The following is a 144179-nucleotide window of genomic DNA, read 5'->3' as shown; positions in this document are numbered from 1 at the left end:
TCACTAGAAACTAAAGAATCAAAGTTTATCAATTTCCTCTTGAATCATAAAGTTGTCCAATAATTGGAGAATTCAACTCATGAGGAATTTATGAGTTCAAAGTCTCATTAATTGTACTGGGTTGAGCATCATAAGCATGAATCACATCAATATGCAAATCAACTATAGAAGGCTCAAAAAATAAATTCAATTCATACTTATTTGAATATGTTCTTTCATCATTGTTTTCTATATATGGATTTTTTGAAGTAGAAGCTTCATTAACCAAACCATGTATGTCTCCCCAAAGAAGATTAGTAAAAGTGATCAAGTCATCACATATGTCATGTTGATCAAGTATATACATTTCCTTATCATCATCATCATAAACATCAAAGATGGGTCCATCATCATTTTCTTCTTTGTAAATCTAATTTCTAACAACAATTTCTTCTTCCTCTTCTTCCATAGGAAGTAAAGGTTTAACCAAACTGTCACACTCAATCTCAGTAAAAGAAGAAGGTTTCACCTCATGTGAAGGTAACTCATAGGAATGTGGTGAAAATGGAAGAGTACTGATAGAATCCATCTTATATTCTCCATTTCTTGTGTCAAGATATTTAATTTCATCTTCACAAAGTTTGAAATTGGTATATATCTCATCTGAAAATTTTGAAGAAACAACCTCACATCCCTCTGTTTCACTATTAAGTGTCTTGGACTTTGTCACACATTCTATAGATTCTTCAACTGTCTTATCTGAAACTCTATCCAAAGGTATATGTGGTTCTATTGAAATATTATTGATAGCTAAATTATTAACTCCTGAAATACACATCTAGATTCCATTATGTAGAAATGTAACACATTGATGATATGTGGAAGGAACGAATTTCATTTCATGTATCCAATGTCCACCCAATAAAATGTTATAAGAAAGGGTACTAGCATCAACCACATAAAATAGAATATATCTCTTAACTAACTCAATCCAAATGGGTAAAACAATCAATTATTTAGACTGTCTTTCACTGCCATCATATGCTCTAATAGTAACCTTCTATCTAGTATCAATATCTTGTTCTGAATATCCCAACTTTTCAAGTATGCTAAAAGGAAAAATATTCAACTTGAAACCCCCATCAATCAACACAAGTCTAACAAGATTTTTGTGAATCATGATTTCAATATGTAAGGAAAGATTATGTGGATGATTCAATTCCTTATCATTTTCCTTAATTTCAACCATGTTGATAACATTGTTAGATCTTTATAAGCTTGTTGATCATTATTAGTAGCATGACTAACACCATCAATTGTTAACTTTCCATTATCAATCAAATTCTAAATATCATGTTTTAACCTTTGACAATTTTTTGTAGTATGACCAGTTTTGCTCGGATGATATTTAAATAGGCATTATCATCACAACATGGAACCTTTACAAGAGGCGGTTGCCAATTCTCAATCAAAGTTAATATCTTGCTATCAACCAAATCTTTCAAAAAATCCTCATAAGGTCTACTAATCTTTGTAAAAGTTCTTCTCTCTTGAGGATTTTTGTAATTGTATCTAGAATTATCTCTGGAATTTTCTCTATAATTTTGCTAAGAAGGTGCTTGAAGTTTCATAGCATGAACACTATCTAATAACTTGTAAACTACTTGATCATTAGACTTAGGTGCATCAATTTCACCATCATTAACCACATTTTTATTTCCTTTATAAGAAGTACTCCTATTCTTATTTCCATTGTTGTGGTTACTCTTGTTGCTATTATGCTTGATAATTCCTTGATTCTTCAAAACATCCTCAATACAAAATTTTGTTTCTACCATATTATGAAAAGTCTCAAACACCCATTTACCAATTTCATTTCTCAATTTAGGAATCAAACTACTCACAAGTATATCAAATTTCTCTTTTTCTAGAGTTTCTCTAAAGTAACAAGAACATAACTTTCTCCATCTTTGTAAAAAGGTAACAAAAGGTTCTCCTTGATCTTATTTGAGGTTACATAAATCCAACACAAAAATTGGTTTTTGAACATTGTAAGAGAAGTGTTGGATAATTTGTTTAGCAAGTTCCTCAAAATTATCAAGTGGGGGAGTAATCTTAGTGAACCATTCCATAGCTTGACCCTTTAAACTCCTAGGGAAAAATCTCATAAGATAAGCATCTTTATGTGTGAATTCCAAGCTTAAAACATTAAACTATCTCACATGATCACTAGGGTCTCCATTCCCATCATACTTATCATAATGTGGAAATTCTATTTTCTAATGGAATTTGACCTCTAGAATGCTCCTCTCAAAAGGTAGAGGACACAAACTTTGTAGAGAAAATGGATTCTTAGGTGTAAGTTTATCAATTAACATCTTCATATTTTTTCTCAGTTTGTTCTTGATATGAAGTATCCTCTTAATATTTTGATGCACATCAAAATTATAAGATACTTGAAAACCTTTTTTGATTAAATCCATGAAGTATTTATCCTTATTAATCTGAATATATTAATCCATGTACTTGTGAAATTTTCGGTCTTGCTCTAATAAATCATAATCGATCCCAAAACCATTTTTAGTAAATTGAGGATGCTTTTGTGAATGCTTTGGAGGATACATTCACCTTTGCGGATATCTAGGAGGAGGAGATGGTTGTCTCCTATTTCCCTTAGGAGATTGTGAAGGCAACATATGTCTAGTAACTCTTGGAGGAGGAGGAGGAGGACGTGAAGAACCACTGCCACCACCAAGCAAAAATATATCATTAAGTTTCTCATGGGTTATTTCATGAGCTTGCTTTTATGCCTCACATTGTATGAATGCATCCATGTAAGCTTGTTTTTCTTGCAAAAGACGTATCTCTTCATCACCTCTAGGAGATCTAGGAGGTGGAGAAACATTACCCCTCTGATAAAGAATATCATTAACCATATGTTGAGCCATGAATTCAGCCATTTATCTAGCTTGTGCTTCCATGTACATCTTACTCACTTTACTAAACTAATCATTAGGTGTTCTTGGAGTTTTGTTGAGAAATTCTTGAGATTTAGCCAAACTTTCATTGATTTGTTGTGCTACTTGTTTCTCTTGTTTCTCTATGTATGCTATCTTTTCCAATTCATCTTGTTTGATTTTATCATCCATTGGGGGAAAATATTTAGGTGAAAATCTAGGAGGAGTAAGAAATGGAGAGTAGTTTTGATTTCCTCCATGTAAATCTCTATCAAAATCATTTTTCGAGGTAGTTCCATAGATATCTTCATGAGTTATGCAAGGTCCCAAAGGTTCAACTCCACGTTGCCTCAATAATTTATCATTCATCATGTCATCCATGCTTTTATCTCAGTTTCCAATGAATATCATTGCTCAAAAAGTGAAGAGGCCATAGGTATGTACAATTCACTAAGATGTCTAGGAGAAGCAAACTCAATTTTTGTTTCTTCCTTAGGTGATTAATCAAATATAGGTTTTTTTCCTTTACATTTTTGACGAGTTGGAACTAAGGGTAATTGATCAAAGTTAACTTGAAGTTATTTATTGTGACTCACTTGAGACCTAGTCATAATTGGCATGAGAGGGAAAACACTAGTAAATATGAAGACTCCAAGAAGCATTGGTATCACGCTCAGGTAGTAAAGTAATCACTTGTCAAATTAATAACGTGTAGTAATGTAACTGTCTGTCACTCTCATTAACTCAATTAGCCAATAGAGGTCTAATGATTGGTTAACACAATATGCCACTATTGGTCTTACAAATGTAGAATTATCCAAGAGTTGTAATGTTTTGTAATAAAAATGTAATAATATGAGACAAATTGATATGTTTAGACAAGTGAATACCCACAATCCAAGGATGAGATTAAAGAATCCCAAAGAAAACCTTCTCCACTACAAAAATCTCTAACTTAGCAAGTTTTGATATTAGCAACAAGATAAGACAAAATTTACTAACTAAAAGATAGCTATGATGCAAGGATCCAAACAAGTTTAAACGCTCAAGATTAGGTCCACAATGGTCAAATCAACTCAAAAATGACAAAAATGAGGTTACCATAGAGTCATATTAACCAACTAAGATCAATTTCATATTTATAAATCATAATTAGGCACATAGAACAATAATCAGGGATTCCAAGCAAAATTCTATGTTCTTTCTTTCCTTTAGAGAAGAAATTAAAATGTGATCTATGAAAGAAAGAAATCACTCAAGTAAGACACACTAGAGGTTCGTTTTAATGAAAGGAAACCAAATGTTATAGAGCTTTAAACAAAATACCTAGTAATCCACATAATGCACTTAGTGGATTTTACCTTATTTTTATTTTTGTTGAGCTTTTCATGCAAGCAAGCCACAAACTCTCCAACAAGCAAGACAAGCAAACAAGATATGCAATGCATATTCAACTTATGCAAACCCTAGGGTTAGATCTAAAAAAAAATTGTTAGGAGCAATAATAACAAGAAAATAATCCAAATGATAACTCATATCATGGATTGAACTATGTGAAAAAAAGTGCAAGCTTATCATTAAATGCCCATTCTTTTAATTTTGATTTTTGACCTAGTCAACAAGATTGGACCTATATGACATGAATTTGGATCTAAAACCATAAATACAAAAAAGAGACCCCTATTTAAAAATAGAGAGATTTCCAAAATTGTCATAATTCTAGAAAAATATTTTCATTTCTGCCCTAGGGACCCATTTTGTCAAAACAAACCAATTTTTGTAAATCGAGTGTTTGAGCCCTCATATGATCTCTAAACTCAAAACAAAAACAAACAAACCTATTTAGAATTCAAAGACCTTTGCAAAAATGTAGACATTTCTAAAAATTTTGCTAATTTGCATCCAAAAATGATCTTTTATGAAAAATAAAAAAAAATTATTAATAATTCAAATTACCTTAGAAAACACTGAAATTGTAACTGAAGCTTTTCTAATATGTTACCAACCTACAAAAAAAAATAGACCAAAACACCAAGCCATTTAGGAGATATGATCAAATCTTTGAAAACATAGGGTTTTCTTCTCCAAGCAAATCTGCATAATGTGTTAGCTCCAAAAAAATCAACAACCAACATGTAAAGGTGGGTTGCCCCACAACGAGTGCCAATGTATGTGAAAAATGTGGATGAATAACAAACACACTTCTATGAATCCTTACACTCGAAATCCTTCTAAATAACACCATGAAAATGAAAGATCTCAAGAATCAACTCATAACTTCCTATCATCAATGTGCAAAGACCTTCAAACGTTTGAAGTGGTGGCTCTCATATGAACATCGGTCTTGGTCTTTGCAAGTACATGCAATGAACGAAAGATTCAAAATGATCATGAACATGCAAGATATCTACAAGTCTCCAAGAAAGCTTCAAAAATGTCTATAATAATCGTAGCATAAGAAATCATCATGATTGTAGCAAAAGAAATCATCATGATCAAAATGAAGGAGGAGGTCTCTTTTATATACCAATCAAAGAGGCATTCCCAAATTGGAGGGAAAATGAAAATTTAATGAAAGGGTATGACCCATATAAGAGAATGTGCAATTAACATTTAATTTAGAGATGTGGATGTAAAACTCCATAAAAATTATAAGATGAGGGGTGTTTTTATTTAATTTAAATGTAAAATAATCCCTTTTCTTATAAAATAAAGTGTGTGACATTTATTTATTTATTTATTCTAAAATAATAATTGTTGTATATAAAATTAAGTGAGGAGAGGTTTTATTTAAAGGGAGCAAATTCCTTTAATTAAATAATACAAAAATCAAGATGATCAAACCATTTATTTAAAATAACTAAATTAATTAATTTCAATTTAATCAAGGAAATTGATGTAAAATAATAATGATTAATTAAATAATTCAAATAAATTGAATAATTCAAATAATTTAATTTGATCAAAGGAAATGATGATGCAAATATTGATTCAAGATTGACATAAATTATGAAACCGGGGCACATAGTCAAGGTGACTATCTTTGTGTGCTTACAATTATTAAATGACTTTTACCTTTTAGGTTACCCTTTTTTAGGTTTTGATCTCCTTCTATAAGGATAGATCTTTTGTAATTATCTCTCATCTTTTTCATTTTTGAGAATCCAATTTGCATATTTTCAGAGCAAAACCCTTGCCTTTTCTTGTCTTTTTCTTCTCTATGACTGTTTTTTACATGCAAGTATTCTTGGGGCTTTGTGGATTTGTATTTCTCAAATCCTTCACTTAGGTCCCTAGCTCCCATTGCAATCTACTTCCCCCTTATGCACCTAGATAACCTACCATAATGCTCCATTCAAAATAATCCAAATAATACCCAAAACATTCTCATAACCCATAATCATGAAAATCACCAAAGTAAATTAATGGAGCATAGGAAATAATATCACATCAACACAAGGATTCATTATCCATTTCAATCTAACATCTCAAAGAATCATCCATCTCATAATGGATATTCCATAATCATAGTAACAATTGATAAAGTCTCATAGTAATGAGAACAATAAACCAATATCAATAACATACATCTTCATCATAGAGTACATCACACATAAAGATAACTATTCAAATTATAGAATAAATTATAAAATAACATACTCCACAACACAACCATCCAAAATATAGTTCAACATAAATGATAGCATAAGATGACCAAATAAATCAAACTTAACAAAATAATGTTTATCACCCCTTTTGGTTAACAGACATAATGATAGAATCAAGAAGGATCACTCACAATTGCACTTTAAACCTTACATAGATTAATCAAGATATAACAATGGTTATATCATTTCAAATAGAAAAGAGAATCTAATAGCCTCTAGTGTTCAATACTAATTGGTCAACTACATAACCCCCAAAACATCAGAAAAGAAAATACAACGAAGTCATATACTAAAAATTCACAATAATAATAAAAGTTTAGTTTTGCAACTAAATTAATTTATATTCTGAAGTTCAATTTGGCTTAAGAGTTTATGTTCAAAATATGCATGAATACCTATGATATAAATGTAAATAAATGCTTCATATATATTTAATCACCATGATTAACCCATATTATAATTATATTATTTCATATAATTTGTTGAATAATTTAATATTCAACTCAAAAATTATCTCCTAATTAAATATTTACGACATTAATATTTAATCAATTTTGAGTATGACATATTATCATATTGTTAATTTAAATTATCTTAGATTATAAGTGGCTTAGTTAATAACATTAAGTGTTAGATTAAATATTAATATCAATATCATTCTTAAAGTATTGCTTTAACTTCTACATAAGTCCAATATTAATATTTAATTTCCATTGAACTCATGGTTCTATTATTAATAGCTCAACTTGAATTATAATTATAACTATATTATAATTACAATTAAATTAAATATAATTTCACCCATTATATCTACTCACCATAAATAAATGATTATTTAGTTAACTTCACTTAAATATAACTAAATCATAACTAAATATTTACTAACTTATAACTACACATGCATTTATAAACATCTAATAAGATTATATTCCACCAAGAGTAAATTGAACTTAGTTGTATAAATAAAAGCATTATTATTATTATTTACAACTCACATATAAAAATAATAATTTAATTATTTATTTAATTTTTCCAATATTTAATAAATTTTATATTTTTAAATATAAAATTAATAATTAAATTTAAAAAATAAATCATATATATATATATATATATATATATATATATATATATATATATATAAACTTGTGTGTATTATAAATTGAACTTAGTTGTATAAATAAAAGCATTATTATTATTATTTACAACTTACATATACAAATAATAATTTAATTATTTATTTAATTTTTCCAATATTTATATAAATTTTATTTTTTAAATCTGAAATTAATAATTAAATTTAAAAAATAAATCATATATATAAGCTTGTGTGTATTATTTTCACATGCCTATTTACTTTTAAGCATGCATGATTATTATATCAATTTTTTTAACATGCATTTTTTCATTTTCACATGCATAAATATATTCATTTGTATTTATTTCTTTACATGCATAACTACATTGATTTGCACGTATATCTTTATACATATTTTTTTTAACATAATTCTTTTCATAGTAAGTATATTCTATTTTATTTATAAAATATGTAAATATATTTTGACACATAATTTTTCTCAATTTCTTTTTTAAGATATTACATTTAACTTCTAATTTGAATGATAATGTCTTGTTTATCTTTGGCTTTCAATTTGTTTTTATAAATTATCTACAAAGACACTTAATCAAATTCTAAATTGGATGAATATTCATATTTTATAAATAAGTTTTCTCAAGAAGAACCTAGGGTTTTGATAGGTTTCATGCAACATGATTTTTACTAATTTTAAAATAAGGGTTTCTAAATTTAAGTTTTACCAAAATTTTCTACACGTGAACAATAAATTTGTTTTCTCCTAATTTCTCAAAAATAATATACCCCAAAAGTAATTTTCCTTTTAAATTTTACAAATAAAAGTCATTAATAATTTTTAACAATCACAAGAACACAATTTGATAGACACAAAGAATATAATCTTCTTAAAAGAAAGATTTGTAAGGTTATCAAACCCTACCTCAAGTCTGCCAACAGAATTTCCAAGATAACACAAGCCCAAAAATATGTGATCCAAAATAGTCCTAAGCTTTGAATTTACACTTTAACTTCAATGTTAAATCACCATAAGCCTCTGTGTAAACTGCTAATTCTAACTCTCTATCCAATTGCTCTCCCAAAACCTATCTACTCTCAAATGACCAAAAAACTTCTAATAAAGAGCCCTAACCCTAACTAGGGTTTCCTAATTTTTAATTTAATAACTATCAGTTACTTTTAGTTAAATATTAAATAACTTAATTTAATAAATCTTTTCATGTGCACTCAAAGCACTTTTACTTTTAAAATATTATTTTCTTTCTTTTCTCCACTTTTTTTATTTAGCATGACACTTTTAGAATCACAATTTATTATTTTAATCAGTAATAATAATTAAAGTCCACTATTTAACAACAAAGAATGACAAAATAAAAGATGGCACTCTACTTTGAATATCCATGAAAAAGAAACAACTAACTCAGTTATTTCAAAAAACATACGCAGGAGAAGGAGAAATAACTAAAATTCTATGTCCAAACCAAATACGTGAAAAGTCAAATATCACAAAACCCTTCAATTCTCTGCTCAAATAGCTTCAATTCTTTGGCAACAAAAGAAATGACAAACACATTAGAAACAGATATTAGGTAGAATGAAGAAAATATAATTCAAGATCATTTACCACCGCCAAAGAGAAAACCACACAGGGATCCAAGAAAACATCCACTCATCATTAATCAAGCATAAGAAAATGTGCACATTCCTATACCATACACAAAAGAGGAATCAAGATTGACTCAAATAATGAAGAAAGATAATAAGTAATTAAGTTTTTATGCCAAAAACAAATATGAAAGGACTTAGAATATTTTACAAAATTGTTTTTCACCAATCCAATGTTTCAATTCATTCAAAAGTTTGGATAAGTTACAAAAAACTTTTTAATAAAGATCTATTCAAATAGGAAGAAGATAAACTACTTGCAAATAGTATTCTTAAAACTTTCCAACCGGTTCAACCATCTCCAAAAAAAAATCAAGAAACCTAGCTAAAATTAGACCAGGTAGATGGACCCATAAAAAGAAAGAAATCCCACTTAAACAAACTAATCAAAGGTACCAAAAGGGGAAATTCAAAAAACTAGTATGCAAAAATTTGGATAAAGAGAAGGATCCCAAATGAACAATGAACCCGAATAAGAATCAGAAAGACGATATCGCAATAATTATTAATAAAGAAGGAAAAATCAAGAAGGAAATTATACTAGTCTAGAGAAAGTCTTCAAACAACATTAATACTCTAGATAAAGATAACTATGTATGCAAAAGGGAAGTCAATGAAAGGAAAGAAACTACGGTTATAATAAACAACCATTGTCAGAAACCCAATAGTTTGATTGTAAAAACCTTGGAGTATATGCAATCTAGATTAACCCTTGTTTAACAAAATTCACTCCGAAAAAATGGATAAGTGCAAGATGTAAGGATTAGGTAAGTATAATGTCCCGCTCTAATTCAGTAATTTTTATTCATTGTAATAATGAACATATTAAAGAAGAATTTACACATGATTCCATGCAATTTCTTAAAGGACATAGCGTAGTCTTTTATAATTGGGTCCCTAACTTTGATAATTTTGTTGCTAACAAATTGATTAAGCTCACCTAGATCATTATTAGAAATCTCCATGTAGATTTAATTCATATCCAAATTCTTTAAAAAATGGGAAATTCTATAGGGAAAATTTTAGGCATATAATCTAAGTTTTCATCCTCAAATGATATTGAGATTTTAATCAATATAAAATTTGATTCTCACAACTTAGGTCCCAAAAAATTTATTACAAAGAGATCAATATATTTACTAGAACCCTGCCTGTATCAACTTTTATACAATCATTAACCATACTACTGATTTAGAATTTAAAGATATAAAATGCAATCTAAAGGAAGATAGTCCTTTTATGCTACTAGGATAGATAAATATCAATATCTAGATGTATCTTAGAAGACAGATAAATATATTTGCAATGAGATCTAAATTCCTAATTCAAAGATTAAGGAAGGAGAAATAACAGAATTGGACTCTAATAAAATACCAGAATTAGCTTTAGTAGATAGCAAGAATAATAAGGAAACCCCAATAGTTAACATTAATAAAATAAATGATCATGATAAAATGACACACAAAATAAATAAAAATCAGAAGGACATAACTGAGAACAAAAACTCCTACATAGATACTTCAACCTTTAATGATAAAATTATGTTGTGATATTGCTATTAGGATTTAACTGTGTGATTTGCAGTCAAACTCATTGACCCATGTTTCATGCATAGTGATTCAACATGAATCCATCTCTCATGAGAATAAATGGAACACTTAGCACTCATTGGATCTAGGTGATGCCTGGTGCTTCACCCTTATGAGCATCACCTAGATCCAATGAGTCCTAAGTGTTCCATTTATTCTCATGAGAGATGGATTCATGTTGAATCACTACTCATGAAACATGGGTCAATGAGTCTGACTCAAAATCACACAGTTAAATCTTGATAGCAATATCACAATTTGACTTGTTGTGGAAATTATCTCCTACTTATCAATAAAATTAAGTATTTAGAACAATGTGAGCTCTGTTGAAAACAAGATATTTTCATTTAGGACATAAAAGATAATATAAAAACATGCAGCAAGATTATCAAATATATTATGCTAATTCACAATGATATATGTGACCAACTCATTTTATGGGATAAGGAGCATAATCCTCATACTAATCAACTTGTTTTGGTAAATGACGAGAAGTGTGATCTTAGAACACCTTCCAAAATGAATACATGTACAAATTATTCAAAATTAGAAAATAAAAATAAAAAATCTAACATATATTTTAGGGATATAGATACTCCAAACCCAAAAGAAGGAAATAATAAGAATGTAAGAAAATCCAAATCTCTTATGATTCAAGATAGTAGTCCAAAGAATGAAAATTTAACCAAGAACTCCCATTTAAAAGGTTCTTTTTGAAATAATAGGGAAAAGATCTAATAAAAACAAGAAAAAAACAAATAAAGAAAAAAATAAGAAACTCAAATCTAAGAATTTTACACACAAAAATAATACCTTAGAAATAGTAAATGAAGAAGAGACAAGAATGCTTAATTTAGAATTTAATAATACAATACATAATTGTCTTCACAATCCCAATAATTCAAAAGGAATTTTGGGAAATACTAAAGAAATGGGGATTATTCACAACCATGAAATTTGAGGCTTTGATTCACAGTCAAATGATCTGGTAAATACCTCTACTAAGGAGATAGCTAACAAAAAAAAGTTTTTTAAGTTCTTGCAAACACCACTCGATAGAAAATAACTATTTGAAGATAAAAATAATCAGTCTTGTCAAATTGAAGGAATAGGAATCCAAATACCACTCCTTGACTTCGGCTTATGAAAAAGATACTTTCGAGAATATTGACTCTGAACCAGAAGATGAAATGAGTGAAGAAGCTCTAAAAGAGAAAAAGTGGTTAATAGAAAAGTTCTTGGATTTAGATAAGATGGAAGAAGAAGAAAAGACTTTAGAAGGAATTCATACAAATCAGAATCTAATAAACTCCCTAGAAATTAATGACCTGACATTAAATAAAGATAATAATTCAAAACTCCTAAATAAGGAATTTGAAGGTAACATTAAAAGAATTAGATGAACTAAAGGTAAGTCTGACACTTCTCAAGACAATGGGAAAAATAACATGAAAGGAAAATTTGCATCTGAAATCAATCTCCATAGTGAAGTAAAAGATTTCTTAAGAGATTTTGAACTTCCATTGAGTAATCAAGATCATGGAAATCCAAATTCTTATTGGGAAGAATTTGGCATTTAAGCTTTTGATTTAGTTAGTCACCAAGTTGGAAAATATAAAGGAATTAGTAACAAAATTATGAAAGAGTTAGAAGAAGAATGTTCAAACAAAGAAGAAGAAGAAGATTTATTAAAAACTAGTGTGTAGAATGCAAGTAATAACTTAGATAATCTTGGAATTGAAGCAAATTTGAGTAGTTTATAAATCCTGAATTGTGGAAAAAATAAAAGGAAAAGAGATAGAAAATCCTTTTTGATGAATATACCTTTTCCATTAATTAAAATCTTTATTTGAACTTATAGCAACTATAGGTCTGGCAAAAAACCAAAAAAAGGTTAATGTCCTTTTAAACATAGGAAAGGGAAAGCTCATTTCCTCATAACCATGATAATAGCTACATGGAATATAAGGTGGCTAAATGCTCCTAAGAAAAAATATTTATTAAAGTGCAATATATCTTTATTTGAATCAGAAATTATAATTATTCAAGAAGCTAAACTTAATAAGAAGGAAGGCAAAAATTTTTTTAAAAAATTAGGTATTTGGAAAATGGATTTAGTAGATTCAAACGGGGTTTCCGAAGGGATTGGAATCTTATGGGACCTTAGGCATATTAATTATTCTCCACTTATATATAACAAAAATTGGATGGGGGTTCATGTTAAAAGTTACAAAAATGATTTACAATTTATAATCATTAATGCATATGTCCTACATCAACATTAAACAAGAAAGACTTATGGAATCAGATCAACATTTTCTTGCAATCAAAATCTTCAAAAAATGTCCTTATTGGAGGATACTTCAACACAATCCTCAATTCTTCAGAAAAAGTACGTGGATCTTTGAATACAAATCACATCATGTTGGATTTTAACGAATGGCTTGAAAAGAAAAATCTTTTAGATATACCATTATCTAATGGCACATTCACATGGAATAATAGACAATCAAATTTCTGCTATATATAGCTGAAAGACTAGATAGATTTATCTTTAAAGGTAATTTTATTACATTCTATTATCCTTTATGTTCTGTTATTCTTCCACATACAAGATCTGACCATTTCCTAGTTAGGCTAGAAATTGGGGATCCTCAAATTCTTTCGAATAACCCATTAAGTGTGAAAAAATGTGGTTCTTAGACAAAAAGAATCTTAATAAAATCAAATAATGGTAGGATGAAGAAATATTTGAAGGCTCAAAAATGTTCTTTTTTGCATCTAAAATGAAATCATTGAAAGGAAAAATTAAGATATGGAATAAAGTGCATTTAACGATATTTTTAAAGACATTATAAAATGAGACTGAGTTAAAAAAACCTAAATGAAGAAATCATTGAGGTAGGCATGGATAATGATAAATATAACAAAGAAAAAGACCTTCTAGACAAACAAGAACTTATCTTAGCCAAGGAATAGATTTTCTAGAATAAAAATATAGAGAAAATTGGCTTCTAGAAGGCGATCTATATACTAAATTATTTCAGAATAACTACTTTTAGCAGAAGAAATGTAAATAGAATTTCAAAAATTAAGGGTCACATAGGAAAAATAACAAAAAATCCTAAACAAATATCAAAAACCTTTGCTAGATATTTTCTAACATTCGTAACAATTTTGAGTTTTCAAATTTAACAACTCAAACTAAGATGCTAAGATCAATTCCAAAAGTAATAGCTATAGAAGACAACAAATTCCTAAATTAAAAAGTTTACAAAAGAAGAAATTAAAGAGGTCCTCTTCCAACTCAATCTTGATAAATCCCCTGACTTGGATAGTTTTCAACCTTTCTTTTTCCAAACATTTTGGGATATAATATGAGAGGATCTTTGGAAGGTTATTGAAGCAACCAAAAACTCAGGTTCTCTCTTTGCTGAAATTAATAACACCTTTTTATCTGTTATTCCTAAAAAATATGATTATGAGGAACCAAGAGACTTCAGACCTATACGACTATGTAATACTATTTATAAAATCTTATCTAAAGCCCTAGCCAATAGATTACAAAAATTTCTCCCCAAACTTATATTTGAGGAACAAACTAGTTTTATACCAAATAGATCATCTTTTTATGATACTATCATTGTTCAAGAACTAATCTATTCAATACAATCAAATAGGGAATCTTGCATGTTGATAAAATTAGACATTCAAAAAGCTTATGATAAAGCTGACTAAAGATTCCTCTGCAAATCACTAGAAGCTTTTGGCTTCTCTCGTTAATGGATCAATTTAGTTTTTAATTGTATCTCAACTCCTAAAATCTCCTTTCTAATCAATGGTTCTTGAGAAGGTTTTTTAAGGAATTCTAGAGGAATTAGACAATTAGATCGCATGTCCCCATTTCTCTTTATTATAATGGTTGAGGCATTTGGAAGATCTATTAAAAAAGCCCAAATAGATAGAAAAATTAAAGGAATCAAAGGCACATAAGGAATCTCAAATATAACTCACCTACAATTTGTAGATGATATAATATTACCAAGAGAAAGTTCATTAGAAGAAATGCATAACTATAAACATATAATTAATAATTATATGGAAGCCTCTGGTTAGATGGTATATTCTAATAAATCAGAGATCTTCTTTATTAATACAAAATAAAAAAATGGAAAGATACATTTGTAATATAATGGGATACAAAAAAGAAGCATTCCCATGTAAATACCTTGGTATTCAAACTGAGAAAGAAGCAAAGGATGGAAAAGCTTGGGACACAATAGATAAAGTAGATAAGACCATGGGTGGTTAGAAAGGGAAATGGTTAACTAGAGTTGGAAGGACGGCTATGATTAAATCAGTTTCATTAGCTATTCCTACCTACCATATGTCTCGTCTCCCTATGCCCAAAGGTATTAAAAGAAATTTAGATTCTCAACGTAAGAATTTCTTTTGGCAAGGTATTGGAGATAAGAAAAAACTATCATTGATTAAATTGGATAATATTTGTAAACTTGGAGAGTATGGAGATTAGCCATAAAACATTTTACCTGGCAAAATGAAGCTTTGAAGGCTAAATTAATTTGGAGAATGTTTAAGGAAAATAATAGCAAATGGGATAGAATTCTATATCATAAATATCTAATTAGTAATAATCCAATATCTTCATTTAGAATTGTCAATCTACCTAAAGGATCAAGAATTTAGAATTTTATAATGATTTGTTGGCCCTTAATATTTTTAAAAAAAATCTAACTTGGGATATAGGTTTAGGGAAAGAGGCCTTATTTTGGGAAGATTCATGGGATGGTCTACCATCTTTAGATAGTGTCAATCTCCCAATAAACATTGAAAATACACCGACTAATTTATGGGGTACAAACATGTTAGTGACTATAAAATTAAAATTAAAAAAACAAAAATCAATATGGAGGATGGAAATGGAAATCTCTAATAATATACCTCTTTCAACAAAAGAATGAAACATTTATAATCAATTCCTAAGCAATAGACAAACTAACCATAAAGATAGGAAAGATGACTTATATGCGGAGCCTCCAAGGATGGTAACTATAGAGTTAAGTTAGGTTATGAGAAAAATATAAACTTGCAGCAATGGGACAAGATTAATATTCCTCTTAATCTATGTTGGGATATAGTATGCTTACCAAAAGGAGGTATCTTCTTATGGGTAGCCTTACACATCAAACAAATTCACCAACATGGGTTATAAAGGTCCTCTGAGATGCCCTCTATGCGAAAATGAGTCAAAAACTTCATAATACCTACTTTTCACATGTCCCTTTGGCAAAAAATGTTGGTAGTGGTTAAGTAAAAAATTAAACTAGTACTCAATTTTCCCTAATAATTTGTTAGATTTCCTAAAAACATGGCCAAAATATGGGAGCTCTAAAATATATAATAATTTATGGAAAATTTCCCCATCAATTCTCCTCTGGGAGATATGGAAAGAAAGGAACATATGTATCTTCTATAACCAAAAATTGGATTTAACCTCTTTTCTTAACAAGATAGAAGCCTAGATTACTGAGGTTGCTAATAATAATGTCAAAAATACTTATAAATAGGAAGGGACATTCTCTAAATGGGATGCAAAAATGTGCAAAAATTGGGTTAATTTAATTAATCCTTCACTATTGTATTCCAAAGCCAATAAAGTAGATAGGTTAAATTATAAATGGAAACCTCCTCTTATTAGGTGGTCTAAGTTAAATTTGTATGGGGCTTCCAGAGGGAACCCAGTCATAGCAGGCTTAGGCTGTATTATTTATTCTGATAAAGGTGTATGTTTATAAAAAAGGGCCAAATCTCTGGGCATTCTATCAAATAACTTAGATGAGTTAGAAGCCTTAATTGAGGGCTTATTATGTCAAAATCTAGTCATTAGGAAACTAATCATTGAAGGAGACTCTCAAATAATCCTTAATGCCTAGAAAAAGGAAAACCCCCAATTGGGAAACTCTAAATTAGAATATGCATTATCCTTAGTTGATTAGTTTGAGGAAATTGCTATTATATATATATAGGAAGGCAACAAAGAAGAAGATTAGCTTGTTGGAAATCTGATTGAAAAGGATTACTATCAAAGAGGAAGATTGTTGATAAAGAATGTTTTCAATCATTGTTTTGTCATTGATGTCAAACCTACTCTTTGTTGGAATGACAATTGCTTATAAGATCCAAGTACTATCAGTTAGTTGATTGATGAAGAGGATTTAATCAACAAGATGTAACTGTAAGAATTTTCCTAAGGGAAAAATTCACCTAGGAACTAAGAACTCAAACACAAGCACAATTGTAGACCAAAAATGGATATGATTAATTAATCAGAGTATGTTCTAATATGTTGCTCTATTCAGTATGTGATATTCAAACACACTAGGAGTACCTATATATAAAGGCCTTTCAGGAAGCACCTAGAATGTATCTAGAAAGAACCAAAATATAATATAGGCATCATGAAAACTAAGCACATGCCTTATCTGTCATTCTAGATGAGTGGATAAGAATGACAAGGTTGTAGACACCATGTGCTTAATTAGTATGCTAACTCCTGTGTTGTCAACATGACAACTCACAAGAGTGCACAAACTCCTAAGTGACTAATAAATAATAAAAATATGCATTAACCTAAGTAAACCTAAGTAAGTGTAAATAGTAAATACTTATTTACACCAACACCCCCCCTTAAGTACAACTTAGGGGAATGCCCTTAAGCTTACAAAAACTAGGATGAAATGCAAAATGGTTCCCGACTACTAGGCCATGTTAGGTACCCATGTACATAATAAAAATGCAATCTCTCATAAAGCAGAGAAAGAGGGAAAACCTCATGGGAAAAACCTTCCCCCAAAAAGAGAGATGAATAGGGATGCATGGATGGATGAAGTAATCAAGACCCCCCCATTACGACATACATCCAGTATATACAAGAGAAAAATAGAGAAGGACAAAATCCCCTAAGAGGAAAAAGTCCCCCCTCCCCAAAAGGAGAAGAAGGAGATGAGGTAGTCCCCCCCCCTAAAAGTAGTGTGTTGATTAGTCTGAAATGCTCCGACGTAGAAGCTAATCCATGACCTTTGAATGGTGTTCCTCCCCTTTGGAAGAAACAAATGTAAGGGTACAAAGGTGATGCATCCCCTGTATGGAGAAGGAATCTTAATGATGAACGATGCCTGTGAAACCTATTCAAGTGTCCCTGTGTCAATATTGATGATGGCTTCCTCCAAAACTACTAAGAAGAAATGAAAATCAAACAAGGAGTGATGTAGAGCCTGTTTGAAGAAACTAACAATCTTCTCAAATGACAAAGAGACCTCCTGTAGATGTTGTACATAAGGATCCAAAATCATGCCAACCTGTGAAGATTGATCATGTAGAGAATGGACATGAGGCTCAAAGTGTGCCCTCGCAACAACTATAGAAGGATCGTCCTTGGAAAAGAAAAGTGGTAGATCATCAAAGAAGTCTTCCAAATCTGCTATGTGTAACTCCACAAATAAAGCTAAAATGTCTGGTAAGAAGTCATCACCTAGAATTGGAAGACCATGTGTACCCTGATGTGTTGAAGTACATGAATCTATACCTATGACAAAAAAATTTGCCTCAAAAAGAAGACGAATGTCATCAATAATGTCTCCCACATCTTCAATGTGAGACTCCATGAACAGGCCTACAGGGGCGGGAAGGAATTCTTCGCATGAAGGTAGAGTAGAAAGACATAACTGGTCCTGCTACACTAAATCCAAAGCATCTGTGGCTATAATAGGTGTTATCTATCAGTATTTGTGCCTTTAGCGAGATGTAAAATCAAGCTATCCTATGAAACAGTGAAAACTCTCTCGGGTGGTGGATTGTCCTAAAATGAGAGAAGAATCTCAGGAAGCTAGGCTGGTTCCTAAGTTGTGATCACCTAATCCTAAATTGTACTCGAGATAATGGTAAGAAATGAATGAATGAATGATTAAAACTAATCTAAGTGAGGTGATACACCAATGGTTATTAATGTAATTTTGATTTCTTCAGCACAAACTACGAAAAAGATAATTTGTTTCACAATATCAGACAATCACGTAATCACAACAATGTTTCTATATAAGGATTGGGATCTCCTGCTTTAAAAGGGATACCTAAGTTTCACCAATTTTCTGCAAGAAAACAATAATCAAAAACATAGACCTGCAATCACATGTATCATGATTCAAATCTGCAACTAGGAATGTAACTATAATGAAGGCGAACACAACATTAAAGCAAGGAATTCACAAAATTGCACAAAAATCTATGATAAGGAACTGTTGTATCTCTATAATCAATGCTAAAAAATCTCTATAACAAGTGCCCTTACAATCAACTCAAAATTTGCAATCTGCAAAAAATCTGAATCCGAAAGAAGGTTCCCTATAATGAGGTGAAAGTGCAATATATAGAAAAATAGCCCTAACTTGGATTCCAAAATCATGCTTAGGAAAAATCACCAAAAAATGATGAAAACTATGAAGGAGCCTCTAAAAACTGTACTCAACCACCTACCCAACTGATTGATAACTCAAAAATGCCTCTAACTGTCCAAAATCATGCGCAAAAAGCTCAAACTCGGATATACTGAATAACCCTAAAAAAAAATAGCATGTGAAAATGCTCCAAATTATGCAATATATGCATAAAATAAGCCCTCCATCTGAACTGCATGCATAACTGATCTCAACTGCCCCAAAGGATGCTAAAAATATCATCATATAACTCATAAACCTGCATAAGGAACTAGAACTAAACCTTCTCAAAAGTAACCCCTATTAACTGAATGTCCCCTTGTTCCAAAATAGTTTTCCAATTTTATCCCCTTGCTTTTAGGCATTAAAACTCATATAATTCCCTTTTAAATAATAAAATCAATGATTTTATAATTATAATCACTTGATTTATCATTTTTACAATTATTTCTTTTATTATATTTAATATTAATGCGTTCAAACTTGGATTTACCAACACGTTAATATTAAGTATAATAAAGGGAATTAGTATTTTTATTTTTATTAATATTAATATGTGTTTGTAAATTAAAATTTGAAACATATTAATAATAATAAAAATAGAAAAATATAATATTCTAAAAAAAAAACTCTATTAGTTTTATATGTATGAAATTATAATTGATATAACTTATCAATTTCATATATACAAAACTAATAGTGTTCTATTAAAAAATGCATGCCTTTATTTATCAAACTTGGACTCGAAATTCTATCAAAAATAGCAAAGAGAATGTATGAAATACGTCCAAGGCAAAAGGTAAATCATTTGGTTTTGTTTACACTTTGTTCATTCATGCAAGAGCAAGGAATAGAGGGTTTTTTCCCAAACCCTAGCCACCATGGATGAAGGTCTGTGATTTTTCTCCTCCTTGTTGCACTTCTAGACATTACCATGCGGATTTTTCTTTGGAGATGGCATGCTTTGACAAGGTACCCTGCTGGTTTGAGTGTTCTTGAGAGCTCACAGGTTCTTCTTTCTATTTGTCATGTGCTGGATGAAGTCATTTTCTTCCTTCGTCCCTGTTGGGCGTCACTATCTTGCTATGAGGTTCCATATTCTGCTTATGGACGCCATTTTATGCTTGCTAGAGCTAAATGTTGGATGGTTGCAGAGATCTTCTCCTATACGTGAGCTTGGCTGGCATTTTGTCTTGAGTTATATGGGTTTTATTGATGATTGATCTGCACATTTATGCACCATATTTCTTGTTGGACGCCAGTATATCGAGCTGCGACACCATTTTTTTCTTTGGGCAGCGTTTTTAGCTTTGAATGTGCCATTTTCCTCCTCTCATTATTTACGTATGAAGGCAATTTTGGATGCCATTCTTTAAGATCTGGGCATATTTGTATTCGCTATGTGCTGGTGGACGCCATCCTCTACTGGTATGAGCTTTTATTGGGTCCTCTTCAAATGTTGGGTTTGCATATTTTATATCTGTGCACTATTTCTGGGTTTGCATATTTTATATTGATTTTCCATCAAATAAGGGTTTCCTTTAATTGCTGGTTGCATGAAGAAAATGACATGATCTCTTGTTGAAAAACTTGCAATAAAATAAAATAAAAGGGAAGTTTCTTCTCTGAGTTGCTATAGGTATATAACAAACTTCTTAAAAATTTGTTTTAATGCATTTGCAAACACATGAATATGAAATAATGCCATGAGTATATGGGCTTGGTAATTGCACTCATCTACTGTTGTATTTCCTTTCTCATGCTATGAATAACTATAAACGTTGTTTAAGCTGGAAAATAACTAGATTCCTATCCTCCATTAGGTAACACATTACATGTTCATTTTCACGTACTTCATTCCATGGCCTCTTATAAGTTATTTTATGCAGCCATGATACTTTGCTTTCATTTGTTAAATACACCACCCCCCTTTATTTCTACGTGTCATTTGAGTTTTAAATAAAACATGTTACCTCTGTACGTTATTTCTAACAATTCGATATCAGAGTCTGTAGAATCTGATATATTCACACAATATGAAGAGCTACTATCACTCTTTTCTCATTGAAACTTCTTTGGACTAGACTTTAGAATTTCTGAAATATTTTTATTCTTTTGAAGATTCAATAACTTGGACAGCTGCTCCTCTATTTTCTGCCTCTTCGCAGTAGCAGTTAATATTTTCTCTTTGACACTTCCATAATTGATATGATCACCTAAGTCATTCACTTTCTTCTTGGGTTTGGATGCTCCTTTTAAATCTGTTGTTAGGATTTTAATTCCGTTCTAGCTGTGGGATTTTTATACAGCTATTATGCCTTTTGTCATTTCATTCAGTTGGTTGCTCGATGTATTTGGAAACTATTTCCTTGTGTCTATTTATGATGTTAAACTGATTGAGAAGTTACTTCGTTATAATCCTTGTGATAAGTAGCATGAGTACTGATCCATTGCTAATATGATACTGAGATAGTTTATAATTGTAAATAACACCTTTTGTTTCAGTTTAAAAAACTATCACATCTTACTTCCCTTTTTCAAATATGTACGCTGAAACCTTGTGACTGATTGCATATGTACCCTCCTGATATACGCTGAAACATGCTCGCAAAAATAAATGAAACTTATGTATGCCTAAGAGTTCCAACTTTATATGTCCTACATGATTTGACTGAAAGGTCTCATACCTAAAACTTATGTATGCCCCCTCAACAGTCTCCTCTCGTTCTTTGCCTTTGTCACTCCTTGATTTGACCAAAAAGTTTCATGCTTGTAACTTATGCACGTCCTTTCAATGATCTCCTCAATGTCTTCCATCAGCTACATTGGTTTAACCAGAAGGTCCCATACCTGAACTTATGTATGCCCCCTCAACAGTCTCCCCAATATCTTTTGTCTTTGCCCGAGCAAACTCAGCCAAAAGGCTTCATGCATGTAACTTACGCATGATCCTTCTATAGCCTCAAGTCTTCATGCATGTATCTGCACATGGAACAAACTCATTAGTAAAAATAGGTTTTATCTCCTTTGGATTGTTCTTACCTTCTTGCCTTTTAGCATAGTTATTTGGATAACCATGTTGTATAAACAACAAAGTATAGATGATAGGAAATTTTTCCATTGCTCAGTTCGTATGAACTGATCCATTTCGTTATTCATTTTTTTGCAAGTTTTACTCCCAGATGGAGATGCGGGATCAGCCCTCCAGCGTTCAACACAACAAATTTCCATTCAGGAAATGGATGCCTTTCCTTTCTATCTCTTTTTCAGTACTTTTATGTTTGTACAATGTGTTTAATTCAAATATTTATGTTAGGGGCTGAGAGCACTGGTAATATTTGAATGCATTGTATTCAAGTACTGTGTAAACATGAACACTTTGTAAAATATATATATATATTTTTATTTTTTATTTTTTTTGAATACTTTGAATATTATTTCAGTACTTGTATCTTGAAAAAGTGATCAATTCTCTTTCTTATGCTTTCTGTACTTTTTTTGCTACATTCTTTTCATTCTGTACTATATACTCTTAGTAGCTAAACACATTTAGTCAGGAGTTAAAACACAATTAGTTTAGTGTAAAACATAACAATTTAAAAGGCATGTTAAATTGGTAACAATAGGATCAGTAGGAGCAATAGGAGCTGGAGATTTGATCTCATCTGAAGAGGAGTCAGGTACAATTGGAGGTAAAAGATCTATTAGGAATGGAGGAATGGTTGGATCTCCACAGTGCTCCCAAAGATACATCCAAAAAACATATGTATCAAATTACTTAATGTCAGAAATTGTATCCAAAATTTCATCAACCATAAAGAGAAAGAGAGTAGGCCAAATTATGAGACTCTTGTCAAGATGGTACTCAAGATCTAGCGCATAGGGCAGTGCATTGTGTTGATTGAGATATCTGACAACAAGTTGACTCCATTTCTAATAGTTGTCTGGGGTCAAGTAAATCAAATCTTCCTCTTCCATGATGGACTAATGTAACCTCAAAAAATCAAAGAGAATCAAAGAATAATGAATGGAAGAACCCCCCTAATGTATGATTTAGGCACTTGATAGCCACTTGCCAATTTAGGGCCTATTTTTGAAAGCAGTATTTCTATCTATAGAACCTATAATATGATTACAGATCTAGGAATTAGACAAAAAAAAATGCACTTTCAAAAAAAATAGAACCTAATTTGGAGTTGGAGTTTAGATGAGCCCGTACTAAGCATTTTAAGTGGCAAAAATCGAGATTTGTGAATTGCAAAAACATTTAGGAATAGAGATCTAAAACCACCTACACCAATGTGTAGATCATGAAATTCTACCACAAAACAAAACAAAATTGCTCGCAAAAGGAGTTCATATGAGGAAGATATCGTTGTTTGAAATTCACTGCTGCTGTTATTTTTTTTGAATCGCCACCGTGCTTCCAAAAATCAAATGGCTGTAGATTTTGCCTCAAATGTCCAATTTGCATGAAACAAAATCCAATCTAAGGGTTTTTGAACCTTCTAAATGTGATGCAAATATCTCTCCTATGGCCCTATGGCCAAAAAAAATTGAAAAATCATGTAGATCCAAAAAAAATAGCAGAGATGCACAATAAAAAAAATGTAGATCTAAAAATTAAATGTACAAATCTAAAATGGTCATAGCAATGCTGCAAATCGGTCCTTCAGGTGTTGGTTTGCAAAAAAAATGCTTCACAATCGACTTTGGCCTAGGGTAGGCAACTTTAGAGCCAATATTCACCAAATCAGCATTGTGCATGCAATGGCGAGGTTAGATCTAGCTTTAGACGCTCCCAATGACTGTAATGCTCTGGATTTAGGCTGAGGTGCTAAAGTAACAATTGTTTCAAACAACTATGTGATGAGAAAATCTCCAAGAGCTCTAATACCATGTAAGAATTTGGTATACCTCTGATACTATGTAAGAATTTTCCTAAGGGAAAATTCACCCAGGAACTAAGAACTCAAACACAAGAAAAACTGTAGACCAAAAATGGATATGATCAATTAATCAAAGTATGTCCTAATACATTACTATGTTCAGTATGTGATATTCAAATACACTAGGAGTGCCTATATATAAAGGCCTTTTAGGAAGCACCTAGAATGTCTCTAGAAAGAACAAGGAGATAATATAAGCGTCATGACAACAAAGCACATGCCTTATCCATCATTCTAGATGAGTGGATAAGAATGACAAGGTTGTAGAGACCATGTGCTTAATTAGTCTATTAACTCTTGTGTTGTAGACACCGTGTGCATAAAAGAGGTGCAAACTCCTGTGTTGTCAATATGACAACTCACAAGAGTGCACAAACTCCTAAGTGACTAATAAATAATAAAAATATGCATTAACCTGAGTAAGTTTAAATAGTAAATACTTATTTACACCAACAGTAACAAGAGCACCTAAGGGAAAGGTTGAGTTATGGTTTTGTAATGAAGTGCAAGGATCAGTTAAGACAATGGTCAAATGATGTATTGATAACATACTTGAAGATATAGAGGTTGGTCACACTTAGAAACATTGGAGGAATAAGTTGCAACAAGGTTAACTGCAAAGCTTAACTAAGTTCATTAGTAAGTGTCAAGCAAGCTAGTTCAAGCAGAGCAAATTTTTAGTTAGTGTCGAGCAAATGAAAAATCTAGTATGTGCTAAGTAATACAGAAGGAGCTGAGTGTGTTCAGGTGTTGAGCATTAGAAAAACTTAGTGGATGTTGAGTAAATCCACAGTACGTGTCGAGCATCAATAAAATGTAGTTGATGCCGAGTAACATAGTATGTGTCGAGCACCAAAATTTCAATAGTGCCAAGCTGTTGCATTATTTGACAAGTCAAAGATTCACCAAATTTGAGCCGACAAGTTTGCTACCTTGAATTTTCTGAACCAGTTGGAGGATAAGGATGATGAGCTGGTGGCACAAAATTCTATGTAAACTATTTTTGAGTGAATTCAAGAGGATTCTTCGTGACAAAATATCGGTTAGATTCAATGAATCCTACCTAATCCATTCGAACATAAATTGAAGGAGGGAAGAATAGAGCAGGAAAAGAAATTCCAAACTTCTATTTAAGGAGTCACAGACCAACAAGCAAGAGCTGTTGGAGTGCCAAAATTGCAAAGTGGTTGAAGGGTGTCAAGGAGAAGACATCAAGGAGAAGGAAGAATAGAGCACAAAGACTTTGCTTCGATTAGTGGTCATAGAAAAGATTGTAGTGATATATCAAGCATGAAGAATCAAGGAGACAAAGCTTGAAAGGAGGGCAAGCTATCAAGAGCGGCAAAGACTCAAAGCTAGGTAATGTGAAGAGCTGAACAAAGATATGAAATTTACAAGATAAGTTGTGAAGTGTAATCAAGTCAAAACCCCTTATTGTTACTCTCTAGCAATTGTATCAGTTAGGGTAAAAAAATTCTATGGACTTAGGTTGGTTTAATAGCCATTTGTAAATCGTTTAACAAGGTGACATTCCAAGTGAATGTTCAAAGTCCTCTAACTAGGCCCACTTCTAACAAGGTGGTTAAATCCTTTAACCATGTCACATTTAACAATGTGTTGTAGCCTTTAATAGGGTAGGCCTTTCACAGGGCATCACTTTAGAAGAGTGAGAATTGAGTAGCATGTTACTAGTGATTTTTCCCAAATTGGGTTTCCACGTAAATCACTATGTTATGTGTTGATTTTCATGTATGATGTTTGCATGTTGATTTACAAAAACTTGCTAAGTAGGAAAATTTAAGCTTGGATGAAAGAACAGTTTTAAAGGCTCACTTTACTTCGTGAAAAGTTTTAATTGGACATTTGGACCTTGAATAAATTATTCATCCCCCCCTCTTAGTTATTCTAAAGCATTTCTAACAATTAGTATCAAAGCCATCTGTTGATTTAGCTTGAACGTACTAGAAGTAGGAAGATCAAGATGTTCAAGAGAGAAGTTCCCAAGCTCAACAAAGATAACTTCATTGCATGGCAGAGTCTGATAAAATTGCACCTTGGATCAATAGATGATTATGTGAAAACCTCAATTGGAGTGGAACATGTAGATCCAGCTGGATCCCTTTCTGCAGATGACCTGAACAAAAAGGAGCATAAGTAGGCAATGCTAGGGATTGCCTCTACACTCAGTTATGCTGAATTTGATAACATCAAAGGATGTGATAATGCATTCAATATGTAGAAAGCCATGTCAGATATATATGGAGGAGATCAGAATGTTCAAAGAGAAAAGAGAGAAAGCCTCAAAGGAAAGTTTAATGACATGAAAATGGAAGAAGGTGAGAATGTTGCACAATATGCCTCTAGAATGAAAGAAGTGGTAAGTGCAATAAGGATTCTAGGTGGTCATTTGGAAGATGATACTATCAACAGCAAATATTTAAGAACTTTGTGAAGACTTACTACATTTGAATTGTCCAATTATGATAACTATAGACCTAAAAATATTGAATCTGCTTTCAAGGCTAAGCTATCATTGAAAAATATTGAGGAAGTAAAGTCAAAGAAGAAGAGTAGAAAATGATATATGCATCTAGTGACAACAACACAGATGAGGAAGATGTGGAATAACTGGAAGCACTACTGGCTAGAAGATTCCACAGAGGCAAAGGTAAATTCAAAGGTAAGCTCCCTATCATTTGTTTCAATTTCAATGAAATAGGACATATTGCTTCAAGGTCTACACAAAAGAAGAACTACAAAGAAGGAAACAAGTACAAGAACAAAAGAAAGGATGATAGTAGAGATTATAAGGACAAAGGCAAAAGATGCTACATTGTTGAACAAGATTTTGATGAGAATGATGATGAAGTAGTTTATGTAGCCATGAAGGATGAATTAGATGAAGATGAAGCAACAACATTGGTGACTTGTGTGAACAAGAATGACAAGTGGATCATAGACAATGGATGCTCAAATCACATGACAGGAGATAAAAGTAAGTTTATTACCTTTACCCAATATGATGGAAACAATGTTAGATTTGGAAATGATGCTCCATGTCAAATCAAAAGAAAAGGTTTAATTAAACTTATAGAGAAAATTTCATGTAATAATGCATACTATGTAGAGGGACTAAACTACATTTTGCTAAGTGTGTCATAGTTAGGCAATATAGGTTGTAGAGTAGAATTTGGAAACAAAACTGCCAAAATCTATGATACTAATGGAAATATGATAGGAAAAGGTGAACAAACTAGAAGTGATATGTTTTACCTAGATATGGAAGATACAACATGTCTTGTTGTTAGACTAGATGATGTGTGGTTATGGCATAAAAGGTTGTGTCATGTTAATTTTGACAATCTGATTAGCATCAGCAAAAAGAAGAAAATCAGAGAATTGCCTAAGCTAAAGAAGCTTAAAAATACAATGTGCAAACAATGTCAACTAGGGAAGATGACCAATTCAAGCTTCAAAAGCAAAACCTACACTTCTAAAGAAGTACTAGAACTAGTCCATACAAACTTATGTGGCCCAATAGAAGTGCAAAGCTACCTAGGAGATAGATATATAATGTTATTTGTGGATGACTATTCTAGGATGATGACTACCATGTTCTTAAAGAAAAAATATAATGAATTTCAAATGTTTAAGTGGTATTTGGCCAGAGTTGAGAAGGAAACAGGGAAGAGTTTGAAGTGCCTAAGATTAGACAAAGGAGGAGAATTTACATCAAAAGAGTTTGAGATATTTTGCAATGACAAAGGAATCAAAAAGCAAACTTCAGCACCAAGAACTCCACCACATAATGGGATTGTAGAAAGAAGGAATAGATCTATAATAGACTATGCCAGAACCTTGATGATGGAGAAAAATGATGCTCTGAATTACTGGAGAGAAGCTATAAGTACTGTTGTTTACACCCTGAATTGAGCACAAGTCAAGAAAGGTGCAAATGCAACACCTTTTGAATTATGGTATGGTCAATCACCTAATGTAAAACATTTCAAAGTATTTGGTTGCAAATGCTATATTCTTAAAGATACTAGAGATGGCAAGTTTGATGCAAAGAGTGATGAAGGCATATTCCTTGGATACTCCACTAGAAGTAAAGCATATAAGTGTTTGAATACTAACACTAACAAGATTGTGGAAAGTGCGAATGTAAATTTTGATGAGCATACAGAAGTCCAAGTTGATGAATCCAAGTAGCCAAAAGATTATAGATCCTTTGTATACTTCTATGAAGGTATACCAATTGAAGATGATGCTGCCAATCAAGTTGGGAATCATCAACAAATTTTAGTATCAGCTGAGTCACAGCCAATGAATGTCAAGTTGCATTTAGAATCCAAGTTGTAGAATGAAGAGAATGCACATTCTAATTCTGAAATCAGCACACCTGAAAGAAATGATGAAATAGTAGAAGGAGAAGTGCAAAGTGACTCTGAAGCTGAAGGATCAAACATGGAAAGAAAGATAGAACCAAGACTAGCCAAGTATGTGAGAAGACAACACCCTATAGAACAAATCATTGGTGACAAGTATGCAAGACCAATGAAAATGAACAAACTAAGGAATGAATCATGCCTGTTGAGCAAGATTGAGCCCAAAACAATGAAATATGCATTATAAGATGATAATTGGCATAAAGCTATGGAAGAAGAGATAGATCAGATTGAGAAGAACAACACCTGGACCTTAGTTCCAAGACCAGCTAATAAAAATGTAATTGGTACCAAATGGGTCTTCAAGAAAAAACTTGATGAGAATGGTGAGATAACAAGAAATAAGGCCAGACTAGTTTGCAAAGATTATGCACAAGAAGAAGGATTGGACTATGGGGAATCATTTGCCCCTATTGCAAGAATGGAAGGAGTAAGAACACTGCTTGCATATGCTGCTTACAAAGGTTTCAAAGTCTACCAAATGGATGTGAAGTCTTCTTTTCTGAATGGTATATTAGAAGAGGAAGTCTACATAGAACAACCAAAGGGATTTGTTGATGACAACAACAAGGATATTTAAAACACTCTATGGTCTAAAGCAAGCACCTAGAGCATGGTATGAAAGACTGCACAAATATCTTGTGAAGATAGGATTTGAGAGAACAGATGACAACAACAACTTGTATATCAAGGCAGAAAAAGGTAAAGACATTTTGATATCTAAAATCTTTGTTGATGATATAATATTTGGAGGAAAAGATTCCCTATGCAAAGATTTTGCTAATCAAATGAAACATGAGTTTGAGATGTCAATGTTTGGAGAAATCAAATTCTTTATTGGATTGCAAGTACATCAACTGAAGCATGGTATATTTGTGACCCAATCAACATATATCAAGGAGATACTCAAGACATTTGGATTAGAAGACTCAAAACCAATCATTACACTAATGATAACAGGACATAAGCTATCCAAGAATGATGAGTCAGCTAAAGTAAATCAAACATTGTATAGATCAATGATTGGAATGCTACCTTATGTTGGACATAGTAGACCAGACATTGCATTGGCAGTTGGAATAGTGGCAAGATTTTCTACTAATCTAAGAGAAAATCATCTGATGGCAGTAAAGAGAATACTGAGGTACCTAAAAGGAACTGATGACTTTGGTTTGCACTACAAGGAAAGTGAAAAGTTTGAGTTGAGAGCCTACACTGATGCAAATTGGGAAGGTAATATTGATGATAGACAAAGCACCAGTGGAGGAGCACTTTTCTTAGGTAAAATACTGATTACTTGGACCAATAAAAAGCAAAGTTGTAACTCACAGTCCACAGCAAAAGCTGAATATGTTGTAGCTGCTATCAACTGCACCAATATTGTATGGATCAAACATCTATGGCAAGGTATGAAGGAAGAGGTAATTGAACTTGTGATAATACAAGCGTCATCAACATATAAAATAATCATGTGATGCATGCCAAAACAAACCATGTTGCAATCAAGTATCACCATGTAAAAGAATTGGTGGAAGACAAGCAAGGATGGAATATGTTAGCTCAAAGGAATAGATTGCTGACATCTTTACAAAAGCACTACCTTGAGATTCTTTTGAGTATCTTAGAGGTAAGTTAGGGGTGATACCCCTAGCCAAGGCTACTTGAGATAAAGCAAGAGTGCCCTGCATCAAATGAGTTGATTGTTGGCATATTACAAATTGATGTAGAGGATATTTACTTTAGGATCATGCCTAAAGTAATCAAAGTGCTAAAGTTCCAAATCAGTCATAAGCAAGGTGATAAAAGGAGAAATTGGAAGTAATGCTACACTTGCATGTTAACATGCTGAAACAATATGTCTTTGGCATTATCGTCAAAGAGGGAGAAGAATGAAGGAACTGATCAACAGCATCTGATCAACAACATTCAATTGGATAGGGGAGAAGTAGCTGAAGTAGCTAAAAGAAGAAGAATGTATAGATATGAAAAAGGAAATAGCATCTCAAAGGGAGTCAGTACAAACAAGAATCAATAAGAGGAAGATAGTTTATCAATAAACAATTTAGAGGGAGTCATAAGCTAGTTTATGTTACTGATAGAATGAATAGTTTTGAATAAAGTTTTCTTTTTGGCATTTGATTTACTGTTTTAACTTAGTTAGCATTCTATTAACTTGGTTGATCAGTCTGGTTTGCCATCAATGCCAAAGAGGGAGATTGTTGGAAATCTGATTGAAAAGGATTACTATCAAAGAGGACAATTGTTGATAAAGAATGTTTTCAATCATTGTTTTTTCATTGATGTCAAACCTACTATTTGTCAGAATGACAATTTCTTATAAGATCCAAGTAATATCACTTAGTTGATTGATGAAGAGGATTTAATCAACAAGATGTAACAAGAGCACCTAAGGGAAAGGTTGAGTTATGGTTTTGTAATGAAGTGCAAGGATCGGTTAAGACAATGGTCAAATGATGTATTGATAACATACTTAAAGATACAGAGGTTGGTCACACTTAGAAACATTGGAGGAATAAATTGCAACAAGGTTAACTACAAAGCTTAAATAAGTTCATTAGTGAGTGCCGAGCAAGCTAGTTCAAGCCAAGCAAATTTTTAGTTAGTGCCGAGCAAATGAAAAATCTAGTATGTGCCAAGTGATACAGAAGGAGCCGAGTGTGTTCACGTGCCAAGAAAAGTAACAGGTGTTGACCATTAGAAAAACTTAGTGGATGTCGAGTAAATCCACAAAAGGTGTTGAGCATCAATAAAACATAGTTGATGCCGAGTAACACAGTATGTGTCAAGCACCAGAATTTCAATAGTGTCAAGTTGTTGCATTATTTGAAAAGTCAAAGATTCACCAAATACGAGTTGACAAGTTTGCTACCTTGAATTTCGTGAACTAGTTAGAGGATAAGGATGATGAGCTGGTGGCACAGAATTTTATGTAAACCATTTTTGAGTGAATTCAAGAGAATTCTTCATGATGTTTTAGAAGAAACAAAATATGGGTCAAATTCAATGAATCCTACCTAATCCATTCGAACAAAAAATGAAGGAGGGAAGAATCGAGTGGGAAAAGAAATTCTAGACTTCTATTTAAGGAGTCATGGACCAAGAAGAAAGACTTGCTAGAGTGCTAAAATTGCAAAGTGGTTGAAGGGTGTCAAGGAGAAGACATCAAGGAGAAGGAAGAACAGCACAGAGACTCTGCTTCAATTAGTGGTCATAAAAAAGATTGCACTATATATTGAGCATGAAGACTCAAGGAGACAAAGCTTGAAAGGAGGGCAAACAATCAAGAGCGGCAGAGACTGAAAGCCAAGCAATGTGAAGAGTTGAACAGATATCTAAAATTTGTAAGATAAGTTGTGAATTGTAATCAGGTCAAAACCCCTTATTGTTACTCTCTAGCAATTATATCAGTTAGGGTAAAAAAAATCCTATGGACTTAGGTTGGTTTAAAAACCATTTGTAAATCCTTTAACAAGGTGGCATTCCAAGTGAATGTTCAAAGTCCTCTAACCAAGCCCACTTCTAATAGGGTGGTTAAATCCTTTAACTAGGTTACATTTAACAGTGTGTTGTAGCCTTTAACAAGTCAGGCCTTTCATAGGGCATCACTTCAAAAGAGTGAGAATTGAGTAGCATGTTATTGGTGGTTTTTCCCAAATTGGGTTTCCACGTAAATCACTATGTTATCTGTTGATTTTCATGTATGATGCTTGCATGTTGATTTACAGTAACTTGCTCAGTAGGAATATTTAAGCTTGGATGAAAGAATAGTTTTAAAGGCTCACTTTACTTGGTGAAAAGTTTTAATTGGACATTTGGACCTTGAATAACTAATTCACCCCCCCTCTTAGTGATTCTAAAGCATTTCTAACATAGCTAGCAAATAAAGGGGCAAATGGAATAAATATAAGAGAAGTCCACTCTTATATGCCCCAGTAATATCAAAATTATTAGGTTTTTCAACTATCTAGTTTTCTTAAAAGTTCCTCAAATATAGGGAGTCTACCCCTTCAAGAAGGTTAAAGTTTAATTTACAAAAGGAGTTATAAGGCTGTCATGGTATAACTAATTTAGTTTTTCCCCTCAAGTCCAAAGAGATTAGTAAGTCGAGCAATAAAGGAAAATCTTTGGTTAGAGGTTTATTTTTTTAAAACTAACAACAAAGAGTATTCACTCATAAGTCTAAATAAGTGAAGACATAGAGGGTCCTCAAAAAATATTTTTTTGGAAATAGCCTTAATCTTTAAGGATCAAATAAATAATACTATTACATAATTAGAAAATAAGAAAATATTTAAAGAAGCATTTGACCTAAAAATAAAGGAAAGAAACTCATCATCTCATCATAACACATTATAAATCTATCCCACTCAATTTTAATTCTTTCTAATGTTTCCTAGTCTAATTTTACATTTAAGAACATATCTATCGTATTAATTCACCATAAAATGAAAATCTTTATATATAGTAATCTAACAAAAATGTCTATCTTCTTAAAGTATAGCCTATTTAGTATAAAGGGATCTAGTTTCTTTAGCTATCATATCTACCTTTAGATTTATTAGATTATTCCTTGCTATCCCTTTAAAAATTAGATGATTTGCAATATTATATTTGCTACCTATAGACAACTAAGGTCTCTCTCATTCTCTTAAGAGTCTCATTTAATCTTAATGACTCTACGCTTCTCTAGTGAGTTATTTCCTTAATAAATGTTACCACTGGATGTGTACTAACTTAGCTAAAGACACTCATGAATGGGCAATGACCCATTAACTTGTTACAAAGAATACCCACTCTTCAAGGAATAAATAATTATTCTTTAATTCATGTGTCATCTCTACTAAAAAGCATTAAGTCAGGGATCATCAAAAATCGTATCTCCCTTCTTTGTGTGTGAAGGAGTAATAATTTCATTATTATATGATCACCATTTAATCAAAGCTATATTGTATGTAACTCCTTTATATGAAATCTATTGATTCCTTCTCAAAATCTATAGACATCTTCTTCAAGTTACTCGTTCTGTACTCTAAGGTCCTCTAGTTTTAAGGTGTAGGGTTGTTTGGTTGTTTCATTTTTTTCCCCTTTGGTCAATTCCCATTTTGTAAGGTTTTTATCCTCTGCCATGGATACTGGCATGGTTCTCTTTCAACAACATGAGAATAGGACTATGGCATTTCTGGGTTTAGTTAAACTAGAAAGATGAAATACTATTCTTCTAAGTCAAAATGATATGGTTTGGTTTGTTGTAGGGAGAGCTTTAGGAGAAAAACATTTCAACTATAATAATTCTTTGAGAATAAATAGTGAAAGAGTAGGGTATTTTATATTGTCACTTTGAAAGCTAGAGTTACTCATTCTAATACAATTGAGCTTTGTGAGGCCATTTTTGACCCAACCTAGTTAAAAGGATTGCATCAAGTGGCCTTTAATATTAACCCTAAAATGGAAATCATATTCTTAGAAATGTACATGGACTGGCCTATTAGCAGTCTCAAATGGGAAAAGGTCCCCAAGTGACTAGTTTTAACCATTAGAGATCAATCCTTATTTGACAAAGATTGGACTAAGATGGAAGCCAATATCTATTTTCTTATCTGATGATGCAACATAATCACATAGAGGAATAACTTTTGGTTGCTTCCTATTTTCAAGAAGGCCAAAATTGATCCCCCTCTAGTATTAATTGATGAAGGTCATAATTCATTTATCTTCCATCTCCCTTGACTAAAAAAATCTATAACCAAAGAAGGTCAAGAATGAAGTACCTTCGGTACAAGAAGCTGAGGTGGATGGTGAAGACACATATGAGGAGTTGATTGTGCTACGTCACTATGATTTGTGAAGGTTTATGTTCAAGGTCTTTAGTTTTGGTCTATAATTTTGGTTTGTTAATTAATTGTCTATATACAATTCTGAGAATTTGGACGACACTTTTCAATTTAGGTGTAATGCTTGTATAAAATCTTATACATACTTTAGGGCATATATGCATACAATGTTTTCATCAAACCCTTGATATTTTGTTAGTTTGATATCCTTACCATAAATGTTTAGATTAACTCTCTTTAGGTGTTTATTCTTTTAGATCTTAATTTCATATGGTTGGCTTATTTATCTTTTCATATTAGGCACCTTGTATAAATCCAACTGCATTATGAACATTTGAATTAGTGTTTATGCATTTCTAATTTAGATTATAGTTCTATCTAAGATATACAGAAATATGTTAGACCTCTTCTAAATCTATTGTATGTTGTTTTAATCTCAATCTTGGCTATAGGCTTTGATAATCTTTAATTCTGCAAGATTTTTTGAAAAAATTTATTATGAGATCTGGCTCATCTAGAATTAAAATTTAGATGCAACTCATTTCATATTTTGAACAAAGAAACATTTTAGTTCATTTCTTTTCTCAGATTATCTTACTTAGTCATAGAAAGTAATATTATGTAAGATTAAATTCTATAACTGGTTCATTTATCTTAATGATAAACATACTTTAGGTCTATAAACTTCTTATTCCTTGATATAAATCTAAGATGGTCAATTGTTTGAGTAATTGTTTAACCAAATATGAATACTTCAATTAATATGAAATAATCGATAATGAGGGTATCTTTTAGTTAAGTCACCAAATAGCCTTTCAATTTCATCAAGATTTGAAGGTATCAACAATATTTTTAAGTTCTTGAACTCAGAATTTTTTTTGTAAAGGGCTTCAAAAATTACTAAATCAAAATTTGGTAATATAATAAATATAGTATAATCATTCTATCATTATGGAAAACTTGCTTTGATTTATCCTCATAAGAAGATTCTCAGTTCAGTTGGAATAATATGTAAAGATTTATTAGGGTGTGAGATTTTAATAAGATTTGTTCTAGGGGTAGTTGTTGATAATTCAATATTAGTAATTATGTAGCTGATTTAGTATAGCTCAAAGGAGATCCTTTTAGTTTTATTGATTTAAGAAAGTATATTGATAGAGTTTAATTGTTTAAACTTTCATACCTTATATCCCTAATGTAGCCTTAAGTCTCAAACTTTATAGAAACAAATATATTTTTGCAACAAAAGATCTAGTTTTACCATTCTTATTATTTTTATAGATTGAACATTTTCTTCTTTTCTTACGCTAATTATTAGGTTTTCATTTTATCCCTATTCTTTTGATCTTTATTGTTTCTTTTGCTTGTGTCTAGATCCCTAAGCCTTTCTTTCCTTTGAGATTTCCTCAATTCTTAGATTGGGTTTTCTTGGTTCTTAGTTCTTTTGATCCTTTCTTAGCTAGATTACCTTCTTGTTTTTTTTTGATCCTTGTCAGCAGATAGAGAATATTCACATGTTCTTGTCATTTTTAGGTTATCTTTATTTAAATTTTCTTTTTCTTTGCTTCCTTGTTCTTATGAGTTTTTGGTTAGTGACTCTTTTGTTTAGAATTTTTCCCTAGTTTTAGACCTGTCTTTTTCTTTCTATCTAGTAGCCCTCCTTCTTAATTATCTTTTTGTTATTATTAGGATACATATTTTATTCTCCATTCATCTTAAATAGTCTGAGGCCATTTCCAATTTTAGATCTTTCCTCTCTTCCTCAGTTTCTCTTCTTTTATTTCTTTTCTTCTAGTATTTTTGGGTTTTGTTGTGTTTCTCAGTTTGTCTATCTGGTTTTATTGGGCTCCTATTTTCCTTTCTAGAGTATGATATATTAGGAGATATAACATGTTCGAGATAGATTATATCAAGAAATATAGAATGTTCGAGAAAGCTATCCCAAACATAACTATCTCACCAGATATATTATTTTCTGTCTTCCTTTTGTCAGGTATGTTTTGTATCTCACCTCCTTATCTCCTTTCTTTTGGTCTTCCTTGTTCTTGCTGGTTTCTTCCTTTCTTTTTGTTGTCATGTCTATCTCATTTGTTTTTAATATCTTCTTTTGTTTATGGTATGTAGCTTACTAAAGGGTAGTTAGTTTAATAGATATATCTAAAGTTGTTAAACTCGAGTATTCTTTATTGCATTTGATTTTAATCCTATTCTCAACTTTAGGCTATGTCTCTTCATCTTTTGTTAGTACTATCATTAATTGGTTCATTTTCTTTTCCATCAATAATCACTATAGCCTATTTATAGGTTGTTTATTCTAAGTTTCAAACTTGCCCATAGATATTCATATAACCAATGGAAACCATTATCAAATTACAAGGGCCATTGAATCAAACAGTTTTTGACAATCCAATAACGAGTAACATTGTCAAGGATATGTTACTATCTACTCATTTCTTGGTAACAAGGGTGGTTTATTGTACTCTGGATAAAGAAATTATTATTTAACTCAAACAGATGTAGAATTCCTTCTGATATAACCTCTGTGTTTGCAGCCATGGTGCACATAGTTAAAGTTGAGAATTTTGGTATAGATCTTCTTTCTAGAAGACTCTTTAAGAGTATGTATTTAGGGGATCTGGAAAAAGTTTTAATCAACACAAATGAAGATCATTTGATTTCTCTTTCCTATAGTATTCATAGAAGACTGAAGGAGGTTCAATAAATGGAAATCTGTTTTCAAAAGAAACATTGATTTTTTACATGTATTTTCTACACATTAGATTTCCTCCTGGATTTGACTGGATAGATAAATTCACGCAGGAGGGCCAAGTAGGCTTATGGGAGGATATTGAGAATATCAACCTTGAATATATCAAGCCAACACATCCCTTTGATGAGCTATCTGAATCCAATTCCTCTTCTCAATAAGCTTTTTGTAACTTCTCCTTGGTAATTGTAAAAAAGACTTAATAAGATTTTATGTCTTTGAATGTTAATATAAAATCTAATGTTTAAAGTAATCCTAGTAAATAATTAGCCTCAACATATTCTTCCAAAAAAGATAAATAAATTTAAAATTACTTCTAGAAATTTATATTATACAATATGTTTCAAATAGAAATACCAAGATATTTTGTACAATTGGTATGGAAATTTAGTAATAAATTTAACCCCTCATATTCTATTCTTCATCTCTATTCTAACAACTTGATCTTAGTCTAGATCTCAATTGTAGTTCTTATGAAAAACTTAAATATCAAGCTATAAAAAGGAAACTAAATCCAGAGTCAGAAAAATATTCATTTCAAAAACTCTGCAATACCATTTGAATAGTTTATAAAATCTTTTCCACTTTAATATAAATAAAACTAGGTCTTTTATCTATCAAAAACAAATTAAAGTCTACTATTTAAGTACAACTCCAATCTTATCATTATTAATCAAATAATTATAATAAATTAATATTTGCTCTTTAATATTTTAATCCTCTTTTTACTTAATATTCTAATTTAAACTTTTAAATTAAGTTTTTAAATTAAATTAAAGCATGTATTTAATTAATTTTTATTTAATTTAATATCATCGTATTTTAATAATTTTCTTTTTAAATCAAATAAAAATTAATAGTTCTAATATCATAAGATTAATCCAAGCGTCATAATTAAACAATTTATCAAGCAAATCACATAATCAAACCCACATAGAAGTAACATAAGAAAAATGACCAAAGCCAAAGTCAAACAAAAAACACAAAGAAAAATGCATGGGTTACAAAAGGGTAGGCAGTTAGATAAATGTCCTCCTTTTGAGGATAAGTAAATAGGCTTTGGTTGGGATTAGACTTGAACATTATCTTTCCATTCTTACCATTGAGTTATTGTGATAGGGCATGACGAGGAGTGGTACATTGTGTAGATCTTGACTCATAGGTGACTATGACTCCCTCCCTCAAGCACATTAGGTACATCAAACATAAATGTAAAACATGAACACACACCATACACATGCAAGTATGGGGTAAGCATAATTAGTAAAGCATGAGTACAAATATCATCATATTCTAACATGAGCAACTTGTCATCATGAAGATATGATAAACATCATTTGAAGACACATCATATGACATTATTATGAAGGTGGTTAAATTCACCGATTAAGAGCAATTAGAGCACCATCATTGCAAGTAACCATTGTTATGTGTTGTAATCAATTGCCCTACATAACAAAATATTACATTTCAAATATCAACTAAGGGCTAACATGTCCATAGAAAAGTTAGATATAACTTTAATAACAAAGTTTACAATGATAGTAAAGGAGGGGTATTACATCCTATGATGATTATTTAAGCCTCTATTATAGATCATTTATCTATTTGTGGTGCTTACAACCATTAGAGCTTCATCAAATGAGGGTTCTCGATTCCTTCTTCTCATGTCCTCACTAAGAAAAGTAGTCACCACATCATAAAAAAACTAGCTCATTCCTACTAAAAAAGGAAGTGCTTATCATTTCTACAATTTCATCCTGACTATTTGGCAATGAGCACAACAAGAGAACAACCTTGTTGTCGGCATTCTATGTCATGCCAACTGAATTTTCTTGGCTGATTAGAGTATTTAACTCATTAATATGGTTAAATACAATGTTTCCTTCCTTCATCTTGAGTTTGTAAAGCTTCTTCATGATGAAGACTTTATTTGTAGCTAATGTCATCTCATACATGCCTTTGAGCTTTTTCCAAACCACTTTGGTTAAGGTTTCATTTGCAATGAGAACGTTATTGGACAACGAAAGCAATATAGTTGTCATCACCTTCCTGTCAAAAATCTCTCAATCTTCATTGCTCATTGTAGACTACTTTGTGCGAGAGAACGCTTTTTCTTTATCAACAAGGATTGCATCTACACTTTCCACAAACTAAAATTATGTGTAGAGAATTTTCCACGTCTTCAATTCTTCCATAATTTTAGAACTTCAACCATCGAAAAACTAGACTAACAATCTAACTTGCTCTAATACCAATTTTAAAATGAAGAAAAAAAAAAGAAAAAAAGATACAAACAAAAATTACACATATTTATTGTAGTTTGACAAACTTAGCTACATCCACACTTAAACAAGGAAATTCTTTATTAATCACAAAATACAATATACACTTGAATACACAACAATTGCATATAAATACAATAAGAATTGTATATAAATACAACTCCTATTGGACTATTAAATGTCCATCAAAGAAGTTGAAAAAAATATTATAATTAGAAAGAAACTAATATGATTGTTGGATTTTACGCTCCCAAGAACGCAAAACCATTAATGGATGTGAGCTTCAAGATGAATCGGTCTACTATGTTACAATAATAGAAGGTCACATTTCCCATCATAAAACTCATCCATGAGATTTCCTTCCGTTATGCCAATCTGACCACTCTTTTCAAATTAAATAAGTATTTCAAAGTCTCAATACCAAATTAATGTTTTTGTGGTTTCCACGTGTTGTCATGGAGTGTGGATAGAAGGCAGCTATCAATAAATTATAAAAGGAAACCTAACGGAGTTTGAAATACGAGTGTAGATGATTGGGTATTTTGTGAACTGTTGTACCAAACAAAAACATTCCGAAAGTTCCTATATTTTTTTTTATGTAGGTATTTGAGAGCTGTGGTGTTTCAAGTGTGTTCAAGTACATGTCTTTTGATAATTGTTGGAAGCATGATGAATTTTCTTGTAGGCAACATTGAATCAGTCATCGTATAATTTAGTGATTTATCTAGAGAACTACGTCGGTTTCAATGGCATTACCACCCATATATTAACATCCCTTCTTACTTTTTCATGTCAAATTTAAGAGTTCTTGAGCTTTTAGAAGAAGATATTGGTGATAGAAAGAGCTTATGTAAAAGAAATGATCAGGCTCTTGTGTAGTAGTCGTGTGAGCTCTATGTACAAAGAAGAAATAAATTGCTTGAATCAATAAGGCTTCTTAAGTTTATGAAAAAGATAGTTCTCAGTGATAAGTTTATAGATGATTGAATCACTTTGACCTCAAGCATTTTTGGCTAGAATGTCTTCCAAATCAATTTGAAAATTCAACAAACCCAAGATATCTTGATTTGAGTCATTGTTCCAATTCGCAAGCTGTGAAAAATTGTATTGATCTCATGAATTAGATAAACTATGAAACGTATGAAGAACTATAGGGGGACTAACAACTTAGTTGTCTAAAGAAGTTGATAGGTATACAATATCATATGAACTGAAGAATAAAATAGCTAAGTAGGAGAAATAAAAGTATATCACACTAAAAACGAGATAGAGAAGACATCATAGAAAGGCAATTATTTCATACTCAATGAGTTAATTTGGTTCTCATAATATTTCTATTCATCCATGACGAACAAAAATATTATATTTGCAAAAGATGAAAATACCTGTTTGATTCATGGAATTAGATTGGAATTGGCTTTTGTAAAAATTGGATTTGGAAAATTTTGTGTTTGTGTTCAAAATTTCAAAATGTAATTAGAATTGCAGAAATCTAATTTCACCTCAAAACTAGTTTATCAGACTTCCCACTAGCTACCTAGAATTGAAAATCAAACCTGGTTATACTTTTTTGAGGAGTGTTAAAAATTTAGATTGGACTATTTTTTGAAGTTTGTTCCCAACTACAACATTACCTAAAATATAATTTCTTACTAGTTTCAATATGGCAAAAGATATGATCATTGTTGAAAATTGCATTGCATAAGCACTCTCTACAACATTTGATCATGAGACATTTAGATCGACATTGATCAGCTTGCTTTCTTTCCAAGTAGAATAGCGAGCCAAGTCACCCACTGATACATTGCCAAGCCAAATATTGGAGATTTGACTTCACTCTCTCTGCCTATATTGGACTTAGAGACCACAAAGAGACCCAACCATTGAAGCCTTTTGATATGTCATAGTCTTCTAAAGCGTAGGTCATAGCTCAAGTCAATTCAATCAGACATCTAGCCACATCAGCTCTCACACACACTCAAGATCCAACTTTGGACAATCACCATCACCCCTCCATCAACCCATAGAGATTTGCAGAGGTCATTGATCCATGAGATCCAACTCCTAGTACTTGGACATATTTGCACACATAGATCAAAGCATCTGAATTGCCAACTCAGAGCTCCGCAAAGCTTTGAATAATTAGATCTTTTGTGACCTAGAATTATTTACCAATGCTCATGCCCAAAAAAAACATAATTCCTATTCTCTATTGAAGAACCAAACACAAAAATGTAATTTTACCACTCATCATCCAAATGAACCAAACGGTTCAATTAAAATTGCAAAAATCATTTTTTTGATTTGCAAAATCTTGATTTGACTAAATTGAAATTTGTAGAAATTTCACGAACCAAACAGACCCTTATAGAAGTTGTAAAGTCTTCTTGAGGGAAGTTAGTTAATTTTGTAAATAGAATATAGTAGTGAATTTTGGGGAAGAAAAAAATCCCTTGTATAGAAACAAAGACTTTAGGCTTATTGATTTTTTCCATGATATCAAGGTAAACTTTAAAAGCTTTGCATTTAATTGTTTTTCCTTATAACTATTATTTTCTTGTGCTAATTATAGTCACTCTTGGTTATTTTTATCTATTATAGTAGAATACAAGATTGGCTATTTAATGAACTTTGTATCTTAATGGTTTACATAATCTGAAAGAATTTACTGTTATTTTCTTGACTTTAGCTTTTGTAGGCACTCATAAAATGAACTTTATGTCATTTTTCTATATCCCCTTTATTTATAACTCGTATGTTAGATTGCCTTCTATAGTTAATGCTTAAATGCATACCCCAAAACCAATATTACATATTTAGAAGGAATTGCATCTCTGAAGTTCAAAGGAACATTGTTTATTCAACAAAGATCTCTCCAACTATTGGTTGTTGTTTTGTTCTTAATTTGGGCATGTGGAGTCATTCTTAGGGGTTATTCTAATTCGAAAAAATTTGCAACTAACACAAGGGAATTCATTTTTTTTACATGGATTAGAAAGAGTTGTCATTCTTATTCAAGTTATACCCATATTAAAGAAAACATCAAATGGTAGTGTAGATTTAATGTCAAATAATGGACAAAAAATGAGTGCATAAATACACAAATCAAATCACTCACCAAGTTAAAGCTGAAGAGACAGAAACACTCGTGTCCATATCGTATTGCTTGGGTGCAAGATGACCACAAGGTCATGGTCAATGAGCAGTGCTTAGTGAAGTTCAAGATTGGAAGCTACCAAGATGAGGTACTTTGTGATATCATACCTATGAAAATATGTCATATGTTGTTGGGTAGGCCGTGGCAATTTGACAGGCATGCTATACACGATGAGCGAGCAAATAGCTACACTCTACACCATAAACTGCCCTTTGAAGATAGACTAAAATACATTATGGTTTAGCCAACATCTTTTTCTTATGTATTAAAAGTATAAAATATATCATTTGGGATCATGCTTCTATTAAACAATAATGAACCACTAATTTAAGAAAAATAATTCTTCTATTTTCATCATAAGTTGAACTAGAAAGAAGCTATTTTTGGCTTTGGTTTTCATGATACTATGATTTATGATTCAATTACACCAATTATTTTAAAGCATATTTGGAAGGTCAAACGTATTCCACTATTTTTGAGCAACAATTTTCAAGATCAAGTGAAATAGTTTCAACCAATTCAAAGATCAAATTAAATAGTTTCAAAACAACAACAATCTTAGCATAATTATTTATGTGTCAAGCATAAACTTTTTATTTCTTCCATCTTTCTACCATTTATATGTTCATTTCAATCCTTTAGAATTTTTATTGTTAGTCCATTTAACTAGTTGGTCGCTTGATTTATTTGTATTTTTGTTTTGTTTAATTAAAAGTGGAAAAAAATATTATTCAAAATGAAATAAGTTTAAAAATATATTCAAAATGAAATAAGTTAAAAAATTAACTTACATCCTAAACCATCCTTGTCAAAGTTTCATGCTTGAAACATTGTGAGAGGACAGTGACAACACACTAATCTATTCAATTTTTTATTTTAATATAAAGGGGACAAACTAGTTGGATTATTGAACTATCACCCTTAATTAGTCGATGGGCTCAATTTCTAATATTAGAAAAGGTTGTCAAAATCTATTATTTGATGTCAAAAGAGGTGGTTGGTGGAAAATTTATTGAAACTTCTAAATCACATTCACATCTTTGGTGGTGACAACTTGGATGAACCTTAGCTCAAGCATACTTTGAGATAGGGGATCATATTCATAAACAACTCCAAACAATGTCCCCAAACCACACAATGGACCACATTCATGAGAGTCTAAATATGAAAAAAATTTACCATTGCAACCAAGAATAAATGAAATATTCATAAATTATCTCTCTCTCTCTCTCTCTCTCTCTCTCTCTCTCTCTCTCTCTATATATATATATATATATATATATATATATATATATATATATATATATATATATATATATATATATATATATATATATATATATATATATATATATACCAAATAAAATCTTGTGCATGACTAAAATTTACAAATGAAATTGTTGGTGCAAAGGTAATATAGAGGACAACTCAGAATGAAGAGAAACATATCTAAATCACATTTGAAGCTCAAAAATAAAATTGTTTTGATGATTTTCCCATTATAGATGCCTTCCTAAAGATAAATTTGATGTGTGCTTTTAAAAGATAATCCTTTCTTCCTTTTTTTTGTAAATTCTTGATGAAGATCAACTTTTGTAGAGTGATAAAGTTGGGATCAAATGTGTTTTTAATTTTGTTTAAAATAAGAATTAAATCTTAAATTAGAATTTGAGTTATAGAATATTTGGTATTAATTTATTTCTACTATAAAAGATAAATGACATTTGTAGACATTAGATTCACATAGTCAATACCAATTTATTGTGTGTTTCGATTTCATTGTGTCAATTTTATTTGCATCAACATTTCAAATCATATGCAATGATTCATCATCAGGATGTAATAGAGTTGTATGAAGATATTGGAGAAAATTATAGACCTAATTAGATTTAATAGAAGTGGGGAGAAGAGTGCTTAAATTATTTGAAAGAGATACCACAAACGAATTAAAAATAAAAGGTCAAAATAAGAAAGTGGGCAAAGGAGGAGGAACCACTCAATACTACAAAAGGCACAATTGTAAAATACAAAAGCAAGTAATGAACAAAAGTGTACAAACAAAGAAATATAATATAATGAGAAAAAATGAAAAAAAAAGAAGGATATAATGATAACCTAATGCTAAAAATTATACGCAATGAAATATATCGAGGAGAACCTGAGAAATTATCTATAAACATTTTCTTGTCTTCACCTCATTATTATAAATATTTTCCTATTTTCTTCGCATTATATTTCTTTGTTTATATATTTTAAGCATTAGGTTATAACTATATCAATTTTGTTTTCATGTTTTCTCATTATATTGTATTTCTTTGTTTGTATAATCTCTTTATGATAATCTAAGCACACTTCCTCTTCCCCTTAATGTTATATCCAACCGGGTAAATTGCAATAATCTTCTCCATTATCTTCATACAACTCTCTTACATTCTACCATATGGTTAAGGCTATCCGTTGTTGGTGGATGTTACCCAAAATTTTATGGACCATCAATTGATCGATCTGGACAATTATGAAACCCTATAGCAAGAGCAACTGCCAAATCTCTATTTAGTAGACATTCTCTGCTTCTTTCTGAGCAATGTGGCTTAAGGATGCAGCTAGAGTAGCGAGCGTTGTGTGTAATGAAATTGGAGGGAAAGTGGAAGATAGTTCAATAGAGGTGGGAGGAAAAATGATGGAAAATACAACAGGAAACATGGTGGAAAACATGGCTGAAGGGATGCAACCTATAGGGAACATTGGATCAGTGGAGAAACCAATGAACAGGATGTTGATGCAAGAATGAGAAAAGAGTCGACCCTAAGTGTTGATCAAGATGAACCAATGTATGAAGAATCGTGTAAAACCCTAGAAATTCAACTTCTAGATGATTTAGCTGAGGTTATCACAGAGTTTCAAACTAGAACTGTCATTTTATTTTCTCCTGCGAGGTGTTCCTTCTAAATCTGATTCTTTATAAATGAGCTTGTTTAAATTGGGAGAGTCGTGGATGGGAAATTGAGGCTATTAGAGGAATTGGGAAGGGGTATGTGTCTTGTATGTTTAAATCTGTTGATTATGCTCAATTTGTGTTGCAATTTGGGACATGGGTGATTTGTGGGCAAATATATTATTTATAGGCTTGGAGTTTTAATTTTTCATCTTGAAGAGCCATCTCGCTCACATTATCCCATGTGGGTTGAATTACCCTTCCTCAATTTAGCTTTCAAACCATTTTTAAAGGATATTATGGCTTGGTTGGGTAGAGTGATTTCGTGCAAATATAGTTCTGACAAATTTTCCAATTTGAGAGTTCATCCAAGGGTATGTGTGGAAGTAGATCTTAACAAGCCTCTACATGAGAAAATTAGGCTCATTGGCCTAGGATTTGAACTAGATCAGCCACTCATTTACTTAAACAAACCAAATGCATGTTTTCATTATAGAAAAGAGAGCCATTTGATTTGTGAATGTCCCATTAGGAAAAACAAACAAGTTTAGCCACCATATAATTCTACTCCATCCAGTGACCATGGTTCAATGCCCTCCCCTACTATGGATCATCTATCTCCTTCTGCTACTAAGGTTGTAGACCTTCCATCATCGACCTCTAATGGTTTGACTACTACCCCAGGTGCTACCAGTCTTTCAGGTGAAGACATATTGATGTCAGATGGATGGAGAATGATTAGGAAGAAGAACGAACCTCTTGTTTCTTCCTCTTGTTGTTTGAGTCAATCTCAATCTAGGGTTTTCTCTCCTACTTAATCCTCTAAAACTTGTGATACTTATCTTTCCTCTCATCCTTCTTCCCCTTCGCCCAATGCTTCTTCCCCTAAAGTATGTGGTGTTTCTCCTTCATCTCATCATTCATCTCCTGAACCACACATTAGTAATTCCATTTCCACTTGTTCTTGCCAACGCTCTAGATCTCCATCTTCTTCCAAAGAATGTGAGGCCAAAGATTATGTACTCAACTTAGATAATAGCTTCAGCATGTTGGATCAGGATAATTCATCCTCTCTTCATAATCATGACTTATAAAATCTTGTCTTGGAATGTTCGAGGGATTTCTCTCCCTCCTCACAAGTACAAGGTGAAAGAAATAGTCTCAAAATGGAAGCTCGATGTCCTTTTCCTCCAAGAAGTAAAACTCAATAGCACTAAGTTAGACCTCACTTTATGTAATTAATGTCTGGAAAGATACTACCTATTGGTAGACAAACATTATGATAGATGAGGTGGGTTTGTTATTGGGCTAGTCCCCTGGGTTACCAGGCATGTTGTTGATAATGGTGAGGATCCATCTCATAGTTGTGTTTGGATTCTCACTTTTATCAATAACTAGCTTATCTTTTTTTGCTCCATTTATCCCCCTAATTTTTCCAAGGAGTGCACTGAGTTATGGAATTCGATGGTTGAATATCTTCCTTCTACAAATTGGGTGTTGGGGGGATATTTTAATATGGTTGAACATCCTTCTGATCATAGTTGGTTTAAACAATCCAATCTTAGTTGTGAAGAATTTAATAGCTTTTTGGTTTGCCAAAATTCTTTGGGAATGGTTGTTCGAATTCATAATAAGTTCTCAAGTCAATCTAACAATTGGTTCACTTGGTCAAACTGTAGGAGTAATGATAGGAAATTGAAAAGAATGGACATATTTTATATATATCCAATGTTGCCTTTAGTTTCTGATTTAGAGGGAATGAATGGAAAAGTGGATTTATTGTCCACCCTTTCTAACCATTATCTTATTCTTTTTCGTATCAATCTATCTAAAACCACAAATATCAATAATGCTTGACCCTTCAAGCTTAATGTTTCACATTTAAAGAATAGTAGTTGCATAACAACCCTCTAAAATATATGGGACTCCTTTCCTAAATCTGTGGGTAAAGAATCTTGGGTTGATTGGTGGTGTACTACTATTTCATATTGCACTAGTTCCTTATGCTCCTTTGGCAAGAAAATGGCATGGCAACATAAGCATAAGGAACAATCACTTTAAGGTAAAATTGTCAGTGCTAGGAAGCTCCTAAATGATGATCTTAGTAACATCCACATTCAATCTTCTATTGCTGCTGCAGAAGCCAAATTATGCCAAATAGACACTTACAAAGGCCAAGGGGGCTAGAATCAGATCAGGACTTCATTGCATTAAAGAAGGTACAATAAAGGCAATAAATATTTCTTTAATTACCTTAACTATAAACATAGAAAATAAAGAATTGATATGATTTGGGATGAATTTAATATCCATAGTCCAATCCCTCTGAGATTTGTAATGTTTTAAAGCATTTCTATGAGAATATTTTCTAGGATGACTATTGGAAATATATTCAAGAGAGTCTTGAAGATTCTATCCATGACTTTATTCCTAATCGAATTGACCCTGAGTACAGTCGCTACCTAGATCAAAGGTTGACTCTTGAAGAGCTAGAAATTGCTCTTTTTTCAATGGCCCCTTATAAAAGTCTAGTCTAGGCAACGATGGACTTTATATGGAGTTCTATTAAGTTATGTGGCAAGACATTAAGGATGATTGCTATAGTCTATACTTGGAGGCCTTCGAGAAAGGATCGTTGGTTCCTACTATCAGTGGTAGTATAATCAGATTTATTCCTAAAGGGAAAAAAGAAGATACCATTTCTGGTTGGCACCCTATCACCTTGCTCAATACCTCCTACAAAATCATAGAAAAAACATTAGCCATTAATATTAAACCTGTTGTGCAAGAAATTGTTAGACCCGAGCAGACCGAGTTCATAGTTAGTAGATTCATTCTAGAAAATCTCATGTTGGCATGAGAAACTTGTGAATGGGCTCAACAAATAGGCCAAAATGCTATTTTGATCAAACTTGATTTTGACAAAACTTATGATAGAATACATTGGAGCTTCATCCTTAAAATGCTTCAATGGTTGGGATTTGGACCTAAGTTTCAAGCCCACGTGTGAATGTTGTTCAAGGATGCTAATGCTCAAATCATCATTAATAATATGATAATGGATTATTTTTGCTACAACGGTCTATACAATAGGGTTGCCCTCTATCTCCATACCTTTATGCACTTTCAACTGATGCTTTGGGATATATGCTCCACTACGCCAATAACATGAAATTGATTTTAGGAGTCTCCATCCCATGTGGTGTTACAGTCATTAACTCACACTATGCTGATGAAAACATGTTGTTTCTTCAAAAATTTGAAAAAGATCTATAATTAATACTTTGGAGATTTTAGAGCTATATTGTGCGGTTCCAAGTAGCTCATGAAAAAAATGAATTCTTGATGGTGCAATCTGGTCCAATCCCTCATTGGGTCCATAGGGAATGGAGGCAAATCAAACACGGGGAAATCATGAGGTATCTTGGTATACCATTTGGTATTGGGGTATCTCATTTCGATATGTGGAGATGGTATCTTGATAGGGTAAGAAATAAACTGTGTAATTGGGGAAATAAGTTTCTTTCCTTGGCAGGTAAAATTAAGGTTGCCAATAAAATTCTTCTAGCAACTCATGTTTACTACTCTTAATGTTGGATGCCTTTTTAAAAGGGATATGAGGACTTAACCAAAATAATTCATCAATTCCTATGGGCTAAATGGGATGGTACTAGAGGTTTTATTACTACTTCTTGGTCTCATTGCATTCAACCTATATGCAAAGGTGGATCAGGATTAATAGATGTAAGAATACTTCCAAATGGATTATTAGAGTTTCGTAGGGGAATGAACCTTGGAAGATACTCATACAGAACCATATTGATCTAGTTGTTGTCAAAGGTAAATGGCAGCATATGGGATGACTTGATAAAGTTCTCCATGCCCCTTTTTTCTCCATCAAGGCCTCTTTCCCCCTTCAGTATATATGGAGGTCTTGGCAATAGGATTGCCATCTTCTAAGATGTCTCTTCAACATGGCTTCAGTTTTTCCACTTTCTCTATATGGTGGAACATGAACATTCGATACCAAAATCAACCTCTTTCCTTAATGCTTCCAAAGCATTTTTATTATATATTTAAAAAAGGCATTTGTTCTATGGGAGACCTTTGGGATTTTCATACCATGGATTGGTTATCATGGCATACTGTCAAAGCTAAATTCAATTTGAGTAACAATTATAAAGTGTTTCTTATTTTTGTTCGATCTCTAGTTCCTTTGGATTTCTCTATGAAATTATGTACTCCAATTCAATGTAACTTTTTCAAGGATTGGCTATGGATGTCTGAATATCCATTTTTCCGTTTCCCTTTGAATAAGGTTTACTTACATTTGCTTGCTCAGTTGCATGTGAAACATAGACTAAATTCTAAATGGAAATGTAGATTCAATGAAGTTTTTTGGCTAAAATTGTTAGCTCAAATTTGGAAACCCAAAATTGATTCAGACACTCAACTACTCACTTGGAAGATTTTACATTGCAAGTTGCCTATTGGGGACAGACTGGAATGTATGATGGTCTAGCCGATCAATTGCCCATTTTTTTGTAAACCGGAAAGCATGAGGCACATTTTTTGGGGATGTCAGTTTGCAAGAAAACAATGGAATTCTATTTTCAATGATTTGCTTGCTATTTTTTTTTATCATAAATTAAGCTGGAAAGAGGCTCTTCTTGGGGTTGGTTTACATACAAATATTATTGGTAATGGTGTAAGACAGGTTATATTGCAACATATATGGAGGACAAGATGTTTGGCTATCTTTGATAATCACAATGATCTTCATTAGTAATTTGTAATTCTAAGGCTTTACTTAAACATTTTTTATTGTCTAATATTTCTTTTTTCTCAACTACAGACTGATGCTGAAAAGGACTTACAGTTGGATTTCCAAATTCAACGAATTAAGGCTCAAATTACTCAACTACTCAACATAAAGAAGGTCAACATTGGACATCACTTGAGAGTTCTTTTACAGGACTGATCTTGTTGTTTTATAGCTTCTGATTTTTGTAATTTGTAATGCACATGTTGCTATTTTTTTTTATAGTCCTTTGTATGTATTGTTGTTGCTAGTTGTTTGTCTTGCTTCCAGCTGATTCTTTTTGCAATCTTTTGCTGCAACTCTTTGTAACTTGTGTTTTATCAATAAAAAAAACTCTATTACATTTTGATGATGGATCATTGCGTATAATCTAAAATGTTAATACAAATAAAATTGATGCAATAGAATCTAGAAACACACAATATAATGACATTTATTTTCAAAAAAATTACTAAGACTATTTAAATTTTTTTCTATAGCATTCAACTTTTTAAACTTATTTTTAATGATAGATGGTGTTTCAGGTGTATATGAGCAATGTTAGTATGCTAATAGAAACCAAATTTAAATAAAGCTTCTACAAACTAAACAAAATTCATAAACTTCAAGATAGACTACGATGAGCTCTCAATTGAGAATATGAGCCATTAATGGACTCTCTCAATAAGAAGCTCTCTTGTTGAGTGGCTTTGTCTAAATAGATAGGATGTATGCTCAAGCTTATGCTTCAAAAATGGCTTCAAATGGAGTTGGAATTTGGGTGTGAGTGTATGGTTTTGATGTAAAATGGCTTCTTAAAATGGCATTATGACTTTACTTCATGGATTGTGTTATTTTGCAAAGGGGAAGGATCTAATTTATAGGCAAGAGGCTTGAGGGATTGAGGGCTAAGATGCAAGGATGGGAAAAAGCTCATGGAGGGCTCAGATTGCATGAGAGGAGAGCACATGGATTGTGCTTCCTTACAGCCAATCAGGGAGTGACACATGTCACAGGGTGAGAGGATGGAGAAAAGGGGAAGGATGAGTCAAAAAAGGAGGCTCAAGGGATAAAATCTTCATAAAGACCCTCATAATGGCTTGTAAGAGCAATAAAAGGGCTTGGAAGAGTCATTTATGGCCTAGTGGGCTTCATAAACTTTTATGGTTGAGATATTTTGAGGGAGATGAGAGTAATTTCGACTTGGGCTTGATTCGGAGGGTTTTAAGCTTGCTTAGGATCGTGCAAATGATTAGAGGATGGATTAAGATGGTTTAGGATTAGCTTAGGGATAGGCAAGGGGATGGCATTTAATGTGGGTGGGTGAAGAAGGAGATATTTGTTAACTTTGGCTTGGGTTAGTAAGTCTTAACCCATGTTTAGGGAATGTGACAAGGTTAGGAGGGGATTAGGATTAGGTTTAAAGACATATTCTAGAAGAGTCTAGACTTTGGATGAGGATAAAGACTTTCTAGAATAGTCTAGAATTTCCTAGGATGAGGATGAAGACTTTCTAGAAGAGTCTAGAACTTCTTAGGATGAGGATAAATTAGATTTTTAGGAAATAAATAAAGTTTTATTTATTTCAAGGGTTTGGGTTGAGGAGATATTTATTAAAACTTTTTTTAATAAACACGAGGATTAATATTTAATCTTGATTAAATATTTTGAGTTGGGATTAGGGGTAGGAAATGATGGGATTAGCCTTTAATCAAAATTAAAGAAGGATTAGAAGATTTTGGAAGAGGTTAGTGGTCTTAAGGAAATTGGCCAAGTTTTGGGCAAAATTTTATTTATTTATTTATTTTGGGTTTTTTGGTCAATTTATTAATTAAATAATTAATAAATAAGGCAATAATGTTTAAATAAGATTTAAACATTTTTGGGAGGGATTCCTTAATTAAATATTTTTAATTAAGATAAAGGGATTTAATGGCATAAAAATAAATAAATTAATTAATTAAATAAATAATTAATAAATGATGATGTCATCAGAATTTTTTCAAAAAATAAAAATACTTTATTTTCTAAAGGTTTTTAGGTGTCTACATCAGGAAGGATTAAATTTGATGTATATATGGTTTATTTGAGAAATGCAACCCTAAGTTGAGAAAGCATGCTAGATAGGTTATTTCTTTGTAGATTATTAAATTATTTTTCAAACATGAATTTTTTTTACAAACATGTTAGTTTGTGGCATTCAACAATGTTGAACATTAAATCAACAAATGATATAACAAGTATTGAAACTTTCTCAAGTAGATTATGTGTTAGTTGAAAAAAATAATAATTAACATTATCATTGTCATGATCCTCTTTATTCATTTTTTAAGACTACAACCTCTACTTGAATATATGTCCATATTTGTAATGATTGTACACTCTCATGCAGGAAGCCTTGCATGGGCAGGGAGAATAAGGTTAAGACAATGTTAACTGATTCTCACTTCATATTAGGTTGTAAAAATATTAGTGTCAAACATTGATTGAACATAAATTGAAAACTCTCTCCCTTTCAATGTGTGGATACCACACAAGATTATCTTTAATGGAGCAATGCCAAGAATGAAGTGGGCATGCAACAACAAACAAAAAATATATTTAAATTAATCATGTTTGAGACTCTATTAACATTTTTGTATACAAGTCACATCTCCAAATGAATATACAATGATTCATATTTGGATTTTTGTGTTCGCTAACATATACTACTATTGGTGTAATCGTTGCACCTGTTTTTGATGCAAGCACTAGTCTAATAGTTAGCACAATAGTTAAGAAAATTAAGAAAGAAAAACATTTTTTTGGTAATAGTGACAAGAATCCTTATAGGAGGTCATCAAGAATTAGTTAAAGATTTTTGTTTTATTTTTAAATATAGTTTTATAAATACCTTTTGTCCAATTTTCCTTCCTTATTTAATTTGGATTTAACTCAAACATAGTCTAGTCCAAAATAGAAGAATATAATGATATAAAGAAAGTAATGATTTAATAAATAATAAAATAAAATACAGGGGACCCAATTGAACACTTGTTGATTTAATGCCCAATATATTACCAAAAATTGTAACTTTAAAGTTGTTATTGTTGATGTAATTATCCATAATTGAATGAAATGTATTCCTTAGATCTAAACAATAGAAAATCATGTGATGCCACATCAACACACCAATAAAATATGGCTAAGTGTACAACTATTGGTTTTACTTTTGTTTGGATGTTTTTAGATACCCTGATAATAAACATGTTGATGTGGCATCATAGTTGATGATGCGACATAAAATCTTAGTTATAAGTAGGGTACTAGCCAAGTGAACTACCAAACAAATTTGGAAGCGACCTAAAATTTCTAGGGGCAAGAATCCAATACCTACTTAAACACATTCCAATGGTTGTGATAGTCGTTGAAGATTTGACATTTATACTTGTTAATTTAATATCTATACTAAATTGATTTAATATCTACACTTTTTGATTTAATATCTAATATTTTTTACAACATTGCACCAACAATGTTACTCTAACGTTGTTTTGTTGACAATTAATACCAATAATTGAGTAAAATGTATCTCTTTTTCTAAAACACAACCAAATCATGTAATGCCACCTTAGCTGACAACTACGAGTCTCCCTTTTGCACTATCAATTGTCTCTCTCTCTCTTTAGGTTGCTTTGAACATCTTGGCCAAAAGGATGCTTATATAACCCTAAAATATGAGTTTTAAGTAGGAGACTTGCCAAATAACTAATATTTTAAAAAATTACGAGTAATATGAAATTTTTAAATAAGACTTTGAGAAATTAGGATGCACTAACTCCTCCCCTGCATAAAATTATAAGAAACACCAAAATAAAGTGCTCACCTAATAGATCTTCTACTCTTAATGCACAAATAAAATGATGACTAGTATCTTTCCTATTCTTTATATTAATGTTTCTGAATATAAATATGCTCATTGACATTACAATAATCAATTAATCCATTAATTCAAAAATTTATTGATAACTATCAGTAACAAGAGACACAGTGCGTCAAAGTTCCTGCCAATAATTGGAAAAGAAGGAAAATGAAGATTTATAGGTAGAAAGGAAGGATATGAAGAAAGAGATTAAAAAGAGAATGATATGTTATTATATGGACAATTAAAGGTAGAATGATAGAGAGAGTTGAGGGGAATTTTAAAAATATTAATGATTATATTATTTTAAAAATATATAAATAACAATATAAATTATGTTATATGAATGAACCAGTCATTTCTACTAATTCAGTTGAAATATTTGATTTAAAAAAATAAATTATTAATTACTTTATTCAAATTACCAAAATATCTAATTAGTTTGAAGGATAGTATTAGTTTTACAATTTGTAAAATGGTATTAAAAAAATAGAATAAGATTGTAAAATAGTAGCTAGTAAAATATAGTGTAAACTTAGGGCTCGTTTGTTTGCTGGAATAGGAATAGGAAACATTTTCTCTATTTGGTACCCCAAATTGGAATATGGAATAGGCAAACATATTCCAATTTTGCCCCTAAAATGAGCATATGTCCATTCCAAAAAATAGTTGTTATTGGAATGTGCCATTCCTATTCCTAATATGATTTTTTTTTTTTTCAATTTGTTTGTTTTTTTTTTTGAATTTTTTTAAAACATTTTTTTATTATATCTATTTTTAAAAATACAAAACTCCACCTTATTCCTACAAAACTCCACCTTATTCCTATTCCATTTTTGTACAACCAAACAAGGGAGTAACATATTCCCAATCAAATACCAGGTTAACCAAACAAGAATGGAATTGCTCTTTTCCATTTCCATTCCACATTTCCATTCCTATTCTAATTTTCCATTCCTACGCCAACAAACAAATGGGCCCTTAAGGAAATAACATTTTACAAATGATAAAAATAAACATCAATGTAAAACTAATCAATATAATTAAAATAAGAAATATAAAACATTTAATTCTATATTTAGAAAAATAAATAGTGATAATTAATATTGATTAGACATTCATTTGTGATATGGAAGATAAAAAAATTATTTTTTTTGGAAAAGTTAATCCATTTGTCACAACTGTGGAAAAGGTGAAGTTGTAATTAATGCATGCATTAATGCGTGATAGACTTGTTAGAAAATATTTGTATTTTCTTATAAATGACAAAAATAAACATCAATATAAAACTTGAAAAGTTAATCCACTTGTCACAAATGTGGAAAAGATAAAGTTGTAATTAATGCACTATAGACTTGTTAGAAAATTGGATTTTTCGTACCAAAAACAATATGGTCCAATAGAATGAATAGAAAATGTGATTTAGAAATTAATGAAAAATTAAAAAAACATAAACATTTGAAGTTTCTTTTAATCTTTTAAATCCTATGAGTTGATTGGTCAATTAAATTGAAAAATTGAATTGAATGGTTCCAATACTTTCGTGCTTTAGTAGGAACTAATAATTAGTCGATAGGCTTTTCTTTTAGAATCGCTTCCAATCAAAAATTGTCTCACGTCGGCAAACCGTTGTTGAGAAATGATTTATAGTTTATAGGAAATGGCTTACAATTTTTAAATCCAGCGTCAGAATATAGTTTTGTCAAAGCAAGATAACAATGTTTGCGTGCAGAAATTGTACTTTTTATGCCGCTTCCCCATATGTCATCTCAGAGGGTTTTTCTTTCATGATTTAACATGTCATTAGTACGTATTTATGCAAACAGACCAGCTCAGGAAACTCCCATATCTCAGAGGAAAAAACCCAAATCTATAGAGCAAGGATCAAATCCCCGAAATCTTGAAGTTTGATTGGATTGTGTTGCCTCTTGGCATTTGTCATGAGATTTCCTACATAATGTCAGGAATTTATATGGATTCTCTTTATCAACGATTAAATGTGCGCCTTTATGTTTAATAACTGTCCACCCACTCATCATCTCCAGTCAACCACACTCAGAGCATTAAGGCTGTCTACCATCTTTTTTTAATCGGAGTTGGCATCTATTAGCTAGTTTGTTGTGTTTGTGAAGTCATTTAGGCCCCGTTTGGTTGCTGGAAGATGAGGGCCAAAATCGGGTTATCAGGGTTAAAACCAAGTTTTGCAAAAAAACATGGGCATTTGATTGGTTAGAATTATAACTTGATTTTCAATTTCATCTTCCAATTTTGGTAAAAAGTTGGAAGATGTTTCTTCCAATAAAAAGGTGGAATTCAAAATTAAAACCAGGTTTTGAATTTTATGACAGTGTTTTAATAATATTGTGGGGTCCATGGTATATTTATCTTCCGTGTCAACCAAATGGACCATTGTCTTTCCAAACCATAAAATTAGGTTTTTGAAAACCTAGTTATAAGATAACCTGATTATGTGACAAATTCATCTTCCCCAACCAAACAGGGCCTTAAGAGTTTAGCCTCCGCATGAGGGATTGATGAGAGCTTTCCGATGGTCGGGTTCAATCTAGTGACACTAGTTGGAGTCCAACAACGCCCCTGCTACCTCAGGAATCCGCACCTTCTGCCTTTTGCACCTCTCGTTGCCCACGAACCTCTACAACCCGTGGCCCATGCTCAACCCACTATTGCAGCCTTCATTCCAACTGCCACCGCTGCTATTCGCCGCATCCACAGCGGCTTCCTCAGCCATTCACGACTCTCTGTGGCTGCTTCCATCCACTGTTGCTGCCTCCGCAGCTCATTCGACATCCGAGTAGGACTCGACCAACGACGCCTTCAAACAATAGTGACCCTTTGCTCCCACCGTGAAGTGGCTCTCCTTGGACCTTCGAAGACTGCTCCTCTTGCTGCCAATGACCGGCAACTCTCCACTCACAGATCCTATGTCAGAGTATGCTTGAGGTGGAGTGTTAGAGTTTGTTGGAAAAAAATTGTCAAAGCTTGCTGAAGCTTTCAAAGTTCCATTTGAGTTTCATGTTGTGCCTGTGATGGGTGCTGATGTTTAGGTCCATATGCTTGAGGTTCGACCTATGGATGCATTGGCTGTGAATTTTGCCTTTCAGCTGCGTCATTTGCCTGATGATAGTGTAAACACAAGCAACCATCGGGATCAAAATATCAGAAATATGGTTGTGTTGTAATTATACCGTCTAATTGGACTTATATCACTAAACTGGTTATTCAAGTCTCCTGCACCTGTTTCAAATTCCACTATTTTGCAATCTATTTTCATCTTGTTGGATGCATACCAGGCTTTAGTAATGAGAGCACACTTGACATGTGTGTGAAGTTGAAGGGACCACGTTGAGTGCAGGGAGTGTAGCCATAAATTGCCATCACCACTATTGACGTACAGTTGAAGAGGCTCTTGCCACAGTGGAGAAGAGGAAAGAGAATCGTCACTCCTACTGGCACACAACTGAAGATGCTTTGGTGAGAGGGGAGAAAGCAGAGGAAGAACACCATCGACGACACTGTCACAACTGTTGACGGAAACCAAATTCTCATCTACAATTTAATAGAAATCATTTGTAGCTCAAATCTCATGCCTTGTTGTAGTACCCGATTCAATTTTAAACTTTGTTTTTCTGTTGTGGGTTCATATCCCACAAACATCAATACATTCAGCTCAAATCTCATGCCATGTTGTATTACTGGATTCAGTTCCATTAGTTTTTTTGGGTAGATGGAATTTGACAACAGGTGTAGCAAGGCCAAATCCACAGGGGTTTTTCCACTACAATGTCATAAATGTGACAAGAACAATCCAGCTCCAAAACACGACTCCTCTCATTGGTGGGAATCAACATATGTTGTCAATGGCATTTCATTTCTTTATTATGACACTATTCTGAAATTGGCCGATTACTTTCAGATTACCAATGTTTTCACCCTTGGTGGTGTTCTCGATTCACCTAAAGGACAAGTTGCCCCAGGCTATGGGACTGTTGTCATTGACATTGTAGAGAGGCATTTGTTCACATTATTTTTCAAAATACTGAGATTTCTTGTCAGACATGATATGTAGATGGTTACCCTATCTTCGTTGTTGGGTGAGTAGAATAGCATTTCAATTCTAATTCCTCAAAATTGTTAGTACTTGTAGCATGTTTTAGATTACCAATGTTAATTGGTGATTAAATAAACATGTAATGATCAATCAATTTTTATTTATTTGATCTTTTATTATAAGTATTACGCTTCTACAATATAGATGTTAAAATTTTAACTTTCCACTACATGTAAATTATTTATCTCTCTTCTAATTGGTTGAATCAATTCAAGTCTTATATGTGGATTTGTATGTTTTGAAATTTTATAAAATATATTTGAACTCCTTGCACCATCCTTATTGCCAAAATTATTTGAATGATATGGTTTACCCTAATTAATAGAAACAATCCCACAGTGATATTTATAAGTGATGGAAAAAATTATAAATTATAAAACTCATTTACAAATGAAAATAAGAAATTCAAGAATTGATAAGATTATAATATAAATATTAAATATAAAAGTGTTAATTCTAATATACATTATTATTTCTTATATTTATTTACTTCTACATATATGATATTTAATTAGGTGGATAAATATCATTTACTATTTTTAGTTATATTTATATTCATATTTATGTTGAACAATTAATGTATTATAATATTGATAATTGTCTACTAATATCAAATTTTATTAAATAGTTACATTCAATATAATTATAAAAATATAGATATTAGTTTTCCACAATCCATATGAAATCTTTGTTATATTACTTCTAGGCAGATTGTGTGATAATTTTTGCATCAACGTTTCTGATCACACTCTGTGATCCATCATCAGGATGAAAGAGCTAATAGCAAAGATTTAAAAAAACATAGGCAAGAGCCTACAACACAATGGTACAATTGTGAGCCTCTTATTTGGGAGGTCTTGGGTTCGAATGCACTCAAACTTAATAAATAATAATAAGTAATAACAACATATTATAATAATAATTAATCTTGACTTCGGCCTCTTACCCATCAAAAAAAAAAAAAAAAAAACATAGAACAAATTAAAGCTAAATTTATAAACTAGATCTTATAGCTTCGCACCTGCAACTTCTAATTTGTATGTTGAAATATTGATGCATCAAAGAACATCAATGGAATGTCTTATGCAATATTGAAATACAATTGAAAATAATGTGCGTACAATTTGAATTTCTTAATATAAAACAATTATTAAAGTAAATTTGAAATATTATTATCATTTTATTGGTTTATATATTTAATAAAATACATATGCAATAAAACTTTAAGTTATCTTTATATTATTTAATTCAATATAAATAAACATTCATTGTAGTTCGGTTGATAGGCAAGTGAAATTTTTTTGCTTGGATATAAATTTGTGACTCCAAAAAATTGTAATCTCAATTTATCAGTTCTCTGAAAAATGCAAAAGAAAGACAGTGAGAATAGATTTATTATAGGAGTATTATAAGTAGGTGCACTTATCTATAATATGTACAAAATTCTCCTAAGTACATAAGTTAAGTTGTCAATGTAAGTTGATAATAATTGTATAATATTTATTAGAGATATGAATGTTGTAAAACTAATGTACCTTTAGTTCATCCAAAATATATACTATTATGACTTCTTGTACGTTGTAGACCATCACTTTATACACTTCCTCTTATAAATCTTCATTTATTTTTTTCAAATAAAACACCTATCGGCTATCCCTTGCACCTCATTTGGGTGCAAGTGCTTAGTAATAATTCATTTCAGGCTTTGTACTTGCGACTGCGAGATGAGAGCAATCTCAATGTACCTAAAACAACGATACGTTCCTCAGTTTTGCAGGGACACCTTGAAAATTAGTCGTTTTTACAATCAACATCATATCTCGATGGCAATATTTCATTCTAATTACACGTCATTGCCGATGATATTATTTATATTCCCATAATAATAATGTGAAGAAGCATCTCTTCTATATTTCAGGAGGTCTGCAAATCGAATCTTTCGGCCTTGATTCTTTCAACAACGAGAGGGTAAGCACCTGCCACTGATTTTTCGGTTAGTACTAGTAGACACAAAAATTGTTGAATTACAGTGTCAATCTTCTTGGTTCTTGCTCATTTACGGGGAACTCGCCGTTTGGGTTTAAATATTTCGAAATTAGGGTTTAAATCAAATGCGTGGAGGCCAGTTTTTGTTTATTTCGACGGTAATTAGATGTCGAGCGGAAGTGGCCAAAATCTTCTAGTGAGCTTCAATTATGGCAAAATACATAGTAATTAGATTGTGGTGCGAAACTATAGTTACAAGTAAAATGACACGAGTTCGATCTTTTGAGATTTGAGTTTTTTGGCCGATGCAGGTTAAAGCCTCTGCTTTGGGCAGGGCACAGAGTCAAATGGATGTGCACCCAAGATAATGTTCTTTTGAACCACTGGGCAAGATTTTCCTGTAAACTAGATTCACCATTAAACAAATTATTGGAAAGGTTCCATTTGTTAAATTTATATACACAGCATTTCGTAAATTCTTTAGTTGTCCTCACAATTCCCCTTCAAGTCGTATATTTCTTAATTTTTAAGCTGAAAAGATTGGTCAATATCTATTTCTAAAATCTTGGCGTCTTGGTCTGGATCCTGGTTGTAAGAATCATGACAGCAAGCTGATCTTTCACGATTCGACGGCTCACACTGGGTTCTGGTTGCAAGCAAACTATTTATTAATCATAAAATAAATTTTAAATATAAAATATAGTCTACGTTTCATGTACTTGACATTTATTGGTTACAATTTCTTATCTAGTAATATACGTTTACAAGTGAAGTTAAGACATTGCTTGCAGGAAACAATGAGTTCAGTTGCATATATTTGTCCACACTAGGGAAGACCTGCCGTCAATTGCAGTGATACATCATTAAGTTGGGAAATGATGTGTTTGCGTGTGGTATTGTTTAAAGGAAGGAAGGTTACTTCAAGTTTCACGATGAATTGTGCATATGGGACCTCTGTCATTCTGACTGAGTCGAACTGCAGAATGCACATATTCTGTCCCTTGCCAGATTGAAGTTGTGCATACAAGATTGAAACGTTTGATGTTAACCAGTAGGCTCACTTGGGTGTGCTAGGAAAGACTAGAGTAGAATGTTTGCATTCTAGGGTGAGAGGTAGAGTGCCAATTGAGCAATTTGTGCTGGATCCATAGCGAGTAGTTGAGTTGAGATGTAACACATTTGTGTGATGGTTGTGTTAAAGCTTTTTTTGTAATATTTCCAGATTTGAGCATTTGGATTCTTCATTGGCATAAGGAAATCCATGAAGAATCATTGTAAGTGGGATTTCAATTTAAGGCATAAGCAATCAATTGAGGGTTACACAATTTTTTCTACAGAATCACTTGCCACCAAGGTTTAATAGGTGCGACTATGTGTAGGATATGGGCACAAAGGAGCTGGTGTTAACTCCCCTAGTTTAGGTGATCAAGACATATGGCCCTATTGTAGTTTTTATAAGATGGATTGGCTAGGACCTGTTTGGAGCTTGGTTTTGTGGCTGAAACATAAGGGGTGCACAATTATAAACCTAGTCAGTACACCTTGTTAATAACCCCTCTAGTGGAAACAAGGGCAACCTATATACCCTTGTTTCCAGTAGAGGGGTTATTGACAAGGTATACTGGCTAGGTTGTGAACTTGTGACCTAAGATACAAGTATGGTAGCACACTAAATACAGGCACATGCACATAATTGGAGTATCTTTTTTTGCCAGTTTGGTCAGATGCTGAGACTTGTCTATGTAATGTGTCTCTGCTTCTAGTGCCTTTTGCAACAATAAGCTCCAAACATGAAACACACACTTACTAGTATTATTTGTTTTCTTAGTACCTAGGTGTGATGATTAAATATTAATGTTATCCTATAAACTTGATATTCCTTTCCTCTTCAAACAAATCATTTTTATTTATTGAAGTTGAAACGGTCAGCTTGGTTGTCTGAGTTCAACTGCCTCATATTTGTATACAATTCTATCTACATAGCTGGTAATTTTCTTTACAGGTTTTTTTATTGCCCATTTATTGTAGAAGTTGTATCCAGACCTGTAACAATTTTGTTGGGTTTTAATTATGCAGATTGGGGGTTGTATGTTTCCTGACATTGTTTGCTGATGCATCTTCTGCTTGAATTTTTAATCATTTTGAACATTGAGCTACTATTATAGTCCTCAGTCCAAGACTTATAATGCCAGAAGTTGATGGTTGGATGTCACAATCTTGCAGAGATATTGGTTAAAAGGTATTATTTTTGCAACCAACTCTTTGGAATCAGAAATATTTATTTTTTGAAAAACTGACTTCTCAATATCTTGTAGAAACTGAGTGGATAACTTTTCTTTGAACCTTCACTATACCAAACACTTTTTGATCCCTATTTTAGTCAGAGCCCCCCTTTGGAGGTGCTTTTTTTTTTCACATTTCGCTCCTTCATCTACTCTTTTTAGAAATGGTGGGTCATGAGAACACAAATTCTAGTTTTGCACTTCGAGCCATTCGGGTTGCTGGAGATCTTCAGTTGCGCATAGTGCCAGAAAATCGAGACCAAATCATTGGAAGACCAGAAGGCACAACTAGAAGGCAACGTATTTTCATGGGAAATTCCCAACCACAGAACCATTTTGACACTGGGGATAATAGTGGTGGAAGTTATGAAGGGTTTAATATGGATAATTCTTCTGAAGAACCATTTGGTGACTGTTTAGGTCATACACACGAAAGGGAGCTTTCAAATGCAAGGATGCGCAGAAAAGAGAAAAGAGAAGGCATACCGCATCTGGACCATGAAGTTGCACAGATAACAAAATTGAGTACATCACCAAATGGTATGCTATCCAGGGTATACAGGGAAAACGAGAATGGCTATGTTTCAGCATTTTGTATGCTTGCAGGCAGAGAAGCAGATGTGTCTGGCAGGGGGAAATTTAGTGCAGCAGATCGCTGTCACGTTGCCAGCAGATATATGCCAACTGGTGGCCCAGTCCAAATTGAAAAGTTAAACAGTAGAGCTTATGTCGGACAGTTTTCAATAGATGGCTCCCTGTTTGTGGCTGGATTTCAGGTAAACTTAAGCTCTTACTGCAGTCAGCTTCTTCTAAATACTATCCATTTTCAATGCTCATTTTTCCCCTTATCTCATTTCAAAGGAAAATTATATAAAGTCAGGAGAACACTCGAGTAATTATGCTCTATAAATTTATGTTACAATCCTATCTAGATGACTGTGTTGTGGTCCTATGGAACAGGACCGTCATATAAGAATATACAATGTGGACAAGGGATGGAAAGTTCAGAAGAATGTGTCTGCCAGGAGCTTGCGTTGGACAGTCACTGACACAGCACTTTCGCCTGATCAGCAGCATCTTGTGAGTTTGGCAAAAAAACTAGATCCTAGATCAGGCTTCTATTTGAAGTTTGTACGCTGGCTCCTGCTAAAATATTTGAATGCAACTATAATTATGGTAGTTTTAATTGTGAGCCTGTTTTTTTAATTTCACAGAGGCATTTTAAATTTAGACACAAAATGGTTTAGAACTTGAAGAGATCCATTACTTTAGACTTCAGACTCATCAACAGAAATATTTCAGTGGTAATTCTACTGATATGATATTTCAACCTGACATTGAGGTGTCATAAAAAATGTTCAACATTCTGTCACAACTGAATAAAATAAACAATGATGTAATGTACTAATGACATTTTCTTTTCCTTTAGAATTTATACAATATTGAGGATACCATTAAGTCTATTAATTATCACAATGTTTAACTAGTATATTACAAAATGCTTGAAAGCTTTTCCTGGAATAACTGTGCAGAATCTCTCAGCTTTTTGTCTGATATTTTAATTGAGCTTCCTCATTCATCTTCAGGGAAATATGGTTGTGGCTCAATCAGTTTTCATTTCCTAATTCTAACAATAGATGGCCTAAATCAGGCTGCAATTTACACTTGTCAATATATCTTGCTAATAGAGGCAATTGATTAAGTTTTCTTACTGATCATTTGTCTAATACAAGCCTTAGATTTTCTTCTTAATTAGTGGGTGGAGTGCATTTGAATAATATTTGAAATGCTAATTTTGTTTATTGACTTCCAAACATGCATTATGATGCTAATGCACCCTGTAGTTATTGTTCTTTAATAAGCAACATAAAAGGTAGAAACTGCCATTATGTTTCAAGATAAATAAAAACATATTTGGTGCAAAATTTTCATGATCATTACTCACGTGTTTCATAACTTATTTCAGGTTTATGCTAGTATCACACCCGTTGTGCATATTGTGAAAATTGGAACCAGTGGCACTGAATCAGTAGCGAATATCACGGTATATTTTGTACATTGATTTGCATATCATGTTCATTTCACAGGGTAAAAATAAAATGAACTAGAGACAAGCCCCAATCTTAGTGCTAGTAAGAACAAAAGAGTTATAATATACATAAATATTAAAATATGGGTATTATTCTCTGACATTGATGCAAATATAAAGAAGTTTGTTCTGTGCCATTTTTTCCGTAATTTTATATTGTAAACAGAATAGTAGAAGATAGTTCACATTTTTGATGGACTGAGTCTATGCAGGAAATTCACGAAGGACTTGACTTCTCCATAGATGCAACAGGAGATTATTCCTTTGGACTTTTTTCTGTTAAATTTTCAACTGATGGACAAGAACTTGTAGCCGGCAGCAGCGACAAATCTATATATGTTTATGATCTGCAAGCAAACAAGCTTGCTTTACAGATAGAAGCTCACAAGGTAGTACCCTATATTTTCCATTCGGTGATGGCTAAACTTGCATTATTGCACTTGCAAGTTTGGCAAAATATTGTCAGCATTCTTTGGTATTGTGATTACAAGTGTGGATAAACGTGTTGTGCAATAGAAAATAGTTAAAATACTGCATTCTGAAAGAAACTTAAATGTGATCATAGCTGGATCATATATGTGTGCATTTAAAACATCCGAATGGTCTTGTTAACAGGACATAAAATCAAGAGTAATATTGAATGAAGAGTGTTGGAATTGAGTGATTATGCTCTGCAGTGTTTTTACAAATCAGTTTGAAAAATAGGGTACATTTTATAATTTAGTTATTTCGACATTCCTGAAAATGTCTTCATCTACATCTTACCTTCTTATATTAGTTGAAAAGTCTTCCTTGTTCATATGATTCTTATTTGTAATTTTTGCATATCTGAAATTCAATATTTCGTACAACTCTTCATTTATTTGGAAAGTAGAAAACAAAGACTTAAGCTGCATGCTTTACTTTATTGTTGCAGGATGATGTCAATACTGTGGCCTTTGCTGATGAAACTGGTCGCTTAATTTATTCTGGAAGTGATGATAGCTGCTGCAAGGTATTCTATGCTTGTTTTTCCTGTCTATGTTTATTCTTCTGGATACTACATCAGACGTTTGTTTGTTCTGTTTAGCTTGTGCAATACATTTTACTGTTTTATCTATGTGTGTTTTTTATAGGTTTGGGATCGCCGATGCCTTACATCTAGAGCACAACCAGCAGGGAGTCTGGTTGGGCACTTGGAAGGTATTACTTTTATTGATAGTCGTGGTGATGGGCGGTACTTAATCTCCAATGGAAAAGATCAGACAACTAAGCTCTGGGATATTCGCAAAATGACATCTGGAAATTCTATGTATGCCATCTTGCTCTTTTTTACTGTTATTCATTCTCAAATTTTGATGATTTTAAATAATTGTTGGGCAAAGAAGCATTGTTTTGGAAAGGTTTTTTTCAATGGTTTGCTTTGTGGCACAGAGTCCATTACAAAAATAAAAGATTTTAGATATATTTGCATTCAGAAATCATTCGTAAGCAGCTTAATCTGAGTTTATGGCAACTGGTGGATGTGTACTATATTTTATTTTATCAGTCATCTAAGCTTTGAAGTTTTCATTTATATTGAGATTAAACCTTCCAAGAATTGACACTGGGATTGTTAATGCTAGTCAATCAGTTTCTTGAAGTTGTGCCTTTTAATTCCAGTTCTTAAACTCGGCGTTTCAGAAGCAGATACTGATTTTCTGTCATGCAAATAGATGAGCTGGCTACTTTTCTTTAACAACTGAGCTATACCAAATTTGTTAGGGTCAGTTTTATGAGCTTAAGTGTATTTCTGTTGAAAAAATTTGTACCTTGATTCCATTTATTCTTAAATTCTCATTTGTATTGTGATGTGAGCCTCTGGAAAACTGACATTGCCATTGTTTGTGCTGCTTAGTTATTTCACTAAACTTGTGGCTGAGAAAGGATGCTTTTGGATTCAACTGTGTAAAACTCTTTGCATCAATATTTTGGAGTGCAATCAGTGATCCATCTTCAGGATCAGGAAAGAATCACTCAGTGATCCAAACTGTACATACCAGAAGCTTACACAGCTGAATCCAAAAGCACTCATTTTCATGGCCTATGGAAAACTCATTCCTACCATAAAGCTTGTGCATTTTCTTTCTACCTCCACCCTGCCATTTTTTTACAACTTCCGTCTTTTCAGAAGATCACAAGCCTCAAAGTCATGCAAATACTATAAACCTTGAAGTCATGCAAATAGTTAGCCTTATTTTAAAATACAATCTCATATATAATATTCTTACTTAGTTTTAAGAGATCAATCTTATTTTCATTAAAATTATTGTATCTTAATTCAGAGTTATTCTGAATAAGCAATCTCAAACTGCAATAAGGTGTTCATAAAAGTGTAGTTTTCTTGGAAAAATGTTAGAAATTTGAGGAGTTCTCTCACAAGTAACTAATCTATGATCTGTCCACCCTTCTCTCTTTCTTGGATATTATTTTGATGAATTATACCATATAATATTAAAACCAAGGTGTAAGGTAGAGAATATGGTTAACTAGGAAGCTTAGGCCTATCACCCTACTTACATTGGAAGGAAATATGATTCCCCAAGCTCAAGGAGGCTCAAGCGAGGGGACCCAAGTCGGTTTCCTTCACTATGAGTTGAAGAGTTGGCTATGTAAAGTATGAATGGAAAATGCAAGAATGGGAGGGGAAAACTAGGTTCTTAAGCTTGCAAACAGATCTGAACACTAGGTTGATCTTCACTAACAGATTGGAAAAACCAGTATAGTCACTGACCTGTGATTGGAATTGCAGCCCCAGATTGTGGGTACAGGGTGAGTTAGAGGGTTAGGGGTCACTTGGAGGTCTAGGGCGAGTTTGACTTGCCTTATACAAGCTAAGATCAAATGCAACTTTAGTTGATTGTAGTTCTGTTTAATTTTTCAGCCACTATCTTCACACCTGCACCACCTATCGCTTGTACGTGAACACATAAAAATAGGAAAAGGTTGTGGAAAGGGGTTTTCTTAGTCAAAGTCCCGTTCAGGAATCAACCTTGAAATCAAATTGAAAGTGCATGAAATGGAAATCAAGTGTGTTGTTAGTAGCAGTGGCTTGATACGAAAGATAATAAAACTTTATACCTTGATGATGTGAATGCTTCTTGAAATGAAATCATCGGTGTTGATGCAATAACTCGACTCCATAAATATTTGAAAGGACACCACAAAAGACATGTTTGCATAATAATTGTTGAATGCTCGCTACAATTGAAGGATGAAATGCCTTGGTTGCTTGATATGCTTGAATGCTCCTTGAATGCTTCTTGAACTTGAATAAATGCTTGATTTCTTGGATGCATGAATTGATAGATTGACTGTTTCTGCCAAACCGAGGGATGTAGCTTTGTATTTATACTTCACCTAGCCAATTTGGGGCCCAAAACTCAAAAGAGAGCTGACTAGGATAAAAAATCCTGCTAGAAACCCAGATGGAAACCACAATTATAATTTGCTTGCAAGCTATAGTTGGGGCGACTTTCAGAATCAAAGTTGTAGCAAGGAATCTAGAAGGAAGTAGTATTGCAATCAAGGCAAAGTGTCTGGCAGATAAAACCAACAATCAGGCAGAATGTTTGGCGGCAATCGAAGTAGTCCTGATGGGTATCAAACTTGGTGTCTGTCTAGAGGGGGACTCACAGATTTTGGTCAACGGGATCCTCAAAGGGGAAATGGATATGTGGTACCTAAACCGATATATTAGACAAATTCATACATTGTTGGATGAAGTGGATGAATTTAGAACTTCCCATGTTCTGAGAGTTGCTAAATCATTTGCTGATAAGCTCTCCGAGGTTAGTGTGATGAAACCATCACAAGATAACTTGGAAGTTTTTTAGGACTTTTGTACAATCTGTTGAGTAACATGGATCATTTTTTCTCCAAATGTACTAACATTGCCAATGTGATTGATAATTTCCAAATGCAGATTTGAAGACTCATAAATATGAGGAGACATGCCTTTATAGTTAATCATCAGTAGTTAATATATCAATTGTATAAATACTCATATATATATATATATTTAAGAACATTTATCTAATGATGATTCGTATCTCACAATCGAATCAATTTGATTGCAACTACAAACTTAACACTCCCTCTTAGTTAGGGAGGATTGATATAGAACACATTATGCTTTTAAGTATATGAAGAGATATCATCTCAGTATGATATTCCTGGAATGACATATTTAAGGATATCAACATAAATCCATCAACTTAGATGTTAGCTTTTTAATATAATCCGAAAGTATGGTTCAACAAGAAATACCAATCATATGATATTCATCATATGTATATTCTTCTGGTATGTGCACTGGTATCAATTCCTTGATGCCTACCAAAAGTATCCTAGAAGGATATGAGTTATCTGCTTTCTTGTACTTAGGGACAACAATTTAATATAGTATATCAGATAACAAGAAATCACAATGTCACAGTCTCTATCATGACAAGTATCATGATCTCCGACACTCCGGGACAACAACTTAATGAAGTTTGATCATGACAGATTCGTTATCATGACTTCCAACACTCTGGGGCAACAACTTAATGAAGTTTGTCATGATAATAGGTCTACCATTTATAAGATCGCCACCTTACAATGGTTACCTTCTGTATGATACATTCGTTATCATGACTTCCAACACTCTGGGACAACAACCTAATGAAGTTTGTCATGATAATAGGTCTACCATTTATAAGATTGTCACCTTACAATGGTTACCTTCTATTTATAAATGTTAATGAAAAATCGTCACCTTTTTTTACATATCATATGTGAAATAGTAACCACCACGAACCAAGTTAGAGGATGGTACAAAGGATTTCACCTTAATTTTCTTGACAAAGAGGAATGCATTACAAGGAATTTCACTTAGAACTTTTCCTCATAGAGAAGATATCATTCACAAAGGATTGCACTTCAAAATTCTCCCTTAGAATAATGACCTTGGGAAGTTAGGTCCAGTAGTTACTCCCTTGGAGGCTCTCTTCCCAAGGATTCTTGTCAGACTCACTCTGAATTTGATATCAATCTTTCGATTTTTCTAGTGATAAATCAATACTTCCTCATGATGCACTCAAGAGTAGGCCCATCAAAATCATGCAGTCACACACATGTATTTCTAGAGTCCCTCTGAGTATCAATCTTTCTAAGTTCTTGTGTTGCCTTCGAAGAAATGTCATACTCCCTCTTAATGTAAAAGGATACTCATAATCTCAATCATCAAGGATATTTGCTTCAAGAGCCTTACTTTATCCAGCTTGATTACAACTTCTTTTGAGCTATTGTCATAAGTTGCCTAATGTATCATTCTTCTTTTCCTACAAGATCAACTTCAGATACAAAGAAAAAGATCAAGGCAAAATAACTCATAGTATGAGTAGAATTACAAATAAGAGAGAGAATATAGTGAGAAGATAAATGTAATACGCAAGGCTAATGAATACTTATCTGTACATCCTTCATACAAGTTTTTCAATTAAGGTCTATATGGATCAAAAACTATCTCCATATAGGCATTTGTAAAATAATGGAAATAAAACATTCATTATTCTTTCCCCCTTAAATGTAAAATTCCCACTTATTCCATTTTATAGAGTTTTCAGTCCCTATCAACCTCTATATCATTGTCTTTTAGACTTTAATATGGTAAATGTACTTTAAATTCAACTTTCTTAGTGATGAATCTCATACAATAAAACTTGTAGGTTGAATATCAAATAATGAGTAGTAAGTATATTGATGCTTTCCTCCAAATTGATCTATGACCATGCAACAAGATTGATAGAAGGAAACTTGATGTCAAAACCTCCAAGCCTCTGCATTGAGAAGATGTGATTATCTCCTATAAATTTGAGTTTAATGATATTTGATACACCATGCACCATAGACCAAGCTCTTTACAATATGTTTCTCTTTATATATATCCTATCCAGTTCTGAAGGTTTCTCACTTCAGCTTCCTCTGTGTCTATCCTTTGTGACGATCTATTTATATCATTGACAACATGATACACGTTTAATGTTTCCTTTGTTTAATTATTTCCAAGTCCTTTTTCTTGTCTCACGTTTGATGATGTATAGGGAACACAATGTCTGCCCTATTTTGTAACATGCAATTCATCTCCTTTCATTGTACATTCATGGTGTTATTCAATACCTTCGTCTATGATATATGTGAATTTTTGAAGACCACTCATGATCTCTCGATCAAATACATAAGGCTTTAAGATGTAATTCCCCTATATTTATGTAGAATGTTGGAGACGAACATGTATCCTCCAAAACAACAATACCATTTAAGTGTGTTTCTCACCTTACATTATAATGTCATGATAATATTGTTTCCACTACAAATATGAAATACCACAAATACTCCTCAATAAACATTTGGTCAAGAAGAGAATGTGTTCTCGTTGTTGTTACCTCGAGGATCACGAAGCACCTTATATGTCAGTTGGTGCATAGAATCAATGGTATCCACCTTTCTTTGGTATGCCATCGTACGTAATCAGATTCATTTCATACTCACTCCTTTACTGTTTTGACTTCCTTGTCTTTTGCTATATATATATATATATATATATATATATATATATATATATATATATATATATATATATATATATATATATATCTTATTGACTGATTCCATTCTGTATGCGTCCCATACCAATTGATGCGTATGTCCCATACTAATGATGCCGATCATCTTATCTGCAGTAACTTATACATTTGCATAGGTGTGTGGTTCACATTTATTAACCCTTTCATTTTCCTTTTGATGGATCTTCTTTTCATCAAAAATGGGTATATGTCTAAGACTTGGCCTTTCTTACTCTCCTATTTCCACTCATGTGCTCATTTTCCATTCGTGGGTTCAGGAAACACTTTTCTTATTTCCTCTTATCCATGTTGTTCATTGACAACACCTCACAGTCATTCCCTAGTGGCAGTGTCTCCTTAAGTCATTTCTCAGGCCATGTAAGGTCCCATGTGTGCATAATCACATGAAGTCGCCTTCTACCTATCAATTGCGTACGTAAGGTATAAGGAGAATACTCACATCCAATAGCCAAATGACTGTGTCTTTTATCTTGCTTTATATGCTACCATTCATCATATATAGAAATCACCAATAATTATCCAATGGATGGTAATTATGGATGGAATCATTTGGCTACATCATATGCTCAATGCATTCATAGAGGACTTGATCGATGGATTTCTTCTCAGGAAGTTACGACTATTTAATAATGTTTTAAATTCCTTTTTATTAATGTTTGTGTGGATCATTAACGTTGCCATAGATATAGCTTAGAAGATAGTATCAGAGTGATGAATTTCTGCGAGAACTTAATATGAGGGTTTGAACATTTCTATCAAAATTACTTGGCCCTCCCAATTAGTGTGCCGCTTTGAAAAGAATGAGGCACTCCCATCATGTTTGTTCATCTTTGTTATATTTCTAATTATGTCAAGAACTACTTTTTACAAGATAAGGAATCCATAAGAATTCTCCAGTGTATGATTTGACCTCCCATAAAAATCTTTCATTATATCTTAATATGCATTGCATAACTTTTATGCTTTATACAGGGATCACATATTCAGTATGTTAAGGGCAAGGACCAAGTTGAATATTAAGTTTTCAGTAAATCGAGTGCAGAACATAAATTCTTGATGAAATTTATGATGGTTGTCCATATCTACTCTAATACCAATCCTCATTTTTCATGAATTGAGTTAATGCGAACTGTCCTCTACGTCTACATGTATTTCTACAGGTTTTGACGCCAGTCTGCCTCTGTTACATATTTCAGTTTCTATGCATTAACATGTTATTATAGTTGGATATCTACAGGCCCACAATTTATATTTCTTGAGATGCTAACAATACTCCAATCGGAGCTTGTATATCCCAAATAGTTAGTCCTATCGCTGCATCATTGTCGCTTATTGTTGGTGATATGATGAAGTGATTATATAAGTGGACACCTTTGTTGTATCTGTTGTTTGTTGTTATATATTCCTTTCCTCCTGAGGTCTTTTCTTAGCGCTCCATAATTCTCCATAATCATCCATTTTCAAACGTGATTGTGATGGATATACTCTGTGTCAGGGCCTCTTGTATTCCTTACTATTGATGTTGACCGGCGAATGGTGTATGCAAATCATGTGGAACCTTTTGCGACTTACATTTTCCACAGATATTTGTCTCCACATTAACTCATTTTTATTTGGGTAAACTATTGAGAAAGATTTATGAAGAATAGTCTCTCAAACTTGTTGACATTTGCAGTTTGGCTATGATGCCATGTTGAGGAACATGGATTGTTTTTTCTGCAAATGTACTAACATTGCAATGTGATTGATAATTTCCAAATGCAGATTTGAAAACTCATAAATATGAGAGGAGACATGTCTCATGAAGAGACATGTCTCTATAGTTAATCATCATTAGTTAATATATTAATTATTTAAATAACCATATATATATAATTACATATTATATATATATATAGTACATATATTATTTATAATATAATATAATGTATATAAGAATATTTATCTAATGATGATTTAGCATGCGCTATCTATCTCATGATCGAATCAATCTGACTACAACTACAAACTTACACAATCTACTTCGAGGACTTTGATTTGTAGAGGATTAAAGGATTCAAAGTTATCACGTGCTTTCTTAATTAGGAAAGGTGGCAGCCTCACTTATTATTTGGCATGTGTAATGAGCGTCCGTATAAATGTGCAGATGATGGCAAAATGTGGATTAAATGCAGTCGGTAACGGTAATGATGGCTCACCTTTTTAAGCATGGTTTTTTTGAGACTTCGATTGCAAGTTTTTGTTGGGATTGGACTCTGCGAGATTGCCAAGATAATCATTCCCTATAAAATTGGTGGAGACTGGTGTACGACAGAGTTAATGATGGAAACCAACTTTTCATTACACATTGTTGGCCAACTTTAGTCATTCATAGGGACAATTACTGTGAAATGATTGGGTAATGTTCTCAGATTGGAAGATGGTGATTTTTGGGAGGCCATTTTCCTAATTTTTGGGGATGAGTACCCAATCCACGATTGACACCCATATAATGCTGCAAGTTTGTCCCAAGCTAGTTTGGATTCCTTACAACTGGCAATGTGGAAGAAGAGATCTCTATGTACACAATTCTTGTAACTCCTAAAACCTGTTAGTCTTGTGTTTGCCAATTAATGAGTTCTTTAACATCAGTGGGTTTGGGAATTGTACCATCAACATAAAGACTGTAACCTTTTTCCATTAATCTACTCCATGTAATATCTTTCCATGTAGAATAATTGCGTGAAGTTAGAGGTGGACATTTAGGTGAACCCATGGTGGAGAAAATAAAAGAGCACACAAGAGAGACACAAAAACACAATACACACCCCCCCTTTCACTCAATCTAAAGAACCCCCCCCTACCCCCCCCCGAAAAGATGCTTTGGCACTTTATATGTAGTACGTGTACAATAGGCCACTTGTCAAAAAGTACAAAGTGGACTTCTGATTTTGCCTTTTACAACTGCCTTTTGAGGCCTAAATCTGGAACTAAGTGCTATAGCTGAGATGTACAACAATTTTGAAAAGAAATGAAAGCAATACAATGCAAAAAAGGCCCTAGTTCTAAAAGTGATATTTTGGTCCACACAATCCTAGAATCTGACTACAGATATGGAAAGTAGATGAAAAATTAGGCACTTAAAAAAAAAAAAAACCTGTTTTCGAGTCCAGATGAGCCTATACGAAGCGTTTCAAGTTGCAAAATGTAGGATTGGACAGGTACAGTTGCCAAAAAATACAAATTCTGACAAATCCTTGCACCAAAACCATAAAAGAACACCACCACTGAAATGTTCAGGAAATTTTACCCAAAATCAAAAAAATCACACCTGATTTGGAGTCCGAATGACTGAGTTATGGCCTCTCAAAGTCAGGCTACCAAATCAAAAATGCATTTGAAGAGGGGTCTGGAAGGAAAACCGTGTGCTTAACTTTGACAGTCAAACTACTGTCAGAGTAGTTAGAAAATGCTTGGTTTTGACGATCAGACGACTGTCAAATTTAACCTCGTGTCCGGCTGATGTCAACAAAAAAAATAGCCTATTAGGATGACGTGTCACGTTGACTAGACCATACGGTCGATGATGTGGCAATGGTACAGAAGGACAATTGGAGCTAACTCACCCGATGAGGTTGCGTCTACGTGTGTGCTGATTGGGCGCAATTGAAAATTGTGCAGCTTGTTATCAGCTAACTGGACGTTCTGTTTCTGACACGTGGCAGACAAAGTGTGGGTTCGTGTTGTGGCTGAAGTCACCTTCGCTATTGAGATGGCAGATTAGGTGAAGCTTACATGGAAGAACAGTGGGCCTTTGACGTGGAGGGGTGCCCATGGAGCTGGCAATGAACCATTGAGTTGTCTGTTCGTGCGGGCCGAAGATACTAAAAAATGTTGCCGGAAAAATTTTCGTTGCCAATGGGAGGGAGACTTTTGCCTTCGCCGGTAGTGAAACCTTTGCCGCTGAGTTTAGCTTCTGCGGACCGAAAGTTTTCAAATTGTTTTGTCACACATCGATGGGAATACAAACCTTTGTAGTATAAAAAAATAAAATCTCGCGCAAAACAATATAAAGCAGTCCATGTTGTTACTGGGGTTAGGCCACCGTGTAGTGTTGGTGACTTAGCTGGTAAAGTTGCTCGCTAGGTAATTGCTTGGGTGGACATTGGACTTTGTGAATTAAGTTGCCGATAATGAAGGAATATTTTGCAGTACCGAGGAATATTCCACGGGTGCAGGGCTGGGGTGTGATTGTCGAGTACCTGCAAATTTTTTTTCTCTGCAGGGCTACCTGGCCAAATTTTTTTTTTTTCAAAAACCCTATCCAAAAAATGCAGAGAAATAATAAAATTACAGATCTGAATAGCAATTAATTAGATTTGCTAAATGACCATACTCGAGTTGCAAATTGAGGACTTCGAGTGCCGATTTGAAAACTTTTTTTGCATCACGATCAACTTTGGCCTAGGGTAGCCGAATTTATAGCCGATTTTCACCGAATCAGTGTTCTGAATGCAATGGCAAAGTCAGATTTGGCTCTAGACGCTCCCAATAACAATGATACTCTGGATTTGGGCCGAGGTGCTGAAGCAAGAAAATGGTCTCGAACGGTTATGTGAAGAGAGATTCTCCAAGAGCTCTGATACCATGTAAGAAATATGCCTTAGGGCAAGATTTACTCAAGATCGAAGAACTCAAACACAAGCACAACTGTAGACCAAAAAAGAGTATGATCAATATATTAGAGCATGTCCTGATACATTACTTTGTACATACACATTAGGTGTGCCTGTATATAAAGGCCTCTTAGGAAGCCTCTAGAATGAGTCTAGAAAGAACCAGGACATAAGATAAGCACGACAACTAAGCACACGTCTTATCCTTCATTGTAGATGAGAGGATAAGAATGATGAGGTGTTACACATGTGTAGATGATGTAGACACCATGTGCTTAATTAGTGTGCTAACTCCAGTGTTGTAGACACCATGTGCATAAAAGAGGTGCGAACTTTTGTGTTGTCAACATGACAACTCACAAGAGTATGCATTCTCTTAGGTGACTAATAAATAAATAATAAAAAGATGCATTAACCTAAGTAAACTTGAGTAAGTGTAAATAGTGAATATGTATTTACACCAACACCGACCATTAAAAGGAATATCATAAATCGTTTTGGACACAACTTTCTTTTCCTTCTGCACTGCCTCTACCTCTCTTTCCATTTGCAACGTCTTCATAACAAGCCGAGTGAGAACGTTCTCAGAACTATAACAATTCCGAAGTTCTAAATCCCGATTCATTCCCTTCTCCCTTTAATCTATCAACGATAGGAATATAGAGCAAAGATTATATAGCGGGTGATCAGTAATTCTGACCGCAAGAGGAAGGTATTGTTTTTGTTGCAAGTCATGTGATTTCTTGCAATGTCCAAACTGATTTTAGTTGGCTTTCATTTCTTTCTTTCTTGAATATTAAACCAAGAAGTCGGTGCTTTGTTTGGTACATCTACCATTAATGATTTCGTTGCTGCTGTATAATTTAAATATTGGACATAATAGAATGTGTATTATAAAAACATATCTTTTACCCTTTAGTTGGAATTACATACGGCCTGATATCTTGCCTTATGATTTTTCTATCAAGTAACCTTGAGATTGTTTCAATTATGGGTTCGAAAGATGGAAAACTTAATTGAATTTCATGAATCAATAATCATTCCTGTGTTATCACCATTTTCCCCAAACATTCTTCAGAGGTGTAAATAATATCATAATGCTCAAACATCGAGGAATTCACCGGCAAAGAAGTCATGAAGGGTGAAGAGGTGTAAATAAAATAGAATGGTTATAATCTTTCAAGCACCTAGGATTCATCGACAAACAAGCCATGAATGGTGAAGAGGTGGAGATAACCTGCAAGAACCAAGAATGAAATCAGATGACTATGAAATGAAAACACATAATAGCTCATGTATGTCCTGATAGTGAAATCTGTTGTCAAGTCGAGTGGTGGAGATCGGGTTTATGAACCCAAATTGAAATCCTTGTCCAAGGTAGTTATAGGCATATGTGCCAATCATGAGATCTTTTTGTTTGTCCATAGACATTAGTTATATAGGTATAGCTGATGGGGCACTCAAACCACCGGATAGCTCGGATGGCTGGGCTTAAGAACATCCCAAACCTAATCTCGAGGTAGGGAGGGCTATTTTATTATGTTAGGATGTGTGGGGATAAGTATGGACCGAGGTTGGGAGGTTAAGCCTATGTCAATGCTTCTCCTCTTACCAATGCTGAGGCTTGAACAAAATGACAAAGAGATTCCTCCAATATTTCTGTATGTTTCTTATGCACTTTTACATTTAAGTGCATAGAAGAATAAATAGATAGTTTAGTTTTCCAATAGCATGGATTGAATGAATATATTAGTTGATATAGAAGATAGTCATTACTTTATTTTTCAATTGAACATGTTATCAGCTAGTAATGGATAAAATGTTAGCAATGTATTCATTTATTTATTATTTTATATCAGCTGAATATGAATTGTAATTAGAATAGAAAAACAATTACTTTACCCTAGCTAAATTTTAGTTAATGAAAGTCATTTTCATGTGAAATGGAATCAATTACTTATTAAATTTGTTAATTAGGTGTTTTAAATTGGTTACGAAATTTCGTTTGTTACATTCTTGTTCCAAGATGATGATCAAGCTAGCAGAGTAGTGTGAACCAAGTCAGAAGTGTCTACCGAGTGATCAGTATGAATCGAGCATCCTACATTAACAGAGTGCTAGAGTCAGCCAAGGTGACAGTGTTGCCTGAGTATCTTCAGCATTGCTCGAGTAAGTCATTGGACCCGAATTACAACACTGAGCTAACTTGGTAATTGTTTTTGGAATTATTTCTGTTGTAGCTGACCTATGATGGAATTATTTAGATGGATATAAGTAATGAGGTATTTTGCTTATCCAAATATATCTTTGTATCATGAGTTGAAGAACTTTGAATATAAGTGAATATGGAAGAGTAGAATATCTAGAAGTATACAATCAACACAAGGAAAGGAAGAGACTCATCTATCATAGTTAGGTGATCAGTTTACTTCAAGGGATCTTGATTTTTTATTAGCAATCAGAGTTGCATTTTAGAGATCAATCCACTGATTCATCCTAATAGGTGCATCAGTCCCAAATCCTTTAATAGGGTGGACCTAATAGTTATTTGCAGAAACTCCTAACAGATTACATATTTAATTGTATTGTATAAATCCTTTCACAAGGGGGACCTAACAATGCTTATTACTCTTAACCGAGTAGATCACCAGAAGTGATCAATTGTAAGCCTTAACATGCCAACTTTATTACTGCAGTAGTGAAGCATTGTGGGTGTCATCCCTACCCCAATTTTACCTTCTACGTGGAGGGTTTCTGGGTTACCAAATATTGTGTTATGGTGTTGTTACTTTACTAATATATGTTTCATGCATGCAAAAAGATTAGATAATATAACAAAGTGGATTAAGAGAGAAGTTTAAGTGGTTCCCAATTTACTCACCTCTCTTCTCAGTCACCTAGCTTGCATTACATTTCCAATAGACATCATGGACTCTCTCTACATGATACTCACCATGAATTTTTCATAAGTGAAAGAGTTATCAAGTGGACCTTACAACTTTTCTTTATTTCATATAAATAAGAATCCATAATTAACAAGAAGGAAAAATTACATCTAAGACTCATTTCCATCAAGAGTCTCAAAATCCTACAATATCAATAACTTATCATAGATGAGGAAACTTATTAACATCATGCTTACAATGATTGAAATACCCTCTCACCAAAGACTCCCTCTTAGCAAGGATGACTTTGATCAACACAATAAGATAGTTGATGTAACCTCCCTTGGAAGCTGAAGATCTCCTTAGAATCACAAGCTCCTTCTGAACATACAAAATATATCACCACGATTTTAAGCAACATTCTCATGTGCATTAATCCTTGTTGCATCTTATGATGAAGAGAGACATTAAAAGTTGATAACATGAACCATAAAGTATGAGATATCAATGCAACCAAAGCAATAATAACTCTTAAATACTGCAAAATCGTGTAATCAAAGCTTATTTGTCATAATCTTTGTTGCAGACTTTAGTGGCTTCTATATAGATTGTCCACTTTAATCCCAATTCCTTGTCATCTTGCGAACATATTCGGTCTCTGAGTCCTCGAATGTCGTTAAATTTTTTCCAAATGTAGACAATTTGGCTATACTTAGTTACAACAAAAACCCTAGAATCAGGCCAAAAAGGTTGAAAATACATTACTTGCTGATCTCACGTGTCCCAAACTTAGAGTGTACGACATGCGTTTAAAGTAAAAAATTCTTGGCCTGCCTCCTAGCAGTTATCCCTATGGACTAAAATGATCCATCGTGAACAAAATATCTAAATCATATCTTGTGAGCATAGCAATAATACTAATGGAAGAGAAAAGACATCTACAAAGATGATTTAGAACATCTTATAGAGAGACACCCTACAAAATACTATCTCACAGACTTCTTGAGAGGAATGCCACAAAAATTCTAATATCAACAAAAAAAAATAAAATTGCATATTCTTTTTGTTAATCCGATAGATGAAAATAAACTTTTTCATGAAAAACGTCTAGGTATGACCCGATGCTATTCCACTTTGGCAACCTAATACATAGCCAATTGAATAATAACAACACGAAAGTTCTTGTCAAATGCACAAAATCCTTGGCTAGTAGGAACTCTGGTTAGCTTATCATGCATGCAAGCAACGAGAGTTGCAAGGCTTGAAGAAACAAGAACCTTGGAAACAAAAAGACAACATAGATGACCGATAAAAAAAATTACAGTCTACTATGTTATCTATTATAGCAGGCGAAGAGGCTTGAACTCGTTAAACAGATTTGACCGAGCCAAAAGAAATCTTTTGTAGAATATGAGGCGACGACAGTTATCAATATGAGGCGATGACAGTTATCAACACGACTTCCCTTTCAATAGATATTATACCCATTCACCTTCCATGTGTGAAGCACGATGCCTGGTCATGAGGGGCTCCAAATTTCCTTGTTCATTTAATTCTTTAAATGAGACTCCAAGGCAGTGGTAGCATGTGCGAGATAAAGCTTGTAAACGTCTTTGCCAAAGCACAAAAATATGCACACGGGATAGGTGGTCTTTTATTTTACCCAACAGAAGTAATACTAAAGATGGTAAATGCAGAGATCAATTTCATAATCCAAAACCAAAAGGACTCGACAGAAAATGACAAGCGACACAATCTGAGAAAGATGCTACATAGTGTATGTTCAAACTTCTAAGATTGTCCACAAATGGCATATGATGGAGCTTCTAAAGCATTCTTTAACACTACAGAACAAGGACTCTAACCACACAATAATGTATGCAATCAAATATCTGAATGAAAATGTAAATAAGCTCGTTTAACCCAGAAAAGAAAGATAACATAATGGGGGGATCGTCTGTTATTCTGATCACTTGACATAAATGCCTAGATGAAAATCTACATGTTAGGCATTGTTAGCAAGGATGGGAGAACACACGAGAATCCTAGATGGATGCCAAGGAGTTGCAAAATAAATTAAACTGATGCCAATAAATAAGATTATAGTGACCAATATGAAGAGCTTTGAAAGGCTACGCAAAATGATGCTTGAGAAGATAGGAAAAATGTGGGTAGTGAGGAACATGCTACCATAGACAAACTAATGCTAAAATAGAAAAAACTCTCATGTTGAGGAACCCCACGAACATAGAAACTTTGAAAAAATATAGGAGCCAAAATAACACTAAGAGACTAAACTTTGATAATCCTTAATCGCTGTTATAAAAAACCAAGCTCTGATACCATGTTAGGATTTTTAAACCAGAAATCAACGATAAACAACAATAAGGAAAACCCAAACATACATACAAGACACTAGAAATTACCCTGGGAAAACCCTTCCATAACAAAGGGAAAAATCCAACCACACAACAAAAGATCACTTTGTTGATAATAAAATAGTCAAGTGTACACTGCCTTTTGCTTGATCGATATTTATAACATATTACAACCGAAGGTCTCTTCAATTTCCCAAAACATGACTCTTTATTTCAGATACAACTCTTCGTATTTCCATGCCCCAACACATGTTGTATGACACGTCTTAATATTTCATATTATAATTTATCATAAATGTTCTTTTCAGCTGAAAGTGACCATAACGGTATTAACACCTAGAGATAAAGATCTCTATTGAAGCTACAACCTCCAAAACATATATTCAGTAGAGATAGGGAACAGCAGCTGAAGTATGTAAAACCAGCAGCAAAAGTCATATTATCAATTGGAAGATCACAAGGGGATCCAAGACTAGCATTGAGCAAGGCATATTATAATAAATGCAACTGCAGGGATTATCAGATGAATTCTAATCATTACGGTATGCTGTGTGTGTATGTGTGCATATCAGTGTAACACTGGCCCTAGGGGACTTGTTGGACAGTTTGACAAGTTTTTGGGACGGGATCAAAAGGGTTTCAATTTGGGGACACTAGGGGGGTGACAGGAGGGTGGGGCTGTATATACTATATACTACAGTACCTGAAATGCTAGCTATGAAAAGTGTATAGCAGTACAAGAACTGAAACAGAAAAATTGCAAATGTCAAATATTATGTATGGACTAATAATATTCTTGAATATTGGAGTTTTTTACATTGAATGTCAACTTACAAACTACTATTAGAAATTCGAAAATTAAATATAATTGTCAAATCGGCAAATGGAAGACTTATATTATATCAAAAAATGACAGTAGTACCGCATGAATTGCAAACATAGAAACCCTTGTTCTGATTTTTATTTAGGGTATCCAACATAACTAGCAATAATGTATGCAACAACTACAAGCCCTCGTTAACTGCCCATATTATGTTTGCAAATGATCTGAAAATATCCTTCAATCAGTCAAAAATATATACATACATCTGAATTTCTTGCAAATATTAAAAAAAACACACTTTTTAAATGTCTTGGCACAAGAGATTCTAAAAGTCCTCTAGATGCCTAGGGGACTCTTGGGTGTCCCTGTAATGCTTAGGGGACAACTTTTGGGCATCCCCTCATTCTATCGGAGATTGAGCGATAGTGGGGGACGCCAAGTACCCATCGCCCATCCCCATACTGGACACTTGGGGATTTTGGGGAGGGATGCATTCATGTGTTTCACAATTTTATTTATATATATTTCTTTGTTTGTGTATAATGTTTATATTTGATCGTATGCAAATATAATCTTATCTTATCCAATTGATTAAATACACACACATATACACTAAATGGATATTCGAATATGATATGTTACCAGTATGAAATTTGTAATAATCGACAATGTAGGAGGAAGGAGTGCAAGGAAGGGGAACAATGAGATTCCCACTAGATATGTCACCTCATGACGATGGTTAAGGACCATATGTGGCCAAGGAGGATAAGTTCACCTTGGGACCAAGGTTGAGGGCTAAGGGAACCCTTTTGCAGCTCCCCTACTATCCCCTACCCAAGAAGGATGATAACATCTATTTGCCACACATATACAACATTCATATTAGACTTCATCTATTCAAACAAGACCTTCACAATTCATATTTGATGTGGATTTGTTCACCATGATAAGTGTGGCATCATTATTAATCGTATTATAACTTATATCAATATGCATAATTGTGCAATAATCAAGTTTTTTATTAATCAATCCAAGTTGGAGTGGTTTCTTTAAATAAGTTGAAGGTACCATAGTTGATATCTCATTTTGATTAATCAAGTACAAGGCAAACTCTTAAGTAACTCTGCAAGGGACATTACACATTCCCTTGCATGACTACCTCAATCCTCATCTCCTCTACTAATATCTAAGTTGGTTTATTTCATTGAATTTCTTTTCTTTTCCACCCATTTGTTTCCTTGAATTTTCATGGTGCTTATTGGTTGTTTATGTGATGTTTGTGTAGACAGTAAGATTTGCTGGCAAGACTTTGATTTGTCTTAGTTTATTAAGGTGTAGTTTCAAGTGGCACAGTTTTTGAGTAGGTTGGAGTGGTTTTACGGACTTTCCTTCACTTAGCTTTGCAAGGTTTTAAATTCACAACCTTTGGGCATGAGTTTCTAATGAGAATTTGCACCGATAACATATTTCATTCATCTCTCTATGATCAATGTTGAAGAAAACCATGAATCTATCTTGTTTACCCAAGTTTGGAATTTTGTCTAGCCCCTGTTACCCTATCCCTACAATCCCTACAAAATTAAAACTATAAGTCATGTTGAGGACATAGATGTGAGTTTGCACTATGAATTGGTAACATGGCTCTAAGTTTGTTTCTACCTATGAGCCACAAATCAATTGTCATTATAATAAATTTCCCACTTAAGTTTTGTACCTTGTGTCAACGACTAATTGTTTGGAATAGGTGTTGTAGATCTTCCATAATATTGGAAATTCAACTATGTAAATAAAATAATATTTCTAAAAAGTGAATCTACAAAATGTCTTTAGCCACATTAGATATTTATTTGGGACCACTTGTTAAGTTTTATCTAATAATAGGTTAGTTTATGTGTGGAAGTCAGGGAATAATTAGTTAAAAAATGTATTTAATATTGTGAGAACTTAATATCAAATATTAGATGATCAGTGGCTTTCTGTGTCCATAGCTTTGATGCACACGGTTTTTTCTTACCACTGGGTTGTATTTTTGTGAGCTTAAATCTATATAAGATAACACATGTTTAATTGTTAACAGGGACTGGAATGTCATTCTATTGAGCCTTCTTCTAAGGAGTGCATATATGAAGCATGTAGTGAGATGTGTGGATTCATGTTTGGACACATGGAAATGCATTGGAGAGGCATGATATGTCAAAAGTGAACATTTTTTAATTTTATGGTTGTATTATTCTTGGGGTGTAGATGCTTTTAGAGATTTGGTTTTCCCTATTGAGAGTTTTCTAGGGTATATCTTATTATTTATTTTTATCTTGTTGATTTGATATATGAATTCGGTTATTCTATATAATTATTTTCATGATTTTCTCTTATGTGCTTATGTAGGAAATGGATCAAATGTGTTGGATATTATGCATCATTTCTGAGCAAATGTTATCAAAGTCTACTTCATGGTTGTGGGAGGTGTGAGCTCCCAAAGATTTGTCAAATTCCATTAGGCAAAGTTTTAAAGTAAATTTAATTTTTGTCAAGTTTGTTTCCAATAATAGCCACCTGAGAGACGCTAGTCTACCAACATCGAGCCTAATTAGACAACTATTTTCAAGTTAGTGTGACTTTTTCCCATGGTGTTAATTTTTCAACTTCCAATTGGCGACCAAAAATCTCTCTTTGAGCACTAACCCATGTTTTTGGGGCCATGGAGTGAGATGTTTCTCTAGTACACTAGGCTAATCATGAAATAAGATTTTCTATTCAAGTAGATGCTGGAGAGAATTTATTGTATGCTATGCTATTAATTGGTAAATTTTTAGCTTATGGTGTAGAGAGAGGTTTGCACTTGTTTAGTCATGTATGGATGATAAAGATTTAAAGTACAATTGTCTATGAATCGGAAGGACTCAAGTGCCAAAAGATCGAGGGAGTGCATGTTTTAATGAACTTTATGTGATGGTGTAATTGATTACGAAATTTGGTGTTCCATGAAATGAGTTTATGTCTATTTTCATAGTTTAGACTTCAATGTGAGAAGTGCATGCATTTTCTTCAAGCTTGAGGACATGGATTGACATCTTAAACATTAGTCTTGTCTTGATAATAGATAAGAACTGAGTGTAGATACATCAATGGTGATTGTTTTGGTGGCATGGATATGTGGGTACATCTAAGCAATGACATGAATTGGTTAGTTTTGCAGTTGTTTGGTGGTCGTGTTGCTTAGTATCAAGAGGTTGTTCTTGTCTACTAACTTTCTTGTTAGGTTCATTGACTAAGTTTATTATTTGTACATCTATTTTAGAGTTGTAGATTTTCTGTTTTATTTTTGAGGTCTATAAGATTATTCTCTTTGATATCTTATTTCTAGATTACTAATGTGGTAATGAGTTCACACTATTTCAATGTTTGGGAGCTACAAGATATGTTTCTGTGTGGGTGAATCACCCATTTGGTTGTAGTAGGATGAATTGGTTAGGACTTGTTTATATCATAAGATTGAGCCAATGTTGATGCAGAATTTTTTATATTCCCTTATCTGTGATTGTTTGTGCATTTATGTATTGCATCGGGATGAGAGGAAAATGTATTATAGTGTTTGACTATTCAGTGTTCAGGACTTGCATGTTTTTATCAAAATGTCTTGATATCTTCATTATTCAATTTAGTGGAAGATTTTGATAGTGACAAGCTGGTAAATTAGGATTGTTTCCTAACGTCTTGATGGAAGTTGTATCTTTGTGGCCTGGAGATATTTGTTCACTTTTTCTTTAGGGATCTTTCTTTCACTTGTTGTAGATGTGATTAAATTTTCTAATACAAACTCTCCTAGCCTTGGAGTCAGACAGTATGCCTGAAAAAATAAAGCAAACAATTTTGGCTATGGATCCTACTTTGGAACTACATCAGTAATTTATTAGGCCCAGTTTGATGTAGAGGTTAACAAATGAATGAATCGCTTCATATGGAAGCCCTTTCTCTAAATCCCAAATGGTATTCACTTATGAATGGTAGGGTATTGTTGTTAGGTTTTCACACCATTGCCCCATTGCAAAATGGTGACCCCCCTCTTTTGGCTTAGCAGTAGAGGTAGTTACCCCAGATAGTCCTAGTAGAGGATATGAGTGAGAGTTGGGATGAGCTAGTCAAGGATGTGAAGTTGAAGTCAAAAGATTTGTGATGAAACGAGTTAGAATCCTTGGAAATTTCTTGATCTAGTATCAAACTTATTTTGGAAAGCTATGAAACGTTGTGGGAGATAACACTGATGGTGGCGTGTTGATTCTTTAAATTGAGCCGAGCCTTGAATTTTTTTAGAATCTTTCAAAATCTAAAATCTTTATTATAAGTCCTATGAACTTGAAACCACTCTCAAACACCAAACAGTATTTGTATAATTTGTAACTTAAAGTTTAATGTAACTTGAATGCTATATTTTATATTAACTATTTCGCTCTCCAAGCCAAAGAAATTGAAGTGAACAAGTGGAAGTTATCTTGCACAATAAAAACATCATGAAACTAGGTCAGGATCCGACCATGTCTCAAGATTCCTAATGATGACATTAGGTCAGAATAATATATTGTACTGAAATTTTGATGTTATATGTGAAATTATATATTCTGGAAATTTCGAGAATTTCTACAGTCTTTCTGTCTCCTTACTTCGTCTCCTGGAGCTGCAAGTAACAATCTAATTTTTTTTAGGCCTAAGGACTTCCAATGAAAGATTTCAAGTTTAAGTTGGTCGAAATGGTTAAAAACAAAAGCTGGAGGCAAATTCGATGAAGACTTGAAGAAAGAAAATTGAATTTTAGAGCAAGAAATGGATAGAAATTAAATGGAAAGAGACTTATAATTGACCACAAATGCTAATCACAGCTAAACAGCTATTAAGATCAACCCTTGAAACAAATTCATAAGCATGTAAGAAGGATTGGAAAGATAAGAGGGCAGTTTGAGAATCAACGCAAAATCAGAAATAATTGTGACATAGGATCAAATTTCGACCCCTTGTCAAGATTCTCAATATTGACATTGCGCAAAATTCTACCTTTGCATTGTAAATTAATTGGTTTTGAATGCTGGAAACAAGAATGCCACAACTCCAATGCAGAATACAAAATGATGAAGAGGCAAGGAAAATGCTCAATACCCACCCTAGGTCAGAATGGGACCTCATGTTAGGATTCAAAATCACGAGAACTCCCTGATTTGTGCCCCCTTTATTCCGAGTCAGATTTGCACGCTGTGATGCTTCGCTTCACAAATTTGGCCATTTTGAATTATAACTATGCTACTAACCCATGAAAACCAGATCTGAAACTGGGTTTAGGATTTAGCAAATAAGAAAAAAAAAAATTGAAATCAGGTTAAAATGTGGACGTAATAGATTTTCATACAGAGCTTACATGGGTACATCTTCAACAATCAAGTTAAATTTGCCACAGAAGTACTGTAATTCTATTTTGCTTATAATTTTCATAACCTCAATATCAAACTGTTTTTCTCCTTTGTTTTGCAAGGTAATTTATGAAGAGATGCTTGGAGAGGAAATGATGGTGACAGGGTTTAAAACAAGAAGGTGATTCAAGGGCAGATTATCAAAGTGGAGTTTGAAGAAAAAATTAGGCATAGAAAAAATCAATGTCTACCAATAGATAAAATTATCATAACTTGAATTTCTTTTGAAATCCAAGTTCACTTTGAAAGGTCTAGCTACATGAAAGACTGCATCACTTCAAGAAGATCAAGGTCAAGGCATCAAAAGACGCAACAAGTTTGTGAGTACGAGCAATTTCAAAATTGTGGCACTGAGAAGATTTTTAAAAGATGGAGAATTTGAGAAGATGAAGCAAGTTGGGAATATACCATCACAATTGAAGGCTTGTTCATGTTGAGCATCAAGAGATATTTTCTTATCACCAAAGAATTGATCAGGTCTATAAGGCAAGCATGATGAGATGACACCCACTCATCTTCAATCAATCAGAAAGCTCCATTTACACGTGTCCAAGCACAACCACAGACTATACCAACTATACACGTGTCCAAGCAAAACCACAGATTATACCAACTATACATGTGGAGCCTACTTCATGCCTCATCTATCTATTTTCTCATTAGCTGTCAAAGGCATTGTAATTTTCTTAGTGGCTCATAGGGTGGTGCCTTCATGTAATTGGACAAGCATTCAATACTTGTAGCTATTAGTTGGATTAGGACATTGTTGGAGAGATCTTAGCCCTTGATCCTCACTAAATTATTTCTCATCTCATGTTTAGTAGGAGTAGAAGCAAATGAATGGAAGATATTGTTGAATGGTGAGTAATGGTAGAGCTAGTGTCCATACCTTTTGGTACTTGTTTATTGATTGTAAGAGTGCAAGGCTAGTCTAGGCCTAAATTGCAAATGTTTAACTTCTATTGGAAATGTTCATTTAGATTGCACCTCGATAGGGTATTTGAATGAGTGTTGACAATGTGAAAACCATTACCACCTTATAAGGTAGCACCCTCCTGTGCCAAGTTAACGTGACGAAGAAAGGTCTGATTAGAGACTCACCCCATTATCATCATTGTCTTTACATTTTTAGAGTTAGATTTTGTTTCTAAACCCTTTCCCTCAGCAGTTTGTTGTTGGGAGAAGTAATAGTCGAGTTTAGCTTTCTACACCCTTTTCCATAGCACTTTGTCGTTGGGAGAATTTAAAGTTGAGTTGGTATCCATTGAATGAACAACATAAGCCCCTTTGTGATAACGACATATCACATCTTAAAACTAAGTGGAAGTCCACGATTAAGAAAGAACCTTGTGGTTGTCTTATTTGATCACACAATTCATCTATATTGTTTAGCTTATGAGCATCCGTATTCAAGGGAGAGTTGGAGATGTAAAATATTTTGCAAATTCTGTATCCTTTGAATCAGACTTCTATTTCAGTCCTTGATTGCCGAGAATGGTCTTCTAATAATCTGAATATTGAGGAAGTTGACACCTATATTTCTGATCAGAACTTATGTACTTCTCCAATGCCGATGCAAGAAGGAATAATCTACTTTGATATGATATTGACTGAGAATATCTCTGATCTATACATAGCTGGACATTGATGCTTGGAGGAGCAGACTGAATTGTGTTTGTGTGCGTGTGTCCTTCAAAACTGCACCACTATCCCTTTAAGCATCTAGACTAGGAGATATGACCCTTAAAGAGCATGTCTCTTCCCTAAGTCGGCTTGTATGACTCCTAAAGCCAGCGATATGCAAACTAATCCAATATTAGTTAGTGACTAACACATTGTGTTAGTTTCACTTGTTTAATATCACATTGTGTTAGTTTCACTTGTTTAATATCATAAATAATTCTGGAAAGTCGCTGCCTAGAAGAGAGAGGTAGGGACACATACATAAGGCCATACGTAGATACTTAGGACTTAGAAGAGCAAGTGTTGTCTGCACTTTCAGACCTGGAGATTATCAAATTATTAAAACTTAACACTCCCTCTTAGCTTGATAATCACACAGAGAGATATCATATCTAGCAACATCTTATACAAATGAATAAGCAAGAATTAATACTCTATATTTGTCTGAATCTTCTCAGTATGTGAAATCGTAGAACACATAATACAATGTCATATAACTAAATCTATGATATGACAAATCACTGCTACTAGTGATAAGTTATAGGATAAATCTGAAGGGTATTTTACTTTCTTCAATTATCGAAGTTGTGACTCATAGAAGCTGGTATTTCTATATCACAATATGATCCTGAGTTTAAGATCTACCAAAATACAGGCTAAACTCGGAGAATACTAAAAATTCTTCCTTTATCCAAATTGTGACTCATAGACATAACGACTACATCACAATACGATCTTAAACTCATCTAGATCTTATAGTAGAACTCTACTGTTTACCACATTATCTAAGAGATTGTCACCTCTTACAATGTCTTTTATACAATTGTTCATTATCTCAGAGATCGTCACCTCTTAAATAATGAATACAAATTGTGGAGCCCATAACAGTCAATAGCCTGACAAAATTATTTTATTAAAATTTAAAGATTACAAATGGATTACAACACAACCATACCAAGTCTCCTCCTGAAGTGTTCTATCTTCACTCTCGATAGAGGTTTGGTGAGTATGTTTGCTGTCTGATCTGCAGTGCAAACGTATTCCAATTTTTCAGAATTCTTGTTTACCATATATCTTACATAATGGTAAGGAATTTCAATATGCTTGGATCTATCATGAAAATTTGGATTCACTGAAAGCTTGATGGAACTCTAATTATCACAATGAATAATCATAGGATTCATGGCTTGCCCAAATACTCCCACAATTAACTTTTTTAGCTAGATTGCTTCTCGAGAGGCCATTGTTGCTGCAATGTATTCACTTCTGTGGAGCTCTGAGCTACTGAAGACTGCTTTCTGCATATCCAAGATATCATTGCTGATCCTAAACTGAAACATCTTGAAGTACTTTTTGTTTATCATATAGGGTAAATGAATCAATGCACAAAGACAATAGATAAGAACAACATAACTCCTTGTATTATTCGCATATGCCAAGAGATTACATACAGATGATGATTACAATGATCCCGGAGGGTGTATAAATACTTTCCAAAGAACCTTCCCGAAGGGGCCTATCAGCCACATACAACATGTCGCTACATAACAAGAACCTTTTCGAAGGAGCATATATTGGCGGGATACATCCTGACGCATACCCTGTTGGCTATACGATATTTACCAATGACATCATCCCCCCAAAAAGAAAAGTCGTCTCCGGATGACAACACAACAAAATTCAAAACAACTAATTATATTTATTCATAAAAACAACATAGACATCATGAACCAGAAGGTTGTGTCTCAGACTATGAAGACCGGCTGCGTCGAAGCTGATACGCTTGATCCGTTCGGACCTTCAAATCAGCTATGATCTGAGAGTTCTCCTCCACTACTTCTTTTAGCATCAAAGTGACCTCCTCGCACTCAACTTCTTTCTGATCATAAGCCTTCTTCGCTGAGTTCTCCTGTAGTGTTGTTGCCAATCGCTATTTCGTTGCTGCTAATTGTTGTTCTGCTTGCTGCTTCCCTCATGCACTTTCCTTGAGTCACGCTAACAAGGCTGTCTGCTCTGCTTCCTATGCAATCTGCTGGGTGGCAAGTCGGTCGACTGTCGTCTCTCGAGCCTTCTCGGCCATCTCCTGAGCTTCCTGCCCAGTCTCTACCTGTCTTCTCTTTGTAAGCACCAACTCTACCAAGGACTTGCTTCGCTCTGTGATGTCTCCACCTCTGGCACACTATGCTTGCAGCAGCTCCAGGTCTCATCAACTGGTCACACTTCCCAAGATTGATAACCACACTGACTGGGGATTTAGGGGGCATCGCCCCCAGCAGGGTCGAGGGGCAGCGCCCACGCGGGTGTGCTCCTTGTCGTGATACAGAGCAGGGTTGAGGGGCAACACCCCTTGCCGCCAAGACCAAATTAGCACTTTTGAAGCCACAGAAAACACCTTTTTTTGATTTTCTTCCAATCCCACACTCTTTCTGGCAATGGCTTGTGTTTTACTACTTTTTTGTGTCTTTTCCTTCCCTTTGGAATCATGCGTTACTCATTCCGAAGTGTTTCAATCTGTTGTCATTTTTTTTTTTGAAAACCTCCTGGCACACTTGTAAGTTCCAACTCGAAGCCTTCATAAATTGTCCTCCCCCATTCTGCAAGACTCTTGTGTCGCACTCTAGTCTTCAAATCATCAAGTCAAAAACCTAGGCTCGGTAGAATGCGTTATAGAGAGCAAAAGATACTGCCAAGTTTCCTTCTGAAGCTACCATACTTGATGGATTGCCGTACTCGGAGGGCTTCCTAGTGTACGGATATTTTGCTCTATTGTTCTCCACAGACCTTGATATAGACTGACGGTGACTTCTCAAAGAATGTCGTACGGTACCTAACAAAAGGACTTGATATTTTTGTATGATGCCTCCAAGCAAACTACGTGTTGACATATGGTGTCTCCAAGACCAATTTACAATGCTGTATGGTGTCTCCACAATGTCGTACAGTGCACCCAAGAAGACCTCATGGTTCCATATGGTGCTGCCAATCCCTCTAGGAAATCTATATTGCCGTACAATGCCTTCACACGAATATATACAGTGACGCCACATAGTAACTGTGGATGCTAGATGTCGTTCCTCTGGTAAAGGTACCTATTATACTGTCTTGCCCTTACACGGAGCTGTACGGTAGACTATGTACGGAGCTGCCTTGATACCGTACAGTGTCAGATAGACGATGCACCCTCCAAAATCTGTATGATGCAACCAGTTAAAGCTTTTAAAAATCTGTACATGCCAGAGAGTTCAATACTTAGAATCCGTACGTGGCCAGTAGGGACTTAAGACTGTAAGGTGATTCGCAAGTTTCTTAATATTAAAATCAGTATGGGCATGAGTCTTTAAAAAGGCCGTACGGTGATTTGCAAGTGCCATATGGTGCCTTCCAGCCCAACTTTAAAAAAAAATAAAAATAAAAAATTTAATGTTCAACTCAGTCTTTTATCTACCTTTACTTATCTTGCATATGTGCAGTATTTACATATATACAGTATTTACAGTCGTTCTTTTCTCAATGGTTCGTCCACGGAGATGCGTTATTTCTTCTATGGTAGACTTTTGACCCATTCACTACATCAGCTACTTCCTTCCTGTCGAGCGTTCATAATTTTATTGCTCTGTTATCGCCCACTTCAGGGATTTTATGTGGCCTGACCCACTTTATTTTAAATCTACGTGGTTTGATCTCGTTGCGCCCATTATACTTCAGCACTAGTTGTCTCGATTGAAACCTGTTCAACTTCAAGTGCTTGTAGTGCCATGCCATATGCTTGTTCCGTGTAACCTTCGTGGCCCATTGTGCTTGCAATTGTCGCTCATCTAGTTTATTCAAGTTACACGATCTCTCCCTCAGGTTTTCCATATTGCCTAGTTTGTTCTTGAAACTCGGTACCATGAATTTCGTCTTACCGTTAATAACTGTACTTTTGATTTTAGAACCTTCACTCCGTATTGTTGAAGTTTTTATTAAGCCCTTCCTCTTTGTTTGTTGTGTAGAACATACGATGTGTTTTCCTTGCTGCTGGCACCTTTCTACTATATCCCTGGTTTGCCATAACATTTTCTTTCTGCGCAGTCGTACGGTGGAATCTTTCTTTTTTCTGGGTTCGTATTGTATGTTCTTCCCTTCAGCTTCAGTCCTGACCACCTTTCCTTCTTCTGCTTCTCTATATTCTTTAGGACATTCATTTCTCTCTTCTTTCTCACCTTCGTCGACCTTTAACATATTACAGTTCGGAAAGAGCTCGTAATCCTCCATCTGCTAGTGGAAAAGGCTGTTCACTGAGTCCAAATCATCATCCGTTGATCCACCTTCCAACCGTAGGACTCTTTCCTCATCCGGTTCTATTCTCTTCTTCCCCTCGTCATCCTCTCCATCTTCGCCTTCAGAATCCACAATGCTGCCTCCTTACCTACCATTTGTGTGTGTAAATCAATGATGAATTTCCGCCCTTTGCTTTCAAGTGAAAGAGTGTTTTTTTTCCAATCGTGTTTAACTTTGGCTTGTATGAGCCACCCTCGGCCCAGGATGGCATCGCACCCTTTCCTCTTCAGCGGGATCACGACAAAGTCAAGCAGGAGTGACTATGTTCCAATCATCACCGGTTGCATTGTGAGGACTCCCAACGGTTTTATCCTGTGCTGGTCTGTTGTTAGTAATTGGAACGTAGGTGGCCACAGCGTCGGCTATCCCAACCTTTTCCAAGTGTCCTCTGCTAACACATTGACATTGGACCCTCCATCCACAATTGTGTCTGTCAAAACAGTTCTGAGAATTCCCATTTTGACGAGTATCGGATGCTGTTCGGATGAGAGTGCTAGCAACATCAGATCTTCTGCACTTGTGCCACCTTCTTGCTCCCTTCCTTGTTTTGCTGGTAACTTAGCAGTTGGAGCAATGTTTGTGAGTGTTGTATAGAGTTGAGGCACAGTGAGCAGCAGATCATTTATTTTGACAGGTACCTCGGTCTGTAAGATTTGTCATACGATGTTCTATTCTGTGCAATTCCGTGCGGAGGTACCAGTAGTGTCCTTTAGGTGTGCTTTCTCTGCCTACGTCGCTTTCTGGATTTCTGCCCGCGCTTCCACCAGTCTCTTCTTTTCTTCCGTTGGGTCGCGGTACACTATGTGATGGCCAGAACCTCCCCTTAATCTGTCCCAATGGTGATCTAATTTACTCCCAACTTCGGGCACTTGGCATCTTCATAATTGCCGGGTCTGCACCATTTGCATAATAATTTCAGTGTGTTTTCCGTTGTATAGTCACGGGCAAAGTGGCCCCACAAATTACATGCTTGGCATTGAACTATGGGTCGGCCGTATGCATCGTACTGAATTCAATTCCTACTGCCATTATTATTGTTGCCATTGTTGTTTTGTCCTCGCCGATTATTTTTGTACCCTCCTGATGTGGCACCCTCCGTACTGGTGTTCTCGCTCCCTCCTGACACGGAAGCCTCCTGTGTGAGGAATACTTGCTGAGGTCCTCTTGTTTTCAGATTGAAAGGGCATTCATTTGTGGAATGTTACATGATCTAGCAAATCTCGCAAAATTGGTCCTTCGGACACGATCCCTTTGTATGGCCTTCTTTCTTGCACTTGGTGCACCATAGCTAATTTCCCTTGGTCCCCTTCTGCATGTTCTTGAATTCTTTCATCATCCGCATCATATCCTTTTGGAGGGCGCAGACCTTCTTGCTGCCCTTTTCATCATCACTACTTTCTTCTTCTAAAGATGTGTCGTCATCTGAATCAGACAAGCTACTCTTTTTCTTTTTTTTCGTCTTTTGCTCACTTTTGAGGTTCATAGTTCGATTGTATGCTTTAGTGTATGACAATGGCGGCACAATCTTCATCTTCTTCCGCAACTTTGAGTGTAGGCCTTCAATGAACCATCTTTTTTGCAGCCCATTAGCTGGCTTATTTTCCATTTTATTTATCAGATCTTTTAATTTCCTAGCGTAGATTCGAATTGTTTCATTTTTCCCCTATTTCATGTTGTATATCTCGGTTATGATTTCGTTGTCATCACACAACAGTTGAAATTCCGTAATAAACTCCTTTTTAATGTTGTCCCAATCGGTTAACTTTTGGGGATTTGTATCGGCAAACCAGTCAATTGTGACACCTCGTAGGGTTGCCGGAAATTGCCGGACCCATTCGTTCATATTTGTTATGCCATTCGCCTTCCAAATCGTTTCGCATGTTTTACAATGTCGGATCAGAGCAGTTGCTCCATCACCATCAAATTTTGGCAAATTTTCTTTTGGTGGTGCCATTATTACTGGATGTGTATGCGCGTTGTTCTGTACTGCGACACTGATGTTCTGTATTCTGGCACCAATGCTTTGTATATCGACACCAACGCTTTGTATTCTGGCACCAACGCTTTGTATCTTGGTGCCAACGCTTTGTATCCCAGCGCCAACGCTTTGCACTTTGGCACCAATGCTTTGTACTTCAGCACCAATGCTTTATACTTCAGCACCAACGCTTTGTATCCCAACAGTTGTGCTTTTTGGTGAAGAAGGGTCTCCGTTAAGTGAATTTGTCTGTTCTGGAAGTGTATCATGGACGAAGAGTTCACTCCACATTCATGCTCCCTCGACACTTTGAGTCCTGCGAGTCGATTCCCTTCTGTCTAGATTCTCTTCCTTCAGCGAATACAGGCTCAAAAACTCGTCTCTTGCTTCTTCCACTAGTTCCACCTGTTGTCGAGTCTCCTCCAACAATTTCTTCAGCGCTTCGGTGTCCGTCGACAATCTTTTGAAACCTCTCGCGTTCGGCTTGTGTCAAGATTAAATTTTCTTGCGCAGTACGTATTCCATCTTTTCCCTTTATTTTATTTTGATCCTTGTTAAACTGATTTGGCATTAATCTTCATTCCTCCCTCCTTCCAGGTTCATGGGGCAATGGCGCCAAATGTTTATCGTATGGGGTAAATGAATCAATGCACAGAGATAATAGATAAGAACAACAGAACTCCTTGTATTATTTGCATATGTCAAGAGATTACATACAAATGATGATTACAATGATCCCGGAGGGTGTATATATACTTTTCGAAGAACCTTCCCGAAGGAGTCTGTTGGCCACATACAACATGTCACTACATAACAAGAACCTTCCCGAAGGAGCATATACCGACGGGATACAATCTGACGCACACCTTATCGGCTATACAATATTTACTGACGACACTTTTCTTGTCTTTAACACTTCCACCCCAATCTGAATCAATGAATCCATGTAAGTCTAAGGCAACTTTATCGTATTTTAGTCCAAAATTAAGAGTGCCTTGTAAGTATCTCATAATGTGTTTAATTGCAACTAGGTGAATCTCCTTTGGTTCACACATAAACTGACTTAAGGCATTAACTACATAGCAAATATCCAGTCTTGTATTTACCAAGTACATAAGGGACCCAATCATCTGTCTGTAAAGAGTAGAATCTATGGGAGGCGATTCTACTGCTGCTTCCTTAAGTTTATGTAGATTAGTCTCCATTGGAGAAGACATAAGTTTGCAATTCCACATTTCAAATCTCTTTAAAATGTATGATTTATACTTCCCTTGATTAAGTATGATACTGTCAGAATTATGCCGTACTTACAGTCCTAGGAAGTAATGGAGTCCCAAATCTTTCATCTCGAATTCTCTAGTTAGATCTTTCTTGCATTGATCTATGAGATGATCATCACTTGTTATTAGTAAATCATCAACATACCGTATCAGAATTACCATATCATTTTTATCTCTTTTATAATATAAATTGGGAGCGGCTTCATTCTTGCAGAATCCTAAGTCGGTGAGATACTTATCAATTCTTTCATACCAAGCCTTGGGAGCCTGTTTAAGCCCATAGAGAGCTTTCTTGAGCCTACAAACAAAAGCATTAGGATCATGAGTTTCAAATCCTTCAGGTTGTTCCAGATATACTTCTTTTGAAATCTTTCCATTTAGGAATGTTGTTTTTACATCCATCTGATGTGCCTTCCATCCCTTTGATGCGGCAATTGCTAAGACTGCTCTTATGGAGGTATATCTAGCAACAGGAGCAAAGGTTGCTTCATAATCAATCCCTTCTTTCTGAGAAAATCCTCTAACTACAAATCTTGCTTTGTACTTCTCAATACTACCATCAGCAACATGCTTTATTTTAAATATTCATTTGGAAGAAACACCAGATTTTCTTTTAGGTCGTGGAACAATTTTCCAAACATCATTTTTCATAATAGATTGGTATTCTTCTATCATAGCTTCTTTCCAAGCAGTATGTTTAATAGCATCAGAAGGATTGGTTGGTTCTGTTTTGGATAAATCACTCATGTTTGTTGTATAACTAGAGAATCTTTTAGGTCTTTTGCTTTTTTTGACTGTTCTGGAAGGTGCAACAAACTCTTGAGCTGCTTTAACTGTTTTAATGGCCCAAGGTGGTCTTTCCTTTGAATTTTCTTCAAGGTTCATATTTTGAATTTCATCTTCGATTTCTTCTAAGTTCTCCCTCTAGGACCCAGATTCACTATTTCTTTCAGAACTAGAGAAAGGAGAAGGTTCATTAGAACTTATGGCTCTCTTGAATGCAAGATCTTCTTCAAAGATTGCATCCCTACTAAGTTCAATACTTTTCTGTCCAAGTATGAAAATCCTATATGCCTTCGATGTTTCAATATACCCTAAAAAAATACCTTTCCTCCTAGAGGGTTCTAACTTGGTTCTCTTTTCTTTTGGAACATGGATATATACAGGGCATCCAAAAATTCTAAGATGACATATTGGGTTTAACCTTAGTAAATACTTTTTCTGGAGTTTTATCTCTTAGGTAGGAGTGAGGACTTCTGTTTTGAATATATACAACAGTACAAAAGGCTTCTACCCAAAGATAATATTCCAGATTTTAATAAAAAATAATGGCTCTAGCAGCTTCTATAATTGTCCTATTCTTTCTTTCTGTGACGTTCTGGATTATAAGGAACAATGTACTCCCTCTTAACCCCTAATTCTTTACAGAACGTTTTAAATAGGTCTGAGGTATATCCTCCTCCATTATCAATTCTAAGGGTTTTAATTTTATGCCCTGAAAAGTTTTCAATTAATGTTTTGAATTCTTTTAATCTCTGTAAGATTTCTTCTAATTCTTTGCATTTTAAAAAGTAAATCCATGTTTTCCTAGAGAAGTCATCTATGAACAAGATATAATACCAAAATCCTCCAAGAGAAGGAACAGACATAGGTCCACATAAATATGAATGAATTAATTCTAGTACATTATTTGTTTTTTCTAGTATTATCATGAAAAGGACTTTTGGTGTTCTTACCCAGAACACACCCTTTGCAAATACTTTGAGTGGTCTTTATTAAGTTTGGGTAATCCAGTAACCATCTTCTCCATAGTTGATAAAGTTTTGAAATTTAGATGTCCCAATTTTATGTGCCATATTTCATTTATATTTGCGGCTTCATGAACTAAGGCTTGAATAGATCAACTAGATTCTATATTCAATTCATACAAATATCCTTTTCTTTGACAAATTAACTTCGCTTTCTTGATGGAGTTCTTTGCCCGAGTTAATACTTTGCCATCCACGAATGCAACATTATGCCCATCATCTTCAATTGCTATAATTGAGATTAGATTTCTTTTAATTCCTAGTACATGGAGTACACCTTTGAGAAGAAGAGTATTTCCTGATTTTAGTTTCAAAGTACAATTTCCAATTCCTTCAACAGAGTGTGCTAAATTATCAACAATGGTAACTTCACTGTTAACCTTTTCTGATAAAGAGTCTAGTGTTTCTTTGTATCCCGTTATATGTCTAGAAGACCCACTATCAATTACCCATGCTTTATTTGAAATTTCATTTGATAGTGAGGAATACAAAACACGGTTCTTAGGATCATATGTATCTTCTTCCCTAATAACATTTGTACAATTTGCTTGTTGTTTGGAATTTTCAGGACAATTAGATATGTAGTGTCCAAATTTTTCACATTTGAAACACTTTATGTTGGATAGATCTTTCTTGGGTTTTCCATTCTTTTGATTTCCTTTTTTCTTCTTGAAATGCTTCTTCTTTCCCTTATAGGAGTTTGTATTAAGAACATTATGTTCGTCATCTTTTGTTTTCGGTTTCCCTCCTTTCTTTAGTTTTCTGGATTCCTCTTGAAAACAATTGTTTTTGAGCCTGTTGAAGTTCGGAATATTATCTCTGGCACTTATTCCTTGTGCAAATGTCTCCCATGAATCTAGGAACCCATCTATAACCATAAGTGTTAATTCTGTGTCGCTAATAGTGGTTTCTATACTTGATAGTTCATTTCTAATGCCGACAACTCTTAGGAAGTAAGAATTTATCAATTCTTCTTCTTTATCTGAATGTGATTCAGTTGCCTTTTCAATGCAAGAACCTTAGTTGCATTGTTTACTTAATATGTATTTCGTAATGCATTCATCATATGAAAGACAGTTTGATGTTTTGTTAGCATAGGTACGATATCAATTTTTATTCCATCTAAAATGATTTGAATAGCTTTTCTATTTCCTCTGCTCCAGATAGATTTGTGAGGTTCAACTGGAGGTTGTTTGGATGCTCCATCAACAAATTGTTTTACATCATTCTCTTCAAGAATCATCATGATTCTGAATTTCTAGGCATCAAAGTGGTCTTTCCCATCAAACCTGTCCTCCGGTTTGATTGTGTATGCCATTGAAGATAGAAGATAGTTGCTAGATATATATGGAGTCTGATAATTGAATTTTGCAGAGCCTAGGTTCGACTACCAGAGCTCTGATACCATGTAAAATATTCTGCAAATTTTGTATCCTTTGAATCAGGCTTGTATTTCAGTCCTTGATTGCTGAGAATGGTCTTCTAATAATTTGAATGTTGAGGAAGTTGACACCTATATTTCTGATCAGAACTTATGTACTTCTCTAATGCCGGTGCAAGAAGGAATAATCTACTGTACTATGATATTGATTGAGAATATCTCTGATCTATAAATAGCTGGATATTGATGCTTGGAGGAGCAAACTGAATTGTGTTTGTTTGTGCGTGTCCTTCAAAACTGCAGCACTATCCCTTTAAGTATCTAGACTAGGAGATAACCCTTAAAGAGCATGTCTCTTCCCTAAGTCGGCTTGTATGACTCCTCCTAAAGCCAGCGATATGCAAACTAATCCAATATTAGATAGTGACTAACACATTGTGTTAGTTTCACTTGTTTAATATCATAAATAATTCTGGAAAGTCGCCGCCTAGAAGAGAGAGTTAGGAACACATACATAAGGCCATACGTAGATACTTAGGACTTAGAAGAGCAAGTGCAGTCTGCACTATCAGACCTGGAGATTATCAGGTTATTAAAACTTAGCAGGAGATTGGGTATTTCATCCTAGAATACTTAGTATTCAATTCTGCATGTTGTAGCGGAATAAATCTCACAACAAAAAGTACCTCTCTGTGATTACCAAGAGGTTTTAGATGGGGTCACAGGGGCCATTGATAAGATGTATCTAGAGGAGAAGGCTTCAATAATTTCCACACTATTCTTGACTTTGCAAACCTTCATGGACCAACATTAAGTAAACTACAAGCAACGTTGAATAAAAGTATATTAGCTCAAAGTGGACCTATTGGATGTTGGACATGGCGTTGGAGGGATACACCATAATTGAAGATTATTACCACTCACTTCTTTGCACTGGTTGTCAATTCCTCTATTATAGATTGGTTTGCATATGATTTCATCTAGTTTGTCAAGAGGAGTAGAGTGACCTCTAGATGAGCAGAGAAGCTGGTGGCCATTTATACTGCTCTTCGACTCCAAGATCACCAATTTCCAAAGTATCAACAAACTCCAACTTTGTGGTGGCATGTTGATCCCAATGATGTTTCCCTAGTTGATGAGGAGACTTCAAAAAGAGTGGTTGGGTTTCTATTAGATGATGTGGACCAACCTAGTGGCTATGACTCTTAAGGACTCTAAATTTGATGCATGTTGGGATATACAAATCAGGGGTAGTAGTGCACTTAGTATTTTCGTATTTTAATTTTGAGATTTTCTACCATAATGTGAAGTTTAAGTTATATGGCCATAGTGTGACCTTTCATTTTTGTTATAAGTGTCTTGATGTGGAGCCTAATCAAACTGGGAGGTTACTTTTCCCCACTTTATTCAGGACAACTTACCCTCATATTTTATTGTGAGGGTTTGAGAGCAATGCCCCATGCTCTAGGGGTCAAGGGGCAACGCCCCTTGCAGGTTCCTAGGGCATCACCCTAGGCGGGGTCAACAACCTTAGGTGCACTCCCTGTTGCGAAGCCAAAAATGAATTTACTATTGTAAAAGGCATTGGAAGTTATAATTTTTCTATTGGTTGGCTTATTCTAGCCCTAATTTGTAAGCCGAAAAAAAGTTGTACAAAATGGCTCAGGGTTAGGGATTTCAAAATGAATGATGAGATTGTAGCTTCTTGTAGCGGTGTTAAGCTGTAAGGGGTTACAAATTGTAATCAAGTTGTAATCACTGGATAATAAGAATATTGGACTAGTTGTTTGGTGGACGTAGCCGAGGGATTGGGTGAACCAATTAAATCTTTGTGTCTTGTGTTTTGTTCCGTGTGATTTATTATTTTTTGATATTGGTTATATTTGCGTGTAATTGTTATTTCGGTCTCGTTAATCCTAACAATAAGCTTACAAGGTGTGTTATTTTATAAGATCACTTGCATATTGACAATGATTTTGGAAAGAAATTCGAATTAAGTATGTTGTTTTACTATTAATGTTTGTAATTTTGAATTAATATCTCAATAATTATATGGCCATAGTGTGATCTTTCATTTTTGTTATAAGTGTTTTGATGTGGAGCCTAATCAATCTGGGAGGTTACTTTTTCCCTACTTTATTCGGGGCAATTTACCCCCATATTTGGGTTTGAGAGCAATGCCCACACTCTAGAGGTGAAGGGGCAACACCCCTTGCAGGTTCCTTGGGCACCACCCTAGGAGGGATCAACAACCCCAGGTGCGCCCCTGAAGCCAAAAATGAATTTACTATTGTAAAAGGCATCGAAAGTTATAATTTTTCTATTGGTTGGCTTATTCTAGCCCTAATTTGTAAGCAGAAAAAAAGTTGTATAAAATGGCTCAGGGTTAGGGATTTCAAAATGAATGATGAGATTGTAGCTTCTTCTAGTGGTATTGAGCTATAAGGGGTTACAAATTGTAATCAAGTTGTAATCACTAGATAATAAGAATATTGGACTAGTTGTTTGGTGGACATAGCTGAGGGATTGGGTGAACCACGTTAAATCTTTGTGTCTTGTGTTTTGTTCTGTGTGATTTATTATTTTCTGATATTGATTATATTTGCGTGTAATTGTTATTTTGGTCTCATTAATCCTAACAATAAGTTTATAAAGTGTGTTATTTTATAAGATCACTTGCATATTGACAATGATTTCGGAAAACAATTCGAATTAAGTATGTTGTTTTACTATTAATGTTTGTAATTTTGAATTAATATCTCAATAATGTTCTATGTCTTATAATGTATATATGCATGCGTTATCTATGTTTTCATATGAATATGTAAAATTTCCCTATATATTTTGAATTTTTCTTAATTTTGATAGTTTTCTCCTAGTCGTCCCCAAAATTGTCTTGAAAGTTGGGGATATGGAAACCCATTTTCCCTTCTTGGAAACTTGGGGTAACCTTGCAAACAACTTAAAAAACTAATATGACAGAATAATGATATTCTCATCAGAATGATGCAATGCATGCAAAGAGTTTGGATTGTTCATATAAGAGCAATAGTTAGGTATTTATGCGAGACACCAAAAACGGACATGAATGTACAACCAATATCGAATAAAAGAGATGTGGTCACATGTGTAGTATATCTTCACCAGACCAGACAGAAAAAGTGCATGTTACATGTACAACCCACCCATTCAGATCCTTGTCCAAGAAAAGCTTATCCTATCCTACATGCATAAAATGCAATAAATTATTTAGTAGAGTACAAAAATGAAATGATGTGCCAACAATAATCTTGTGAAACATTCAAGACAAATTTAGGGAAAGCCAAATATTCTGGATTGATTGGTGGATTAAAAATGTGCCACATTGTTGGAATGGTGCTTTAAACCTATAATTTGATAATGATGTGTTCAGGAAATTTATGTGAATCCGTTAATTACTTCCAATCAGCCCTCTGTTTTCTGATATTAAATAGCTTTACTACATTTTTATTTTTTTGTAGTATATGCCTTTTCCACCTCGTCATTTTCTTTGAACAGCTTGTCAATATTTTAAAGTTTCTTCGCAAGGCTGATGCTTTTAGTCTCAGGTTAAGTATTGCTTGGACAAATATGTGGAGATGCAGAAAATTGTTTCTCTGTAAATAAAATTTAAAAAATATACTTTTGTTTGTATCCGATGTTCATTTTTCTTCTTGGAATTTTCCGGCTTTTCATATCAGATTCATTTATGACTGCTACATTTTTTCCTTTTTCAAATTCCATATATTAAAAAATATTCCTATTTATTTATAGTTGAAGCCTGAAGGAATATGTTTTCTTATACTGGCAGTCCAAAGCCAAGGAAAGTTCCAAGCTTTAGATGGGACTATCGTTGGATGGAGTATCCAGGGAATGGGAAGGATGTTAAGCATCCATCTGACCAATCTCTGATGACATACAGGGGACACGCCGTATTGCGCACACTTGTTCGTTGCTACTTTTCTCCAGTCTTCAGGTGAATAATGATCTTCAGTATAGTTAAATCCATTACCCTTTAATACTTATTTTCATGAGGCTTAAGTTTGATTATAAGTATGAGCCAGAGCATGTCCATATCATTTTAAATTAGCCTTCATGAGATGCATTACTGATTCTTTCTGTTCTTAAATCACTTATTCATGCGTTCACATGTATGTTACCCTTAAGAAATTATAAATTTATTGGTTTGCTAGATATTGGAATTATTAGGCATGTTTGCAGATGTGGTGGTCTTATTGGTAAAATTGTTATTGCATGTTGTTGCTTTAAGACCTTATAAAATTAGAAATTAAGAATGGGCTGAAATCTGATTTTGTTATGCTCACTACAATTTTCGTCTTAAGTCTGTATTCTTGAGGGGAAACAAAAGATTGGATCTCTTAGAATGCCATTCTAAATGGCTTTATAGTTGGTTTTAGTTTCAAATACTAATAAGGCTTTCAATTCAAGAATATGAGAATATTGCGTCCAACAATATTTGTTTTCCTTTTTGTAGCACTGGTCAAAAATACATCTATACAGGATCACATGATGGCAGTGTTTATATATACGACGTGGTATTCTTCTCAACCATTTTTCTCATCTCTGATTTATAAAAATCTTCCTAGCCAATTCGGTGAAAGGCTTGATAATAGATGTATTTTCCATTGGAGATTAAAATTTTCGGAGGCATAGATATGATGTATTATTCTTTTTCACAGGTAACTGGGCACCAAGTTGAAAAACTGGAGTATCATTCTTCCACGGTGAGGGATTGCAGTTGGCATCCTCTATATCCAACACTAGTTAGCTCTTCATGGGATGGTGTTGTTGCCAGATGGGAACGTCCCACTGGAGGTGGGAGAGAGCCTGGAATATCAAGAGTTCTCTATCGAGAGGGCCCATTTTTTGATTGACTTATTTAAGGTATAAAAATGCTTTGATAATTTATTTCTATCTGATTGTCTGTGAGATATTATCCATCCTCAACATTGGCATATTGGGGAAACTCTTTTTACAGGGTGAAGTGTGACAAAAAACATTGTGGTGGCATAATAGCAATTATGCTAAAGACATATTATTGTTTTACTGTTGAATTAGAACAGGGAGCATTGTTAAGCTATAATTATTAAGGTTATTAATTGCCTTCTCTTTTGGTTTGCTCCTGGCAAACCATGGTTAGTCCTTGTAAATAAGTACCTGTGCCTAGCACCAAGGTAAGTCCTACTGAAATTATGAGATAAGAAGCTACTGTTGTCCATTTGGATGTGTTGGTCAGAAACAGTATAACCAAATGTATTATGTATGTGCATGTCTGCTGAATTTTCTAGTTGAACGAGAAGTTTGTTCAACTTCTCATGATTGCTGAATAATATGGACTGGCCTTTTGATTCTTTCTTTTAATAGAGTTATACTTGGTGGCTGCAAGATTTCATAAATATGATGTTCCTGGGTACTTGCGTTGTATTTGCACGTGATCATCTATTACTTACTACATTCTTTAAGATTAACTCATTAAAGCTGTGACATATGGAGATGCCTCCGATAACTATTTATGACTGGCATATATTGTACGATTCTAGGGAGATATACAGCTAATATTTACACAACTTTTGACCACAAAACATTTTTGAACTAGTAAATTTAATTGGCTTTTTTTGATATACAAAATTCAAATAAAAAATGGACATGAAGGTTGAGCCCAGGCCTTTATTCATCCCACCAGATCGATCTGGTGATAGGATCAAGGTTGAATGAACAGTGGATCAGGTCAGTCATATTACATATGTATTAACATCTCTTTCTTCCTTTGGCTTTCAGCTTCCATCAACTGAATGTTGAGATCCAGAAGGGCAGGATTTCTGCTAGATTCTCCTCCACTTTAAAATAGTACACACGCGCTTATGGTTTCCAATCTGTGTGTATGTTTTAAATTGTGCATTTTATCCTGTGACATATGAGCTGCTGGTTGCAATGTATGAAACTCATAAATGTGGCTGCATAAGCAATATAGATGGCAATGTTGCAGATAAAGAAAGAAATACGACTGGAATTATAATTCATCTATCTTTGGGATGTGATTTCATAATATGATTTCAGCACAGGAACATAATTTTCCGAAACCCTACATGTGTGACTTTCTGATATAAAAAATAAAAAATTCAAAGTTTTCAGTTTTGATTTCAAATACAGCTAAATTTGCTTCTCTCTCATGCCCAAAAGATGCCATCCTAGACTGGTGCCCCTGACACTTGTACCATTGGCCTTGCTATCCCCAACATGAAAATGCTATAGAACATAGCTGTTAGTTCTAGTTGGAATGTTTCAATATGCAGCCATTGATCTTGGCAGGGTTTTCTTTGGTGGTTGATATCCTTCTCATAGTTACAATTGAGTATCATTTAGTTGCTTTGCCATATTTGTGTCATTTTTTTGTGATTGTACTTAAAATTTAAATGAGTATATCTTTTTCATTTGGCAGACTAAGGGTGGACTCTATGGTATGCTTGTTAGGTTCTAAGCTTTGATCTCTTGATGAATTTTTTGGTCATTTCTCACCTCATCCCTACACAGGCTAACACAATTAAATAACTATTTTTTAATATCAGGATCTAGCTTTGTAGTGGTTACTGAAAACCTGGATTAACTAGTTCAATAGTGGAGGTGCAAAATAAAGGTACATATCCAATGAAGCAAGAATTAAGAAATTATAATCACACATTTGTCTGAAGAATGTGATACATGAGACTACATTATCGTACTCGTAACTCTTTAATTTATGAAAAACTGAAGGATTGTGTGAGAGTTAGGAATATCCTATGAAGATATACATAATCCAAGTTACAGGATATGTTGAATTTCATTATCGAAACTCAAATTTCAGCAAATTTTACCCCTCTGAACTTAATTCAAATTTTACGAATTTAATATAATATTTCTATTTAATCTAAGTTTATTTCATTTTAAAATAATATTGAGTTATTTAGTTTAATTATTTAACAATGACAAACTATTTTGACAATTTTATGAATTTATTACTTAATAATAATATATTTATATATGGTAGATTTAATGTTGTGATATTGCTATCAGTCTTTAACTGTGTAGTTTTTGAGTCAAACTCATTGACCCATGTTTCAGCAGTGGTGGTTCACATGAACCCATCTCTCATGAGAATGAATGAAACACTTAACACTCATTGGATCAAGGTGATGCTCACAGAGGTGAAGCACTGGAACTTCCCAGGAGGTGACCCATCCCTGTACTACTCCAGCATGAGCGCACTTAACTACGAAGTTTCCTCCAAGGCTAAATCTACTCTACTTGCAACCCCATTTGCAAAACCTTCACCAAGTCTTGTGCCTTATGAAACAGTCATTAGAAAACCCCTTAAGCTCATTAAATAATGAGGAGATATTTTCCAGCAAGCCAATGGGTAGTCTCCTACTTATCAAATTTAATGTTGATTTTTTATTTTTTTTGAATTTTTACTCTTTGCCGAAATTCATCCGAATTTTATGCTCGAACTTGAATTTGAATTCGAACCTTGTGACCTAGTACACAATCAAATTAAGAAGTAGAAACTATCATTTACATTTAAAGATTGTGAAAGTCTATTGACTTTAAAAGGATATTTGTTAACCAAAATTAGGCCATTTATTGTGGGCCTTTGCCAAACGGAAACAAGAGTTCTCACAGTGTAAACTTCTTGGCAACAAATTTCCCAGGGACAATTGTGTCGTCCAGGAATTTCACTGGCTTCTAAATCCCGATCAATTTACGTTCCTCACTGTGCTCCAAGCCAGTGTCAAAATGGGAGATTTGTTTGAATTTATCAACAATTTCATGGTATCCTGTTGATTTTTATCAAATTTTAAGAAAATGAGGACAACAGACGTATAAATCGAGCTACTCTATCTCTCCTACTTTTTTTTGTTGGCATGAATACTTTATGGAGTATGCTTTGGGAGATGATTGAGTGCTTATATGTTTGCATTCATGACTTGGTTTTTCATTGATGTCAACAAGTCAACTTTGTAGACAATTCTGGCAAAGTAGTAGAGATAGTTTTGTATGGCGAGGTTTTTGGTTGATGAGTTGCTTTAAGTGGGGTTAATAGTATGCTTGTGGATGTGTCTAGATTTTTATATCTATCTCTAGGGAAACGGTTATGAAGGTTTGTGGTGTAAACACCTAAATTTGATTACACTGCTTTGGTAATCTAATTTAGCCATCTCTAAAGGCATCATTAATTAAATTTTTATTTAATTAATCCTTTGCCATCCCTAGTTAATTAATTTAATTAATCATATATGGTCCTAATTGATAAATCAAATAATATATTATTTATCAATTAAATCCTTTTCTCCTATCTAATTCCAAAAATCCCCATTTATTAAATAAATCTATTTGATAAATGAAATCCTCAAATTCAAAAACCCCTAACCTATCTCTAATCCTCCATTTAGCCTAATCCACCCCATCCACCCATACTAACCAAGCTTAGCCACTAACTCACTCAGCCTCATTAATGCCATCCACTTGCACATCTCTAACATCCCTAATCTAATCTTAAACCCAAGCCTAATCCACCCCTTAATGTTGTCACATTCCTTAAACAAGTTTAAGACTTTCCTAATCCAAACCAAAGTCTCCCCTCAAAAAACCCAACCACTAAGTCATGAGTGCTCTTACAAAACATAAAAGACTCTTACAAGCCCACTCATGACTCTTACACCCATCTTCCACACTCTTCCCTCTTCCACACTCATTCCTCTTACATCCCTCTTACATACTCAACCCCACTCATCATGCCTTTAACCAACCCTTTACCCTACCCTCTCACACTCATCCTCCTTGTGACAAGTGTCACCTTCCCATTGGTGCTAAACAAGCACAATCCATGTGCTCTCCTTTGAGTGCATCCTAGCCCTCCTTAAACCTTCATCCATCATTGCATCTAAGCCCTCCATCCCTCTACCCCTTAGCCTATAAATTGAATCCCATCCCAAGCCGTTTCATCAACAATCTTTGAGCTAAAGTTACCATGCCCTTTTGAGAGCCAAAAGCCATACCCATACCCTTATAATGCCAAATTGAGAGCTCACAAAGCTACCAATTTGCCATTACCCATCTCCATTGAAGCAACTTTTGAGCATCTTGAGCATACATCCACAGCAAAAGGACACATCTACAGAATCAAGAAAGCATGGAGTGTTTTCTCTTGTGAGGTTTGCACTTCTTGTTTGCTTTCTTTGTCTAAGCATATATGTGAATTTAGTTTTTTTGGTTTGTGAATGTTTACTTTATTTGTTAATGTTCTTTGCACATTAAAATTCTTGTTCTACATTTTGGCACGCTCGGTGGGACCCCACTATGGGTCATTTAATCATCTATTTTCATCTATATGTCATTTTTTTTAACCATCTAATGTTTGTTGTTGTTTGAGTGTGTTGTGAGGGTGTTTTGCTTGTTTTTGCAGGTTAAAGAACGCACTTAGGAAGAAAAAATACCATTTAAAAAAAAAATTCGTGTTTTTCAACTTTTTTCGCGCAGTTTTGGCGTCTGCAACCTGTTCTGTCTGCGAAAAGCCGCGTCTACGCAAATCGACGTCTGCGAAAATTCGCATCTGCGCAAATCGACATCTCCGCCACCGCCAATCCAAATCGTCGTCTGCGAAAATCCGCATCTGTGCAAATTGGCGTCTTTGGCTGCTTATGTTGCATTTCTGTTTTAACTTCTTTATTTCTGCACTTTGTAGCTAAAAAAAATTTTAAAAAAAAAAGAAAAAAAAGAAAAGAAAAAAAGAGTATAAATCAAAATTTGACTTTTAGTGGTTCCGTAGGATTTAGACCATTTTAAGCATTTTTACGCGTAGAAAAAACAACAAAAAAAGTTTAAAATTTTTTTCCCATAGTTAAGCTCTCATTTTTGAAGATTTTGGCTAACTAACTAAATTGCTTTTTTTTCTTATTTCATTGCAGGTTGGAGCACATATGGAACCACTAACCATGTTTCTTGCAAGTTTTCATGTTGCTAAAAAATGAACTTGAATGTTTAACCATTTGTCTTTGAATGCATGTTGCTAAAAAAATGAACTTGAATGGTTAAACACATTTTCCATTGAATGAATGTTGCTCAAAACACACTCTTGAATGTCATGGATTAAAATCAACTTTCCTTGGAATGCATGCTTAAAACAACAAATCCAATCTTGAATGCCAAGAATCAATTAACCATTGCAATATCAAATACTTCATTTGGAGCTTCTAAAATTGAACAAAACAAATCTCTTTTCCATATGCAATCTAGGTAAAGTTTGATTTTTGGACATTTAAGAAACTTTGTTAAGTTAAAATACAAATTTACAAAAATCAATTTGAGTAGTTCCTTGGACTCACCTCTTTTCTAATCACCCATCAAATATTAACCATTGGTTGCAATCTCAACGCCATTTATCTTGAAAAAAGTGTTAAATGTTCCACAATCTAACTCACTCACTTGGTCTTTGAACGTTTGCTTTAACTTTATCAAAACTCTTAAATGGCCAGAAACTCTAGATTAAATCGATCACACTTCAAGTTTGGGCACTAAAATTGAACAACAACTGACGTGGAAAGCCTCCGGGCGCGTGCTTGAAATCGAATCTCACACACTTTTGTTTTGGGCTTAAAACAAACTCACACTCAATCTTGAATGCCTTAAAGAAAATTAATCGATACTTGACGTCGAGGGCCTCCGGGCGCGCGAGTTTGCTTTTGTTGACCCTAACTCTTCTTATTGTTTGCATTCTTCGATCGATTTACTTTTGTTGGCGCTTCAAGTTGGAATTGACCATTGTCTCTTAAACATGAGTGCTTGCAAAGTCTAGATTAACACACATAAGAGTCAGTTGGTAAAAGAACAAGCGTGTTTTTTAGCCTAAGGTCATCCAAGTCTTCTCTCCCCTTGTTGTCTTTCGAGGCCATCTTGGGTGCATAAGATTAGGATCCAAAACCTTGTTTCTTTTTAGGAGGCCTGCTTGGGGATTTCATCACTCCTTGGACGACCTCAACTCCAGCGTTCCGGTGGAGTATAAGAATCGAGAGGTAAATCGAAAGACACCTCTCTTGGGATCGAGATTTTGTCATTCGAGCTAAGCCTCAAGGAACTTTATACCCTTGAGAAGTGAAAGAGGAGAAGTGGGTTACCGCTCCTCTCGGCTGTGTGACATCCTTTTGGTCTCATCTACGGATTTGGGCCTCACGTACCTTGCGTATATCGAGGACTCCCTAGCTAAACCAATTGTCAGCCTTGCAGAAAACCATCTAGAATGTTAATGTGTTTGGAGTGACTGATCGAAACATTTGTAGAACATACACACTCCTTGACGCAAGTATCACATTCTGAGAACCACAAACTTCTATCTGGGTGTTCCTATCTATTGCTTGTTTTTATTTTACTTGTTGAATGAATGTTTGCCAAACTTGGTCAATCCTAGCTTAGGGCACACTTAGCGTAGTCACTGCCTATTTTAGAAGTTGAACAAGTTGAAGCAAAACAACTAGAATCTCCCAAAGCCAAGCAAATTCAAGAATTTATGTCAGAACAACCCAAACCCAAACAGAAGTTTCACAAGGTCAAACTCAAGCCATCTCTAGCATACCAAGAACTTTCAGCCAAGAGAAAAGAAATAACACCAAGCCCATGAATTGCCAAACTCCACAAAGCAGAGGACAAAGCTACCGACGAAGCACTTCAAGAGGCCTGGTTAGAGCACACCATCAAATTTAGCCAACATCCAGGAGTTAATCCTGCTTATGCCTTACCAACTAGGCATGATTTCTATGATTAGACACCCTTGTTTCTCCACATCTTCTTGGATAAGCTTCACTTTAGAGTCATCTTTGTAGAAAAGCCAGCCATCTTAGGTTATCCCCTTAAGCATTATTAGCTCATCCATCTCATTTAGAATCATACCATCTAGCCAGTAATCGAAAATCTGCACATCTAAGCTTTCAAAATTGTTGTCACCTTGCTAAAAATTTGCCATTCCTAAAATCTTCCAAATCCACCAATCTCACCAAGGTTATCCTTTTGACAGAGCTTTGTCTAGGGTAATCTAGCTTTGTCACTTGTTATCCCTCATCACCTTGAGCTAAAGGTTGGGATTCACAAGTGGTCAATCTCGTGTTCTTCCTAAAGGATCATCAGTCTATCCTTAAGTTGACACAATCACCACCAAGCTTGCACATAGGAAAGCAAACCTTTTGTGCTTTGACAACATATCTTTGAAGTTAGAATCCCCAACCCAATCCTCCTTAGGTTTTGTCATATAGCTTTGCCTCAACCTAGGAAATCATTTGCATAGAAAAGCTTTCCCCCTTTTGCATCCATCAGCATTATTACATCTCATCCCTAGGAGCATTTTTCATGCCACCCGTCACTCGCTTAGCCAAGAAGAAAGAAACAATGGAGCCCTATCATTTGGATCGAACAGCCTCACCCCCCTTGAGCACTCAGCCATCCTTCAGCCCAAAGCAAGCTATGCCATCACCTACTGACATTGAAGCTTTCATGAACCAACCAGGAAATGCAGTATTGGTAAACGCCATTATAGACAAAAACAAAGAGACAATCATGGCTAATTTTCGAAGGGACAATGTAGGAACCTTTGACTTTGGAAGACCCCCTCCATTATCAGATCCATCTCACCCGTTGTTTGGGCAGCTGCCACCACCCATAGGCTCTTATGATCCAAATTATCCTCAATATATTCCAAAAGAAGAGCCTACAGCCAATCCATATGACCCAACAGACCCAAACATACCATCATCCACCCAAGTTGAAATCTCCATGCCGCAAGCCAACCCAGCCACCACCACTCCATCCTTAGTTCATACCTCTCCGCTCCAAACCCCCTTTACCCAAAATAGCTCACCATTCACCCCCTTCACTATTGCTGCTGCTGCTCCCCAACCCAGCCTTCCAAATCCACCCATCTCTCAAATCAGTGCTAGCATCTTTGGCCAACCTCAACAATATACAACAGGGATGTCACCCATGGGGCCAAGTAATCAACCTTTCATCACCCCCAGCTTGTTCACTGCAGCCCAGAACACAATCCCATCATTTCCATTAGGTCTTGGGAGCTCAATACCATTAGCTACAAATCTACAAGCTACTACCCTCACTCCACAAAGCTATCAAATCCCACAAGCTACTACCAATTTTCTACCAAGCTCCCAAATGACCCCAACTCTCACCACCACTCTACCAAGCTTCCAAATCCAGCCACAAAGCTATCAAACCCCATCAGTTCCATTCCCAAGCTTTCAATTCCCACCACCTCCACCACCAACTAATCCATTACCTCCAATTACCAACTACTTTTCAATGCCACTTCTAGGAGGTAATCCACCACCCCAACCAACCACCAATTATTTGCAGATACCATCCCAAATAGGGGCACAACCCACATATATTGGTCAAACCCCACAAGCCCTCCGATCCTTTCCCCAAGCCTCACAACCATCTTATACCTTACCTCCACAAAGCAATCCATTTATCCCACAGCCAGCTTATGTTCCTCAATCCCAACCTCAAATCCCATATCAATAGCAAGCCTCGCAACACATGCAACAATATGCGCCACCTCCCCCTCAACAACCCATCATCCACCATGCAGCTGCCCAAACAATGTACAATCCCTATCAGCAAATCCCTCACAACCATCCATATTCAGTGGCCCCATCCAGCACATACCTACCTCAAGGCACTCCTACATTGGGGGCACCCCAACCATCACCTATCAATTCAGAGTGGGAGCAAATGAAGACAGCTCTGAAAGCCATCCAAGAAGGGAATGCTCCAAAGACATTCAAGTTTGAGAATGTGTGTCCTTACCCATTTGACAGAGCCATTACCACGACACCATTTCCCAAACACTTTGAGGTACCTAAATTTGACAAATTCAGAGGAAAAGGAGACCCTGTCACACATATCAAAGAATTTTACATGCATTGCCAGGACGTGGCATACAATGATGTCTTCCTCTTGCGCCTTTTTCCCAAAAGCTTGGCTGGACCAGCTCTTGAATGGTTTTATAGAATCCCCTATGGCACAATTAAAAACTTTGCTGAATTATCTGAGGCATTTGTAGCCCAATATGCCCATCTTGTTGAAACAGAGCTATCAATAGTTGATCTTGTCCACACCAAGCAAAAAGGTGGAGAAAGCCTTGCCGAATACCTGCAAAGATGGTAAACCCTTACCACCCGCATATCCTGCACCTTGCCAGAACGCCATGTGGTGAAAATGTTTATTGATAATGCACATCCCAGCTTGGCTCACCACATGACCATGAATTGTTTGCAGACCTATAAGGATATCAAAGAGAAAGGAATGATCCTTGAGAAAGGACTCATCAAAGATGGTGTGGTCAAGATTTACAAAGAGGCCAACCAAAATCAATCACATTCCAATGACAGGTCTAGGTATTGGAACAAAAACAAGCATGTTGCAACAGATGGGGTTACTGACACCAGACATGTGAATATTGTTGGTCCTTCTCAAAACCAGTCTAACCCACCATATCAAACAAACAACCAACAAGCTATCAATTACCAACAACGAAATAACCAAAGCTATCAAAACCACAATACAAGACCCAACTTTCAAGGGTCTAATAATCAAGCTAATGCCATCAATGTAGCTGCAGGGCAAAAGCCCAGATTCCAACCTACACCTAGAAACTATACACCCCTTGGTGAGCCATTGGATGTTATTTTTGAGAAATTGGCTAAGGAAAACCTCATCAAATTTCCTCCTACCCAGCAAATTGATCCAAGCCAATCCAAAGCTGCATGGTACAAGGACAATGAGTATTGCAAGTTCCATAGGGTAAACGGTCACACCACCCTCAAATGCATGAAACTGAAAGACTATGTGCAGGACCTCATTGATCGGAAGGAAATCACTGTTGGTGCCCAAACCTCTCCCAATGCAGGCTTACAGATTTATCAAAATGCTTTTCCTCCACACAACAACCAAAATCTTGGAAAAACACCTATCCAAAACAACACCAACAACCGCCAGCCAAACCAACAGCATGGGAAGAACAATGACCACACTTCATCCTATATAGACTATGGTAGCCTTATAGGTTGTATATCTGAGAAAGAGCCTTCTGTCAATGTTATCAATATCCGAGGACCAGACAATGAGTGTGTGGTCACCACTCGAAGAGCGCGATTTAACATCACAGACCCACCAGTTTCATCAGCACCATCAGCTCCATCAAAAAGCCGGTACAATATCTTGGAACACCTTGGGAACATGCCAGCCCAAATCTCCATTTTAGACCTTCTCCGCACTAGTCCTGTGTACAAAGACATCCTTGACAGTGCTCTCATAGAATCTCGTGTCCCTTCTGACATCAATACTACTGATTTTCGTAATCTTGTTGGACACCTTTCATCCTCATGTGCCATATCTTTCAAACCCACCGACATACCCGCAGTTGAGCCAGATCACACCCTTCCACTTCGCATAGCCATCATGGTATCCAATTTCGCCGTGAAAAGAGTAATGATAGATAATGGATCAGCCTTGAACATTTGCACCCTAAAATTCATAAAACAAGCTGGGTATACTGAGGCAGATATGATCAGTGAAGTTATCACCATCAAAGCTTATGACAACTTGGAAAGAACCACAGAAGGGACTATTTGCTACCAATCAAGGTTGGGCCAGTCATCCAAGATATATTTTGCCATGTTGTTGATCTAAACCTACCATTTAACATCCTCCTCGGTCGCCCATGGATTTATGCTATGAAGGCCGTTCCATCCACCTACCATCAGTGCATCAAATTTCCGCATCAGGGCACTGAGGTAACCATCCATGCCGATCCAGAACCCTTTGCTTACTGCAATGCGGTTGAAGCTTCATATACAAACCATTGCCCTAGAATAGACATCGACACATCCATCGCCAGCTCATCCCACACTTGTAATGACGCAGAAACCATCCTCGCCTCCACCCTATCTACCGTAAAGATCAACAACAAAGGTTGTGGAGAATATAGTCTGTCAGATGCATTTGTTGTCGGAGCAATCCCACTTGATCCACATACCCATGGACGATCGACATATCACAAAGCTAGGGAGATTCCACCTCCTCGATACAAACAGTTTGGCCCAACCACCTTTGTGTCCTCAAAAACCCCTCTTCATGAAGAGCTCACTCCAGATATCAACAATTGGTTACATAAGGATGCACCTCCAAAAAATCAAGCACGCCTTGATCACTTCAGCCAAAAGTATCCCTAGCAACATAAGCTCATCACTGAAAAATGGAACTATCAAGGAGGTGGACTAGGACCAGAAGAAAGGGGCATGCAATGTCCCATCGAAGCACATAATTGGGAAACGAAGTCAGGACTTGGCTTTGGCATACCCACAACTGGGGGCACCAACGAGAACGGTCACGCTTTTTCGAACATCCACCGCGACCTTGTCGAAATCGAAGACATTCCTGAGGAAGTTGAAAAGAGAGCCTACGACGATATCTCAGACCAAATCTTCCTAGGAGACTCTGTTCTCCGAGAACTATCCATCCATCTCATTGACCTACCACTTGCTCATCCACAACTCATAGATTGGGACCAACCAAGTGTCATACATATTGATGAGTTCGCATCAGAGGAAGCGCTTCTAAGATTCATGGGAGCCAAAACTCCTCATAAGAAGACAAAGCCAGATTTTGCCTATATCTACAAGCTAGATCCCAAGGGGTATTTTGTAGAAAATCCCCAACCTAGTTTCAATACACCCAAAACTGGAACTAACGTAAATCTGGGACTAGCTAAGGTAGCAAAGAGAACCCCTCAGCAAGAAAATCCAGAGCCACAAGCTGAACATGAGGATTTAGTATTGCCTCCTCAAGATAATTGACCAGAGGTGTCTTCTATTCTAATAGAGGATACTAGAGAAGTCAACATTGGTTCTTCAGAGATCCCTAGAATTGTTCACATTGATGCATCCCTATCACAAGACCAAGCTGACCTCCTCTTTGAGGTTTTACGAGAGAACATTGGCCGATTTGCATGGTCATATCAGGACTTGATCCAAAGCTTGTAGTTCATCATCTTGCAGTCGATCCAAAGATCAAGCCCGTAAGACAAAACCTTAGAAAAATGCACCCCAAGGTGTCCTTACTAGTCAAAGCTGAACTAGAAAGAATGTTAGCTGCTAAGGTTATCGGACCTATCGACTACTCAGAATGGATCTCCAACATGGTCCCTGTCTCTAAGCCTTTTGGTGACATCAAAATCTGCACTGATTTTAGAGATCTTAACAAAGCTTGTCCAAAGGATGATTTTCCCTTGCCCAACATAGATATGATTGTAGATCTTACAGCTGGACATGAAATTCTGTCCCTTATGGATGGATTTTCTGGGTATAATCAGATCAAGATTGCAGAAGAGGACCAGCATAAGACAGCATTCACTACCCCTTGTGGAACCTTTTGCTACACCATGATGCCTTTTGGCCTAAAGAATGCTGGGGCTACCTATCAAAGAGCTATGACAGCCATTTTCCATGATCTTATCCATAGCATTTTGGAAGATTATGTGGACGATATCCTAGTCAAATCTCACACCTTCATGGATCATCTTGCTGACCTAGAAAAAGTCTTTGATAGGTTGGCCCAATATCATCTCATGCTAAATCCCAAGAAGTGTGTCTTTGGGGTCACATCTGGCAAGCTTCTAGGCTTCATAGTTTCTAAATGAGGTATAGAGATCGACCCCAAAAAGGTCAAGGCTATCTTAGACATGCCTCCTCCCCAGACACTGCGACAGCTTCGCTCTCTTCAGGGAAAACTTCAATCTGTCTAGCGCTTCATCTCCCAACTTGCAGATAAGTGTACACCATTTTCACACTTGCTAAAGAAGAATGAGAACTTCTAGTGGGATCTTTTATGTCAGCGCAGCTTCGATCAGCTCAAGCAGTATCTCACCAATCCCCCTATCTTGGTTCCACCAGTTCCTGGTCATCCCTTGATCTTGTATATATCAGCAATACCTACTGCTCTAGGGGCACTTCTAGCACAACATGATGATTATAGCAGAGAGAGAGCCATCTACATGCTTTCTCAACTCAAAAGCTTCGCCACTACATGCTAAGTCATACCATCCAACTAGTCTCTAAAATTGATCCTCTCAAGTATATGCTCTCTAGAACAGCACTCACAGGTCGGCTAGCAAAGTGGGTTATGCTACTAAGTGAGTTTGACATCCAGTCGGTGGACAGAAAGGCAATCAAAGGGCAAGCTATAGCAGATCACCTAGTTGATGCACCTCTAGTAGATGCATATCCTTTGCTCACAGAATTTCCAGATGAGCATATCTACCTAATTGAAGAACAACCCCCATGGAAGCTTTATTTTGATGGCTCATACACCTCTCATGGATCAGGGGCAGGAATATTATTAGTTACACCTTAAGGAGATTACATTCCAAAAGCCTTCAAGCTACAATTCCCTAGCACCAACAATATAGCAGAATATGAAGCTCTTGTAGCAGGATTAAAGATAGCTGCAGAATGGAATATCACTGAGTTAGAAATCTTTGGCGATTCCCAGCTCATCATCAAACAAGTCTTAAATGAATATCAAACCAAAGATGAAAAGCTATTACCCTACAAAGAGCTAGTTGATCAGCTGACCCAACATTTTACAAAGCTTCAGTTTACACAAGTGCCTCGAATGCAGAATAAGGCAGCAAATGCCATGGCCTATATCGGCTCGATCTTGGAAATTCCCCAAGAAGCTACGTAGTATGAATTTTTAGTTGAGCAGCTCCTCACACCCGCTTAGGCGAATGAGGATTCAAATCGTGTTTGTATCTTGGTTGGTCCCCAATCCCCTTGGTACCATGAAATTCACGCTTACCTTAACGATGCATATCCCCTCACCTCACACGCACCCAACGCCAGAACCTTATTCAAAAATCATCCCGCTATGTTATCATAGCCAATACCCTATATCATCGGGGTTATCATGATACCCTCTCTCGATGTTTAGATGAAAATGAGGCCGCGATGGCATTAAAAGAAGTACATTTCGAACTTTGTGGTGCCCACACGAGTGGTATTGTCCTAGCACGACAAATCCTTAGAGCAGGATACTATTGGCCTACCATTGAAGAAGACTCTTGTGACTTTGTCAGAAAGTGTCTCCCATGTCAGCAGCATGCAAATCTTGTGCACGCTCCAGCACAGGATCTACAGCCTATTGCACCACCTTGGCCTTTTGCTTGTTGGGGACTTGATCTAGTTGGAACTATCACACCTCTCTCATCTGATGGACATAAATGGATAATAACAGCTACAGACTATTTCACTAAGTGGGTGGAAGCAGTCCCCCTAGTCTCAGCTACAGGAGTTCAAGTATCCAAGTTCATCTTGTACCACATTGTTTTCCGCTTCGGCATCCCATCCACCATCTTCACTAACCACGAAGGTAACTTTGAAAATCTCAACATGGAAGAATTATGCACTTCCCTCCGCATCCATCACCGCTTTTCTAGCCCATATTTCCCACAAGGTAACGGCCAGGCAGAGGCAACTAATAAAACCCTCCTTAAAATATTAAAAAAAGTTGTCAATGATTCCGGCCGTGATTGGCACCTTCAAATAAATCCGGCTCTATGGGCCTATCGAACTTCCTTCCGTACATCCACAGGCACAACTCCATACTCCCTAGTCTATGGTGCCGAAGCGGTATTACCTATAGAAGTTGAACTTCCCTCACTACGCATATCTTTGCGAGGGCAAATCTCAGATGAAGAATACAGAGTAGCTCGACTCACCCAGCTAGATCTCTTAGACGAGAAGAGACAACAAGCCTATGACCATTTCACAGTCTATCAAACTCGTCTCAAAAGGAATTTCAACAAGAAGGTGCTCCCACGACACTTTCAGCCAGGTGACATGGTCCTCAAAGAAAATATGAAAGTCCAAGCAGATCGAGAAAAGAAAGGCAAGTTTGAACCTACATGGCTTGGTCCCTATGTGGTTACTGCCTCCTTTGGCTCCGGAGCCTATCAATTATCTACACCAGAAGGAGAACTCTTGAATGATCCCACTAACATCATTCATCTCAAGAAGTTCTATGCTTGAAGATCCTTGGTATACCCAGCTTTTGAAAAATACAAAAAAAAAAATAGTAAAGAGAAATAAGCGTCCAATGGTGAAAACTTGGCAATTCAAGCGCCTTGGATAGGTACCTTGGTGAAAACCTGGTAATTCAGGCGCCCTGTGTGCTAAAGACTAATCCATTATCTATCACTATCCTATCCGTCATCCATCCACCCACCATCCCATAAAACACCTGCTTGTTCCCTTGGTGTTCCAATCAAATATCCAAAATCTAATGGAGCTTGTCAATACCTCCTGTACAGCTTGTAAATCTTGTACCAAAGCTTGTATTATACCTTGTAAATCTTGTACCATAACTTGTATATATCTGAATCTTGTCCAAAGCTTGTACCATATTCCAACTTGTAAATCTTGTATCCTAGCTTGTATCCTATCACATGCACACACAGAATCCCATTTTCCTTAAGCTTTTCACAAACCATATACCTATCCACCTATCAACTATTATAGACATCCCATCCTTCACAAACATTTCCATCTCACAAAAAACCAAAACATGAATAAACTTGTACATTTGTAACATATCTTGGTCTGTCAGCTTGTACATCCTCTTTAGCTTAGTATCATTGTATCTATCCGGCTTTCGTGTTAGTTCATCCTTGGTCAACATCTTGCACACATCACACACCTTGGTTAGATATTCCAATGCATCCTTTAGCTAGATCTCCTGTCACCAAAGTGTTATCCTTCTTAGTTCAGCTTGCCAGACGCATCACTCATCCAGATCCATCAGCTTAGGTGCTCTCTCATAGATCCTTGCAGGATATAGCTTTCCTCATGTCTGATCTTGGTCCGTTAGTACCTCGTCCTACCCATCTCGTTGGCAAATAGTTCTCTTTTGAATTTTTGCTTTCTTTTGATTTGGGATCTTCCCTTTTGGGTCTTGAAATATCTTTTCCAAGCAATCTCCTTGTTCCCTCCTGAAGGTTGCCACGATCTTCCATATCATGGTATGCTGTGAATGAGGCAATTAGAGCGTAAGGTCTTGATCAGGTCTTTTGCTTGTTTTTTTTTTCTGCTTGTGGGTTACCTAGTGTCGTTTCCACGCTACTTCCTCTGGGATTCATGTGTGATACTGGGGCAATCCTTGTGTGTTTGTTTTGAGTCAGTTCGTCAGTCCTCTGGACCGTTGGTAAAAAGGCCTTGATGTTCTTGGTAACCTTGGCAATTAACCAACAGTCCTATAGAAAATCTAGTGCTCAACTACATGGTGGTACTTCTCTTTGAAGTATCCCCCCGCTCAAAAAAGCTTCAATGGATTCCCTTCATCTCCATTATCCCCCATCCATATCCTACATCTGTCGCTCCTACCCCAGCTTATGCATCAGTATCTCTTTGAATCACTCCTCACGCTTAGCTTTAGGGATCCACAATCCTAGTCTTAGGGATCCACCAATCAAATCAATCCACCAAGCCTCATCTTTCGAGATCCACAATCCTAGTCCTAGGGATCTCCGAAACCCATCTTCCGCTAGTCTGACTCTTTGAAATCTTGTTGCATCAGCTTTATCATTCTATCATCCATCTCCCTACCATAGATTCCTTTTATAGCGCTCTACTCCTTCATCCTCCACCTTCCCTAAAGTCTTAAGCTTGCTTCCTCTTCTACATTTGATGCTCCTTTATCATTCTCCCATAGTGAGAGTTTGAGCTAATTCAGCCCCTTCTCTTCGCCAACCTGCGTCTCAGCTCGTCTCAATTTCTTGTACTTTTCAAGAAGTCGTCGAGCCTCATTTCTCTCCCCGCCGCCTTCTTGAGGGGGCATCATCTAAGTCTAGTCTCTCCTCTTCTTATCCGAGACTGGGGCAACTTCCTCGTGTCATCTTCATTCTAACTTCTTTGAAATAGTGTTGTTTCAACACTATGTCAAAGAGGGGCAAAATGTAAACACCTAAATTTGATTACACTGCTTTGGTAATCTAATTTAGCCATCTCTAAAGGCATCATTAATTAAATTCTTATTTAATTAATCCTTTGCCATCCCTAGTTGATTAATTTAATTAATCATCTATAGTCCTAATTGATAAATCAAATAATCTATTATTTATCAATTAAATCATTTTCTCCTATCTAATTCCAAAAATCCCCATTTATTAAATAAATCTATTTGATAAATGAAATCCTCAAATTCAAAAACCCCTAACCTATCTCTAATCCTCCATTTAGCCTAATCCACCCCATCCACCCATACTAACCAAGCTTAGCCACTAACTCACCCACCCTCATTAATGCCATCCACTTGCACATCTCTAACATCCCTAATCTAATCATAAACCCAAGCCTAATCCACCCCCTAATGTTGTCACATTCCTTAAACAAGTTTAAGACTTTCCTAATCCAAACCAAAGTCTCCCCTCAAAAAACCCAACCACTAAGTCATGAGTGCTCTTACAAAACATAAAAGACTCTTACAAGCCCACTCATGACTCTTACACCCATCTTCCACACTCTTCCCTCTTCCACACTCATTCCTCTTACATCCCTCTTACATACTCAACCCCACTCATCATGCCTTTAACCAACCCTTTACCCTACCCTCTCACACTCATCCTCCTTGTGACAAGTGTCACCTTCCCATTGGTGCTAAACAAGCACAATCCATGTGCTCTCCTTTGAGTGCATCCTAGCCCTCCTTAAGCCTTCATCCATCCTTGCATCTAAGCCCTCCATCCCTCTACCCCTTAGCCTATAAATTGAATCTCATCCCAAGCCATTTCATCAACAATCTTTGAGCTAAAGTTACCATGCCCTTTTGAGAGCCAAAAGCCATACCCATACCCTTATAATGCCAAATTGAGAGCTCACAAAGCTACCAATTTGCCATTACCCATCTCCATTGAAGCAGCTTTTGAGCATCTTGAGCATACATCCACAGCAAAAGGACACATCTACAGAATCAAGAAAGCACGGAGTGTTTTCTCTTGTGAGGTTTGCACTTCTTGTTTGCTTTCTTTGTCTAAGCATATATGTGAATTTAGTTTTTTTGGTTTGTGAATGTTTACTTTATTTGTTAATGTTCTTTGCACACTAAAATTCTTGTTCTACATGTGGGAGTTGCAAAAGTTTTGTTGAAGATTGGTTGCAGGACAGTTTGCAAGAAACTGTTTGTTGTTTGTGTTGTATCCTTTTGGCGAGGTTGAAGCTTGTTTAGTGGGCTTGGATTATGGTCAGAGATGTGTCCATAAGGCTATGTTCGAGGTGGCGGAATTTGGTTTTCACTATGTGAAGTCTTGTGAAGGATAATGTGAGGATTATTCCTTGGAGGCCGATTGTGTTGTATTATTGATGTAACTTGTAATGTAACGTATGGAACCTAAATGTAATATCTTATGATGGTCCTATATTATTCATTGTACATTGGGAAAGTCTCAAGGCCGACTCAATTAGTTATTAGGACTTGGTATAAAGGGAAGATGTTTTCTTGATTGGAAAACATGCATATACGGTCATATGTTATTGATGTAATGTTATGCGAGCTTTGGATGTAAATTTGTGAAGATCAAAGAAGTGTATGATGTTAAGTTGTGGACTTCAAAGGAACTGTATTGGCAAATAAGTAGTTGTTTGGTCAGTTCATCTGTTGAATTTGTTATCCTAAAGAATTGTTTCAGACAATTTGGGCAGTGGGTTCATTTGTCTTGACACTAGTTCTGAAGCAATTTGGACTGTGGGTTCGGTTGTCTTCCTTTCAGCTTCTAATAGGGTTTGCACAACTCCTAATAGGGTTGGAATCTTTTGACAGAGATTCGAAGTCAATGGATATTAGCTCAGATACTGATTCGTGGGGTCCAGGCCTGGCTTCTGCATCGGAGGCGGACGGATTTCGGATGCGCCCGGAAGCCCTACGGGTGCTGGCCAGAAGCCAGCCGCAGGCTCCCATTGCACCTAGAAGCTAAGTCTCAGCTTCCAGGTGCATCCGGGAGCCTGCGGCTGGCTTCCGGCCAGCACCCGCAGGGCTTCCGGACACATCCGGGAGCATCTGCGGGCCCAACGGCCTTTCAAACAAAAAACAATAATAAAAACATAAAGATATCTCTGCTCCTTATGTGTCCAGTCAAAATGACTGTTCTGCCATCTGCCACATGTCATGCACTTTTTTAATCCTTGACACAGATACGCACAACCTAAGTAAAGCTGATGGTGAAGAAATGTGTTAGAGGGACATGTTTGCGATCAGAGTGGTATTAAGCTATGTACACTTATTGATTAATATACAGGGCAAATGGGTAAAAGTGCCTTTGGTGGACCAGTTTCCATTAACTAAATCGATATCTCACATGGCAGGGGCCAAGTAAAACATTAGTTTGCTAATAAACATTCCACAATCTTCTGAACTGATTAGTAATAATTTAAATTAATCCAACAGAAAGTGCCAGTACACAATCATATGCTGTCTCAAAGCTGCAAAACTGCCTTTCAAGCATCATGTATCCTTCAAGACAAGCACAGGGATTCCCCAACAAAAATTATTATTCAGGAAAGAAATCATCAGTAAGAAGTCCCAAATATGGACTCCTGTAATTTCCAATCTACAAAAAAAATCTGAATTAGGCAAGGAAAATTTGAATTGCGTTGTATTAACAAACATCTTGTAGAAATCTTCATCATGACAAACTTATGGTATCCCTCAAAAGGATTATAACTGTATAAGAAATCCACAAAATAGAAAACATAAACCTGGAAGCAACAGTGTAATACTAGCTTGATAAAGGCAACATCTAACTGCTAAGATGTTACAGGCTAAATCTGGATAATGATGAATATTTGAAATAGAATTTTTACTAGAATCCTGCGAATATTCTGACAAAGAGGATGCCCAACATGAAAACAAACACAAACAGAGCAGTCTTCAAATGCAATATCTAAAGTTGACAAATAATTGAGATATTAAATACCTGACAGCATTATTAAAGTCAATTATAGGGCTTTCTGCCTGTCACAGTCAAATTCACTCTCAAATTTGAATATAGGGCTTTCTGCCAGGCAACATCTAATCACTGCTAAGATGTTACAAGTTAAATCTGGATGAAGCTAAAAATTTGAAATAGGATTTCCACCAAGAATCTTACAAATATATATATATATATATGTTTCCTCCCGCATCCGCATCCACAAATAAAAAAAATCCCGCATCCCGTATCCGCTTCCAGAATCCGCTTCGGACTCCGCATCCAAATTGGTAACTTAGGATATTAGTACATCATCTTGTGGGTATCATTCCCACTATGGTTTTTGGTGAACTTTACTTTCTAACAATTTTTGTTGTTGATTTTTAAAGTCTATTTTTTTTTGGCTGAAAGATGACTTGTAAGGGGTTAGCTAGAGAAATTAAAACTTGTGCGAGTTAAAATTTATCAGAGTACAAGAGCTTCAGTTCATTTGGTAGGTTTGATTTTTATTCTGTCTACCCCTTTATTTTCTGTGTTTTTTGAGGCTTTAAGGGCCATAAACAACTGTGAAAACCACAGATGAAGGCAATATTGCATTATTTGTTCAGAAACCCTAAATGATCGCATTAACACGTTTATGCGCACCATCTTGCAAAAAATTGTCGGAAGCCCTGCAATAGATGTCTCTAAAAGTAGTGGGTAGCAGATATTTTTGTAAAAACTGGCTTAGAACTGAATCAAAATAGTGTAAGGGCCACGTTTTACTAAAAATATGGCCAAAATCTTTTTAAAATGTTTCTGGTTAGCAATGACCTGTTTAATTTTGTTGCATGGTATGTTTATGTCTGTGAGAAGCTGTGAGAAGCTAATTTGGTTTCTAAATGTGAAATGACTTGCTCAATCTTCTACATAACTTTGCCCTAGGTGATATATATTCTAATCTATTTTGGGCTTCGATGTTTGTCAACAATTTAGATGAGCTGCACCATTAAAACATATTTTGGGCTACTCTTCTTGCATTGTTGTTTTCAAAAACAGTAAATGGAGCATACATGGATTCAAGAAAGAATTATAACATGAACCGTACAATCTCAAACTTGTTAATACCTATTTTATTTAATATAAAATTAAGTCTCAGTGTTCCCCATTATTATTTACGAAAGGGTTATAGTCAGTAAACTAATCTGTGAGTGAACTGCAATCTTCAAGCAAACAATACAATCTTCAAAAATCACTAGGAATTCTCCCCAAGTTAATTTTCTAGAACAGATGATGATGAATGTGATCATTTGAGAAAGAGGCGAGCAATTTTTCCATTGCCAGCGGTGTAAACAATCCTGAAGATTGGAAAAGGGGTTTGTGCATAGCGCACTGAGCAGAGACGCTACCACTGTTAGCCTTTTAAAGCACTCCGGAGAGATTCAATTTATGGGGAAATATCAACTTGAATCCTTAGGTGATCTAGAAGCCATTCCTACAAAAAAAATTGTATGATAATGAAAAACTCCATTCCCTTAAGCTTTGATGGATGCCCACACCTTGTTCCAAAGCTCCCATTTTGGCATGGGTGGGAACAATGTGGGCAAAGGTTGACAAATTTGGTTCTACACATGTCAAATGCATTTTCTTGAAAGTTTCTAGAGCCTTTTCGGCAAGTCCATTTTTTCAATATCGTGCAATTATAGCATTTCATGATACTATGGCTCATTGAACCGCATTGTGCCAAATGGTTCATTCGTTTTGTCTGTGCTTTCAGATTACCTTACATGTCTAGCAGGGTAGTTGCAACGTTTGACAAATTTCCTCTTTTTTATACATTGATGGATGTTAATAGCCTGTTCTAAAGTTGGCAGAGAGGCTATACATATACCAATTGCATTTGCTTGAAATGTTTTACACTCCCAAAAATTAACTTTGTGCACGTCCTACAATAATTGCAGTCCATTAGACCACATTTCAGGTATTTTATCAAACACTAAACTTGCTTTCTCAATGCTTCCACATTTTGCATACATATCTACCAGCATAGTTCCAGCTACAACCTCTGACAAAATTTCCCAATAATTTATGCTTTGCTGGATATCTATACCCTGTTCCAGAATTATCATTTCGTCAGGCGGGGAGAATGCTAGCGAAGCTTTTAGAAATTGGTTTCAAGACATTTGATTGAATGTTTCTAGAATAAATGAAGATGCCTGTCAAAAACCTATTCAAAGAACATAGTGGCTACCAATGATAGTGGCATCTCAATATGTTTCGAATTCCAAGTTCCTACCAGATCTTTACCTATTCTGAAAATTTGAACACATATACAAAAGTAGAACGTAATTCAACAATATAATGGAGATAATTAAATCTCTTCTTCACTACTATAGAGTAAAGGTTGTAAATGTGAATAGACCGACACTAGCTGCACGCATGAGACAGACACAATTAACATATGGTATAAGTAAAACGTGAGCTGCACGCATGCGACGAAGACAATTAACATGTAGTATAAAGTAAAACGTGACAAATGTGCACCTGAACTTACATTAATACTCAATATTTTGATTTCATTCTCATTTTTATATAATTTCTAAATATTGCAGTGTATGGATGTCTCATAAGCTTGTGGTGGACAGAGAATTTGTGCTTCTATTAAAAATAAATGTCACTTAATGATGACAGATTTACTAAATGGACTGTATAATGTTGATAAACAACTATTTCAATCAAATTATTAGTTTCTGGATACTGTTACTTTCATTCAATTCATTTTTTCAATTCAATTGACTAACCAACTTATAGAATTTAAAAGATTAAAAGAAACTTCTAATGTTTGTTTTTTTTCTTATTTTTCATTATTTTATAAATCACATTTTTCATTCATTCTATTGGACCGTACTATTTTTGGTAGGGAGAAAATTCAATTTTTTTCAACAAAAATACAAATATTTTTTAACAAGTCTATCATTCATTAATTACAAGTTGATTAGATTTTTTGAAAAAAAAAAAATCATTTTATCTTCCACCTTACACCACTTTTGTACAAATTTCAATGTCTAATCAATATTAGTTATCACAATTTATGTTTTTTACCAAGTTCAAATATAGAGTTAAATGTTTTATATTTCTTGTTTTAAATATATTTATTAGTTTTACATTGATGTTTATTTTGGCCAATTGTAAAATACTATTTCTTTAAGTTTACAATATGTTTTCCTAGCTACTATTTTACAATCTTGCTCTAATTTTTTTTATATCATTTTACAAATTGTAAAACTAATACTACCCTCAAACTTACTAGATATTTTGGTACTTTGAATTGGTAGCAAAATGAGTAGTTTGTTCCATATAATATAATTTTTATTATTATTTACATATTTTTAAAAATAATATAGTTATTAATATTTTTAAAATTTCCTTCAACTCTCTCTATCATTCTACCTTTACTTGTCCTTATAATAACATATCATATCTCTCTCTTTCTTTCTTTTAGCACTCTCTCTTCATATCCTTCATTTCTATCTATGTATAAATCTCTATTCTCTTTTTGTTTTAAATATTGGCACGAACTTTGATGCATTGCGTCTCTTGTTATGAACTATCATGATCTTTTCCATTGAAACATCCTATGAAGAAACAATACAGGGAGAGTTTTTATATTCATTGAAAATATGAGGTGTCTAGAAGTTCAATTAAGGGTAGTACATAATTTGTCGAAATTGGTGCCCTTATAACATAATTTTCAAACTAATGCATGTGAGGAATGATAAATCAAGTTTGGTGATTGTTAATGGGTCTTCGAGGGTTCAACCCCCATCATTCATAATAAAGAAGGATTCTTGGAAGTCTGTAAAGGATGGATGAATAAAGGTTAATTTTGGTGGTGCCTCAAAGGCCAACCTTGGCCAATTGGGTGCAAGATATGTTGTGAGGGATGATAGGGACGATAGTCAATGTTAGGAGTAAAAAAATTACTAGCAGGAACCAATAATAACGTTGAGAGTTAGACAACATTGTTAGCAATCAAAATGGCTATAAAAGTGCAAGCTCCATCTGGAAGGTGATATGCAAGTTATCATTAAGGATATCATCAATAGCGAATTTGGAGTTTGGTACTGTTGTAAACATTTGAAGAGCTCAAGTACGAAGAAGGGGTTTCAAATATGGATAATGCTAGGCTTCTTTTTCTCTTTCGCTTCCTTGATGGGGAGTGGAATTGTAAGGGAAAATGAAGGTTGCTTAAGATTAATAAAGGGATTATTAGTATGAGTGAGTGTAAGGTGTCAACACCTTCCATGAGAGTCATACTTCCTTTCTGAGGCTATTGTAGTGGTTTCACTATGTGATTATTTTTGTCATTTCTCCCTTCTCTCATTTTCTATATATACTCCCTCTCATATTGAATCTTGTTATTCCATTTTATTACATGATAATTGTTTTCTCCGATTTTTCTCTTACATTCTTTTAATTCCATTTTTTAAAGCATTTGTAGGTTCTCTCTTAAGAGTAATTCTATATTTTTATTTGTTTTATTATTTAAATTCTTTGTTTTTTACCATCATAATTTTTATTTTATTTTTTTACCATTTGTAATTTTTTCTTAAAGTTAACTCTATTATTATTTTGATTTTATATTCACAATTTTACTTCTATTTGTTTATTTGAAATTCTTATTCTTTTGTATTCATTGAAAGCGTGAAAGGTAGAATATTACAAATGAGGTGAAAGCATTGCTACACATGATTAATGACATTCTCCATGGAGCATCAAAGTGTGAAGATGGAGTATAAGAGGAAAGGGAAAGATCTCCATGAGGAATTTATCTCAAGTTAAAAACATCAATTGATAGGTGGTTGGATACCATACAAGCTTTATGATCCTTGAAATAACAAGTAGCACAATGTATATGTATTTTGTTGCCCATTTTTTAGCAAAAAAAAACTTGAAATTTGGAATTATTAATTCAATAATAAGTTGCACATAGAAAAAATAGAAATAAAATCTTATAAAATGGAGGGGAAAATATTTGTGGAGCTATGTCTTAAGATTTGAATAGGTTGGGATGTTAAACTAGTGGGCAACATCCAAATACCAACTTGGAATTTTGAAAAAAAAAATGTATACCTTTAAGATATGCCTGAATTGAATTCAAATTAACTTACGATTAGAGAATATGTTCTATAGTCCTTTGTCATGCAAAGCAAATAAGCGGAGTTCAGAAGAAAATAAGTTTTTTTAAAAAAATTTTGAGAGCCTAACTTTTATGAGTATGAGTTGTACAATTAATACTCATCATGTCTATTTGATGCTAATCGAGATCAAGTATAGGATTTCTTAAGAGGTTATACATCCTAGTACTTCAACAACTTGGTAGACACTATCCATCCACCCATCCATACTTACATACACATATGCATGTATATGTATAGATGCATATTTATGTGCACAAACACACATACACATAGAATCTATATAAGTATTTTTAATAATTTTATATGAATAAAATAGAATCTATCAAAACTATTTATATGTTTAGTCAAAATTAGAGTTTGGCTAGTTAAAATATTTTCTCATTATGGAGATTTATGTTGAGACTCTTGGCCTTTCCTGGTTGTTTCTAGTAGAGAACTAGGTTTTGAATAAGTGAATTTCTAATTCTTGATTTTTCATTGATAATTTTAATTCATTTCAAACAAAAATGAAGAAAATCTTCATAATATACATTAAAGGATTTTAACTAATTTTGATTAGTGCATATTTTAAATTCTAATATATTTATCTTTAAAAGTTTACTTTCATGTACTGATTTCTTATATACATTTGTGGCTCAATATTAGTTTAGTGATTATATTGATGCTTAGAAAGAACAGACCAAAGTGTGTGCATTTAATAGCAAGTTTCATGTTGTGGGTGTCTAAATAGTATAAAGCTCAAATCTTCTTCAATAAAATAAAATTAACAAATGTACAATATAACTAAATTTCTTAAATTAAAACATTGATAATTTTGCCTGTTATAATAATAATAAATTGATCTATTTATTATTCATATAGTTCTTTTACATTAGTCTAAAAACTTATGAAATTAATATATTTAACTTTGCTTATGGACTTTTGAATCATACTATGTGATTCATCATAAAGAATGTGATTTTTCTTATGAACTTTCATTTCTATGAATTATAATTTGATATAAAGTATAATTTCAAACAACAATAAATTTTTATTATTTTTCATTTTGATAAAATAAAAATGTGATTCTACACATAAAAAAAAGTTATGCACATTTAGAAACTTTTAGACTAATTTGACATGCTATAAAAATGTCATATCTATATTTTAGATTAAAATTTTACTCCAACTAAATGAAAAAACTTTGCTATATTTCTAACTTTGATTTTCTACAACTTTTTCAATTACTTATTTTACTACAATCAATCATTCAATATAAATTATTTACTTTGTCCTCATCAAATGTAGATTCCTTTATTGAAAAGGCTTGGAACCTTTCCTTCTTTCTATTTTTATTTACTATGTTTGCCGTGTGGCTTGAAAAATGTAAGTTCGAATGAGTGGGGTTTTGTAGGGAAAATTTGTCTCCTAGTTGGATTGGATAAATGTTACCCAAGTATACAAACGCGTGACAGTGAAATTTTACTTTTACTTTTATAGTCTTTTTCATATTATTTCGGTCCTCGTCATGAGAGAATTGTTCTTGGTGTCCATATGTATAGTTAGTGGGATTTGTACATTTCTATTAATTTATTTGATTTTATAATTTATAATTTATAAATGGTGGAGTTTTATGTGAGTTGTTTTATTTTTAATATTCTATTTATTCATGTATATTTATATTTTTATGTTTAATTATTATTTATGTGTACACATTCTTATGTGTTTATCTTATTTACATATTCATTACATTTATCTACATATTTATTCTAATAAAATTTGATATAGTTGTTTTTCCACTTAAGATCATTTCTATTGTTAGCCACATGATGACTAATTTGAACTCATCTTTTTCAAATTTCACATTTATCTATCACCCTTCATTCTCTAATGCTTAATAAACTAACTTGTATATTTTAATATGTAAAATAATTTATAAAGACAATGAATTATTCTCAAGTTAAATAACTACACACATTATAAATTTTGATGATGTATGATGATATTACATACATTTAATTATATTTATTTTGCGTACATGATAGCTCAATTGTTCTATCTTAAAACATTTAAGAACCAATTAATATAAGTCTTCATAACCATTCTCATGTTCCATTTTCATGCCTTAAAATGGTGCATGTGATTACATTTGAATAGTAACAACATAAGAAAGGTGAAGAAAATGACAATCAAATCATTTATGAAATTATAAGGCAATTCCAAATCGTGACCAAATTATCCATTATTTTGTGAGATTTTTTAGGAACAATACCCCATTTACCTTTGAAAAAAGTCTACATAGAAATAATGGTTGATTTAAATTTCTCATATCAAATAAATGTACACATTATATTTCTCTGATAAATTGTGTAGCATTCTTCTCATGGAGGAGAAGTTCAATATGTTGTTATTCTAGAAGCATACTTTTATTGGAGTACCTTGATTTTCTTGGAGGATATCAAACCATTCTCGACTAAGATTGATTCCCAATAGTTACACTAGTTCGATTTGTTGATTGTAATATATTATGCTCATTTGGTGTTCCAACCATGGCAAACAACAAATCTCCAAGTTCTCTTTTCTGAGTCCTTTTGTATGTCATGCCTTAACCTAGTCTTATTAGTTTAGGGTTTGAACCCATCAACTAATTTGAATGGGTTTCATTCTTTTCTCATTGTTTATTCGAAAGATGTAACCTTAAGACATTTTTTCTTGGATCTTTCTTTCTATTTGGTCAACATCTTTTACAAAATAATCTAATAACTTTTCTAAGTCTCACTATCATTATTGCTACATTATTTTCTTGGGCTATCTCTCTATTATTTTGTGAATTATTTTTACTAAAGTCCCTTCCTTATTTTTCTTGATGTGCTTTTCTTTTGGTATAAAGAACAACCTTCAATTATTTATTTATTTTTTAATTCTTCTTTAATCTCATAAGATTGCATATTATTTCAATAGTAGGATATTCATAAACCAAGTGAGCATATTTATGACACCCATAACATCTAAATGGTAATTTTTTACATTCTAAAACATGGATCCGCTCTAGTTCACAATCTTTTAAAATGACACTTTTATGGAATTGAGAGGTTTCACTTAACATAGATTCTTGTGTACATCAAGTGACATTCATTATGAAAAGGCCAAGAAATGTCAATAAATGGTCTGAGTGGCTTGAAAATAGTTTTAAAAAGTTGTTGGAATAAAAAAAATCTAGAGGAGAGAAAATAGTTAAATCTAAATTGGTATTTTAAAGGGCGTCTCTGTTGAGGCCCTTTCAAATGCAAGTATTGACACTTTAAAAAAAAAAAATTAGATTTTGACAAAATTAGGTACCTCAAATAACTGTATTTCTATTTGTTTTAGTGACAAAGTCTATTTTTGCTCATGCACATAAATACAATGACATAGTTTTCTCTTGCACAAGCACATATGTCGGAAATACCTAAGAACCTACATATGAGGCTTCTTATATGCAAAGAACGTATATTCCTAAAAATAAATATTAGATATCAATATTGACAATAGAAAATTCCTCCAAAATCAGTATGCATTGTTTGAAGAAGCTTCTCAGGTAGTATATTCTCTACTTATCGGTTGCTACCAATAGATGATTAATCTCCCAACCATGGAGAACTTAGGAGGGAATAGACCATCTTCTTACTAAACACATAGAAAAATTAAGAATGAAGAACAAAATTCCAATACTCCTATCAAAAACCTAGAAGGAATGGAGGATTACCAAATCCTACTAAGCCAATTTCTCCCATGCAAATGTTTTATTTAAATTGTGCAAATAAATTTTCCATTCTTCTAAATTATTTTTAAGTAGGTGCTCTATTTATTATGATGAGAGTCATTTCATAAAGGCAACAAAATGTGTTATGTAATGACATAAGCACCACCTTTGAAAAGAAGAAGAAGAAGAACAAAAATTTAATGTCTACAAGACTAAACATAACATATGGGACAACAAGTCGCTTTCAGGAGATCAAGTCTTTTCATATACAAAATGATGATGAGGGCCCCAAACTTCTCAATGTCCTCCTCGTTGAATAAGTTAGGCCAAGAGCAAACAATAAGAAAATATGTGAATTTGACAATGTTGTCCTTAAAAGCATCACAATCAACAACAAAATGATGCTCAACTTCCACATTTCCAGAATTGCAAAAGGTATAAAACCGCTCATCCCAAGCCTCTTTAGGCCTTTTCCGATGCCTGATCTTATTGTGAAGCTAATGCAAGTTAGTCTTCAAGTGAGCAATAATAAATTTATTTTCCAAGCACTGGCCCTAGTGTAAGTTTTTTGAAGTTTGTCACCCATAGGATTAAATTCGCTGATATAGTAAATTTTCTTCCTATGACAACTCCTCCTTCCAAGAAGACCTCTCTCGTAGTAGGACTATTCTTTCCACACTCCAAGTATGTGCAAAAGAAGAGAACATAAAAAAGAATAATCAAACCTATTTGCTTGCCCATGTGAGCATTTGACACACATATGTGAAGACAACTTGTAATGTGAATATCCGCTCCTTCCTCCACACACAATAAAAGGAGAAGATAAATATAGAAACAAAAAATTAAATGGATGAAGAATCTTATGATGATTTCCGAATTCAACAATCTCCAAGTTAAGCTACTATTCAACAAAAGGAAGGGGGTGATGGTTTTTTATTGTTGCTCCTGACAATTATCAGTCTCAAGTAGATATGTTTCTTCAGAAGAGTTGACTTATTTTCCTTTGTTTACTCTGTAGTGGTTATGGGCAAGGAATCCACTCTTATGTTATTCTCTTTTTTAATGGAGGTTCAGAATTTTTGCTCCTATGTATTCTTAACTAAAGTTGGTGGGCAGCCATATGCTATTATGAATAATTTTTTTATACTCTTCACCATATGATATTATTATTATTAGTTTGTATGATGTCTTTGTCAACCGTCTGTTCTTTTCATATAAATTTTATAAAATCAAATAAATGACATAAAATATCATCAGTATTACTAAGCAAACAAAAATCAATTTTGAATTTTACATATTTGGGATTGCATCTCAAAGAGAAGTTCCATCATCTGAAATTATCCCTTTCTTAGAATTTAAAATTTTCGTTGGACTATTGAATAAGTTGGAATATTAAACTAGTGGGCAACGTCCAAATCCCAACTTGGAAAATAAATAAATTATATACCGTTAAGATATGCCTAAATTGAATTCAAATTGACTTAAGATTAGAAAATATGTCCTACAATCCTTTGTCATGCAAAGCAAATAAGTTTTTTTTTCTTAAATATAATTTATGAGAATGAGTTGTACAATTAATACTCATTACCTCTATTTGATGGTAATAGTGGTCAAGTCTAGGGATTCTTGAGAGGTTATATATCCTAGTACTTCTTCAACTTGGTAGACACTATCCATACCTACATTACTTATACACACACATATGCATGCGTATGTATAGATGCATAAATGCATATGTATGTGTGCACACACACACACATGCACATAGAAACTATTTAAGTATTTTTAATAAGTCTATATGAAAAATAGAATCTATCAAAACTATTTATATGTTTAGTCAAGATTAGAGTTTGTTTGGTTAAAATATTTTATCATTATGGAGATTTATGTTGAGACTCTTGGCCTTTCATGGTTGTTTCTAGTGGAGAATTCAGTTTTGAATAAGTGAATTTCTAATTCTTGATTTTTCATTGAGAATTTTAATTCATTTGAAACAAAACTGAAGAAAATCTTCATAATATAAATTGAAAGATTTTAACTAATTTTGATTAGTGCATATTTTAAATTCTAATATATTTATCTTTAAAAGGTTACTTTCATGTAATGGTTTCTTCTATACATTTGTAGCTCAATATAAATTCAATGATTATATTAATGCTTAGAAAGAAGAGATCAAAGTGTGTGCATTTATTTAATAGCAAGTTTCATGTTGTGGGTATCTAAATAGTATAAAGCTCAAATCTTCTTCAATAAAATAAAATAAAGAAGTGTACAATTTAACTAAATTTCTTAAATTAGAACATTGATAATTTTGCCAGTTATTATAATGATAAATTGAACTATTTATTATTCATATAGTTCTTTTACATTAATCCAAAAACTTATGAAATTAATATATTTAACTTTGTTTATAGACTTTTGAATCATACTATGTGCTTCATCATTAAGAATGTGATTTATGTTATGAAGTTTCATTTTGATGAATTATAATTTGATATAAAGTATAATTTCAAACAACAATAAAAAATCATTATTATTTTTATGAATTTTTATTTTGATGAATGAGAAAATGTGATTAATTTTACTCCAGCTAAATGAAAAGACTTTGCTATCTATTTGTAACTTTGATTTTCTATAACTTTTTCAATTACTTATTTTTTTACAATCAATCATTCAATATAAATTATTTATTTTTTACTTTGTCGTGATCAATGTAGATTCCTTTATTGAAAAGGCTTGGAATATTTCCTTCTTTCTACTTTTATTTACTATGCTTGCCGTGTGGACTGAAAAATGTAAGTTTGAATGAGTGGGGTTTTCTAGGGAAAATTTGTCTCCTAGTGGACCGGATAAATGTTACTCAAGTATACACACTGAAATTTTACTTTTACTTTTATAGTCTTTTTCATATTATTTCGGTCCCGTCATGAGAGAATTGTTCTTGGTGTCTATATATATAGTTAGTGGGATTTGTACATTTATATTAATTTATTTGATTTTATAATTAATAATTTAAATGGAGTTTTATGTGAGTTGGTTTATTTTTAATAGTGTATTTATTTATTTATATTTATATTCTTATGTTTAATTATTATTTGTATGTATACATTCTTATGTGTTTATCTTATCTATATATTCATTACATTTATCTACACATTTATTCTAATAAAATTTGATCTAGTTGTTTTTCCACTTAAAATCATTTCTATTGTAAGCCACATGATTACTAATTTGAACTCATCTTTTCCAAATTTCATATATATCTATCAACCTTTATTCTCCAATGTTTAATAGACTAACTCATATATTTTAATATGTAAAATAATTTATAAAGACAATGAATTATTCTCAAGTTAAATGACTACACACATTATAAATTTTGATGATGTATGATGATATTACATACCTTTAATTATATTTATTTTGTGTACATGATAGCTCAATTGTTCTATATTTAAATATTTAAGAATCAATCAATATAAGTCTTCATAACCATTCTCATGTTTTATTTTCATGCCTTAAAATGGTGCAGGTGATTACATTTGAATAGTAACAACATAAGAAAGGTGAAGAAAATGACAATCAAATCATTTATGAAATTATAAGGCAATTCCAAATTGTGACCAAATTATCCCTTATTTTGTGAGCTTTTCTAGGAATGATACCCCATTTACCTTTGAAAAAGGTCTACATAGAAGTTATGGTTGATTTGAGATCATTTAAATTTCTCAGATCAAATAAATGTACATATTATATTTCTCTGATAAATTTTGTAGCGTTCTTCTCTTGGAGGAGTTCAATCTGTTTTTATTCTAGAAGCATACTTTAATTAGAGTACCTTGATTTTCTTGGAGGTTATTGAACCATTCTTTAGCTAAGATTGATTCCCAATAGTTACACTAGTTCATTTGTTGATTGTAATATATCATGTTCATTTGGTGTTCCAACCATAACAAATAACAAATCTCTAAGTTCCCTTTTCCAAGTCTTTTTGTATGTCATGCCTTAACCTAATCTTATTAGTTTAGAGTTTGAACCCATCAACTAATTTGAATGGGCTTCATTCTTTTCTCGTTATTTATTCGAAAGATGTAACCTTAAGACATTGTTTCTTGGATCTTTCTTTCTATTTGGTCAACATCTTTTACAAAATAGTCTAATAACTTTTCTAAGTCTCACTATTATTATTGCTACATTGGCTTCTTGGGCCATCTCTCTATTGTTTTGTGAATTATTTTACTAGAGTCCCTTCCTTGTTTTTCTTTATGTGCTTTTCGTTTGGTCTAAAGAACAACCTTCAATTTTTTATTTATTAAAAATTCTTCTTCAATCTCATAAGATTGTATATTAGTTCAATAGTAGGATATTCATAAACTAAGTGAGCATATTTATGACACCCATGACATCTAAATGGTAAATTTTTACATTCTAAAACATGGATCCACTCTAATTCACAATGTTTTTGATAGAGGGCCACACCACCCTTACCCACTCACAATCAAGAAAGCAACAATATGAAGACCAATAAAAAAAATGCTTCACAAGAAATTTTATTATACTTGAAGATCCTTACAACACCCACAAAATGATCTCAAGCTTCTCCTTGAGCTTCCACTCCTCGAGCTTCTCCTTGAGCTTCTACTCCTCAAGCTTCCCCCTTGAGCTTCTACTCCTCAAGCTTCTACTTCTCAAGCTTCACCTTGAGCTTCCACTCCTCAAGCTTCTCCTTGAGCTTGATTACAAATGATAATAAGCCTTGCTTAAATAGGCACTTCTAACCGAAGACATTACAAACACAACCAATGTGGGATAAAAGGTAAATACAACTATCTTTAAATAAATATTAAATTCCCACCCAAATACAACTAAGCACTCAACAAATATTAAATACATGATTTATCCAAAACCTTCTAGAATTTCCACCTACACACCTCGATTAATGGAATGACAACTTATTTTATTATTTTCTATTTACGCCACCCATGCACCTTGAAAATAGAAATTCCTCTTTTCTCATTTTTTCCTTATTTTATTTTTAAATTATTTTTCCTTCTATTTTCGTCACTTTCTCTCTCCTCCACCATTTTTTTTTTTTCTAATTTTTTTTTTTTTTCAATTTGTTTTTTTCCAATAATTTTCCCATGCAAGATGCTCCAGCATCAGACTCCCCCAGTAGATAGAAAAGTGTGTCCCACACTTTGACGCCAAAAAGAAAATCTACAACCATCTTCATCTTCACCAAAGGTTTCCACCTCAATAGGGACAACAAAACCACCATGCAAATCTTCCACACCAACATCTCAACCATCTAATCAACAAGCTCATGCACAAGAACAAACTGATCATAATGCTTCATTAGCAAACTCCCATTCACATCAACAACTAGTGAATCCACACCAGCAACAACAAACCCCGCATCAGCAACAACAAACTTCATATCAGCACCAACATGTAGATCTCCATCAATACATGCCAAACTCTCAACACCAACAACCTCATTGCTCACAACAAGATGCTCTGGAATACATAACTCACCCCCAACAACTGGATCATCCACCTCCAAGTGCTCCATAATCTCCATGTCATATTCAACCAATTGATCATGAAAACCAACCTCCATCCCAACATTAGCAAGGTTAGGAATATCCTCAGCAACAACCTCTATTTGCTCTACAGGTTCTGCATCAGACTCCACAGACTGGTCAGCAAAACCAACCTCTTCCACCTCAACCTTGTGATGCCATCTTCTCTCACGAACCTCCTTAACTTGATCAGCCAATCTATCATCCAACCGAGAAATCATCTTAGAAAAATTCCTCTCCACTATATCATGGATTTTGGCAATCATCTTAGGGTCCAATCCTCTTGGAGCCATCTTCCAAGATCTTCGTAAACCCTCTGCAACAAATCCTTCCCACGCTCCTTGTGACAACCAAATTGTTTGCAAGTCAGATCGCAACCTGCCACCTCGCACGAATAATCAGGAACCACATCACAAGTCTAGGACAACAGATTTGCAGTCCACCAGCTCTGATAAATTTTGCCCAACCAAGGTCCTGGTACAAATTGCCTCACACTTCGGCGATCTGCTTGTACACTCAGAATCTCCCGCTCTGATACCACCGATAGAGGTACGACTTTGATACCACTTGATGAAGGTACGCTCTGATACCACTTGATAGAGGGCCACACCACCCTTACCCACTCACAATCAAGAAAGCAACAATATGGAGACCAATAAAAAAAATGCTTCACAAGAAATTTTATTATACTTGAAGATCCTTACAACACCCACAAGATGATCTCAAGCTTCTCCTTGAGCTTCCACTCCTCGAGCTTCTACTCCTCAAGCTTCCCCCTTGAGCTTCTACTCCTCAAGCTTCTACTTCTCAAGCTTCACCTTGAGCTTCCACTCCTCAAGCTTCTCCTTGAGCTTGATTACAAATGATAATAAGCCTTGCTTAAATAGGCACTTCTAACCGAAGACATTACAAACACAACCAATGTGGGATAAAAGGTAAATACAACTATCTTTAAATAAATATTAAATTCCCACCCAAATACAACTAAGCACTCAACAAATATTAAATACATGATTTATCCAAAACCTTCTAGAATTTCCACCTACACACCTCGATTAATGGAATGACAACTATTTTTATTATTTTCTATTTACGCCACCCATGCACCTTGAAAATAGAAATTCCTCTTTTCTCATTTTTCCCTTATTTTATTTTTAAATTATTTTTCCTTCTATTTTCGTCACTTTCTCTCTCCTCCACAATTTTTTTTTTTTTTTTCAATTTGTTTTTTTCCAATAATTTTCCCATGCAAGATGCTCCTGCATCAATTTTAAGATAACACTTATATGGAATTGAGAGGTTTCACTTGACATATATTCTTGTGTAGATCGAGTGACATTCACTATGAAAAGGCCAAGCAATGTCAATAAATGGTTCCAGCGGCTTGAAAATAGTATCAAAAAGTTGTTGGAAGAAAAAAATCTAGAGAGAAAACAATTAAATCTAAATTGGTATTTTAAAGGTCATCTCTGTTGAGGACCTTTCAAATGCAAGTATTGGCACTTCAAAGAAAAATCTAGATTTTGACAAAATCAAATAATTGCATTTCTATTTGTTTTAGTGACAATGTCTATTTTTGCACATGCACATAAATATAGTGACATAGTTTTCTCTTGCACATGCACATACATCGAAAATGCCTAAGAACCTACATATGAGGCTTCTTATATGCAAAGAACATGCATTTCTAAAAAATAAATATTAAATATCAACATTGACAATAGAAAATTCCTTCAAAATCAGTATGCATTGTTTGAAAAAACTTCTCAGGGAGTATATTCTCTACTTATCAGTTGCTACCAATAGATGATTAATCTCCTTGTCATCGAGAATTGAGGAGGGAATAAACCATCTTCTTATTAAGCACATGGAAAAATTAAGAATAAAGAACAAAAATCTGATACTCCTATCAAAAACTTAAAACAAATGGAGGATTACCAAATCCTACTAAGTCAATTTCTCCCATGCAAATGTTTTATTTGAATTGTGTAAATAAATTTTCCATTTTTCTAAATTATTTTATAAGTAGGTGCTCTATTTATTATGATGAGAGTCTTTTTACAAAGGCAACAAAATGTGGTATGTAATGACATAAGCATCGACTTTGAGAAGAAGAAGAAGAGGAAGAAGAAGAAGAAGAAGACGAAGAAATTTAATGTCTAAGAGACTAAACATAGCCTATGGGACAACATGCCGCTTTCAGAAGATCAAGTCTTTTCCTATACAAAATGATGATGAGGGCCCCAAACTTCTCAATGTCCTCCCCATTGAATTAGTTATGCCAAGAGCAAACAATAAGAAAATACGTGAATTTAACAATGTTGTCCTTAAAAACATCACAATCAACAATAAAATGATGCTCAATTTCCACGTTTCCAGAATTCCAAAAGGTAGAAACCCGCACATCCCAAGCCTCTTTAGGCCTTTTCCAATGCTTGGTCTTATTGCAGAGCTAATGTGAGTTAGTCTTCAACTGAACAATAAGAATTCTATTTTTCCAAGCATTGACCCTAGTGTAAGGCTTTTGAAGTTTGTCCCCTGTAGGATTAAATTCGCCGAGGGTCTGTTTGGTTGCTGGAATAGGAATAGAAAAGTTGGAATACGTTTTCTATTTTTTGTTTGGTTCGTCACTTGAAATAGTGAATAGGAATACGTATTCCCATTTTTCCTCTAAAATGAGCTTATACCCATTCCAAAAAATAGCTGTTATTGGAATAGCCATTTCTATTCCCAATATTACATGCCTATTCTCCATTCCTATGCCCATGACCAAACGAACCTGATATAGTAAAATTTTCTTCCTACATCTCCTCCTTCCAAAAAGACTTCTCGGAGTATTCTTTCCACACTCCAAATTTGTGCCAAAAGAAGAGAACATAAAAAAGAATAATCAAACCTGTTTGCTTGCCCATGTGAGCATTTGACACACATATGTGAAACGACTTGTAATGTGAATATCCCCCTCCTTCCTCCAGACACAATAAAAGGAGAAGATAAATACATAAACAAAAATTAAATGAAGGAAGAATCTTATGATGATTTCCGAATTCAACGATCTCCAAGTTAAGCTACTATTCAACAAAAGGAAGGTGGTGATGGTTTTTTATTGTTGCTCCTGACAATTATCAGTCTCCAGTAGATTTGTTTCTTCAGAAGAGTTGACTTAATTTTTCTTTGTTTACACTGCAACGATTATGGACAGGGAATCCGCTCCTATGTTATTTGCTTTTTTTATGGAGGTTCACCAATTTTTGCTCCTATGTACTCTTCACCATATGATATTATTAGTAGTTTTTAGTTTGTATGATGTCTTTGTCAACCATCTGTTCTTTTCATATAAATTTTATAAAATCAAATAAATGACAGAAACTATCACACATATCATCAGCATTACTAAGCAAACTAAAAACACTTTTGAATTTTACATGTTTGGGTTTGCGTCTCAAAGAGAAGTTCCATCATCTGAAAAGGGCGAGCATGACAAAGACTCCAATAAGAAGAAATAATGAGAAATTCCATAATCAGTGTCAGATGCTGCCATTTTTCTTGACCTTTCGAAACCACTTATCTGCACTTCCTTACGATTTCCGCTTTCCAGGTGTGCATATTCACACAGAAACCGCGTACACTCCACACAATCTCTCTCCTCCATAAATACCACTCACCCCCTCTGCAATACTTCCCCACCGCTCAACACAAAACAAAAAAATGGTGATTCCCGGAACTCGAACGCGCGACCTGCCGAACTACCGAGGCGTGCGGCAGCGCAGTTGGGGAAAATGGGTGTCGGAGATTCGGCGGCCTCGGGAAAAGAAGAAAATTTGGCTTGGCTCCTTCGACACCGCAGAAATGGCGGCTAGGGCTTACGATGTGGCTGCCCTGACTCTCAAGGGCAGCTCTGCCCTCCCCAATTTCCCCAAATTGGTCGATACTCTTCCTCTCCCTCACTCTGCCAATGCCAGGGACATTCAGATTGCTGCTGCCCGGGCCGCTGCCCAATTTTCTTCCTCTTCTTCAGCTCCTCCTCCAACTCCAACTTATTCTCTGCAAGAACAAAAACCCTCCATGGCAGGGCAGAGTGGAGGGAGAAATGGTGTGGAGGAGGAAGACGAAGGGGAGACTAATGTTAACAATGGTGTGGAGGAGGAAGAGAAAGGGGAGGATGGAGAAGGGGAGACTAACGTTAACAATGGTGTGGAGGAGGAAGAGAAAGGGGAGGATGGAGGAAACGATGGTGTGGAGGAGGAGCAAGGGGAGAATAAAAGAA

The 144179-nt window shown here is 34.3% G+C and overlaps 2 protein-coding genes across 5 annotated transcripts in view; both read left to right on the top strand.

The window, feature by feature from the left end:
- Positions 1-60588: 60588 nt before the first annotated feature.
- LOC149537398 (transducin family protein / WD-40 repeat family protein) lies at positions 60589-105774 on the top strand. 4 transcript variants are annotated; one of them, XM_089802895.1, is made up of 12 exons: positions 60589-60656; positions 62751-62913; positions 63377-63732; positions 63917-64036; positions 64923-65000; positions 65258-65434; positions 65962-66039; positions 66161-66336; positions 104169-104333; positions 104853-104913; positions 105058-105262; positions 105357-105774. In XM_089802895.1, exons 3-11 carry the CDS (start codon positions 63412-63414, stop codon positions 105250-105252), a joined length of 1371 nt encoding a protein of 456 aa, XP_089659021.1. In that variant the 5' UTR covers positions 60589-60656; positions 62751-62913; positions 63377-63411; the 3' UTR covers positions 105253-105262; positions 105357-105774. The 4 variants fall into 4 exon arrangements, with proteins under 4 accessions (XP_089659021.1, XP_089659019.1, XP_089659020.1 ...); XM_089802893.1 differs by having other exon boundaries at positions 63119-63732; XM_089802894.1 differs by having other exon boundaries at positions 105058-105774.
- A 37505-nt stretch (positions 105775-143279) lies between these two features.
- The window catches only part of LOC149537397 (uncharacterized), a 1911-nt gene continuing 1011 nt past the window's right edge, over positions 143280-144179 (top strand). The window contains exon 1 of the mRNA XM_089800745.1: positions 143280-144179. This exon is cut by the window's right edge and continues 1011 nt beyond it. Coding sequence (XP_089656871.1) covers positions 143621-144179 — 559 coding nt within the window. The 5' untranslated portion in view covers positions 143280-143620.

The sequence above is a fragment of the Cupressus sempervirens genome, chromosome 9 (genome assembly GCF_028749045.1).
Source record: "Cupressus sempervirens isolate cs-2001-9-10 chromosome 9, ASM2874904v1, whole genome shotgun sequence".
Taxonomy (NCBI): domain Eukaryota; kingdom Viridiplantae; phylum Streptophyta; class Pinopsida; order Cupressales; family Cupressaceae; genus Cupressus; species Cupressus sempervirens.
Note: the sequence above shows the minus strand (reverse complement) of the source record. Positions and strands in the feature narration are given on the sequence as shown.

Coding starts and splice junctions, on each gene's coding strand:
- LOC149537398 (XM_089802893.1), top strand. CDS start 63,121: ATGGTGGGTCATGAGAACACAAATTCTAGTTTTGCACTTCGAGCCATT. Junction 65,001..65,257: donor AATCAGTAGCGAATATCACG/GTATATTTTGTA, acceptor GAGTCTATGCAG/GAAATTCACGAAGGACTTGA. Junction 104,914..105,057: donor GTGTTTATATATACGACGTG/GTATTCTTCTCA, acceptor TCTTTTTCACAG/GTAACTGGGCACCAAGTTGA.